A 144,179-nucleotide genomic window follows, 5' to 3' on the forward strand; every position below is an offset into this window, starting at 1 on the left:
CAAAATAAAATATTAAGGCAAACCTGGGTCTTTTGAGTCCAAACCCAGCATTAGAAATTATCCTGTCCAATCCCTACTTGATGTGAGAAGACAGCATGGGATTAAATAGAGTTCTGGATTTGTCAATTCTACATTCAAATCCTGCTTCAGATATAAGGGCTGTGACCCTAGACAAGTCATTTAAGTCACTAGATAAGTCACTTAACCTCAGTTCCTCATTTGAGAATTGTGATTAAAGATTGAGGGAAAGGAAGGAATAAGCATTTATATAGCCTATGTGTAGGGTACTATACTAAGCACTTTTTTTTTTTTTTTACATTTTTAAAAATTATATAATTATAACTTTCTGACAGTACATATGCATGGGTAATTTTTTACATTATCCCTTACACTCACATCTATTCCAAATTTTCCCTCCACCCCCTCCCCTAGATGGCAGGCAGTCCCATACAAGTTAAATGTGTTACAGTATATCCTAGATACAAATGTGTGCAGAACTAAATTTCTTGTTGTACAGGAAGAATTGGATTCAGAAGGTAAAAATAACCTGGGAAGAAAAACAAAAGTGCAAACAGTTTACACTCATTTCCCAGTGTTCCTTCTCTGGGTGTAGCTGATTCTGTCCATCATTGATCAATTGGAATTGGATTAGCTCTTCTCTTTGTTGAAGATATCCACTTCCATCAGAATCCTCATACAGTATCGTTTAAGTGTATAATGATCTGCTTATTTCACTCAGCATCAGTTCATGTAAGTCTCTCCAATCCTCTCTGTATTCATCCTGCTGGTCATTTCTTAACAGAACAATTAATATTCTATAACATTCATATACTATAAGTTATTCAGCCATTCTCCAACTGATAGGCATCCATTCATCTTCCAGTTTCTAGCCACTACAAAAAGGGCTGCCACAAACATTTTGGCACATACGCCCTTCTTTAGTATTTCTTTGGGATATAAGCCCAGTTATACTTTTTAAGGAGATCAAATGTAAGAAAGGTATTGCTATTCTCACTATTTTACACTTGAGAAAACAGGCAAGAGGTTGACTTGTCCAAGTGTCTAAAGCTGGACTTGAATTCGGGTTTTCCTGAATCCAGGTCCAGAACACATTCTACTTTGCCAGTCAGCTGCCTCCAGATGAGCTTCAGGATTTTTTCTAACTTTAAATCTTTGATCCTATGACAAAGTAATCTATTTTTTCTATAGAATTTCCAGCCTCTGTTAAAGAATATGTCTATGATAGAAAACTTTTTAAAGAATGTAAATGTAAATGTAAAAACTTTTTTTGGATTCCAAAATATTTCCCTTCAGCTCCTTTCCCCACCCATTGAGAAAAGCAATATGTTAGTTATACATGAAAAGTCAATCATGTTGCCAAAAAAGATAAAACCAAGAAAAAATGAAAAGTTTCTGTCTGTATCTAGTTTATCAAATCTCTGTAAGAAGAATACACTTTTCTTCATGGATCCTTTGTAACTGGATTGAATAAGATATTAGTGAAGTAAAAGGAAAAGATTTAAAATGAAGGGCTGTTTGTTGCCTATAGTGAAGGAGAACGTGGCAGAAAGTGATTAAAGAAGTGAGGAGAAAAGGAATTCACAGTGAATGGCTTTTTTTTTCCTGTAAAATATGAGGCAGGGTTTTGTTTTTTTTTGTTTGTTTGTTTTAGCTGAGAATGTCGAGGGAAAGGGGAGACTTGAGGTTTGAGGAGAGATGAAAAGGTTTGGAAAAGCCAGTGTGAAGAATGGGAGAGTGAATTGATGAAGGTATAGTAGGATTACCTAGCAGCAGCAAGGATCCAGTTGAAATTTCATGATTTTTTTTTCCCCCTTTGTTCAGCTACACATGTGTAGAAACAAAAGTGATGGAGTGATCCAAGAATGAGGATTTATCTATTAAGGAACATGTCTGTGTTAGAAAACTTTAAAAGTATTAAAACTTTTTCACATTTTGGATTTAAAAATATCTCCCTTTAATTCTTTTCTGCATCTACTGAGAAAGCAAATAATGCTATTAGTTATACATGTGAAGTCATTAACCAAGGACTTAGAAAAAGTTATTTCTATCTGCACTCGTTTTATCTGATCTCTGGAAGTAATTAGAGTGTTTGAGGGAGAGTCAATATGATGGGGGGAAATCTGAAACTGTCCTCTGACTTTGGGGGGAAGCCATGAGAGAATTCTTGAGAAACTCCTCTGGGAAAGCCCATCTCAGGGAATCCAAGATAAAGTAGTTTCACTCTGTTATCTTGGTGGGACTAGTTGGCACACACTTTTGAGCTTGAGTTCAGGACTTAGCTCAAACTTAAGTGGTCTCATTCAATTGGAAATCTAGGCCTGGGGGCAGTGACAACATTGAAGGAATGCAGAAGTCCAAAGTAGGAATCATGCCATGCCAAGGGGCCTCTCTCCCTTTGGCATAGCTGCCTACCTGCTCACTGTGAAGAGACATTCTCTTCTCTGTGATAAACCTGTTATTTCTCTGCCAGGACTGATTTCTCCGTGCCAATAAAATTTTCTTTTTGCCACTAATATTTTGGGGTTTGTGAATTCTTTCACACTGAACCTGTGCGGATCAGAAGGGGATTCTCACACCTCAACTCTGCACTATCACCAACCACATCAAATACATGTGTTGAAGTCCCCTAGTATGAGAGCGGAATTGGGGAGAAAACAATGAGCCAAATATCAGACTCACTGAGGAAAGAAGGGGAATGCAGACTACAGCTACCAGAATTTTGACTGGTGTAATAAGACATGGATATTAACCTCAAAGAATGAGACCTCAAAAGTCAGTGACAGTGTAAGGAATAAGGAGCAAGGAATATTTCAACTCCTGCCTTGGCCAATGAGTACAGGAGAATGAGTAAAATTGCATCCAATACTTAAAAGGATGATAGAGATGAAGTTGTCAGAGGGGAACTAAGTTTCAATAATAGTAATAGGAAGAAGTGGAAGAGAAAAAGATTTAAAATGGTCACTTGTAGCCTATAGAAGAGATGTATCAGAGGGCACAGTAGAAGAGCTGGGAGGGATTTGGTTAAACTGGGATGGGGAAGGTATGGTTAACTACACACCAAAGTGCAAGAATGGGTCCTGCTATACGTTTCCATTCCTTATTTTTCTCAAAATTTGGCTAATACTTAAGAAACTATAATGCTCATTTTACAAACATAAAAAGACTAAACTACTTTTCTCAGATACCACAAAGTTTTCCATTCTTAATGTCATCAAGACAGAACAACTGTTTTTAGACTTTGTCTAATTATGTTCTATGAATTCTGATAATAGCATCTAGAAGGTAAACCTGCATTTCATTTTAATGTAAGTGTATCCCTGTTTATTTCTTTGCCAGTTATTCATGTTCACCTTTTTATGCCTCTTCCTGTGTTTGAAATGAAGAGTTACTTTATAAAAAGATAATCATATATGTTGGAGGGGATGTAGGAAAACTGGGACACTAATACATTGTTAGAGGAGTTGAGAACTGATCCAACCATTTTGTAGAGCATTTTGGAACTATACCCAAAGGCTATAAAACTGTGCATACCCTTTGATCCAGCAGTGTTTCTACTGGGCTTATATCCCAAAGAGATCTTAAAGAAGGGAAAGGAACCCACATGTGCAAAAATATTTGTGGTAGCGCTTTTTGTAGTGGCTAGAAATGGAAACTGAATGGATGCCAAGTTGGAGAATGGCTGGGTAAATTATGGTATATGAATGTTATGGAATATTATTGTTCTATAAGAAATGATCAGCGGGATGAATACAGAGAGGTTTGGAGAGACTTATATGAATTGATGCTGAGTGAAATGAGCAGGACCAGGAGATCATTGAACATGGCAACAGCAAGATGATCAATTCTGATGGATGTGATTCTTCAACAATGAGATGATGCAGACCAGTTACAATAGACATATGATAGAGAGGCATCTACACCCAGAGGGAGGACTGTGGGAACTGAATGTGGTTCACAACATAGCATTGCCACTCTTTTTGTTATCATTTGCTTGTATTTTATTTTCTTTTTCACTTTTTTCTTTTTGATCTGATTTTTCTTGTGCAGCATGATAATTGGGGAAATATATATAGAAGAATTGCACATGTTTAATATATATTGGATTACATGCTATCTAGGAGAGGGAGTAGAGAGAAGGGGAAAAAATTTGGAACACTAGTTTTTTTTACAAGGGTGAATGTTGAAAATTATCTGTGCATATGTTTTGTTTTGCTTTTTTGCTGAGGCAATTGGGGTTAGTTGTTATGGGCCAGAACTCTGAACATGAAACAAAAAATTCTTACAGGATGCTAAGTCAGTGGAATTGATAGGGACAATAGTTATCTAATTTAGCATGGTTCAGTATGATTGATTTAATCCTACAACAAATAATGCTTTTCTAGTGATATAATGATTGCTGTGTACTCAGTATGGAGCATATAAACAGGGACTGAGAGCCACAAAGGGGAAGCTCTCAGATCCAAGGGGAGAAATTCAATTCAATCTTCCATCTTCCTGGTGGCTGGCCTGAATACCTGCACTTCCCCCACTAAGACCAAGGCCAGACTAAAAGGCTCTCCAGAAAGCTGCCCAGCCCCAGAAAGGAGATAATAAAAGGTCTGGACTATATGAAAGCTAACTGGGCCCCAGGAAAGGAAAAAAGACTTTGAAAGAGATAATAAAGGATTTAGACTTTTAACACCTGGCTGCATTTGTGGTGATTACTGAAATGAAACGAAGGCTGCTCCCAGAGACCCCAAGAAAACCGAAAAAAAGAACATTACATTAAGTGAGTTGCCCAGGGTCACACAACCAGGAAGCGTTAAGTGTCTGGGGCCAAATTTGAATTCAGGTCTTCCTGACTTCAGGGCTGGTGCTCTCTCCACTGCACCACCTAGCTACTCCTATGCATATTTTGAAAATAAAAAGTCTCTTTAAAAAAAGTTTCTCCATAGACCTAGCCTTTTCATCAGGAATACTTGGAAGTTCCTATTTTAAAGTCCATTTTTCATCCTGTGACACTATACTCAATTTTGCTAGGTAAGTAATTTTTGGCTATAAACTCACCTCCTTTACTTTCTGGAGTATCACAATCCAAGTTCTCTTTTTGTTCTGACTATTAAATCTTGTATGATTCCTGGCTAACTACAATATTTTTTTTCTTTGCCCTGAAAGCTTTGGATTTTGGAAATTTTTTTCTTGGGATTTTTCATTTGGGTGCTTCTTTAAAGAAGGTAGCCAGTACATTCCTTCTGTTTTCTGTTTGTTTTTTGGTTCTAATGAAGAGGGGACCCTAAAACTCTGAAAATCCTTGAAGGAGAAAATCTCCTTTAACTCTACCTCAGTGAAGGGACCCTGCTCTGAGGGACAAACAGTTTCATCCTTGTTATCTGGGTGGGGTTGGCTCAGTCCTGAAACTCTTGGAATTCAATTCAAATTCCAGCTCAAGCTGAAATCCAGCAATGAGCTGACTTGGGAACTCCACCCACGAGCCCCCTTCAGCTTGTAGCCAGAGCTCCCATGGTAAAAAGAGCCCCCTCTTTGCAGAGATTCCAAACTTGCCAGCTCCATTTTTGGCATCCCAAGGAGCCTCTGCCCACTGGAATATCTTTCCAGTGGCATCCTCTCTTTATCCTCACCTATTTCCTAACCAGACTTTATGCCTGTTGAATTTCTAACCTTACTTCCAATCCCCATAATAAACCTCTTTTATCAATCTAGGTTTCCAGGTCTGTAAATTCCTTACAGAGAACCTCTGCCCTGCCAGAAGGTTCCTAAAACTCCTTACCCTTGTGCCGAATTCCAAGGGGTTTCAGTGAAGCCAAATCTCTCCATTTGGTTCCCTGAACCCCAAACCTGCCACTAGACTTCATCATTTAACTCCCTGACCACCAGAAACCCTAATTTCATTTTGGTTCCCTAATCTAAACCTCATCACTAAGAGATCTGAGCAGTTTTCTTTTAGCATTTCCTGAAATATGATCTCTTGGTTCTTTTTTTTTTTTTTTTTTTCTTTTTTTTTTTGATCTTAGCATTTAGAGTCTGATTCTTTAAACTTTTTCTTTTTTAATTTTTTTTCTAGGTTGATTGTTTTTTCTGTGAGATAACTATTTTTTCTTCAGTCTTAGGACTTTATTTTAACATTAATTATCATTTTCATGGAGTCATTGGCTTCTGTTTAGTCCATTCTAACTCTCAGAGAGTTTGTTGCCTGGGCAACATTTTAAACCTCTTGTGCCAAGCTGTTGGTTCTCATTAATTTTGCTATTTTTTGCTCAAGTGCTCTCATTTCATTTATGAAAAAACAATTATTATTATTTTTTTTAAACTATCTTAACTATATTTTAACTGTATTCTTTCCAGGAATTCTGGTTCAGTTGGTGCCCAAGATGAGTTGTTCTCTTAGGTCATATATGTAGATGTTTTAGAGTCATTCTTTTTCTTCTTTGTGTCTTGAATGGTGTTACTATCTTGATAACTCATTATTTTCTTCATTTGCCCATTCTTGCAGTCTACTTCCTGACTCCTTTGGAGGACTTCTAGTGGGAAGGCCTAAACTGGTTTTGCTTTTTTTGTTTGTTTGTTTTGTTTATTTTATTTATTTATTTAATTTATTTATTTTGGCGGGGGCACAGATGTTGTGTTAATCTAGTATCTCAGGGATAGTATAGGCATTTGCAAGCTTTCCATACTCTCAAAGTGGTCTGAGCCCCAGGGCAAGATCTGATTGTTGCCCTGTTTGAACTCTGCAAGTTCCTGATGGGAGTTGGGTTTGAGCAAAAGTAAATGCTGTTGGATTCTGCCCCTGTTAGTCAACTGAAAAGCTGTTGGTCCAAGGTAGAAGAATTTAGGCTCCTCTTTCCCTGGCTATTTCTCTCTTGCGCTGGACTAGACATTTGAAATGCAGCCCTGCTTTGCACCTGAGGCATGAACTGTTGTTGCTGCTATTCTGCTACCTTTGCAGCTGGGCACTGGTGAGACCCTCACATAACAGCATGCTGTTGGACATGATTCTGTCTTTAGTATCTAAAAACTTCCCTATCTATTTTCATTAAAAGTGGGCTGGGCCAAAAAAAAAAAAAAAATGGAAGGGAGCATAGGGGTCATTCCCTATGGAGGAAGGGCTTGTGTGGAAGAGGAATCAGACATGTTCTCTTTGGCTCTAGAAGCTGGAGCCAGAAGCAGTGAGTGAATTGATATAAGGAAAAACATCCTAAATTCTAGAGCTGATCACAAGTGAGACTGGGCTGTTCTGGGAGGCTGTGAAATCACACATCCTCATTTTATAGATGAATAAACTTAGGCCAGAATAGGTCAAAGTTACTATGGGTTACTTCTGACTCAAGATCCAATTTTTTCCTACTTCTTCATGCTGCCTCTCTTTCATCTCATCTCTTTCCATCAAAATTTTATCCATCTTTGAATTTTCCTCCTAATTTTAGGAATCTGTGACATTCAAGGATGTGGCCATGAACTTTAGCCGTAATGTGGACAGACGTGTACAGAGATGTGATGCTGGAGAACTATAGAAATCTTATCTCTTTCAGTGAGGGTAGCCTCTGGAATCCTGTGATATGTCTGCCCAATTTTAAGAAACTGTTCCTCTGTTAAATGGGAGGGAGTATAGAGATGGGCCTGGAGTCATTTATATTTCACTGTGGCTGTGTCTGAAGTTTGGTCACTTAGGAGACACAGAAACTACTTTGAAACCTTGCTGGGCTGGGATATAAATGAAGGTAACTGTTAACATCCTTCTGCTTAGGGAAAGTGGGATGCTAGAGACTTTTTTTTTTTTTTTTTTTTTGAGAAATCTGAGTGTCTCCAGAATAAGAACTAGAGGAGTAGATACAAGGTACAGAAGCTCTTGGATTCAGAAGGGTGGGGGTGAGGAGCTCAAAAGGAAGTAGAGGAGTCACCCATCAAGAACTGGCAGGGTGGCAAAGATACCAACATTAGGCATAAAAATTCATTATTTGGAAAAAAACTGTTGGGAAAACTCGAAATTAGTATGGCAGAAGTTAGATATGGTACAACTTAACACCATATACCAAGATAAGATCAAAATGGGTCCGTGATTTAGGCATAAAGAATGAGATCATAAATAGATCAGAGGAACAGAGAATAGTCTACCTCTCAGACCTGTGGAGGAGGAAGGAATTTATGACCAGAGAACTAGAGATCATTATTGATCACAAAATAGAAGATTTTGATTACATCAAACTAAAAAGTTTCTGTACAAACAATACTAATGCAAACAAGATTAGAAGGGAAGTAACAAATTGGGAAAATATTTTTAAAGTTAAAGGTTCTGACAAAGGTCTCATTTCCAAAATATATAGAGAACTGACCCTAATTTATAAGAAATCAAACCATTCTCCAATTGATAAATGGTCAAAGGATATGAACAGACAATTCTCAGATGATGAAATTGAAACAATTTCCACTCATATGAAAGAGTGTTCCAAATCACTATTGATCAGAGGAAATGCAAATTAAGACAACTCTGAGATACCACTACACACCTGTCAGATTGGCTAAGATGACAGGAACAAATAATGATGAATGTTGGAGAGGATGTGGGAAAACTGGGACACTGATACATTGTTGGTGGAGTTGTGAAAGAATCCAGCCATTCTGGAGAGCAATTTGGAACTATGCCCCAAAAGTTATCAAACTGTGCATACCCTTTGATCCAGCATTGCTGCTATTGGGCTTATACCCCAAAGAAATACTGAGGAGGGGAAAGGGACCTGTATGTGCCAAAATGTGGCAGCTTTTTTCGTAGTGGCTAGAAACTGGAAGATGAATGGATGCCCATCAATTGGAGAATGGTTGGGTAAATTATGGTATATGAAGGTTATGGAATATTATTGTTCTGTAAGAAATGACCAACAGAATAAATACAGAGAGGCTTGGAGAGACTTACATCAACTGATGCTGAGTGAAATGAACAGAACCAGAAGATCGCTGTACACTTCAATGCTGTATGAAGATGTATTCTGATGGAAGTGGAAATCTTCAACATAAAGAAGATCCAACTCACTTCCAGTTGATCAATGATGGACAGAAATAACTACACGCAGAGAAGGAACATTGGGAAGTGAATGTAAATTGTTAGCACTACTGTCTACCTACCCAGGTTACTTATACCTTCGGAAGCTAATACTTAACGTGCAACAAGAAAATGGTATTTACACACATATATTGTATCTAGGTTATATTGTAACACATGTAAAATGTATGGGATTACCTGCCATCAAGAGGAGGGAGTAGAGGGAGGGGGGAGATAATTTGGAAAAATGAATATAAGGGATAATATTATAAAAAAAATTACTCATGCATATATACTGTGGAAAAAAAAATTCTAAAAAAAAAAAAAAAAAAAAAAAAAAAAGAACTGGCAGGGTGGGAAAACAAAGACATGGAGCAGAGCTCCTTAGATTGTTCAGGGCATCTGGTAGGCCTTAATGTGTACAGTGAAGTCAGTGCCAGGAACTAGGGGAAAAGAACCAAGAGAAGAAAAAAAGGCAGGCGGAACTTGAAAAGATATAAATCGAGGAGGGAAAAGACCTTCAGGTTTAAAAAGGCCAAAGTCTCCCACTGCATCCAGGGCCATCTCCAGTCTTCGCAATCTACATTTGGCCACTGGTCCCAGATGACTCTGGAGGGGAAGAAAGTGAGACAGCTGACCTTGCCCAGTCTTCCCTCACTTAAATCCAATTCACTTTCATGTTAAGGCATCACTTCCCTGGTGTCATGGTCCTCTTTGAGAATAAAGGACAAACAATAACCTCTGTGAGTAAAACTGCACCATAAACTGGCCTGGTCAGATAGGATCCTTCCTTCCTTCTATACTTTACACACCCAACATATCTATAATAGTACTTTTTGTAAATGCACAGAACTAGAAATAAAGTAGATGCCCATCAAGTAGAGTTTTAATAGTAATTGTAAAAAATAAAATTCAATTATTCCCCTCTAAAAGGAGGGTCCTGATTAACAGTTGATACCTTCCCTGTGCCCACCCATCAGTAACTTTTCCTCCCAACTCTTCATGCATACAAACAGAGAAAAAAGACTAAACAAAACAAAAACAATCTTAGTCTCACCTCTGACAGAAAGAGTAATCTTCTAGTTACCACCTCTACCTTGCCAAGAGATTGAGGAACCCTTCTGGTCCCCTCTGCTCTGACCTCCACAAAAGGAAAGAACAAAATCATTTCAACATCAAGAGTAAAGACTTCCAAAAGATCTTTCTAAAGCCCTATCTATTACTAGTCAAATCAATTTGCCTGTTACTAATTATATGCCTACTTGATAGGAATGAACCCTAATCATTACAGTGGGTGGAGTAGTATCTTATCCTGTACTTTAAATTGTAGAAGTGAAAAAATCAGCTTTGAATCAAGGGAATCTGACAATCTTCATAAAGGAGACCATTCCATTAATCCAGTCTCCATGACTGGACTCTTTCAGAGATGAGCTGTCCTCTCTAATTCTCCTCAGTAGTGCCTCAACTCTGAGAGCTTGGAGGCTGCAGATGGGTTTCCTCAGAAAGGGAACCAAGTCAATGCTATTTTGAAATTTTTGAAATCTGAATCTTCCACAAAGTCATTAAAAAGACAACCTGTTCTAAAAGCTAAACGTTTTAGAAGATGATCACCATACTACCAGGGTAGAGATGAAACTCAAAGTGGTTTTCATGCCTGAACTGAAAAGACCTTGACAGGACCTACATCACCTTTGAGGACCGACACCTGCTGGTAGCAGGCAGCAACCTCTCTGGAGAGGACTACCCGCTGGACTCATCTTGGACTCCAGATTATGGGTATGTACAATTGAAGAATGATTACCCTTCAAGAAGGCTGGGGAGGGGATAAAAGAATAGGGGAAGAGAAAGAATTATTTGTTTTATTTATTCATTTTGCACCAATAGTGTTAAATGAAAGAATCCTGATTCAAATGTGAAAGTCTTAGCTGGGGTAGACAGCTTGTCAACTTGGAAAGAGTGCTGGATTTCAAACCACATGACTTGGAGTAAAATCCCAGTTCTCTACATTTTGTCCTAGAACAAGTTTTTTTTCTGGTTTTATAGCAATTCCTTTAGGATCTAATATAAACTCCTTTGTTAGGCATTTAAAGTCCTTCATTACTAAGCCCTAAGTTACCTTTCTAGTTTGGTTGCACATTTTTCCAGTCTAGCTGACATAGATAATATATGTAAGTTTTTTGACACTGTTTCTTTCCTTTTTCTTAGACAATCTTTGGCACATAGTAAATTGTTTAATAAATACTTGTTGATTCATAGACTCTCTAAGGATAGGATTTGTACTCAAAGTCATTTTAATCTATTGTCAACCGATGGCAACCCCCTTCATCCATTACTTACTCTTTCCAAGCACAAAAAAAGTGGATTATTATTATTATTGTTTTACCTCTAAATGAGGAGGCTTGAACTCAATGATCTGTGTAACATTCTAACTCTAACATTATAGGAATCTATGTTTTCCTTCTCTGCTTTTGAGGACAATGTATTAGAACAAACATCACCAGGGTAAAGCAGCCAGACACTTAGGGGAAGGGGATACTCTGAACATTTATCATTCCATCATCATTAAAAAAAAACAAAAAACAAAATAGAATGTTACCTGATTGTAACAGTAGGAATAGCAACATGCAGAAACGTGTAGCAACTGAGTCATGAAGAAATTAGAAATAGAATTGTTTTCTCGGGGTTAAAAAGAGAATGGAGGGGGCAGCTAGGTGGCCCAGTGAATAGAGCATCAGCCTTGAATTCAGGAGGACCCGAGTTCAAATCTGGTCTCAGACACTTAACACTTCCTAGCTGTGTGACCCTGGGCAAGTCACTTAACCCCAGCCTCAGGGGGTAAAAAAAAAAAATGGACAAGGGTATAGTAAAGAGATAAGAATGGTTCTATGCATGGAAGAGGCAAGAGATTAGTTCCATGTTGGAACTCTATTGACTGTGGGACTATCATGCCCAACAGACAGGAAAATCTGAGAGCACCTGTGAATGTGAAGGCAGCCAGGCCAGGGAGATTAGAAGTACCTCAGAGTCTGATAATGAAAATGTTTTCAATGTGGGATGGCCTAATATCCTACTGGGACATAAAATGTGATTTCCAGAACAATAGGTATGAAAGTGTTGCACACAAAGTGTAGGGAGGGAGTAGAAAGACCAGAAAGTTATAAGGTACTAATGAATCTGTGTAGGAATGAGTCTCTGGGGCCTAGTGATTTCTAAAACAATTCTTTGCCTTTAGGCTAATAACTTACTATGAGAATGAATAATCTCTCTAAACCAGTTTCTTTGACTGGAAAATGGAGATAATAATAGTGTAGTATCCATCTCACAGGGTTGATGACAGTGATGTGATCTATGATATGGGGATTGGCACCAAATGATGGCAGGTCCCAAAAGTTGGGGTTCAGTCACATGAAGAATTCTTCACACTGGCCATCTGCTTTGGTAAAAAGTAGATTTATTTAGGGAAGAGGTTACAGACAAACGAAGGGATACAATAGACACCAGGAATGGTAAATATGATATAGAGTTGGGAGAGCATATGAAAGACAAGTTTCCATATGTCTTTTTCGGACATAATTAACCCAAAAGAGTTAGCTACTATGAGGAGGCGAAGTAAGGTTCGGAACATAGAGGACTTAGGAGAAACTATGTGGCATGGGGGGAAGGGTAAGAAGAAAGCAAAGCAGCGTGCCTGCCATGGTGAACTAACCCAAAGGAGATCAGCAACCATGGTATGGCCCATAAGTAGATTTTATAGGGAAAATTGAATCTTAGGGATATGACTGGGATTTCTGACAGGGCATGACTGCTCAAGACCTCTATGGAGGATGGATCTCAGGAGTTACATATAACTTGGATTTCAAACTGCACCATCTTCCCAGAGGGGTGGACCAAGTTTATTTCTTTTAGTGCCTTCTCCCTGTTTGCCCCAGGGATCAATTCTTTAGTTTCTCTTTCTCCAAAATATCATTTCAGACCTCATCAACGTATATGCAAAGGTTTGCAAAGATTTAAATATCATATAAATGTTGCCTAATATTAACTTTTTTTTTCTCCATCAACAGGGTTTTTTTATATATAAACCTGATGTTATGTTAGAATAAGGCAAAAATTTTAATCTGCTAGAACCTAAAGAACAAGAGTTGCCAAAAAAATTCTTCAAGTGATTATGAATCAGAAATAACAAAATCACTGAAAGTACAGCTTACCATTTTGGAGAAAGGGGTTTATTTTCAATGGTCTCAAGACTTACTGCAAATGTTACTCTCATTAACAACCCAGAACAGAAAGCTAGCTTTCTTTTTTTTTCCCTAAAATGAATTATTTTTTTCTCAATTATGAATCTTCTTTCCTTTTCATGTGAATCCTTTACAATCTACCAGCTTTTTCTCCTTCTTTACCCTTTCCTGAGATGATCATTCTCTATTTACTAAAAGTTCATATTGCCAAATCCTGTTCTATTTCTTATTCATTCCTTGACTTTCTACTTAACAGCATTTCCTCCATATAGCTGATCACATTCTGACCATCCAACTTCTTTAGTGAGCTAGATTGCTTAATGAGAGGCACTTTGGCATAGTAGATAGAGCCGTGGAATTGTGATCAGAAAGACCTGAATTTGAATCCTCCCTTAGACACTTCCTAGTTTTGGTATTGAGGAAGTCACTTGCTCCAGTTTCCTCTGGAGTCAGTAATATCTAAGTTCCCTTCTGGCTCCAAATCTTTGATCTTTTGGTTCTCTCTAAATTACAAAGGTGTTTTTGAGAAGTCACGATGCTTTCCATTTCATTATTCTCTTTCAATTTCTCTTTCAGTATTTTTCTTTCTTCCTATACATAGAATTGTTATTGGTATTTTTTCTTAGTTTAAGACTAGGACAGTCTATCTGAGGCTTAGGAGTCAGCTCAAAAGTCAAATATTTCTGAAAAAACAGAATCATCAGGAATAGTAATGGTTCTTTTTTTAGACCTGGAATTTGGTGGAGTTCCTGTACCTGAATGCACATCATACAGAAAGAAAACTCTAAAGGGGAGAATGGGAAACATCCCTTTCTCTTGAGAGAGATTCTATGCAAATGTTAATCCCGTCAATAAAACCATATTAATAAACACCACAAATGCAACACATGTGAGAAATACTCCTTTGACTGCTCATAAATTACTCAATATCAGAGAAGAGACATTAGAGATAATCCCTTTGGATGTAAAGAATGTGGAAAACTGTTTAGCTGGAAATTTAATCTTACTCAACACTAGTTAGTATATATTGGAGAGAAGCCTTACAGAGGTAAAAATTGTGGGAAAGTCTTTTTGAACTATTCATTATCTTACAATACATAAGTGAATTCACACTGGAGAAAAGCCATATAAATATGAGTGTGGAAAAGCTTTCTCTAAACATTCATCTCTTACTAAATATGAGAGAATTCATACTTCTCTCATAAAAGAGAAGCCTTATGAATTTAATGAATGTGGGCAAGCTTTTAGACATAAAAGTGGCCTTATGAGACATCACTTGATTCATACAAGAGAAAGTCCCTAATAAATGTAGTGAATGAGGGAAACCATTCTTAAATCCTTCATCCCTTGGTGTTCATAAGAGAATTCATACTGGAAAGAAACCCTATGAATGTGATAAATGTGAAAAAAGTTTTTGCTAGACATTCAACAGAGAATTCATATTGAAGAGAAGCCCTATTACTTTGATAACTATGGGAAAACCTTTAAACATTCATCCCTCACTGAACACAAAAGAATTCATATTGGGGAAAAGCCTTATAAATGCAGTGAATGTAGGAAAGTTTTCTGACATAGAATTGGCATTATGAGGCACAGGATGACTGACACAGTAGAAAGTTTCTAAAAAGATAGTAAATATGGAAAATATTTCTTAAATTCTTCATCCCTTACTACTAATGAAAATTTGTCCTAGAAGAAAAGTCCTTTGAATGTGGGGAAATCTCTAGATATTCATTTTTCTAAATAAAAGGACTCCAATTAGAGAGAAACCTTATTTATAAAATATGTATAGGAAATTTTTTATAGCAACATTAAAGATGGTCTGCCAGAAAAAAAATCTTGAAAATATAATGATCTTGGGCAAAACTTCAGTCATTCTTGTTAGTTTGTTAAATCCAAAGAGTCAGAGTATGGATAATAAACCCCATAAAGGTTTAAAATGGATTTTATTTTAAATCTCAACTACCTCCTCTTCCGACTAATTTTCGTTTTCTCTCTCTCTCTCTTTTTTTTTTTGCCATCAAATTTGTTAGGTATGTACTAAATGAATCTTCAGAAACACCAATACAAAAAACTGACTGATACCACATCTCACAAACCAGCTTAAGTCTGTTAATACACAACATACCAAATATACAATATACAATTTCTTATATCAATATCAACACACAAATACTTAAGTTGGGGATGTCTGGGAAGACTGAGGACTTAAAAGTCTCCTCAATATTCTCCTAAAAACTTAAAAGGGAAGTTACAAATTGGGAAAACATTTTTACAGTTAAAAGTTCTGATAAAGATCTCATCTCCAAAATATACAGAGAATTGACTCTAATTTATAAGAAATCAAGCCATTCTCCAATTGATAAATGGTCAAAGGATATGAACAGACAATTTTCAGATGATGAAATTGAAACTGTTTCCACTCATATGAAAGAGTGTTCCAAATCACTATTGATCAGAGAAATGCAAATTAAGACAACTCTGAGATACCACTACACACCTGATGCTGAGTGAAATGAGCAGAACCAGGAGATCATTATACACTTCAACAATGATACTGTATGAGGATGTATTCTGATGGAAGTGGATATCTTCAACATAGAGAAGAGCTAATCCAATTCCAATTGATCAATGATGGACAGAATCAGCTACACCCAGAAAAGGAACACTGGGAAATAAGTGTAAACTGTTTGCATTTTTGTTTTTCTTCCCAGGTTATTTTTACCTTCTGAATCCATTTCTTCCTTAGCAACAGTAACAACAACAACAACAACAACAAATTCGGTTCTGCACACATATATTGTATCTAGGATATACTATAACATATTTAATATGTATGGGATGCCATCTAGGGGAGGGGGTGGAGGGAAGGAGGGGAAAATTCGGAACAGAAGGGAGTGCAAGGGATAATGTTATAAAAAATTACCTATGCATATGTACTGTCAAAAAATGTTATAATTATAAAATTAATTTTAAAAAATTAAAAAAAAAATTCTCCTAAAAACATCAATAGAAATAACAATAGATGTAGTAGTCTAGAAACTCTGAAAGGAACATGGTTTTCAACATGAGAAACTAAAAGCAAAGTTCCAACAAGTTGAATAAAAGTCATGGATACAGAGGAGATGAAGCCAAAATGAATAAAAAAGATGATATAATGCTGTCTGCAATCTCAAAAACAAAGCTGAAATTATTTTATTTTAAGATACATCAAAGGGGTTTGTAAACATGAAATTGATGAGGTTTAGATTTAGGGAACCAAAATGAGATTAGGATTTCTGGTAGTGAGGGAGTTAAATGATAAGGTCTAGTGGCAGGTTCGGGGTTCAGGGAACCAAATGGAGAGGTTTGGCTTCCCTGCAAGCCCTTGGGATTCGGCGCAAGGATAGGGGGACTCCCTTCTGGCGGCACAGAGGTTCTCTGTAAAAGAATTTACAGACCTGAAAACCTAGGGTTTATTATGGGGATTGGAAGTAAGGTTAGAAATCCCGACAGGCTCCTTTCAAGGGTACTAAACAATTGGTGGGTGGAGGGAGATTGGATCCCTGGATGGGTGGAGGGAGATTGGATCCCTTTCAGATAATCTAATCAGTGTTCAAATTTTGAGATATTTTGAGGTATTTTTTCAAGCCAAGTGTGTCTCTGCATTAAGAAACAGTCTAAAAGTGAGTCTTTAGGGATAGGGGAACAGGTCCCAAGCACACCAATTCTATAGCTTTTCATTCTCTATAGGCATCCCTAAGAGAGAGAAAGTAATGACAAAAACCTTAATTAATGCAGGAGTTTTCCGCATACGTGTCCTTATGGGAAAGACTCTGTTGAGCATTAGGAGCTCCAGACAGCTTCAACCACATCCGGGCATGTGGAGCTGTCCCATCTAGCTATAGAAAGGGTGGGGTGGTGGCTTACAGAAAACAACAAAAAAAAAACCAAAAACCAAACCCTCGAGAACAATCACCAAATGGGAAATCAGAAAGATTGAAATCCTTGACTTCTAGGAAAAAAAGCTTTAGTGTTCTCCATTCAATAGCTCCTCGCCTGCCTCTAGACAGTATCCAAATTCTATAGCCCCTCATCCTTCTCTAGAGAAATCCCCAGAAGGGAATCCTGCAAGCTAGAAAAAAGGCAACAGGAAAGACCTCTTTCCTTTAAAGGTAGGTGTTCATCGAATTGAAAGTAGTTAAGGAGTTTTCAAATGGTTTCAGTCTCTCTCTCTAACTCCTCATTTCCTGCTGCAGTCAGGGAATGAGAAGAGAAGAGAAAGAAAGAAGCTATCTTCCCTCTCTTAACAATTTAATTAAATTTGATTTGAAATTTTATTCCCCAGCCATCATTCCAAAGGTCTTTCTTGAGCTTAGAAAAGAAACCTTTAATTATTGGCAGGGGCATAGAATGCCAATCCAGAAAAATTGGAGAAAATGTGCTAAGAGCAAAAGTTCTTGGGACTGAGAAAATTAGGAGTTAGTATTGAAACGTTCCCACCTGTAAGGTTGGGTAGGAGAGTGAGAGAAAGGATATAGGCTGCTTTCCCCAGTGTGTTCATTTTGAAAGATAGGCTATTCATCTCTCCACAAGAAGCTAGGGCAAGTTTAAGCAAGTGCTCTGAGGCTAAGAAAAAAAAACCAAGAGCAGTTTTGTAGACATGAGAATGAGCATGCAAAAACATAAAAGGCTATGACAAGATCCCCTGCTCTAAGGCAAGATGACCAAATCAGAGAAACCAAGTCCCGGTTTAAAATGTATGGGACAAGCTTGCTCTCAGAGAGGGCTGGAAGCTGCAGCTCATTTAAGAGCCAGGCAAAGTTTCTAGGGTGGGTGTGGCCCACTTGTCCAGATTGCTGGTAAATTTCTGATTTAAAAGTTGGTGAAAAACTTTTCCGGAGATTTGAGAAGATAAGATTGAGTCCCCAATCTCCCGCATTGTACAGTACCCCAAGAAGGTAGGATAGGATAGGAGCAATTAAATGACAGGTTGCCAAACCATATGAGGAGGTCTGAACCAGGCCTTGATTCCTTTGCGATTCCCCTCTTTATAAGGGGGAGGGGGGGAGGAAAGACCAGAGAGAGGGTGAGGGAGAAAGAAATGCCATCTTACCGGGTGCTTCCCGAATAGCGAGGGCTCCTCTGGCCATTCCATGCTGGAACTTGGAGGAGAGACTGCTTGCCCCTGTCAGGGAGTAGCAGCCGTGGGTAGAGACATGTCTCCAAGCTCACACCAATTCAGTGACCTTTCTCCTTGTGGCTGTAGCCTGACCATCAGAGACTCCATAGTATTTAACAGTGGAGTAGAAGAAGGGCTCAAACTCGGCTCCTCTTAAGTTTCTCCAGTTATCTCCCCAGAACAAATCAAAGAGAGTGCTGGCCTGGGACCCCCCAGAGAGGTCCCCAGAAAAGCCTTGTGTCTCCTAGGTCTGGGGAGGGTATTAAAGAGACATTTCCTCTCTGGTCTCTCGGAGTTCCTGCCTGAGGGCAGGGCTTTCTGGTGAGAATTTGAGATGCAAAGGAATATCCTTTGTCTCCGGAGGGGCTGGACTGAGTGAGTTTCCTCAAGCCAAGTATCTCTGCTCAAGGAAGGATTTTAGAGGCAGAGGTGTTTCTAGATTGTGGAAAGGTAAAAGCTTCTAGTTTCCCCAAATTCTGCAGCACCTCCGTCTAGATTCTCTACAGAATAGGGAAAGAAAAAAAGTCTTTAACCTTGTCCAGAGTTCTGGATTTCTTGGTCCCACTATCTCTAAAAATAGAGTGTGACAAAAAGAGGCCTTTTTTGCCTGAAAATGCAGGTACTCTCCCTGGGAGAATACTGCCCACAGCCCAGACCCCGTCTGGGTGCTCACTACCTTTAGAGATAGGGTGAGACAAAAGAAGGAACGCAGGTATTCTTCCTGGAAGAATACTGCACCAACAGCTCAAAACCCAAATTGGTTTCAAGTGTCCAGAGTTTTGGGGTTCCGTTCGATTGCCAAATGATGTCTATTTTAGGGGTTCTGTTTGGTCAGGGAATCAAATGATGAGGTTTAGATTTAGGAAACCAAAATAAAATTAGGGTTTCTGGTGGTCAGGGAGTTAAATGATAAGGTCTAGTGGCAGGTTTGGGGTTCAGGGAACCAAATGGAGAAGTTTGGCTCCTCTGCAGCTCCTTGGATTTGGGGCAAGGGTAGGGAGTTTGGGTAACTCTCTTCTGGTGGCACAGAGGTTCTCTGTAAAAGAAGTAACAGACCTGAAAACCTAGATTGAAAGCTAGAATTTGAATTGAATTCAATGATTTCAGGACTGAGCCGACCCCATTGAGATAATAAGGGGGCAGAGTCCCTCACTGAGGCAGAGATGAAGGAGATTTTCTCCTTCAGGGATTTTCAGAGTTTCAGGTCCCCTCTTCAAAATTACTTAAAAAAGGAACTAAACTAAAACCTAAGTATTTCCAAGAAATGACGACTAGCTTAGAAATATCAATGGAAAACATAAGCAGAACAATAGAGTCCCTCATAAAAAGAATGTTTTACTTCAGGACAAAATAGCTGAAACAACCAACAAAAAATTTTGAGGATTACTCAACTAGAAAAGTTCTGGAAGCTTTTCTAGCAAGGTGAGGTATCAAGACAACAAGGCATAGAAACAAATTGAAAATGATTAGATTCTTGAAAATCACTGTATTTCAGGAAAGCCTACCAAAAAATTCTCTATAATACTTAAACATCTGCTCCAGAGAGCTCACCACATTGTTTCCAGACATTATGTATTCACTAGATTGGCATAGCCCAATGCAGCTTAGAACTCAGAGCTCAAAAAACTCTAACACTTTCAACTTTTCCCAATAGTTAGGATTACACCTCCTTAGTTACATGGTTTCCTTTCCCTGCTGCTGTGTAGTGGGCTGAAATATTACAGCAGTGTGTCTTTAAGGTTTGGACGAGGAATTTCAAGTCCAATAAGTTTACTTTCAGGTCACATGGAATGACCAAATCCTCTACCCCAAAGTAGCCATCAGCTATTTTTACAGTTGGCAGAGTGCAAAGAATATTCCCTTGGCCACAGGTCCCTTCTTTGTTGATCTTTCAAAATCTAGAAGGTAAGGCTAACTGCAACTGACCACTTTTGGTTTGGTTTTGATCTTGTACAAAGGGATGATTCTTCAAAGCCAATCATTTCATTCCCAATTATTAAGATTCAGTCACTTATTCTAAATGAGGTTCAAGAGTGCCAGTGGATATCTCCCTACTCTCCACAGAGAGCTACAAAGCCGTCAAAGGTTCCCCACCAGCAGTCATCGGGTCTATTTCAAGGAGGCTCCTGTGATCAATCCCCTTTATTTTTCTTTTCTCTCATATTCACCTCTTCCTTTTTCTTTCCCTTCCTTGATCACTTCATGCCTGATCTTTTGCAGCATTAATACAAAAATATAGCTCACATTTTAATAATACTAAGGTTAACCTAAAATGTTTTCTTTACTACAACCTTATGAAGTGGCTTGTGCAGGAATGATTGCCGCTGCTTTCCATTTCACAAATGAGGAAACAAGTTCTTAAAGGTGACATGTTCCATCTGGAGTCACACTCTAGAATCTAAGATGGATCCAAAATCAGGTCTCCTGTTTCCACGTCCTTTCACTTCATAGCCCAATCTCCCTGACTTAAAGTTCTCCCATGCAGTTTGCCTTGGACATCGCTGCCATACTGATCTTAGGACTCACCCCTGTGTCCAACAAGGGTCTTAGAGAGGAATGGAACTTCAGTCTATCCAGTCTAACCAGTGACCGGAGCAAGAATTTCCTTACCACACTGATCAAACATTTGTTTAAAGACCCTCCCAGGGAGGAGACTCATTTGGGTAAATCCAACTTTTGGAGAGTTTTAATTCTTATGTATAGGGAGAGAGAAGGAAATTCAGAAGCAAAGGTAGTGTGGCTACACAATAGCTTCAGTTTCTTCTGTAATTCTCTCTCTCTCTCTCTCTCTCTCTCTCTCTCTCTCTCTCTGTATATATATATATATATATATATATATGCTTGTTTTATTTGGTGTTTTTTCCCAAAGTTCAGAAAATAAAAGGGAAAATGGCTTAATTTTTTTTTTAATACTCTGAGGATGGAGAATGGGAGGGGTCTCGGTCCCCCGGAATTCCAGGCTTCTCCTCTTCCCTGGCAATCCGGGGCCAGGCCCGGCATCAGGTGTGGCCTGGGCAGCTGACTAACGGTAAGTTTCCCTTCTATCTCTGAGTCTCGCTTTCCCAGTCTGTAAATGGACTAGATTACAGGACAGCACCCTTCGCAGAGAGGACAGCTCCAGCTACAAACTCAAAGGACGCCGGCACCGTGGAAGTTACTATGGTGACCGAGTATTTCTTCTTTCCCCTCCCCCGCCCCCCTCAATTCTCCCCGCCCTCGCTTTTCACCTCTCCTCTAAGACCATTCCTCTTAGGCACCAAGCCGCAGTTCTCCTTACCCTTCTATTTCTCTCGGGCTCTTCCCCGGAGCTGCCTCTGTCCCGCACCCTCTCCGAGCCTGCGCAGAGAAATCCAAGACATTTTCCAGAGAAACTATAGTCCCGGATCATGGGAACTTGGACTCAATTTCCCAGAAGACATTTCGACATTGAATGGCTCAACGCCCTTACAACCCTTAGGAATCTGGGACACGAAAGCTGCTAAGGCTGCCGGGAAGTAGAGTCCGCGCGGGGCGTTAGCGTGTGCGCAGGCGTCATTCGATGTTGGACTTAGAGACCTGGACTTCTGAATACCGGCTTCTCTGAGGCCGAGGTAAATTGCGCACGTGTGTGTGGACGTGTGTGTACACATGTATGAATGTGTGTATAAGTGTTGTACGTATATATTCTTCATGGAAGCTTGTTTGGAGCCAGGGACCTGAATGTAATTTGAAGTTAATTCAGGTCGGTGACTTTTCCAAGCCACACTCAGATTTCTTTGTAAAAAAGCATTAAGTCCTGGCTCTCAGATTGGGGCTCTGTAGCCCCGAAGTCTTGCCTACCTGCATGTGTAACAAACGCCTTGCGCATGCTGCTTTCTTCCCATCCTGGCTCCCAGAAGAATGCTCTTATCCTGAGAGTTCAGACTTGGGCATAGCGATTACTTAGAAATCTACAACATGCAAAGTGTGGTTGAGGCTATAGAAATCCATAGGAGTCGAACGTGGAGAAAAGGGTCATATTAAGTAATTTTTTTTGACCGAGCTAAGCTCGACCTATCAAACCAGTAGTGAAGATATGATTTACCTAGATTTTTGCAAAGCTCTTGGCAAAGGTTATATGTGTGATGCTTGTGAACAAGACAGCTAAGTATGGATTGGATGGTGTAATATTAGGGGTCTCTGACGGAGTTTCCCAGGGATCTTCACTTGGACAATGACATTTAACATTTTAATAATTTGTAATAATGTCTGTACTTTGTATACAGTACATTTCACTTTGGTTGAAATCATGGAGATTTTTTTTCCTCTGAGAGCATCCTGCACACCATTTCCATGACAATTACATACCACAATTTATTCAACCATTGCCAAACTGATGAGTACCCCTTCAATTTCCAATTGTTTGCCCTGAGAAGAGAGTTGCTACAAATATTTTTATACATATCGGTCCTTTCCCTTTTTTTTTTTTTTTTAATCTCTTTTAGTATTCATGTCTAGTAGTATATTGTTAGGTCAAAGGATATATATGAATTTCTATCTCTTTGTGCATAGCTCATATCTTCTGAACATTTATCAATTGGAGCATAGATAATTTTTTTATAAATTTGACTCAGTTCTGTCTGTTTGAGAAATAACATATGAAAGAAACTTGTATCAAAATTCTTTTTACAATTACTATTTCTATTTCCCGCCATTTATTCTATTTTCTTTCTCCCTTTACCTGTCAATCCTCAAAAGTGTTTTGCTACTGGCCACTCCCTCCCCCTTTTTTCACCCTCCATCCCTCTTCCCATATCAAATTCCCTTCTTATTTTCCTGCACAGTAAGATAGATTTCTGTACCCATATTGAGTATGTGTGTATTTCCTCTTTTAGCTAATTTAGATGAGAGTAAGGTTCACTTAGTACCCCTTTCCTCCCCCTCTTCCCATCTACAGTACAATCTTCTCATTTTTTCTTTTTTATGGCAGATAATCTACACCATTCCACTTCTTTCTTTCCTTTTCTCCCAATACATTCCTTTCTCATTCCTTAATTTGTCTTTTTTTTATATATTATCCTTTCAGATTCAACTCACACCTGTTCTTTCTGTCTACATATACTCCTTTTAAAAAAAATATATATGTTAATAGTTTTTATTTACCAGATATATATGCATGGGTAATTTTACAACATTGACAATTGCCAAACCTTTTGTTCTAATTTTTCCCCTCCTTCCCCTCCCCCCCACACCAGATGGCAGGTTGACCAATACATGTTAAATATCTTAGTTACATATACTCTTTTTAACTGCCACAATAATGAGAAAGTTCTAATGAGTTACAAATATCTCATGTAGAAATGTAAACATATAAACCTTATGAAGTCCCTGACATTACTTTCCTGATTTCCTCTCATGCTTCTCCCTGAGTCCTGTATTTGAAAATCGGATTTTCTATTCAGCTCTGATCTTTTCATCCCAAATGCTTGAAAAATCCTGTTTCATTGAATGTCCACCTTTTCCCTTGAAGGATTATACTCAATTTTGCTGGGTAGTTGATTCTTGATTGTAATCCTAGCTTCACTGCTCTCTAGAATATTGTATTCCAAACTCTCTGGTCCTTTAATGTAGAAGCTGCTAAATCTTGTATTAGCCTAACTGCCTCCACTAGACTTGAATTGTTTCTTTCTGGATGCTTGCAATATTTTCTTCTTGACTCAGGAGTTCTAGAATTTGGCCATAATATTCCTGGGAGTTTTTATTCAGGGATCTCTGGAGATAAGTAGTGAGTGCTTTCAATTTCTATTTTACCCTCTGGTTCTAGAACATCAGGACAGTTTTCCTTGATAATTTCTTGAAAGTTGATGTCTAGGCTCCTTCTTTTTAATCATGATTTCCAGGTACACCAATAATTTTAAAATTCTCTCTCCTGGATCTATTTTTCAGGTCACTTGTTTATCTAATGAGATATTTCCTATTTTTTTATTTTTTTGATTTTGCTTTACTAAGCACCTTGATTTCTTATAAAATCATTAGCTTTTATTTACTCAATTCTAATTTTTTTCCCCCTGAGGCTGGGGTTAAGTGACTTGCCCAGGGTCACACAGCTAGGAAGTGTTAAGTGTCTGAGACCAGATTTGAACTTGGGTCCGCCTGAGTTCAGGGCTGGTGCTCTATCCACTGCACCACCGAGCTGCCCCCTCAATTCTAATTTTTAAGAAATTATTTTCCTTAGTGAGCTTTTGTACCTCCTTTACCAATTGGCTAATTTTGCTTTTTAAGGCATTTCTCCTCATTAACTTTTTGTATATCTTTTTGTACTACTCTCAATTCTTTTTGTAATTTTTCCTCTATCTCTCTTACTTGATTTTCAGAATCCTTTTTTTGAACACTTCAAACCACAAAACTGGGCCTGAATCCAATTCTTATTTTTTCTTGTAGGCTTTGGGTGTAGGACATTTAGTTTTGTTATATTCTTTTGAGTGTGTTTGATCTTCCTTATTGCTATAATAACTTTCTGTGGTCAGAAACATTTTTTGTTATCTGCTCATTTTCCTAGCCTATTACTCTGCTTTTAACTCTTTGTTAAAATAGGGTTCTGTTTCCAGAATGGGGGGTGCATTGTCCCAAGCTTCAAGGGATTTTGTGCAGTCATTTTTAGAAATATTTCTAGGGACCTGACCACAAGCTTTCTTTTCTGTCCTGGAATTGTTAGGAGTTTCCTTGCCCCACTGTAGCTGAAACATCTAGTGTGCTGCAGCAAGAGTCCTGCTTTGCTGGTGCTGAGGCTGGTGCTGAAGCTGTGCTGGCGTGGCTTCACTGGGATTGTGTGCTGGATTCCCACCTTGCTGACACAGATCTTTTCTGCTGTCCTTCCCAATTGTCTCCGGTGGTTTAGAGATCCCTAGACCTATTCTTGCTTTGCTGGCATGGGACTAGGCCTGCATTGGTGCCTTCCCTAGGCTTTCAAGCTGGCCTCCCACCCCGGAGTCACAGGTCTTTTCTGCTGACCTTCCAAGTGGGCTTTGGCTAGAAAATGTTCTACTCCTTCTTTCTGGATGTTTTGAACTCTAAATTTTGATTAGAGTTATTTATTATTTAAAGGACTTTAGAGTGGATGAGTTCCTGCCCTTACTCTTGGCTCTGCCTCAAGATATTTTGTATGTTAATATTAGCAATTAGATTTTTATTTTACTCAATTACCAGTAGCTTTTATATGTCAGGGCTTGGAAAATATAGTTAGCTATATTCTTAATTTCAATTTTCTACAAATTTGAGATCCTAATATTTTGCTTCTAAAAATTCACAGTAGAACTCTCTGTTTGCCAAACACTAGTGCTATACTGATTCTTTATGTTTGTATCTTAGGTGATTTCTTTGTTTTGGATCCTTGACTATTTACTAAGCAATTGTGGTTTATAATTTCTTAATGCTGATTTCCTCCCCCACCTCCCCTTTAACATTTTATCAGCCCTTGATCAGTGCTCCAGCCTTTGTGACTCCAGAGGATTTGTGCTCTCTCAGGGAGAAAAATAATTATACTCTTTTCTCCCCTCCCCTATTTTCCCAAAAGTCTATGCAGGCAAGAGTCTGATCCTTTTTTTTTTTTTTTTTTTTTTTTTTTTAACTTGGTTACTGATATTTATTTATTTATTTTTTTAAGTTTTTATTTACCAGACACATGCATGGGTAACTTTACAACATTGACAATTGCCAAACCTTTTGTTCTAATTTTTCCCCTCCCTCCCCCCCCCCCCAGATGGCAGATTGACCAATACATGTTAAATATGTTAAAGTATAAATTAAATACAATATATGTATACATGACCAAACAGTTGTTTTGCTGTCCAAAAAGAATCAGACTTTGAAATAGTGTACAATTAGCCTGTGATGGAAATCCAAAATACAGGCGGACAAAATTAGAGGGATTGGGAATTCTATGTAGTGGTTCATAGTTATCTCCCAGAGTTCTTTCCCTGGGTGTAGCTGGTTCAGTTCATTACTGCTCTATTGGAACTGATTTGGTTCATCTCATTGTTGAAGAGGGCTACATCCATCAGTATTGATCATCATATAATATTGTTATTGAAGTATATAACAATTTCCTGGTCCTGCTCATTTCACTCAGCATCAGTTCATGTATGTCTCTCCAGGCCTTTCTGAAATCATCCTGTTGGTCATTTCTTATAGAACAATAATATTACATAATATTCATATACCACAATTTATTCAGCCATTCTCCAATTGATGGGCATCCACGTAGTTTCCAGTTTCTGGCCACCACAAAAAGGGCTGCCACAAACATTCTTGCACATACAGGTCCTTTCCCTTCTTTAAGATCTTTTTGGGATATAAGCCCAGTAGTAACATAGCTGGGTCAAAGGGTATGAACAGCTTGATAACTTTTTGAGCATAGTTCCAAATTGCTCTCTAGAATGACTGAATGTATTCACAATTCCACTATTTGATCCTTTCTTGATCTCCAGATTCTTTAATTTCTTGCTCTACAGGGAAAACTCGGGTTCCTGAAGAAAATTCCATTCAACTTAGAAATAAAATCAAGAATACACATTTGATGGATCTTCAGATAGATTCAATACCAGGAGGGACCAAGGCCTTGATAGAAACTAGACCTACTACAGGAGATGAGATGTCCATGTTTGAAGTTAAAAATTCACATAAAAAAATTTTTCATCCCTTTCAGTATCAGGGTATCTGACTATTGTAGCCCAACAAGCTGGATTGGAAACATGATGTCCAGAGAGCAGTAAGAAGGTGGAGAATTTGATCCAAAGGCTTTTCTCATATAAAGGTAAGAATGATAAAAATTTGACCAAATAGAGGTGAAAATGATTTTTTTTTTAAATCGAGACTCAGGTAAAAGAAAAGTACCATAACTAAATCATGGTTTGTCCCTTTTCTAACTGAGTGAGCATGTTTAAGAATTCATCTGTTACTATCAAAATCAGTATAAACTGAGGCACAGAGTTCCATGCAAATTCAATTTGCTGATAAGGCTAGCCCTTTCTAATAAAATTACTAATAATTGTCTCCTCAGCAAGCCAACAATCCTTGAGTAAAGACACACAAATTATTTTTATAGACAAAAGAGGGAGCATCCAAAAACTAGAAAACAGTATTATAAATTGGAAATGTTTTCCCCATGATTAGTTACAAAGCTTATAGAATCGTAGATAAGGAAAATAATATGATTGGTTACATAGTCTGAAGCTGTACAGGCATGAGAAATGATATGATTGCTAGAAATTTGGAATGAGTGGCTAGCAACAACCCCTCCTTCATCCTATCACTAAGAAATGTTCATTGTTTTGCTCCAAAACCTAGAGAGGTTGCCTTTCTTTTTCCTTCTTAAATCTTTATATATGAAATAAAGTGAGTAACAGCTAGGATTTCTTTTTTTTTTTTTTTTTTCCTGAGGCTGGAGTTAAGTGACTTACCCAGGGTGACACAGCTAGGAAGTGTTAAGTGTCTGAGACCAGATTTGAACTCAGGTCCTCCTGAATTCAAGGCTGGTACTCTATCCACTGTGCCACCTAGCTGCCCCCTAGGATTTCTTTACCATTAAAAGTCTGTCACATTTTACTATTTTGTTTTCTTTCCCATTTCTTACCTGACAGGATTTAACCAAAAATGATGTGACATAGGGAATAATGTTTGAGGTGTTTATTAAGAAGTAATGAAAAATGATTTTCATAAGTAGTTTATTGAATCATCATAAAACAAGACTAGTCTCCTTCCATGTCTCTCTCTTTTCTTCCCCAGCCTCCAGTTCTCAGGACTCTGCCTTTTTGTAAGAGAAAAAGGACAGAAAAGGGAATAATGCCAGCATTCCTGGCTGTCAGGTACCAGGTGAATGGGGTTTTTCTCTCTCTTGAAATGGTGTCACAATTTCCAGATTATGGCAACTTTTTCCACTTTCCATGGATCTTCTCTGCTCAAATGGGGTGAGAAAAGAATATCTCTCATTAATGAGGCTCTTCCTCAGTAGGGCCCAGGGCTAGGCCCAATGACATGTGCCTTCTAACTTAGGTCACAAGCCTCTACTTTTCCCCTTCCCTGATAGAATTATTGCAGGAACACTTCCTATCAATTTCCTCTGTCTCTCCAAATGTTTTTGATTTTACCCATTTCTCTGGGATTTTCGCTTCCATGGCTGAGCAAGAATAAGTGTTTTTGTGTTTTAGGAATCAGTGACATTCAAGGATGTGGCTGTGAACTTTAGCCAAGAGGAGTGGGGACAGCTGAACCCTGCTCAGAGGGACCTGTACAGGGATGTGATGCTGGAGAACTATGGGAACCTGGTCTCACTGGGTAAGCAAGTCTGCCCAATCTTAAGAAAATGTTCCTCTGTTAAATGGGAGTGAGTTCAGAGATGGGCCTGGAGTCATTTATATTTCACTGTGGCCGTGTCTGAAGTATGGTCACATAAAAGACACAGAAACTACTTTGAAACCTTGCTGGGCTGGGATATAAATGAAGGTAACTGTTAATATTCTTCTGCTTAGGGAAAGTGGGATACTGGAGACTTTTTTTTTTTTTTTTTTTTTAAGAAATCTGAGTGTCTCCAGAATAAGAACTAGAGGAGCAGATACAGGGTACAGAAGCTTTTGGATTCAGAAGGGTGGGGGTGAAGCACTCAAAAGGAAGTGGAGGAGTCACCCATCAAGAACTGGCAGGGTGGGAAAACAAAGACATGGGGCAGAGCTCCTTGGATTATTCAGAACATCTGGTAGGCCTTAATGTGTACAGTGAAGCCAGTGTTATAGAATATGGGACAATGGGGAGAGAGGAAAAAAAAAAACAACCCAGAATTTCCTCAATCCTGGGTAGGAGAGGAAAATTGAGTTAAAAAACTTGATAGAGATGGCTGCACTACCTGTGTGTTTCACTTGTATTGGTCTCTAAACTGTGAATAGCTGTAAGTACACAAAGCAGGTTTAGAGACAAGTTTTTAGAGATCAAGCAGCAATTTAATTAATCGGTTTCAAAGTGAGGAATGCAGTTTACAAACCAGAATCTCTCCTGGGAAGGAGACCTTGTTTCAGTAAAGGTAGATATTTTATACACAAAGCATAAGTGGAAGGGAGGGGGAAGATGGATTACAATACAGTCATTCCCAGGTTTTTAGCAGTTTCCCACAACAAGCCCACAAGTGGAAGACAAAACAATTTTTTTGAGTGTTTCAAATCTTGAGGGTCGTAACCACCCCTTCCCCAGGGCACAGAACCACAGTTCTGTGACAGAAAGAGTTTTCTGTAGTTCTCAATTTCTGTAGTTCTCGATTTGCTTCACTTTTCATACACAGGTACAGAACAGCACAAAATTATAGCCATTGTCAGAATGATTGATAATCTTAAGCTACATTGTGAGTTTCTGACTCCCAAGCCAGAAAAAGGAACTTTAAGAATCCTAATTAATATGTTCATTACACATATATCAGTTAATATGAAAATCATAATTTTCTTTCCTAGAGCTCAGGATAAGTAGAAAGACCAAGGTATTATAAAGAGTTAATGAGTGTTTATGAGTATGTTTGCATTTATGATTTCTGGGATAGGTCTGTGTTTTTGGACAAAGTTCTGTGATCATTGCTAAGGTACAAAGTCTTGGTGAGCCTCAGTTTCCACATTTCTGAAGTGGGGATAATTCCTATCATATTGACTTCATAGGTTTATAATAACATTGTGACAAACAGTGTCATTCATATAAATGTTGGCTGATACTGACATTTCCTTTCCACCATTAGGACGTCCCATATCTAAACCTGATGTGATTTTCCAGTTGGAACAAGGCAGAGAGCCAGGGTTTCTTGATCTGCCAAGAGCTATAGAGAGAGAATTGCCAAAAAATTCTTTGCTGGGTGAGTGATTAAGAACCAGAAATAAAAAAATCACTGGAAATATAGCATATCAGTTTGGTAAGATGGCTGTTTTCAGTGATGTTGAGACCTACTACAACTACAACTACAGTTGTTATTGACATGAACAACCAATGCAGGAAAGCTGTCTCCTTTCTTTCCAATCATCTTTTCCTCAGTTGGGATTTCCTCTCCTTTCCTTGTTTCCTCTTTTTGACAGTATTTTACTGTCTACTAGCACATCCTCTCAATTTTCCTTTTCTTGGCCCTATCTCCCTTACTAAAATTTCATTTTTCTGGATTCCCTCATGTAATTCATTCTTTGCCCTTCCTACTTATTAGATTGCTCCACATAACACACTGTTCTAGTGACTTTTCCCACAGTCCTGGATTTCATGTTTGCTGCTCACTTTGCTCACTGCTACATGTACTAGAAAAAGCTAGTCACTTTTTTCAAGAAAAGAGCAGAGTGTCCCACACCCATTTTTGTTTCATGCTTCCTATACTCTACTTGTTTAGGTGTCTTGGTGGCATTATTTTCAGTTTCATTATCCTTCCTATTGGAACTTTTTTTTTCCTTTTCTTTTCTTTTCTTTTTTTAACAGACCAGAAAACAGATTATAGTTGTGTTTTCTCTTAGTTTCAGACTGGAAAAGTTGTTGTGAGACCCAGGAATCATCTCCAAAGCAGAAAATTTCAGAAGTAGAATCATTAGGAACATTAATGGACTCTGAATGTAGAATTCATATACCTACTAGCACATTGGATAGGAAGAAGGAAAACTCTGAAGGGGAGACATTCCTTTCCCATGAGAGAGATTCTAGGCAACTGTTAATTATTCCCTCTAAAATCACCACTAAGGAGCAAGCCCAACAATACGGCCAATGTGGAGAAGCTATTGGCTGTTCAGCTATTACTCGGCATCAGAGAAGTCATACTGGAGAGAGTTCTTACGAATGTAATGAATGTGGGAAAATCTTTAGCTGGAAATGTAATCTTACACGACATCTGCTAACACATACTGGGAAAAAACCTTATAAATGTAAGGAATGTGGAAAATCCTTCTTGAACCATTCTTACCTTACTTCTCATAAGCGAATTCATACTGGAGAGAAGCCCTATGAATGTGGTGAATGTGGGAAAGCTTTCTCTAAACATTCATCCCTTACTGAACATGAACGAATTCATACTGGAGAGAAGCCTTATCAATGTAACGAATGTGGAAAAGCTTTTAGACATAGAAGTGCTATTATGAGACATCATATGACTCATACAGGAGACAGTCCTTATAAATGTAGTGAATGTAGGAAACCATTCTTAAACCCTTCATCCCTTATGGTTCATGAAAGAATTCATACTGGAGAGAAGCCCTATGAATGTGATGAATGTGGAAAAACCTTTGCTAGGCATTCATCCCTTTCTCTACATCAGAGGATTCATACTCAAGAGAAGTCCTATGGATGTGATGAATGTGGAAAAAGCTTCTTTGACTTTTCATCACTTACTCGACATCAAAAAACCCATTCTGGAGAGAAACCATATTTATGCAGTGTGTGTGGAAAAACTTTTTGTAGCAAGGCATCTATCATCCAACATCAGCGACGTTATGCTAGAGAGTAATCCTGAGAATATATATGATGTCTTGAGCAAAATTTCAATTAGATTTATCACTTTGTTAAAAGCCAAAGGGTCAAGTTAGTACAAAATTGGTGCTACCTAAAAGAGATCTTTTCATATGTACTTCCCCTAAGCCTCTATGGTTTCCCCTAAGCAATGATGGTTTTAAAAAGAAAAATTCAATATTAGAAAGCCTGTGGGAAAAAAAAAAGGCATGTTGTAACATTATTGATAGAACCATGAATTGTTTCCTCTTTTTGACAGCATTAGATAATATCTACAAAATTTTATATCTTTTGAATAAGTCATTCAGTACCAGAACTATATCCTAGGAATGTTAAAATTGATGGAGGATGGGGTGGAGAGGAGGAAAAGAAGAGCCTATCTTTACAAAACTATTCATAGTACATTGGGAAATTTAGTGTATTATAGTATTGGACTATTATTGCAGGATCAGAAGTGACTAAGCTGTGCATATATATATATATGAGTAACAATAAAATCCATAAAACATTTAAAGGGTGGAGAGGAATGGAAATAAGATTATTTTGATATCAATAGACACATTTTAAATATTTTAAAATTGCCTATGTTTGAATTTTCTTGAATGGTTTATTTGAATGTTTTTATTGATAACTAAATTTTTTATTTTAAATTTTATATATACAGGTTAGTGTTTTATTATTTCAATGGATCTGTTATTCTATTAATGTGGGTACTCTGTCTAACAGTACAGATTATCATCTCTGTTTGCTTTACATTTTTTTCCCCATTCCTGTCCAAGTCTTTTTCATTTCTTTAGATTTTCTTTAGATAAAACCCAATTCAAGTGATGGAGGCTTCCTCTAGGTCTCTTGACATTTAGTTACCAATACAGCAGGTAGATGCCCAACTGTTATCCCTTGTATTTTCTATATGACTTCCTCATTCTTCTTGTAATTCATATCTGTGACAGACAATATCTTATACATGGCTTTTCTTATCTAATTTTGCATTAGTAAGATGTTGAAGTCTACTATCTCCATCATTTGTGTTTTCGTTGCCCATAATATGGCCTTCAGTTTTGATTCCAGATGTTTTCACAGAATCACAGAGTTTGGGAACTGGAAGAGATTTAACCATTTAGCCCAATGAAAGGGATTTGTACTGTAATGTACCCAAAAAATGGTCATCCAGCTATTTATGGAAGACCTCTAAGGAGGCAAAATTTACCACCTTTCTAAGGCCATTCTTTTTTCAGACACTATCTTAATATTGTTAGGCAGTTTTTCCTGACTTCAAGGCTAAATAAATATGTCCCATCATTTCGGTTTCTATCCATTCTTCCTAGTTCTCTTCTTTAGGCCAAATAAAGCTCCTTCTCTTGATGATAATCCTTCATATACTTCAATACAGTTATAATTTACCCCCAACTCTTCTCCAGACTAAACATGCCCTTTTTCTTCAATTGATTCTCATATGGTATAAACTCAAGGTCCTTCATCTTGGCTGTCATTATAAATTCTCCAGTTTATCAATATCTTAATTAAGGTGGTGTTTAGAATGGAACACAATATTCTGAGTGAAATATGATGAGATCAGAGTACAGTGCACCCATAATTACATTTAATTTTATTCCTAGAAGTTATGTCCTTCTTAAATGGAACCAAAGATCACATTAGTTTCATTGACTATTGAATCACACAATTACTGAAACTAAAGTTTTGGTCTACTAAAATCCCCAGATCTTTTTTAGACCAACACTTTTCTATCCATGTCTTCCCCATCTTAAACTTATGAAGTTGGGAATTGTTTTGTATTCAAGTATAAGAATTCCTATTTATCCCTATTGGATATCGTAGCATGTACAGCCTAATACTATATGGCCTGGGGATTTAAAAAAAACCTTCTGGTATTTTATTTTTTCAAATACATGTAAAGATAGTTTCCAACATTTCTTTTTGTAAGACTTTGTGTTCCAAATCTTTCTCCCTCTTTACTACTCCCCTCTCTAAGACAGCAAGCAATCTGATATAGATTAAATATGTACAATTCTTTTAATTATATTTCCATATTTGTCATATTGTGCAAGAAAAATGAGACCAAAAGGGAAAAAATCTCAAGAAAGTAAAACAACAAAAAAGGTGAAAATAACTATCCTTTGATCCATATTCAGTCTCCATAGCTCTCTTTTCTGGATGTGGATGGCACTTTCCATCCCAAGTCTTATATACCTTTCCCTTCTTTAGTATTTCTTTGGGATATAAGCCCAGTAGTGGAATGGCTTATATTCTTACAAATTTGAGTCCATTCTCTAAATAATTTAGAAATAAATTAGAAATTTATCAAAAATGCTGGTTTAAATTTTTTTCCCCCCAGCTTTCTGCTTGTAATCTTTAGCCTGGGGATTTTTAACCTTTTGTGTGTCATAGACCCATTCACAGAGTCATGTTTTTAAATTTATAAATGAAACAGGATTACCAAGGAAGTCAGTTATGGTGACATGTAATCTATAATCTCTATTACTGTTTAGAGAGTGAGTCTGGTGGGTTTGCTTGAGTTGAGGACTTCTTAACTGTAGTAGAGCTTAAACTTTTTGATGTTCCACAACAATGTGGCAAACCCCTAAGCTACCAAAGAAGAAAAAAATCAGGTCATGTTGGAAAAATAGAAGGTTAAAGTGTCTGTGCTGATAAATATTGGCCCCTGTGACTTGCCACTTCAAGCCTAGGTGAAATAGGGAAACCCAGTCTCCTCTTTCCTCCTCAAAAACTGGTTACAAAAAGAAACCAATCATATTGAAATATTTATCAAAAAATAAAAGTTCATTTTTCTCAAACTAAGAACCTGCTGATGCCCCCAGTTATTTTTTTGACTCTAGTATTTGACCAGAGAAATACAAAGGCAGTCTTCTACTTTTGCCATCCTTTTTACTGTAATATCCCTTTGATTTGAAAGGCATCTGGTAAATACATTCTTATCAGCATTTGTTAGGTGTACATTAGCTCTTCTAGGATTTCTTCAACTCTGCCTTATAAGAAATGATCCAGAAACTCAAATCTGTTTCTCAAGTACCACCTTAGTTGTTTCCCAATTAAATTTTCTTTTTCATTGGCTTCAATGGTTAATAAAAAGGAAAACACAATTTGTGCCTCTATGATCTCGTTCCTTGCCCAAGACTTAATAATTGTTGGCAATGGTTTTTTGGAGTTGTTGTTTGTGTATCACCAGAGGTGGATAGATTTCATCCATTTTAATAAGTATTTAATAAGCACAAATTGTAGATATGTGGAAGACAATGGAGCTTCCTGTTGTTATCAGTACACCTGATCACCAAGTGCTATCACTCTTCTTCCTCTGCCCCTTTTTTGAAGGTCTTTTACTTAATAGTTTCTGTAGCTCTATGAGAGCATCCAATTGTCTTTAGGATAAGCCTCAACATTTTTTTTTTCTGATTAAACATTTCTCCCTTAGCTTCTCTTCAAGCAAAACAAATTCCTATATTGCACCATAAAAAGATATATCTGTTTCTGCATCTTGAACCCATCATCCATTTACCAGGACATAAATAGTATTCATCATTATTCTTTGGATTCATGTTTAATCATTGCATTGATCAGAGTTCTTAAATCTTTCAAAGTTACAATATAGCTGTTATTGTATAACTTGTCCTGATTCTACTTACTTTGCTTTCTCAGTTTACAGAAGTCTTTCAGGTATTTTTTGAAACCATCTCTCCTTTATTTTAATTTTTTAAGGCAAAATAGTTTTCTATTATGTTAAAATGCTCTAATATGTTTAGACATTCTCCAAATAATGGGTATCTTCTTTGTTCTTTGTCATTACAAAAACAAAACAGAACAAAAAACCTACTTAAATCTTTTTAAACATATGGGTCTTTTTCTTATTTCTTTGCTTCTCTGCATATATGCCTAGAAGTTTTATTATTATGTCAAAGGGTATGCACAATTTAGTAGCTTTCCAAAATTATTGCACTAATTCACAGGTCTGTAAGCAGTGCATTAATATACTTTACTAAACACCTCTAGCAGTTGTCATCTTTCGTTTTTTGGTCCACTTTGCCACATTGGATCTTTTTTTTGAGCTCTCAGTGGCCTTTCCCTTCCCTTTCTTCTCTGTGTAACATTTCTATTCTTTATTATCCAAACAAAAATCAAGTTTTCCCCCCTCTTTCTTTTTCTCCATTGAAGTTTTATTTCCTTTTTCTTGGGAACCTATTGTTATCCCTTACAATTTGCAGAGTAGAGAAGTATTCTTCCAATCCCTTCACCTCTTCTAAGAGGAAGATCTTCCTATATTTAAAACATAAATTATAGCTACTAGACTATGACAGAAATACAAGCATGACATACTCAATAAAAATCACTTTACAATTTCTCCTCTTCAGAATAGATTTTCAGCCATGATTTTTAAAACTATCTGTGGTGTTTACACCTTAACCCTAATGATCTGGTTAAAAGTTTTAAAAATTCTTAAAGTTAAGACTTTAAATAACCAATTTGCTTCATCTACTAAACTATTCTATCAATTTACTTACTCCTCTCTTTGTTCCACTTCTTTCTTTTTATTTACAATATTTGTCTCCCCAGCTTTTTATCTTGAGTTAATCTTTTCATGTTCCTCTCCCTGGTTCTCCCTAAATTTATGTCATCTTTAATTGTCTTTGATCTTGCTACTCTTATAACCTAGATATAGAGTATGTGATGCGGGTGTAGCCCCCTTTAAGATTCCTTGTACCTTTGATTTACAAGATCAATATCTGAGCCAGTTTGGGCCTGTACCCAACCCCCAACTATCTGCTCAGGTTCCCCCAAAACAGTTTCTTATTTATCTGAAAAGCCCATCAAAAATCTGGCCTCCCAGGAATCAACCTGAGCTCCGCTCATATGCTTCTAAACAGCAAAGGTAGAATCATCTTTTTTCCTGTACCCCAATCCTACCACTAGACGGATGAGGTCTAGGGAACCTCAAAATGATTAGGTAACATGAACCCGATTAATTGAGGTCTAGTGGCAGGATTCGGGGTACAGGAAGTCACATGGAGCTCCCCTGCAACCCCCTTAGGATTGGGCGCAAGGATACAAAGTTAAGTCAGGTCTAGTGGCGGCGAGAATCCCCTGTAAATGAATTTACAGGCCGAAAACCTAGATGGGTAAAAAAATGTTTATTGCTAGGTTTGGAAGCAAGGTTAAAGTCTTGTTAGTAAAAGACATTAGACAGAGGAAGATACACGCCAAAAGCGGCGGGGACAGAGCATCTCTGATGCAAGCAGGTTTCTCTGAAAAGTCTTACTTGACGTTTCTCATAGCTCAATGATATTCTATCACATTAATTAACCACAACTTGATTAGCCATTCCCTAATAGGCTAGGCATCTCCTTACTTTCCAGTTCTTTGTCACAAAAAGAGCTGCTTGCTCTTGCACTTTTAAAGTACCTACTGTATACCAAGCACTGTGCTAAAAGCACTAGTAACATAAAAAGGAAGAAAAGACAGTCCCTGACCTTGAGTAGTAGCTCACAGTCTTGTGGTACCTATTTCCCCCTAATTTTTTCTGGAAGCTTCATATTTATTGTTTTTGCTACAAACATTTTTGTTTGTCTTTTCCCCTTATTTGTGATTTTGGGAATACAGACCCAGTTGTGACACTGCTGGATCAGTATGCACAGTTTGATAAGAGTTTAATAGTTTAAAAGCCCTTTGGGCATACTTTCAAAATGACCTTCAGAATAGTTGGATCAGTTCACAACTCCACCAATAATGCATTAGTGTCCTGGTTTTCCCATATGCCCTCCAATATTTATCATTACTTTTTCCTGTCATTTTAGCAAATCTGAGAGGTGTGTGGATTTACTTCAGAGTTGTCTTAATTATGTTTCTCTAATGAATAGTGATTTAGAACATTTTTCATATGACTTTAGATGGCTTTAATTTCTTAATCTGAAAAATTGTCCATTCATATCCTTTGACCATTTGTCAACTGGTGAATTGTTGGGAATCTTTAGGGTTAATATCATGTTGATCTGAGTGAAAGCAGACTTGCTCCAGCTGTAGCTGTGATGCACTCATATCTTGGCTCAGGATATGGGGTTTTGTCCTGTCCCAGGAACTGGGAACATTATTTTAATCTTATTCTTAAGTACATTAGACACTTGAAGAATGACTTTGACATTAAACATTAACTATGATATTAAAGAAGAAATGAGAAAAACGAGTCTTATGAAAAATAATTTGGGGAAGCAAGATTGTTCTACATTTACCTGGAAAAGTACAGGAAACAAGTCCAAAAAACAGTAAGAGTCTGTTGTAGGTTTTGAAACTAACTCTTCATTAAGACATTACTGTGGGCTCACCAGTTCTGTTAGAGGCAGACCTGTTCAAAGCTTGATAAAGGATTCCTATAATTGAAAGCAAGTGTAAACTCGGCTATATGATAGACCAAAGACATATATTTGAACCTAAGTCAAGAAAAGGCATTCCACTATAAATCAAAGACATTTAGGAGAGAAGTACTGAAGACATTGGTATAATAATTTCTGCTCTGATGAATATCACACCTGTTTATAATTCTGTCGAAGATGCCAAAGTCCAGGTCTAACTATTTGCATTTCAGTGGTTAGATTTGTTGTTAGAGCAGATACAGGAATATCAGAGTGGGTTGTGTATTGACTCTAAAAGCATTGGAAACATATAAATCTGACTCAGATCAATATATTTGAAGACTTCTTAGCCTATCTTCCACCTGGCCCTTGGTTTTTATTTCACTTTTGGTCACTCATTGGAGCTGGATTTCAATACTTACCTTCTTTATTATAACACAGTTTATAAGCTTTAGCCTTGTAACTAATAAATAGAGTTCAGCATGAGCTACCCACCTGGCCCAGTTTCTTCTTTCACAATACCACTCATGCCTTTGTTCCAGGCAACAGCAAATGACTTGTAATTTTTTTTTTTTAAATCACAGCTTACATTTATTAAGATTTAAGATGTGCAAAGCACTTTCTTACAACCTGGTAAGGACAAGAATATTATCTCCATTTTACAGATGAAGAAACTGAAACTTTGATAGATTGTGATTGCTTCACAATCTAATTCATTCAGTACTGTATTATCAGCCCAAAGAAGGCACAGCATATTATTTCTCATAGTAATATTAAGTGAATAGAATACAACTCCTCTTTTCTGTCCTTTTTTCCCCATTTTTTCCAACATTCACTCTTGCAAAAGCTTGTGTTGCAAAATTTTCTCCTCCCACTTCTTATCCCCTCCCATAGACAGCAAACAATTCAAGATAGCTTAAACATATTCAATTCTTTTAAACATATTTCCATGTTCATCATGCTATGGCAAGAAAAATAAGATCAAAAGATGAAAGAAAAAAAGCAGCCAAATAAACAACAAAAATAAGGTGAAATACTTTGCTTTGATCCATATTCAGTCTCCATAGTTCTCTTTCCGGATGCAGAGACTTTTTATCCCAAGTCTATTGGAATTGCTTTGAATCACCTCATTGCTGAAAAGAGTCGATCATCACATAACCCAGTTATTACTGTGTACAATGTTCTCTGGGTTCTATTCACTTCATTTAGCATCAGTTTATTTCAATCTTTTCAGATTTTTCTGAAATCATTCTGTTCATCATTTCTTATGGAATGATAATATTCCATGATAAATTTATATACCATAATTTATTTAGCCCATTTCTCAACTAATGGACACACATTCAATTTCCAGTTCCTTGCCATTACAAAAAGGGCCACTACAAACATTCTTGCACATGTGGGTCCTTTTCTTTCTTTCTTTTTTTTTTTTTTTTTAATGATCTCTTTGGGATACAGGCCTAGTAGAAACACTGCTGGATCAAAGGGTATGCAGATTTTGGGGCATAGTTCCAAATTGCTCTCCAGAATGGTTGGATCAGTTCACAATTCCACCAACAATGTATTAGTGTCCCAATTTCCCCACATCTCTAGTATTTATCATTATCTTTTCCTGTCATCTTAGCCAATCTGAAAGGTGTGACATGGTACTTTAAAGTTGTCTTAATTTGTGTTTCTCTAACCAATAGTGATTTAAAACATTTTTTCATATGACTAGAAATGACTTTAATTTCATCATCTGAAAATTGTCTGTTCATACCCTTTGACTATTTATCATTTGGAGAATGGCTTGTATTCTTATAAATTTGAGTCAGTTCTTTATATATTTTAGAAATGAGGCCTTTATCAGAAACACTGAATGGAAAATTTCCCCCTAAACTTTCTGCTTCCTTTTAAATCTTGTCTGTTTGGTTTAGTTCGTACAAAACCTTTTTAATTTAATGTAATCAAAGTTATCCATTTTGCATTTCATAATGTTCTCTAGTTCTTTGTGGATAAATTCCTTCCTTCTCCATAGACCTGAGAGGTAGATTATCCCTTGTTCTCCTAATTTGCTTATAGTATCATCTTTCATGTTGATAAATTATGAACTCGTTTTGACCTTATGGTGGCATAGAGTCAATGCCTCCTTTTTACCATAATATTTTCTAGTTTTCCCAGCAATTTTTGCCAAATAGTGAGTTCTTATGCCAACAGCTGGAGTCTTTGAGTTTATCAAACACTAGATTACTATAGTCATTGACCATGGAGTCTTGTGAACTTAGTCCATTATGCTGATCCACTACTCTATTTCTTAGCTAATACCATATGGTTTTGATGACCCCTGTTTTATAATATAGTTTTAGGTCTGGTATAGGTAGGCCACCTTCCTTTGCATTTTTTTTTCATCAATTCCCTAGTAATTATTTTTTCCCCTGAGGCAATTTGGGGTTAAATGACTTGCCCAGGGTCACACAGCCAGAAAGTGTCTGAAATTAGATTTGAACTCAGGTCCTCCTGATTTCAGAGCTGATACTCTATTCACTTCACCACCTAGCTGTGAATTTTGTTTTATTATTATTTATTATTTTATTATTTTTCCTAGCTCTATAAAGTAATTTCTTGCAGTATAGTATGACCACTTAAGTCATTGGAGGCACAAACATTTGGGGGGGGACTTTTCATGTAGTTGTCACCTCTGCCATGCTGGGGTGGGTTACTGTGACAAGGCCAAACAAGCATGGAATGCCTTTAGTTAACTACCTATAATTTCTTGCAGTATAGAATTAGTAGATTTAGGTAAAAATTGTCATTTTTATTATATTACCTAGGCATGAGCACGTGATATTTTAATTGTATAAATCTAACTTTATTTCTGTGAAAAGTATTTTGTAATAGTGTTACTCTTTACCTACTCTAATTACTTCAATTTCCTTTTCTTCTTTTATTGCAAAAGCTAACATTTCTAATACTATATTGAATAGTAGGGATAATAATGGACAACCTTGTTTCCACCCTATCTTATTGGGAATGCTTCTAGTTTATCTCATTACATATAATGCTTGTTGATAGTTTCAGATAGATGGTATTTACCATTTTAAGAAAAACTTCATTTATTTCTGTGCTCGCTAGTGTTTTTAATAGGGATGGGTATTGTATTTTGTCAAATGTTTTTTCACTGCTTTAACTGAGACAATCATGTGATTTCTACTTAGTTTGGTTATTGATATGATCAATTATGCTTAAAGTTTTTCTGATATTGAACCAGCCTTGCATTTCTGGTATAAATCCTATTTGGTCATTGTGTATTATCCTAGAGATAAGTTGCTATAATCTTTTGGCTGATATTTCATATAGATTTTCCTTCTAGGGTTCTCTAAGTATAGCATCATATCATCTGCAAAGAATGATAATTTGGTTTCATGATCTACTCTAATTCCTTTAATTTTTTCCCTCTCTTATTGATAAAAATAACATTTATAATACTATATTGAATAGTAATGGTGATAGTGGATAATCTTGTTCTTCATCATTACATATGATGCTTGTGGATAGTTTTAGATAGATGCTACTATCAGTAGTAATTAAAAAGTCCATGGTTCCCTTCAATGAACTGGATCCCAGATCTTCCTCATGATCTGAGATTCCCTCCTCCTTGGACAGCCCTATTTTTATAGGACTAGATGTCCAGTCATTCAAGAATAGTTATACCAAATACACAGTAATTCCATTGATTGACATTTGATGCATAAACTAAAACAAAATAATATGTCAGTCAGTTCACAAGTTTGGTGAAGCAAGGAATATCTTCACATACAATGGACAGGCTTCTCCTTGGTGTGGGCAGGAGGAAATGGTACAAGCTATCACAGTCAGGGTTTTAAGTGGACCAATTACTTGTCCAACAGAAGCAACCATTTGATGACCACTTAAGTCACTGGAGGCACAAACATTTGGGGGGACTTTCCATGTAGTTGTCACCTCTGCCATGCTGGGGTGGGTTACTGTGACAAGGCCAAACAAGCATGGAATGCCTTTAGTTAACTTCCTATAATTAAACAAGTGAACTTAGAATCTCTTGCCCACAGCTCTGGGATCTTACATGATATATTTGATATGATTCTATCAAGTCCATTAATTCTCATGGACATGGAGAAGGGGGTTTAAGTGAATTATTTCTTACAGCTCTCTCTTCCCGGGAGAACAGCTACGTCCCTGCAAGAAGGAATCATTTTTGTCTTGCATAAACATGCCAGGAACATGCTACAACAGTGGTTTAGGACTGAATGTAAGGAAACAGGGGGAGCTGATGATACACCAGATGGGGACGCCAGAATTTGGTCTCTAACTCAGTCCGATCCTGAGGTTCTGTGGCTGCTCTCCAAGAACGCCTGCAAAGACTAGCGGCTCCATTTGGTCTATGTCCTTTCTCTTGTGACCCTCTCAAATTTCTTCCCCCACAATATTTAGTCACTCAAATAAGATTTTCCCCCCAAAATCAGCAATACCAATTTAAAAAAATATTGCTTTCTTAAAAAAAAAAAACAAAAAAAAAAACCATCACCACGTATTTCTACTTTTATTTCTTCCTAGAGAGCCATCCCTTATAATAAAAATGATGGAAAAGGATTCCATAAAACAAACGAGTGTGTGTGGGTGAATCTGACGTCACATTCCACATCCCGGCCTTTTCCCAGAAGCGGGGAGGAGGTGTTCGGTGGTGACAAGGTGGCACGGTTCACTCGGGGTTTGCTGAGGTTCTCCCCACGCCCCCACCTCCCCGCTCCCCTCCCCCCGCTTTATCCCTGTGCTCCCGGCATCGGGCTGCTCAGAGCGCCCTTCCCCATTCCCCCCGCAAGCTCCGGGGCACAGCCCCCGGGGTTATGTCTCTGCGCTCTCTCTCCGCAAAGACCTTTTTGGGGCTACGCCACTCGCCCGAGGCCATGGGAATTCCGCGGCAGCCCCTCCTTCGGAAGAGATACGGACGCTCCGCCTCCATCTCCCGAGCGGGGTCGCACGGGTTGTTTTTCCCTTTCTGAGTCTCAGTTTCCTTCTCTAAAACGACCAATCCGGCTCTTAGGGGAGGGGCAAGGTGACACCTCCAGCTCCCTTCCCATTTCCGCTCCTCCATTCCGGGCCGAGCTTTGAGGGGGTGCGGGTGGAATCTGCGCCTACATTTCCCAGAAGGCACAGGGCCATGCGGCCTGGAGCTAGCCTCATTTCCCAGAATTCTTTTCGAGTCTGACCTGGCGATCTCAGGTGAGGCTGGAAAGCTGCCGGAAGAAATCTGGGACTCATCCTTCAGAGAACATCTGCGCAGTCGTTTCCGACTGGACCCACGGTTTACATCTCTGCGCTGTCCTGGGCCTGAGGTAAAAAGCGTGCGTGTGTGTGTGTGTGTGTGTGTGTGTGTGTGTGTGTGTGTGTGTGTGTGTGTGTAAAGCAGGCTCTGCAGAGCCTGGACAGGTGCAGGAGGGATGGTGAGGAGCCGCAATGGAGAGATGGAGAAACAGAGGCCCCAGCAAGAGAGGCGTCACTGCTAGTCAGTGGCATAGCAGGATTCACACCCAGATCTTACGACACCCGCTGCAGTTTCTGTCCCCCTTTTTCTTTTGCGGACAAAGGCCCAGACACCCCCGCTACCCCCCAGAACAGCTGTTCTTTAGTCCCTGTTGTTAGCAGGGGAGAGTGGAAGGAGGCCTGGGCTGAGGAGAGGGGCGGCAGGGAGCTGAGGGGGAAGGGGAGCACGAGAAGGGAGAGGGAGGAAAGGGGGGGGTGGAACGGGAGAGGGCAGGGAGAGGAAGGGGAGAATGGAAGGGGAGGGGGAAGAAAGGGGAAAAAGAGCGGGGAGGAGGAGGAAAGGGGGGAGAAAAAGGGAGAGGAGAGGAAGAGAAAGGAAGGGGAGGAGAGGGGGAGGAACTGCAGGAAAAGAAAGAAAAAGGAAGGGGAGGGTACACGAGAGACATAAAAGTGCCTCTGGGTTGGAGGTGGAAAAGGGATGAACGCTGCGGGCAGCTCAGGTCCGCCGGGACCTTTCCCGACGATGGTGGTGAGCCTGGAGCGGAGGCTGGTTGTTGTTAGTGGATAACCAGAAGGGACTGTTCTTTATTAGAGGTTAAATAATGGAGTCTTAGCTTGAAGTTCGAATGTTCTGTATAACATTTGTAACCAAATGGCCAACTAACGTCAGTTTCTATATCTCCACAATGAGTAACTCACAAGGAAGCATCTATTCCAGTCTGGGAAAGCTCCAATTATTAGAAGGTTGTCTGTATTGGGCCAGATTCACCCGTCATTTCTCCGTTTCCCACAGAGCGTAGTTTCTTGGAATTGGAAGGAACTTCAGAGACCTGTTTCAAGTTATACCTGAATAAGAATCTTTTTTATGTCATCCCAGTAAGTGAGCCATTGCACGAAGATCTCTAGAGACGATAATAACGATAGTTAGCATTTTGTGACCTTTAAAGTTTGTGCTACCCATACATTTCATAAGCATGCCATATAACACCTCATGATTAGAACTAACATTTATATAGCCCATTAAGGTTTCCATCCAAAGTGTTTTACAAATACTATGTCATTTATTCTCACAATGGCCGTGGGAAGTGCTATCATTCTCCTCAATTTATAGATGAGGAAAGTTATGAAGACAAAGATTAATTGATGGGGAATCACAAGTTAGACAGCGAAGCTGGATGTGAACGTTGACTCTAGGCCTACTTCTCTATCCACTCTGCCATCTAGTGGTCTCTTAAGGAGTGCACACTATATTCCACAGCAACTCACTCCCCCTTTTGGGTTACTCTGTTAATTAAGGAAATCTGTGCAAAGTGAAATAAACAGGATCTGAAAACAATTTACGTGATGACCACAAGGTAAACAACAACCACAAAATTTGTAATGAGCACCTTTCTCATCAAAGAGAAGCGACCAGAAGCTTGGGATGTGGAATATTGCATATCATGTCAAACTGTTTCCTGTGTTGGTTAATTTTTCTAAACTTTTCTTCCTACTTTTTAATTACTTTATTATAAGAGATGGCTGTCTGAGAGGAAGTAGATAGGGATACAATGGGAAATGTAGCTGCTGTGAAAACAAAAAACATAAATAGAAATTTATTTTAAAAAAAGAGAAATAAGCCAAATCTTTCCTCTGAAACTTCCACCCATGATTCTTACCACATAGAATAAATTTATATTCTTTTTAACATGACAGCCCATGAGTCATTGCTGCTGAAGATAGCAATTGTGTTTCTCTAAATCTTTTCTAGAGTAAATATTCCAGTTTTTCAGTCAGTCATTATAACATAAACATTATTTGGGGGAATATACTCTTCTTGTAATTAATGTGGAATGAAAGTGGCAAATCTAAAACCAGCAAACTAAAAGGTAAAAAATAAAATGAATGATGGTCATCAATTTTGAAAAGCATGAAGAATGATTGCAGGGTGAAGCCAAAAGCTGGTAATACAATGGTATAGTGCACTGAGGTTTCTATCTCAACTGCCAAAAAGCTGCCCTGGTACCTCTGATTAGGAAATCATCAGAGATAAGAGACACAGTGGGAAAAAAATGTAAATATGGCATTCTCTGTGCAAGTTTTTGCACAATTTCTCCTATTTTCTCTAAGGGCTGAGATTTTTAGCATTGTCTTTTAAAAAACAACAGTGGTATCATACTTCAATAGGAGATTCCTGCAGACCACATATTGACCTAGAAAACCTCAAATCAGCATCTATATTGTATTTTCATTTATCTCCCTGTTACATTTTATTCTGGTTTGGGATTCACTGGCGAATTTTTGGAGTTGCTTGGGCCAGTTGCCAACCGTTTGACATCTCTGTCTTAAAAGTGCTTCTGGATATTTATACTTTAATTATTAATTTTTAAAACTTAAAACTTTTTAATACACTCAGTTTGCTCAACTCTATTTCCACTTATTCTTTCTAATCTTGTGAGACAAGCCAACTGCCTTTGCTTTATCCTTCTTGAACCCTTGAACAGATTTCATGCCTCATTTTGTCCTTGATCTAGCTTCTTTTACAACCAGAACATAAAGTCTTTTTTAAAAATTAATTTTATAATTATAATTTTTTTTGACAGTACATATGCATGGGCAATTTTTTTATAACAGTATCTCTTGTACTTACTTCTTTTGCGAATTTTCCCCTCCCTCCTTCTACCCTCTCCCCTAGATGACAGGCAATCCCATACATGTTAAATGTGTTACAGTATATCCTAGATGGAATATATGTATGTAAAACCGAATTTCCTGTTGCCCAGTAAGAATTGGATTCAGAAAGTAAAAGTAACCTGGGTAGAAAGACAATAGTGCAAACAATTTACACTCAATTCTCAGTGCAGAACATAAAGTCTTAACCTAGAGAAATAGAGCTTCTTCAAATTTTCCTCATTTCCCCCAAATTTTGCCAAGTGTCTCTTCTTCAAATGAAATCTGAGACTCCTCTAAAACCTCAAACCTAATCCACTCCACCCCACCCTTTCTAAATTTCTATGTGATTTCCTTCTCTTTCAAGTCCTTCTCCCTTCTACTAGTCCTATAGAAGCCAGATTCTCATTCAATATGTTTGTGGTTAACTGCTGTAAATTTTCATTGCTGTTGTATTAGTTATTTTGTTAGGTATGAGGGAAATTATAAAAAATAAGTTCAAGAGAGTGAACTGGTGGCTTCTAGGAGCTCATATGTTAACTCCAACATACATGCACATTTCTTTATAGACTGTTGCTCATAGAGCATGATTATGTGCCCTTTTCTTTAAGAATTAGAGGAAATATTGGGTAAAATCAGATTATTTGGAGTTAGCAAGAGATCAGTAAGAAAGTAGAAATAAGGTATAGACTACCTATAGAGGGTTTTAACAGTAAAAAAGAGGCTAAAGTAATAAAGAGTCAGGATATAATCAGTATTTAGTCTTTGGGTCTCATATACAGTAGAATTACATTTTTGGTTAAATTTCAAAGTACTTACTTTTGAAAAAATCTTTAAAATGCCACATATTCAGTACATTAACTTTAAAATGCTCTACTAGAAAGGGACAAAGGTATCTTTTAAAGATGGTTGTACTATGTTAGATGGGCTTGACATAATTGTTATAAAAACATGGAATATAATTTTTATGTTTTAAAGTACCTACAAAAGAAACATGGACCAGAATTTCTGAAACAAAAACAGATAAAGACCTATCAGGCAGGAAAACTGAAGAATAGGGAAAAATATTCTTGAAAGGGCTTTAAACATCATTTTTCTTATTCCTACTTCATGATGCATAAAAGGACACAGAAAAATAAAAAGGAACATGAGGAGATGTCTGTCTACTAGTCCAGGGCTTCTTAAACTTTTTCCAGTAGCAACGCCTTTTCGCCTGAGAAATTTTTACACAACCCTGGGCATATAGGTATGTAAAATACGTATACAAATCAGACATTTACTGATAATAAATCATTAGGAAATTTATTTTAAAACAATTCTTTGTGGGACAGATAGGTGGTGCAGTGGATAGAGCACCAACCTTGAAGTGAGGAGGACCTGAGTTCAAATGTGACCTCAGTTACTTAACACTTCCTAGCTATGCAACCCTGGGCAAGTCACTTAATTCCAGTTGCCTCAGCAAAAATAAAAAAAAAACAACAACAAAAGACAAAAGCAAATTCCCATACATTTAATGAGATGGTTATGCTTATTTATTTTTACATAAAGAATTTAATCTTGATACAGAACATTCTCAATATTTTTTTCAGAGTTGATCTATATTTTGATTTTATAATTGTCAATGCCGAAAACACCTCTTTACTTAAATACATGAATAAAAAATGGCAGGAGTATGTTTAGGACCATTTCAGAAATTATTGGAAAATCTGCCCTAATCCCAAGCCAAAATTTATTTAACAATGTTTTTTTAAGAAACTCAAGTTTTAAACCTATGTCACTTGATAACTCAAAAAATTCTTGAAATTTTAAAGGTAGTCAACTGACATTTAATTTCAATTGAGTATGGTTTATAAATGCAACTTAGTTTTTTAGAATCAAAATTTGAAAGGAAATATTTCTGAAATTTTATCTCTAGGTCTTTTAGATGATCACATAACTTACAATTAAATCTTTGAGAAGGTTATTTTCAATTCTAAAATCGTATAACTACAAACATTTCTAAATAACATTTCCATCCTATTTTTCCACATATTAATTTTGTATTAAAACTTTCAATTTTATCTTTTAATATACATCTTAGAATTTTTTCCTTGAAGTAACCTGTTTAAATCATTACTTTTCAAAAATATCTGACAAATATATCTTTGAAAGCCATGTCATTATGAAAACATTAACAAAATCAGATTTCTGCTTAGTCAAATCAATAACTTCATCTTTCATTTTCAATAATCTGTTTAAACTTTACCCTCTTAAGAGTCAGCTTATCTGTGTATTTAATAATAAGCTTTTATACTCAGATTCCATGTTTTTGCAAAGGTTTGAAAATAACTGACTGTTAAAGGCATGGCTTTTAATGAAGTTAATTATTTTGATTGTATTGAGAATCCCAACATTTAACTATAGTGATTTATTTTTGGCTGTGAGTGGCAGTCTAATGGATTCATTGTAAATGAGTAAAAATGACAAATTCATTGCCCCCAGCTTTAATTATTGCTACAAATCCAAATTCTCACCCATCATTGTTCTAGCAACATTTGTTGCTAAAACAATGCAATTTTTCTACTATAAACCTTCATTTGTGGAAAATTTATTGATTTTTAAGATTTTATATATATATATATATATATATATATATATATATATATATATATATATGTCTTCCCTTCTTGTGTGCCCTTCCAAAGGGCAACATAACAATAATTCTTCATTGTGTATTTTGTCTTTACTTGCTACAATTAAATACTCATATTTTTGTAAAAGAAGGAAATAACAGCAATTTTAAAAATTAAACATTCTAACACAATACAATTCAAAGATACTAATTTCATAGTTAACATGCTGAGGAGTGACATTAAGAAAATGTTAAAAGTCTTTATTTTCCATTAAACTTGTTTCTGTAAAAGCATAAAACTATGTTCAGTAAAAACAGCAATTTATAACATACAGTTGTCTTGAATCTTGAGCCAAGGTGTTTCTGCTAGTATTTGTTGACATTGTGTGGTGTGATGGTAAGTGCAGTGCAAAGTATGCATCTTGTGTGTTCAGAACCAAGGCTGCAATGAAGTCACATGATGCAATATGGATAGGCACTGCCAGAAATACCTTGGATACATTATGTGTTTGACTTTGAATTAGTTTTTGGGCATTGCATACATTCAGAAACCTTTTAGTATTGACAACTTTTTGCAACTGCCACATTCAATTATGTGACCTCCATATAGGATTGCAACCCACTTTAAGAAGCTTTGTACTAGTTTAAGTGGAATGAATAAACAGCAAGATGAAGGAACAAGGGTCAGAGATCACAGAGGAAATATTCATTTGACAAAACTTATCTGTGAGAAGTTGATAGGAACTGAAAGTGACAGGAACAGCAGATTCATGTCTCTCATATCAGACTCCATCTATAACATTTATTGATTATAATGAGAGGAGGGAGAAATAACCTTCATTATTTAAATTGTTCCTTCCCCCCCCCCCAGCAGCTTCTTTTTCCTGACAGACTTTTAAAAACCATTCCTTTTTCATAGCAGATCTTACCAGAACCTGCAGAGAATCCTGCTTATGATTTTATGCCAGGTAGATTATTTTTCCTCTACTTCCTTTATGTAAAAGGTTGATACCATGCAGTATGAGTTTGTAATATATTTCCATTTTCATTTCAGTGATCCTACATTTATCTACTAAATCCTTCTCTTCTGTATCAGAGGAAAAAGTAATCTTTAAAAGTAATTTATTTGGGGCAGCTAGTTGATACAGTGGATAGAGCACTAGCCCTGAAGTCAGGAGAACTTGAATTCTTTTTTTTTTTTTTTTTTTTTTTTTTTTTGCTGTGTGACCAGGGTTAAGTAATTTTTTAAAATTTTATAATTATAAATTTTTTGACAGTATATATGCATGAGTAATTTTTTTTATAACATTATCCCTTGTATTCATTTTTCCAAATTATCCCCTCTCCCCCTCTACTCCCTCCCCTAGATGACAGGCAATCCCATACATTTTACATGTGTTACAATATAACCTAGATACAATATATGTGTGTAAATCCAATTTTATTGTTGCACGTTAAGTATTAGATTCCGAAGGTATAAGTAACCTGGGTAGATAGACAGTAGTGCTAACAATTTACATTCACTTCCCAGTGTTCCTCCTCTGGGTGTAGTTGTTTCTGTCCATCATTGATCAACTGGAAGTGAGTTGGATCTTCTTTATATTGAAGATTTCCACTTCCATCAGAATACATCTTCATACAACATTGAAGTGTACAGCGATCTTCTGGTTCTATTCATTTCACTCAGCATCAGTTGATGTAAGTCTTTCCAAACCTCTCTGTATTCCTCCTGCTGGTCATTTCTTACAGAGCAATAATATTCCATAACCTTCATATACCACAATTTACCCAACCATTCTCCAATTGATGGACATCCATTCATCTTCTAGTTTCTAGCCACTACGAAAAGACCTGCCACAAACATTTTGGCACATACAGGTCCCTTTCCCCTCTTTAGTATTTCTTTGGGATATAAGCCCAATAGCAGCAATGCTGGATCAAAGGGTATGCACAGTTTGATAACTTTTTGGGCATAGTTCCAAATTGCTCTCCAGAATGGCCGGATTCTTTCACAACTCCACCAACAATGTATCAGTGTCCCAGTTTTCCCACATCCCCTCCAACATTCATCATTATTTGTTCCTGTCATCTTAGCCAATCTGACAGGTGTGTAGTGGTATCTCAGAGTTGTCTTAATTTGCATTTAGGAGAACTTGAATTCAAATGTGACCTCAGACATTTAACACTTCCTAGCCGGGTGACCCTGGGAAAGTCAATCCCAATTACCTCAGCAAAAAAATAAAATAAAAGTAATTTATTCACCCCTGGATATCATCCCCTCCAACCTTCTATAACAACATCTCAGCATGTTTCTCTTCTCCCTAAGATTTTTAATGCTTCTGTCTCCCATAGTATTATTTTTTCTGCTGTTGAACATTCTTATCTCTCCCCACACTCAGAATAAAAAACACCACCACCAAATCACTGAATTGAGTCTGCCTCTTAGCTGTATCTTTGAACCTTAAATCCTGACTATAGAGATACATTTGGCTATTAAGCAGAAAAAATCTATCTGAATCCAATCTAAATACACCCATTACACCTTGACATAGTCTAAATACTAGGAAGGAGCAATGATTTGACAGATACTTCAGTACTTCTGATCTTAGTGCAGCCTAAGGTTTTTACAGAACAGGAAGGTCTTAACTTGCAGTATTAGTACAATGCCTGGCCATTCTGTTAGGGACCTACAGATATAGCATCCTGAAGAGTGAGAATGCAAGGACCCATCTTGGAGAATCTGACCCAAATGCTTGCAGACAAGAGAGAATGATTTTAAAAATAGCCAAATTGAAAATCAATGGGAAGAAAGTAGACCTTGATCGCATATCAGAGAGTAAAGACTTTTTTCCATTCTTTTAATCTGCAGTGCTTAGCATACTGCCTAACACATATTATTGTTGTTGTTCAGTCATTCCATGTTGAAGAATACTGTCCATGGAGTTTTCTTGATAAAGATACTGAAGTGGTTTGCTATTTCCTTCTCCAGAATTCATGGTACTCTTATTGATTGAGTCTTCCAGCTGTCTTCTCTGTACCTGATATGTAGTAGGTGCTTAATAAATGATTGTTGACTGGCTGGCTGTCTTGGTTTCCCACTGGGTTCATTAATTAAACATATCTGGGGTTTCAGCATCAGGCTATTTAACAATCTTCTAATTCACCTAACCCTCTTTCCATTTTTCTATATGTAACCACACACATTTGGAATTAATGATTGGAGGAGAGCAGCCTCTATTGGCCATTCCTATTAAAAGCACTATTGACTTATTCCTCGTATTCTCAAAATCTATCTGAATAGGTCCCTCTACAACAGGTTTTATGCTTAACCTGAGAACCTGCAGGTCTGAAATGTTATTTTAGTCTTAAATCAATGCTAATGAGAATTGGAACAAATAATGTATTAAGAATTTTTTGTTTGCCTGACATTTGATAATTCACATACTTTCCCATATCCTTTCTCCATTATCTGTAACATGAACTTTGGGTATTTTATTCAGCAGTAGTGAAGTCTGTTTTCATGAGGGATTTGTGGACTCATTCTCATTCTTTTATATTGGTGGTACAGTAGACAGAGCCCTGGAATTAGAGTTAGGAACACCCTAGTTCAAATCTGACCTTTATAAATATGGGCAAGTCACTTCATCTCTGTTGGTCTTCAATTTCCTCCTTGATAAAATGGCTATGATGATAATAGCACCTACTTTGTGGGGTTGCTATGAGGCTTTTAAAATAAGAGAATATCTGTAAAATGTTTAACACAGTGCCTGATATCTAATGGAACTTTCACAAATGCTTGTTATTATCATTATTATCACAATTATTAGTCATTTAAAGTGTTGAGATAGCAAGTTAAAGGCTAAGTGAATAGTTAGAAGCAGAGGCAGAAAAGTAATTTAGGTTTCTTTATTCCTAGTTTTCCTAAACTGAAGGTTTAGAGGGGGAAGTATAGGAGGTCAGAGGACCTGAATTCATGTTCTGTATCTATTACTTACTTCCCCCCCCCCTTTTTTTTTTTTTACCCAGGACAGATAAATCACTTCTTTAGGCCTCAGTTTCCTCACTTGTAAAATGAGGGATTGGACATCAATTTCCGAGCTCTCAATATAAAATTTTGTAATCCAGGTTACTTCTCTGATCCTGTCTATTTTATGAAGTGGCTTCATCAGAAGAAAAAGCAAAAAAGGAAGATCAGAGAGACTGGTTGAATTGTTTATTCAAACCAGATTTCCTGATTCAGGGACAGAATGAAGATCTCAGTGTCTGAGGTTCTTTCCTTTGGTCCTTGGAAGGAGAGCAGCTGCTTTGTCCATATTTCTTTTGACTTCTTTGAAGTATATTAAGGATGGAGTTTAGAGACTTTTTACTTGGGAGCTCTAGAATGTTGCTCATTTCCCTCATATTGCCTTTCTCCTTTTCCAGGTTGGGCTCTTGAGATGCAGTTTCTTCTCTAAGCAGGTTGTGCAGAGACTCAGAAGGAATGGCCACCTTGTCCCTGACAGCCAAGGGCCAGGTGAATTGATCTTCCTCACTTTTCCCCGAATTTAATTTCTCATCATGCAACCTGAGTTTCTCTGCTTAGTTGTTTCTGCTGCAAAGACCAAAAGTCTACTTCTTCAGCAGTAAGAAACTGGGCCTGTCCCGGTGGATGCAGGGCATCATAATAACTATCATCATAAGAAATACCCTTTACTCTATAAAGTACTTTTCCTCAGTGGGTACCTCTTCTGTAGGCATGATGATGTGGGATTAAGAGACCTTTCTTTGACAGGTCACATGCTTGCACCTCCTTTCATATTCCATAGTATTCAGATGTTTTAAAATCATCGAACTACTCTGTTTATCCCATCAGTCACTCCAAATGCTCTTATTTTCATACTTTCCTATTAGATAGGAAAGGCTTTATGAGTGAGCAAGAATATGTTTGTTTCAGCAATCAATAACATTCAAGGATGTAGCTGTGAACTTCACCCAGGAGGAATGGAGGCAACTGAACCCTGCTCAAAGGAACTTGTACAAGGATGTGATGCTGGAGAACTATAGAAACCTCATCTCATTGGGTAAGGATGGCTTCTACTTGTGATTCAGAATTTATCTTTAAAAAAAATTCTTTTTGCTAAATAGTAGTGAATACAGAACTTGAATTGATTTATGTCTATGGCTATGTGTCTTAAAAAGAGTCATATAATAGACACCTATAGGAACTACTTTGAAACGGCAATGATGGCTATGTAACTGTGAAGGTGACCATAAGGTCTTCCTGTACCTTGGGACCAGGTGAGGGTGGGGGTGGGGTGTCCTGGAGAGGATAAAAACCGTGAGAGATCTGGATACATCAAGAATAAAAACAGGAAGAAGATCTTCAAGACAGAGTCCATGGATTTAAAAGTGCTAACTAAAGGCAAGAGAGAGATATCAGAGAGAGTCATATGGTTATAATAGTTCATAAGTTCTTCCCATCAAGCTTCTCAGCGCTTTCTATACATTACTCCTAGTTTTATCCTCTGGTGCCATATGCAATAAATCTAATTCTTTCCTATATTATAGCCTTTCACTTACTTGAAGACAGCTACCACAACCCTTTCTAAGTCTTCTCTTCTTTAGGTTAAATATCTTTGTTCCTTCACTTATCCTTATATAATGTGACCTTAAAGCCCTTTCCCATTCTGGTCACTCTTTTCTGGATGCACTCCAGCTTATCAATGCCCTACCTAAAATTGGTGCCCAGAACTGGACACAATTTTTCAGATATGGTTTGACCAGATTAGAGATCAGCAGGTTTCAAAGCTCCCCAGTGGAGTGTGATGTAAAATTCTTGTGGATAGAATTTTGTTTTATTTTTGTCTTTGTAGCCACAGGACTAACACAGTGACTGATGCAGAATATCAAGATGTAAATAATGAAGTTGATATGGATTGAACACTGCCTTTCAGAAAAAATGATTGACGTATTTTGGTTTTATATCACCAACACTTCCCAATATATACCTTCCTCCAACCCAGAGAGCATCCCTTGTAACAAAAGTAAAAACACATCATGATTCCTTCTTATTTTTTTATGAGCAATGAAGATTTAAAATTTTTTTATAATTATAATAATTTTTGATAATATATATGCATGGGTAATTTTTTAAAACAGCATTATCCCTTTTACTCACTTCTTTTCCAAATTTTCCCTTCCTTCTCTCTACCCACTCCCCTAGATGACAGGCAATCCCATACATGTTAAATGTGTTATAGTATATCCTAGATACAATATAACATATCATTCCTTTCTTAAGAAAGCCTCAGATCACATTAGTTTTCATATTTGCTATATTAGTCATACTGTTGATTCAATATTGAGCTTGCAGTAAACAAAACCACAACTCTTTTTCATGAAACCCACAGTCTAAACATATTTTATCATATTGTACTTGTGAAATTAATTTTTGAACCCCTGTTTAAGATTACATTGACTCTAATTAAATTTCATCTCCTTAGATGTAACTTAATGTTCAGCTTATCAAACAGTTTTTGGATCTTGTTAAATAGTGGGTCAGCTGTTCTTATCAATTGTGTGTTATTAGCCAATTTGACAAACATTTATGCTTATCTCCAGGGCATTGAGAAAAATATTAAATATCCTGGGACCAAATACAGATCCCTAGTGTACTCCACTAGAAACATCCTTCTAAGCTCATATCATATCCTTTGGGTTTGGCTTTTTAGCCAAGTTTGAATCATTCTAATTATGCTGTCTTTTACATAAAGTGAGACAAGGTTGACCACATCTCTTTATCTTGTCCACAAGTATATGGTAAGACTTTATCAAATATTTTGCTAAAGTTTAGATAAATTATATCTACAGTATTCTTCAATATAGCAATGTAGTTACCCTATTAAAAAATGTAATTAGTTTAACATCACCTATTTTTGATGAAGTTGTACTGTGTATTTTCTAAATGTTCACTAACTGTTCTTTTTATATTTCTGTCTAGAATTTTCTCAAGAGTCAAAAGTAAGTTCACTGGCCTATATAGTTTGCATTCTCCAATATCTTGCCTTTTTTGGAAAATCCTGTGGTATTTCTTCCTTTTTATCTGATATTTCAAAAATCATTGAGTATCTCAGCATTCCCATCCACCAGTTTTTTCAGTACCTTAGGATGATGATCTGGGTATAAAGATTTGAACTCATCAAAAGTAGTTAGAGTATTGTCTTATTATAGCACTCCTTATCTTGGGAATCAGCTTCACTTCCTTATTAGGGATTTTTGTTCCAGTATTTCTAGTCCAAAGATACTTCTTGTCAGAGAATACAGAAGCAAAAAAGAAAAAGAAAATCGAGCAGCTCTGCCTTCTGTTGATCATCCATTATTATTATCCCTTTATTTTCCCAAACAGGGGTCCTATTCTTTTTTGATCTTTTCCCCCTGTATAGATTTTAAAAATTTTTTTGTTGTCTTTAGCTTTCCTTGACAGCTTTATCTCATTCTGTTTTCACCTTTCTTATTCATCTTCTTGTTACCTTCTCTTGCTACTGGATGTCTTTCTATAAATGAATTTTCAAAAATCTTAAGTAGATAGTTAATTCTCCATGCATTCACATTGGTTTCTTTAAACACTTCCCCTTTTAATTTGGCTTCAAAATTTCATTATTGAAAGCTTCCTTGTAGTGTGCTTTCTATAGCCCCCAAGTTGGAGTGACAAAATGTACTATTGCTTTCTAGAGCCCCAACACTGGGGTGCCAAAATATACCGTCTGGACTAGCTCTCTGGAGGATCTCTAGATGAGCCTTGGTCTTAGGTAGAGGGGTGATGAAGGCAGAAGAGCCACCAGGAAGATCTCTGTCTCTGTCTCTGTCTTCTGTGTCTCTGTCCTCATCTGAGTTCGAGCTAGAGAGCTTGAGCTCTCTTATCCAGTCCTCTCAGCCCTTTCAGCCCTTAAATACCTCAGTCTGATTATATCATCACATTACATTAAGTATATGCCAATTATATCATTATATCATACTAGAGTGATTACATCATTATATCACATTAAGTATATGTGAACTAGAGAACCATTATCTCATCAATCATACTGAGTAAACACCCTGCTGTAAGTATGCTTGCTTCAAATATACCTTTCTCAGAGTTCCCTGACTATCTGTGGTACTTACACTTCCTGTATAGAATTGTAGGAAACTACTTTTTTTTTTTTTCTGTGACCACTTTGAAATCTGTTCTCCCCAAATCTACCTGACTTAACCTCTCATTCTCTATTAGAAATTATAATATGAAATGGTCACTTCTCTCAGTCTTTTCCATTCCAGTCTCCAATTCTTCCTTATCGGTGAGAAAAAGGTTATAGAATAGACATTTCTCTTGTTAGTTTTTCTATTGTTTGAAAGATGAGGCTGTTATTACATCAAGTCAAGAAGTTGTTATCTGCCCTGTTTCTGCTAAAAACTGCAGCAGATATCCATTATACTTTAAAGGTTCTAGGCTTGAACTTATTTATCTCCATTTTGGTTTAGATACTCTGCAGGATATTTCGGTGACAATTTTAGTTGTGTTTTTACTAATATTGATCCTTTTGAAGTTATTTTTCTTTTTACCAAACTTCTTACCTCTAATTCCTAGACTTCTTCATATGAATGTCTCTTTTTAATTTCACAATATTGCTACATTCTCTGGAGTGAGTGTAACAATATCCTAACCACCTGTATCCATGAAAGTTAGATTAGTTTTTTTTTCCTGCAAAGTTATTATTATGACTTAGTTGGCTCAGTTTAGGCTGTTGGTATTATTCCATGGTTGCCTGAGCACAAAACAGCCACAAGGAGAACCAGGTGTTCTCTTTTGCTTAGCTAGTGGACCACTCTGGGCAATTAAGAGGCAGGGGAGTTTTGATGAGCTGAATCAATTCATGGAGTCATTGATGCATGTCCTTGTTGAATATTTTTTCCCTGCTGTAGCTAAATTAATTTCCTTTTGTTAACTGTTGAGTGACCAACATGAATGTTTCATTTCATTCAGATATCAGCCTTAAAACTACCAGAGTATTATTCCAAGTTAGGCACATTCCCTTTACAAACTATTCTTTTTTTGAAGAATATACCCTTCTAGAAGCATAATCCAGTTATAGCTCCTATTCTTCCAAATCTCAGTGTCAGTTGAGCCTCCTGTATCAGTTCAAGGATTTTTAAGCTGGTCTCTACAGAAATACAGATGAATATCACAAGATCTGTTGTATATTAAAAACTGGATATTTAAAAATTATATCTTCATTTTCAGTATAATTGATTTCCTTTGTCATGTGTTTTATTTTATTTTAAAACATTCTGAAAAGCTATCAACAGACTTCACCAGACTGCCAAAGGGATCCATGACACAGGAAAGCTTAAGAACCCCTCTGTTAGGTTCTCTGTTTACCTTGCTACCCATATTTTGAGCATACTTGTATAGATACATGAGGTGCTATGGATTTTATTACTTGCCCTTTTCTTGAATTTTTGTTTCCAGTAAATTTCTGGATATTTCTACTACTATTTTTTCCTTGAGTTATAATCATTTAGAGTTTGATAAGTATAATGAAGCATTTTTTCTCTCACCCTTCCTTTTCAGTCTTAAACCTTTTTGACTAGATTGGAAAGACACCTTAAATACATTATTACTATAGCTCGTTAGGTATTCTTCATTCCTAGTTATTCAATACCCATTGACTTCCAAGAAAATGAGTCTGGATCCAAGCAAAAAGGAAAGAGTAAATACACATTTATCATTGTCTCTGGGCATTATTATCCCACTGCATATTTTGCTTAAATGAGAGCATATGAAGAGGAGGTACAGTTTTCTGATTGTTCTTGATGTATCAATATCAGCTTTTTGGGAGTTTTGGTGAAAAGAATTCTCTTATTTTAATGACAAAATTAAGCCCCTTATGATCTCTACAAAGGAAAAAAAAAACCTTCCTAGAGGGGAACAGACAGACCCATACCTTGACCTTTAATGGAAATTTGACAGCTGATCAAATGATGATGACTATATTTGAGAGTGGGTTCATGTCAAATGATGAGGGACTACTTCTGGGACATTTGCGTCCCCTACAGAGACTACTGTGTTTCATATCCTTTTCCAAAAACAGGATTCTCCATTTCTAAACCTGATGTGATCTTCAATTTGGAGCAAGGGAAAGATCCATGGGTATTTAACCAACAGAGATCTGAAGGGGAAGATATACTAAAAAATGCTCTAGGTGAGTAAGATTCAAAACAGATGAGATATATTGGACGTAATAACAGTTTGATGAAAGGAATTTCTCCTCAGCGCTCAAAACCCTTAAGACTCAAGTGGGAAAGCTCTCTTTCTATTTCTTTGTTTGGTGGGGGAGAGTGGGAAGAGCGGACTACCTTTCCTTCAAATGTGATTCCTCTGCTTTCCTTTTCATGTAGGCACATGTGTGTATATGTATATCCCCCCCAAAAAAATGATCTTTCAATAAATAAATAAGGAAGGGGGAGTCTCTGGAAAGAATGAGAAGAATAGGTGGTAAAAGTTAAATATGTAGTAAGGGATTTGAACGTATGCATATATATATATATATATATATGCATTTTTTTTTTTTTTTTTTACCTATCTAGCTATGTCTAGCTAATCCACACTTACCCATAACTATTTTCTCTTCTTTCTAGGGACACTTCTTCCCATTTATTTACTCACCAAAAGATTACTTTTTTAGAACTTATCCCATTTCTTTATTTATACTTTTTTATTTCTATACCTTCTCTTCTACTTAGTATAAAAATGCTGGTAATCTTGTTTTCTGCTTACTTAGTGACTTAAAAACCTTCATTTCTGTCATCTTACTCTTCTTCCACTTGTTAGCTTTTCCCCAGATTATAAGGTTATTTTTGAGAAGTAAAAAATATATATATACACATACATATACACATATATGCACATCTTGTGGAAATTATTTTGTTTTCATTTTATTGTATTCTCCACTACCCCTGCTTCCCAAAAGAGTTTTCTTTTCTTACCTTCTTGCTTTTATTTTTTTCTCTGGTTTCAGATTGGGAGAATAAACCTAAAACCAAAGGGTCACTTCCAAAGAAGAATATTTCTAAAAAAGAATCCTTGGGAACATTGAGGGAAAGACGCAGAGAGGGTCTTCTAGATCCTGCAGTTGCAAGAGTTTATATATCTGAGGGCCAATTGGAGAAGCAGAAGAAAAATTTTAAAGAGGAGAGTCGGAATAAATTCCTTTTCCATAAGGTCAATTTCAAACAATTATCAGTCAGCATTCCAGAAAATTCCACTAAGGAGAAAAGTCATGAATGTAAAGAATGTGGGAAAAAATTCTTTAACTATCTATCTCTTATTCAACATCAAAGGACTCATAATAAAGAGAAGCATTATAAATGTAATGAATATGGAAAAGCCTTCTCTAAATGTTCATCACTAATTGAACATGAAAAAATTCATACTGGAGAGAAGCCCTATGAATGTGATGAATGTGAGAAGACCTTTAGACAAAAAGGCACCCTTATTCTACATCAGCTAACACATACTGGAGATAAGCCTTATGAATGTATAGCATGTCAGAAATCTTTTAGTCTTAGAAGTAGCTTTTTGAGACACCAGGTAACTCACACAGGAGAAAGTCCTTATAAGTGCATTGAATGTGGAAAAGCCTTCATTAATTTCTCATCTCTTAGTCGCCATCAGAGAATTCATAGTGAAAAGAATTCTTATGAGTGTAATGAATGTAAGAAAGTCTTCTTTGACCACTCATCCATTATTCAACATCAGAGATCTCACAAAGGAGAGAAACATTATGAATGTAATGAATGTGGAAAAGTCTTTTCGACACATTCATCCCTTACTGAACATGAGAGAATTCATACTGGAGAAAAACCCTATGAATGTGATGAATGTGGTAAAGCCTTTGTTAATTGTTCATCCCTTAGTCGACATCAGAGAATTCATACTGGGGAGAGTCCCTATAAATGTAACGAATGTGGGAAAGCTTTCAGACAGAAAGGAACACTTAATTTGCATCTTCTAACACATACTGGAGAGAGGCCCTATGAATGTAATGAATGTGGGAAAACTTTCAGCCATCGAAGTAGTTTTTTGAGACATCAAATTACTCACACAGGAGAAAGTTCCTACAAATGTGGGGAGTGTGGGAAAGCCTTCATTAACTGCTCATCTCTTCGTCGACATCAAAGAATTCATACTGGCGAGAGTCCTTATGAATGCAAAGAATGTGGAAAAGCCTTTCGACAGAAAGGTGCATTTACTTTACATCAGCTAACACATACTAGAAAAAAGCCCTATGAATGTAATCATTGTAGAAAAGTCTTCTTGAAACATTCAGCCCTTATTCAACATCAGAAAATCCATACTAGAGAGAATCATTATGAATGTAATGAATGTAGCAAAACCTTCTTTGATCATTCAGCTTTTAGACAACATCAGAAGATACATCATGGAGAGAAGCCTTGTGAATATGTTGCATGTAGGGATTTTTCATCCCTTATTCAAAATCAGGAAACTCCTAAGAGCAAGAATCATGAATATAATGAATGTGGAAAAACTCATTCTAAACATTCATCCGTTAATGAACTTGAGAAGATTCAAATAGGAAAGAAGCCCTATGAATGTGGCAAATGTGGGAAAGCCTTCAACTCCAAAAGTAGCTTTATGATACATCAAATGTTACACAGAGGAGAAAGTCCCCATACATGTAATGAATGTGGGAAAACCTTTTTTTACCGAAAATCCATTAATCGACATCGGAGAATTCATACTAAACTGAGGCCATATGAATGTGATAAATGTGGAAAAGCCTTCCTTGATCGCTCAACTCTTACTCAACATCAGAGGACTCATACTGGAGAGAAGCCCTATAAGTGTAATAAATGTGGGAAAGCTTTCAGCCATAGAAGTAGCTTTTGGAGACATCAGCTAAGTCATACAGGAGAAAGTCCCCATGAATGCAATGAATGTGGAAAAACCTTCTTTGACCGCTCATCTCTTACTCGACATCAGAGAATTCATACTGGAGAGAAGCCCTATAAATGTAATAACTGTGGAAAAGCCTTCCTTAAACATTCATCCCTTACTGCACACGAGAGAATTCATACTGGTGAGAAGCCCTATAAATGTGACAAATGTGGTAAAGCCTTCTTTATGGCCTCTTCTCTTACTCGACATCAAAGAACTCATACAAATTAGTCCCTATGAATATAATGTGTTAAATCCTCTAACTGTTCTATGTTATACATAAGATAATTCATATTAGTAAGAAGCTGATATGGATAAATGTTCAGTAGCATGTCATCTGTTGGATAGCATTATTGATGTTATGCCAGAAAGTAGGTCTAGAGATAAAATTAAATGAGAAATTTGAGTCATACTTTTAATGTGACTTTAAAACTTCGGATTGAGAGATAAGACAAGACATCCCAAAATACTTTAAACTGTTTACTTTTTTATTCAATTTGTAACCAGGAATTTTGGAGTAACTGATCTTCAGGTACCTCAAATACAAAGTATATCTCTTGAAAACCTACTTTTCCCAGAGCTGGCCCAAGTCTTGTTGGGCTTCAGCCTTTGAAGTTCACAAATACTTCGAGGAAGAACTTTCAGGAAAATGGGGGAGAAGTTGTAAAACAAAGTATTTTCTCAACCTGTTCCTCAACGACAACATCACAGACACCAAAAGGAGAAGCAGAACTGCCAGAAGAACTCATATGAAATTGTTTTCAGGAAAGGAATGTAATGAAATGGGCAACAAAATTTCCAATGTAATAAATACTATTTATTTTTTGTTGATTAGTATTGTTCTAGTCCAATTTTTCCCTTATAACACATTTCCTGAATAATTGATTTATGCCACTTCTCTTGCATAGAAATATATTGCTGCCCAACTGTTACCAGTGTCTCTATAAAGAAAGTGAGGCCAAAAAAGGTAGGAAAAAAATATGGTGCAAAAGCACCCATAGAAGCAGCAAAGCTGAAATTATTACAAGACATCATATTAAGCACTCTGAAGACAATAAAAGATGTGATGAAATGAACAAAAATATTATGAAGCTAAGGAACAATGAACCACTAAGGACCTTCAGCAGAAGGTGGTGATGAAACTCTGGAAAATTCCATTGAGAATGTATTTAAAACAATGGAATCTCTGAAAAACCTAATACTTATGTGGAGAACAAAATGATAGAATAGAAAAACAAACCCAGAAAAGTACTCAATTAAGAAAATGTTCAGAAGCTGTGCAAACAAATATTACCTGTATCTGGAAGATAGGGCACAGAGAGATAGCTCTGGAGCTACCTGAAGACTGAAAAAAGAAAGCTGACAATTTTATGACAGAAAATTGTATAATAACATGTCTGAAATGATGAAAACAAAAGCCTGAAGAGCAAAATAAAAATTATGCCAGCAGAATTCTGGAAGATTTTATACCAAACTGATAAAGTACTAATATGATCCTGATGCTATCATTGCACAGAACAATAAAATGGGTGCTCTGTCATTCACAGAGCAATGAATCCAAAGCTTCTTATGAAGACCATTTACTAGGGTGTATAAAGCAGTTGTGATCTACATTGATAGATTACCCATATTCACAAATTTATAGTACCTGACAGGGAATTGGTGTGCATTTATGCATATATATATATATTTTTCATTTTTTTTTCAAAGGCAATTGGAGTTAAGTGACTTGCCCAGGGTCACAGCTAGGAAGTGTTAATTTTCTGAGATCGGATTTGAACTCGTCCTCCTGACTTCAGGGCTGATACTCTATCCACTGTACCAACTAGCTGTCCCAAGTGTGCAAATATTTAATATAAATGTAGATGCACATACATAGACAAAAAGCATAACTTCTTGTCTTGAATCCAAGTCATTTTTAACATCTATTTGTCTAGATAACCCAGAGTGGTAATCAAAGACACATAACAGATTAATGTCTAATAAATGGAGAAAGAATTTATTCAATGAATAATGGCAGTTAGGTGGCACAGTGTACTGGACCTGAACCAGGAAGATTGGAGTTTAAATATGATCTTATATACTTAATAGCCATGTGACCCTGGGCAAATCACAACCTCTGCCTCAGTTTCTTCAGTTGTAATATGGGTATCATAGTACCAAATTCTCAGGAGTGTCAGGAAGATCAAAAGTAATATTATTTGTAAAGTGCTTACTTAGCACAATGCCAGGCACAGGTGTTTAATAAGTCTTTGTTCCTTTTCCTCTTCCCTCTAATTACATTTGTAAGGGAAAATGCAAAGCAGTATGATAAAAAGAAAAGAAATTGAATCCACATCTTAAAAAAATGTTTACTTCAATGGTTATACTTCAGTGGATCTGTAATATTATTGATGTATTTATTCTCTTCATTATTGTAAATCATAATTCATCTACCCTTTCTCATTTATGATCCTTTTTTAATAGCTTTTATATAGAGGATCTACTCAGTATGCTAGAAACTTTCCCCTAGTTTTTTTTTTTTTTTTTTTTAAACATTCTATGGTTACCAGTGCAACACTTGGGTTGTTTTGGCTTTATTACCACCACTCTGCTGCACATTCTTTTCTGTTTCAGGTATAGTTCTTATCTCAGATATATAATTTTATATCAATTCTAATCCACTAGATAGGCTTTTCAACTGAATGACATAGCCTGGACAATCAGCATTTTTCATGCAGTTAGTTTTCTCTGTATGGATTATTCCAATTTTTTAAGTTTTGGATCTTTTTGAGGTCTTTCAATATTTGGGGCTTAGTATATTCCATGTATAAGCATTAGCATCTTGAGGACTTCACTATCAATTGGAAGTTGAACTTAGGGGAATGAACTCTGTGACTTGAGATTCCTCAACTGCATAAGAAAGCAGTTGGATAAGGTGACCTTCACGGTCTTTTTTCACTATTAATTTATAACCTTATGGTTATGCTGCTTTTCCATTTGAACTTTACATAAGTCATCCATTATGACATTGGAGCCCATATATGTCACTTGTTTAATTTTTGAACAATAATCTGAGGATCATTGAATTAAATTATTTTTGTAGTTACTTTCATTACTTCTTGTAATTCTTGTATGATTGTAACATGTATGAGATGCCTTATTTGAGGTTAAGACTTTAACATTGCATATTCTATCAAATCATTTGATTTATTATTTTTTTTTTTGTAATCAACAAGCAATAAATACCATAATCTGTTTCACAGTTCTTTCTAACCACTGAGATATGGTCAGTTGTAGAAAATTGTAAATGTTAGGTTGTTTCTTTTTCAATTTTATCATCAGGAATACCATCTATCTATCTATCTATCTATCTATCTATCTATCTATCTATAAAAATCTCATTACATTTTTATAGAGATGAGAAAGGTATATAGTTTGGTAGTTACAGATGTTCTCTTGATTACCTTTTTTGGTAAAAATATTTTTTCTTAACTCTTTTGCATTGATTTCTAGTAATAGTGATATTTATATAGCTCTTTAAGGTCTAAAGAAGCACTTTATAAACCTAATTTTATTTGAGACTTACTTAACCCTATGGGAAAGGTATGACAGATGAGAAAGGTATGGTAGATAATCTCTTTTTTACAAATAAGTAAAATGAATCTCAGGTAAAGTTATTTGTCCATAGTTTCATATTTATTAAGTGTAAAAGGTGAGATTTGAATCCAGGATTCTTAACTCCAAATCTTGCTCTCTGCCATGTCACACTGTTTCTCTTGAGGATTTCTAAGATTGTGGGGTCCACAATTTATGGAGAGGCCTCAGTGGAATTCTCTCTGCATACCTGGTCTGATACACCTGCTCACCCCAATTTTGTGGCTTTTAAAATGTCATTTCAAGTTCTGGGATTGAAATATTAAATCTTAAATGTGTTTGTTCTTGCCATAGGTCATAGAAAGGCTAAGCTAGGATAATTAAATGCTATGTTTTTCTAAATTCATGTATATTTCTAAGTGGTGCCTCTGGTATTTAAAGTGGTTATGTCTTCTCTTTTACGGATCTATGGTACTAAATTGTCATATGGTACAAGACTGACATTCTTATAAACACATAGAAGTATATCTTATATGGTTGAAGGACTGATGAGGTTATTTTTGAGTATCTGGCTTATAAAACTTATATTGTAATGAAAGATTCAAATAATTTTTAAAGAGATTATTATACATGAAACTATACACTTTATTATTTTAAGTATATTTTATATTTTAAAAGGGTATACCAATTTTCAGAAGGTGATTTCCCCTTCTGAACTTTTATTTCCTCTTTTGTGTACTTTTTTGCATTTAATGACATGTTTACCAAGTACCTGTTGTGTGCAAAGCACTGTGATAAATGCTAGGTATATAAATACACAATTGACGTATACACAATTTCTGGTTATAAGAAATATATATTCTTTTGCATGTGTGTGCGTATGTGTTTATACAACACTGATTCATGTATAAAAGAAAATCGGGACAGAACATTAACAACTGGGAAGGCATCCTGTAGGAAATGGCACTTGAGCTGAGTTTTTAAAGAAAAGAATTCTGAAAGCTAGACCATGGAGTACATTCCAAACATTATGCTGAAAGGATAGGTAGGGGCCATGTTGTGGAGGTCCTTAGTTTAGAAATATTTTATCCCAGAGATAACAGGTTAGCCACTGAAAGTTTTTGAGCCAAATAGTGGCATGATTGGACCAAAGAAAAGATTATTTTGGCAGCCCATGGAATTTCTCTTGAAAGAAGATCTATTTTGCTTTTTGTTTTGTATCCCTTGCACTTAGCCCGATAGTAAGTGCTTATTAAAGGCTTGCTTGGTTGACTCTTTTTCTCTGCCTCAGTCTCTATATCCAATTAGTTAACAAGTCTTATCAGTTCAATTTCCATTACATTTTGTACATCAGTCCTTTCCTCAGCACCCACACCATTACCTTATCTCCCCTCACCTTCATCCTGTTTTAATGGAACCGAATTTGGGAGATAAATGAGGTTAGGTATTCTGTATTTCAAGAGAAATTCTAATAAGTATGACTCCAAGGTTATGAGCATGCATTATTTGAAGGAGAGTGGTATCTCATGAGAAATAATGAAGTTTAGAGGATTGTTTGGGGGTTGATAAGGATGAGAGATGAGATTGAGATCTAATGAGTCATCCAAAAGAAGGGTATCCAGCAATTGGTTGCAATTAGAGATTAAAGAGTCAAATATCTGAGATTCATGTATAAGGATGAGAGTTGAATCATAGGAGTTGATTCACTCTTCAAGAGACTAGGGAGAAGAGCATCCAGGAATCAAGAAATGGATGATCCAGTAAAAGAAATTGAGGTAAGAGAACTGTGTCTGTAAGAGGGGGAAGTCAACTATATTAATGCTGCCAGAAACTCAAGAATGACAAAGCCTTAGCATTTAATAGAGCTCTCATAACCTAGAAGATGGCAGTTTAAATCAAATGAGACCTAAACCGAACTGCACTCTTTTGGACATCATGTTTTTCAGGACCTTGTTATTTTACTTGATTACATAAACCTCCAAAATCCATTTGGTAATTCTTGCCCATGGGGTTCTATCCTTCCTCTGATTGGAGGTGAAGGGCAGGCAGTGGAGAGCTCCTTTTAGAACCTCCAAGGAGGATGTTCCAAGGCAGCCATCCCTTTGTTTCCCATACTGCTGCACTCCTCTTCACTTATCCCCTTCCAGCTTCTTTTTGTGTTTTCTTCTACCATTATATTGTAAACTCATAGAGGATAGCTTTTTTTGTCTGCCTTTGTAGTTCCCCAATCAGTGTCTGTCATTTCATAGGCCCTTAATGTCTATATTATATTACAGTCTACATTATAGTCTTAACTGTTAAGAAGTGGGTGGTAGGGATGGAGAAATCTAAAATAGATAAACTTTCTAGTTTTGAAGTCAGTAAAAGAGAACGATAAAGGGTATTAATTTGAGGGCAAGATTCTGAAAAAGAGATTCTGACTAGGACAATGGGTACAGAGACACTGGACTTTACAACGGGTCTCTTTCTTCCCTGCGAAGGGGATGTGTGAAAATTTTTTGAAGTACAGAGTTGGGGGAAAGTAGCTTAGGATAGATGGCTTCTATTTCCTTTCTAAAATAGAAGGGGATGAAGTTTGCTCAGAGAGCAATTAAAGAGTTATTCGAGTCCTTAGAAAAGATTTAGAACAACCATTAAGGAGAGGCAAGGAAAGGTAAAAGTTTTGCTGTGCAGCAATGAGGACCCAAGGATCAGCTTGGTGGACTGAGTGCTGGACTTGGAGTAAGACCTGAGTTTGAATCTGGCCTTAGACATTTACTATCTGGGTGATCCTTTTTGCCTTAGTTTCCTCATTTACAAATTGCTGGAGAAAGAAATGGCAAATAACTCTAGTATCTTTGCCAGGAAAACCTCAAATAGTGTCGTGGAGGTTGGATATGACAAAATGAATAAGAGCTGATAAAAATAAAGTAACGCAAATTTCCATGGGAGTTGTGATTTCCTCTAGCAGTGTTCCACTGCTTGGAAATTTAGAACAACAGATGGTAGGGATGACTAAGAGCTGAGAACCAGCAGAGCATCAATTTGGATTATAATTGTTACCAGTGTCATTTACATAACTATAGTCAGCTTATTGTTTTGGTTCTTTTTTCTTTGCATCACTTCACATTTTCTTCTATTATATCTGTCTAGATTTGAGCACTTATAATGGCACAATAATATTCAATTACAATCATATACTATAATTTGTTAAAATAATTTCCAAATTGTTGGCCATAATCTAATTTTTTTTCCCCCACAGAACCTGAGATTTGGAATGAATCTCATAAATTGAGACCATATCTCCTACCTGACAGCAAATCTCTTCAATATTCTTGGCAAGTGGGCATCCAGCCTTTGCTTGAAAACCTAGAATTTTCCAATTCTTAAATTCTGAGGGAATTTTTCAGTTTTGGGTAGCTTTAATCTTTAAAAACATTTTTCTTCTATCAAGCTTAAATCTAAGATCTACCCCATTACTACTAATGCTATTACTACCAATGTAGAGCTCAGTCTCCTATGTCAATATCCTTACAATATTTGTAATGTTATTCCTGCATCAAAGGATATACATTTTTTTTTTTTTTTTTACTGTATGTCAGAGAATCATGGAATTTGATTTGGGAAGCACCTCATGGGTAATCTATTTGAATCCATAAGTACTTTTTTTTTTTTTTTTAAACAACATAGTATGTTTTAGTGTTTTCAGAGTTTCTGCTTGAAAATATCCAAAGAGAATAATTCTTGAGGTAGTCCATTCCACTCTGAATAACTTTTGTCATTAATAAGTTTCATTTTTGTATTGTGTAAATTGATCTTTTTGAAGCTTCTCCCTACTGCTTCTGATTATGTCCTTTGGAGCTAATGGAACAAACCTATTCCTTTTCTAGATAATAGCCCTTCATATATTTGAAGCTAACTAATATGTTGCTCTCTTTTCTTCTCCATGCTGTATATTTCCAGCTTCTGCAACAACTCATGCGGCATGACCTTGAAGCTCTTCAGCATTTATAATACTTTCAAAAAATGGTTACACCATTTCCCAGCTTCAGCAGCAGTATAATAGTCCGTCTGTTTCTTCCAAGTCCCTGAAGCATTGGATTTTACTATATTGACAATGTAATGGTTTTAAGGTTATATTTCAAAGTAATTTTTATTTTTATTTATCTGGTTGAGTTTGTGATGAATTTTTCAGATGGCTGATTATGTTGCTTTCTCTTCCTCTCAAATTGACCATTTATATTCTCTAATTGAATAAATTTTACTCACATAAACTTATCTTTTCTCTGGGTATGAGTTTTCTAATCTATAAAAAGAGGGGGTTTAACTAGATGATTTCTTGCTTAAAAGCCTATGATCCTGCCAGATTTCAGATGCCAGAATGTTTTATTAGAAACATTTAAAATTTTTCTCTAGTCTTAAAATCTAGATCACACTTTGTTGTGAATGTCTTTTTTTATAATCAACTTTATGTTTTATCTCCCAAAATTTGAGGTTAAAATTTTCCCACATCTCTGTAATGGTGATATATACATATATTCCACAACCAATTATTTTATGGACTTCATTTTATATTAATTTTTCTATCAGAAATTTATATGATGGGAGATATGGATTTACTCTTCTTTTTGCTACTGTTAACCAAAAACAGTATACTATTCTGAAAACTAATGTTTTCAAGGCTTCTGATAGTCCAAATAATTTGAGAAGTCTTTGTAAATTGATGTTTTGTAGGGAGAACTAAGGAAATATGTTCTCTTTTGATTCCCCACTCTTCCATTTTCTCAGAGGTCTCCTTTCAAGTATTTGTGCACACCATGGATTATGAGTTTATAGGAGACTTTGCCAGGAGACTTTGAGGGAGAAAACCCAGTTACATATCTGGGATACCTTAAGTCAGATTCACAACAAAGTATATGTTTAAAAAAAAAAAAAAAAAAAAAAAAAGGGACAGCAATTTATAAGGATCTGTATTGGGTAATTAGCATAGTGAGTAAAGTGCTGGGCCCAGTCAGGAAGATTTGAGTTCAAATTCAGCTTCAGGCATTTATTAGCTATGTGACCCTCAAGAAGTCACTTAACCTCTGTACCTACTTCACTAGATTGTGAGGATCAAATGAGAAATTTGTAAAGTGCTTAGCATAGTACCTGACATAAAATAGGTCCTAAATAAATGCCTGTTTCCTACTCCCCCAGCCATTTGTTTAAGATCATTTTAAGATGTCTATGGGGATCTGTTTTCCCACATGGATTTTTTGGGAGTCAACAGAATGATAGATCTGATGGAAATTTTCCTTATTATGTTCCTACATTATACTCTTTGGCATAACGTCGTTGATGTTGGATGACAGATGCCTTGCTACTAAAAACTTTCCCACACACACTACATAAATAGGGTTTCTCTCCAGTATGAATTCTTTGATGCCTTGTAAGGGATGAACAGTCAAAGAAGGCTTTCCCACATTGATCACATGCATAAGGCTTCTCTCCAGTATGAATTCTCTGATGTACAGTAAGGGATGAATGTATAGAAAAGGCTTTCCCACATTCATCACATTCATAGGGTTTTTCTCCAGTATGAATTCTCTCATGTACAGTAAGAGATGACTGGTTAGAGAAGGCTTTCCCACATTCATCACATCCATAGGGCTTTTCTCCAGTATGAATTCTCTCATGTTCGGTAAGAGATGAAGGGTTAAAGAAAGCTTTCCCACATTCATAACATTTATAGGGACTTTCTCCAGTATGAGTCATGTGATGCCTCATAAGTCCACTTCTACGGCTAAAGGCCTTCCCACATTTGTCACATCCATAGGGTTTCTCTCCAGTATGTGTTAGCTGATGTCGAGTTAGGTTACTTTTCAAGCTGAAGGCCTTTCCACATTCATCACATTCATAGGGTTTCTCTCCAGTATGAATTCTGTCATGTTCAGTAAGAGATGAATTTTTAGAGAAGGCTTTCCCACATTCATTACATTTATAGCGCTTCTCTGCCTTATGAATCCTCTGATGTCGTGTAAGGGATGGGCGGTCAAAGAATTTTTTTCCACATTCTTTACATTCATGGTTTCTTTCTTTAATGGGGCTTTCTGTGAGACTGACTGACAACTGCTTGAAGGTATTCTTATGGGAAAAGGATTTTTCCCATTTTCCCCTGTCAGAGTTTTCCTGATGCTTTTCCAATCTACCCTCAGACATAAGAAGTTCTCCAAATGTAGGGTCTAGAGGAACTAATATCCTTGGTGATTCTGCTTCTTCAGCAATGTTCTCATTTTGAGTTGATTGTTGTGTTTCAGGCCTATTCTCCCAGTCTGGAACCAAGAAAAAAAAATTAAGAAAAAGATTTTTTTAAAAATTGCTGTATTGGAAAGAAGACAATGAAACAGAAAATAATGCCCACTAGGTATTCATAATATTGTCACCTCTAAAAAGTTTTCTAATCTGGAAAAAGGTTAAGAAATGGGAGCTGAATAGCAAATAGAAGAGATAGTGTGGCTATATCATCAAATAAAATGAACAGAGAATTATAAAATGCCTATAGAAATGTGACAAGAATCACTAGAATGTTGTTTTAAGTGCAGAAGATAGTGATAGATAGGAATAAAAGTAAAAACCAGAAAGTAATCAGAGAAAATGACCTTTTAGTAAGTAAGGAAAGAAGAAAGCATGAAGAGAAGAAATGGAAGGTAGGTAAGAATACACATAAAGAAGGATAGCCCTTCCCCCAAAAGCTGAGAGCTTTCTTTCATTAAAATGTTGTGCTGTTTCTCACACTGAGTTTGACAGATATAGTTCTTACTTACATGGAGAGGAATTTTTTAGAACCTCTCTCTCTTTGGTTTTCTGTAGAGTGAATATCCATGGCTCTTTTCCTTGCTCCAATTTGAAGATCACATCTGGTTTAGATATAGGAAATCCTATTTGGGGGAGAAGAAAATAACACAGCTGTTTCTTATGGGAACAAAGAATTGTCCCAGATCCTCTAACAGAATTCACTTGCACTAACTTACTAGTAAGTACTTCACTACTTGTCTGTCTTTCTGTAAACATAATTATTGATGCCTTTTGTATCAACAAAACATGAAAATGCCTACAACATTCTGTACCTATAGTCTCCTATCTAGCTCCTATGGAGGAGGGATATATATTTCTTTGTATTTTAAGACTAAGAATGTTTTAGGCAGTTAATTTAAATTCAGTGACGTTTTAATGTAATTTTCATTTATGTAACTGAATTCTTTGTGTATACTGTTTTCTAGGTTCTACTTTTTTCATTATCAACTCAGGTACGCTGTTTTAGTTTCTATGGATTCCTCATATCATTTCTTATAGAGTCTTTATATTCAATTACATTCATATGCCACATTTTGTTCAACTATTCCCCATTCAGTGGACACCCACCTTATTTTAGGTTGTTTTTTACAGAAAGTCCTGTTAGGAATACTTTTACATGGCATCTTTCTGTCATTGATTACTTTGGGGTTATATATCCAGTCCTTGAATCACCAAGTCAGTGTTGAAAAGGCTGTGGGAAGTCAGAGACACTAGTTGGTGGAGATGTAAATTAGTTAAACTGTTCTTGAAAACAATTTGGAATTATAAGAGGAAAAGTCACTAAGATCAGCTTTTCTCCATAATGTTGGTTCCATTCATAACCTCACTAAACAGTGTTTCTGATTTTCCCAAACCCTCGTACCACTGACAATTTCTGGCTTTTTTTTTAAATCTCCTTTACTACTTTGATGGCTATAAATTGAAACTTCAGAGGTATTATTCTCATTTATAATAGAGGCATGTTTTCTACATGGTCGTTGTTCATCTATATTTCTTCTCAAAACTGTTCAATTCCTTTTATACATTTGTAAGTTTTTTCATTCACACTACATGTCTGGGTCACTTTTCTCCTTATGGAAACCAGCTTCTGATCAGAACTTTGCCATTTAGCTATAGAGGGTGTAATTAGGTAGTTATTCCAACCCCTACCTCCACCCCGAAGCTAGTACCAATAAAATAGGGTACATTATGACCCAAAACATTGCCCAACCCTGCCCCTGCCTATCTCTCCTCTCCTCATATGAACATTCATTCTGACACAGAGAATTAATACAAGGTAATAGAATCACAACTTTCATATATATATATATATATATATGTTCATCTGCTTAAGTCTTTCATCCTCCCCAGAAATGTCCAGTCCTGATGCAGACATAATGTCTCCTCTTTCCATATAAAGACTCATTCTCTCTAGCCACCTTTGTAAACCTGGGGCCTTTAGACAGATTCTCTCCTAATTTTTCCATATTCTCTTATTCAAGTTCTGTCTGTTTATCTTACAAATGAAGGAAAAAAATGACTTGCTTGATCAGTGGATAGCAGAACATGTTCTATAACTACTGGCCAACTGTCACCATACTATGGGGCAGGCAATCAAGCTAAAGCAATCCTGGAGGAGAGATGAGGTAGCAGGTGCCAGCATTGCAACTCTATTTTCTTCATCCACTAGTCCAGTAACTATACCAGATATTAACACCACCTCCTCATGAACTAGGTTTTTTTTGTTTGTTTTTGTATTTTTTTTTTTGGCTGAAGCAATTGGGGTTAAGTGACTTGCCCCAAGTCACACAGCTAGGAACAGCTAAGTATCTGAGACCAGATTTGAACTCAGGTCTCCTGACTTCAGGAATGGTGCTCTATCCACTGCGCCACTTTGCTGCCCTATGAACTGGTTTTTAACAAGATATTTGGACTATTTATCAATGTTAGGGAAAAGTCTGACTGCTCTTTTACAGATCAGAGTAATTAACAACTGTAGCACAGTTGTCTTTCTGTCTTAAACAAGCATTTTTTTCTCCCCTTTGCTAATGATCTCTGTTGAGAGTAGAGTTTAAGGAAACTTGTATTCTTGAGTCCCAGAGAGGAAACAAGTCACATTACACATGTCCTGTGATTAATTAATTAATTTTAGTATTTAGATAGTATCTCCATCTAACCAAGTTTCCCCACATTCAGTGCATGTGTATATATAGTCTTTTTAATCTACTATGAAAACATCTATTTCATCTGTCAACTCTTCCCTCACTTTCCCTCTTTACTTTTGCTCTCTCCTCCGCCCTATCTCTATTTTCTTGTCCAGGACTTTTTTTTTTTTTTTTTAAATACTTAGTCCTCTGTTTTTTTTTTTTTTTTTTCTTTGCTTCTTCCCTACTCCATTCACCAAGATACCTTTCTTTTAAAACAACAACCCTCTACCTTGCATCAGTTCATGCTTTCAACCTAGATCTTTATAGGGATTCTAGCAATGCTTTTCCTTGAAATATAATTGTTTTCCATCCTAAAAAGCTTTTGGCCAGGCACTGGAAATTTTAAGAATTGCAGATTCAGATTCTTGTTGTTGTAGGGACATTACTTAGTCCCATCTCTTGAGAGCTCAGTTTGGGAAATCTCCTATCAAAGTGAAGGTAGTGCTGTCCACAAGTTCCCTAGATGCTCATACTGGAGGCATAGTTCTGGACTAGATTAGTACAGGCACACCATGGGGACCTCCCTTATTCTCCCTAGTGGTAACTTCTCTTGCATCTATTCCTTAGGATACCATGTGTTACCTGGAGTATGGCCTCAGCAACAATGATGGGCTGGGTAACTCAAGTTTCTCTATCAAAAAAATTCAAATACTCAAATAATTAAATAAATGCAAATTAAAATAATTGTGAAATTACTTATTACTTAGTAATGATGTTTGTTGGTATGCCCTACAATGCTCTTGCTAAAATACCAACCTATACCTGCTGGGCTTCAGACACAAGAGTTCCAGACTTAATTTCTCATTCCTTAACCTCTTGGTTGGCTCCAGCTTCTCTAGAGGTATTCATAGGAAGTCATTTAAATAGTTTAAATAGTTTCTCTTAGCCAAGTCTGCAGCTGCACCATTTACCAAAAAACCCAAAACAAATACTCCTCCCCACCCCACCAAGTAGCTGATGTTAATATAATTATATCTCTAACATGCCTATATAAACACTCTAAAGTGAGCAGAAAAGGGGAAATTGCCTTCCTGGGAAATGCTTCCCTTCCTGGGAAATGCTAATTCCACCCTGGACAATGAACATAGACTCACCAGCACTTTACTACTAGGGTTTGAAATCAGTTTGTAGTATGTCCTGCCCAGCCTTCTCCTTTCCATGTGGAGATTACAGAATACTTTCATATATAAAGTCTGATTAGGGTTTCCATTGCAGCCCTGGACTATTGACTAGTATCCATGAATCAGAGAGATGGCAAAATCCAGAATAATATCTAAATCATAATGAATACTCTCTGCTGTCTATTTCGGGGAAGAGAGTTTCTCAAGTACTTATATCCTAAGCTTTTCAATGGATTAGGGTGAGAGTTCCTTGTCACTCTTAAGTCCAAATATAGACCTATTCGCACCTCTTTTCAGAGCACAAAATTACTCTCTTAGGAGACTACCCAAGACTAGTACCCCCAAAGTCTTTATTCTATATGTACTAAGTAACTGCTCCAAGTATTGTCTTTATAAGCCAGGATCTAATATTCCATAACATACCTGCACTGGGTTACCAACTTCAGGAAATTTATAGGCTGGAGAATTAACTTACAATTATAGAAAATTGCTTCCATGAGCAATTTATGTGCCTTATATTGGAGTTTTCAATTCTCATATTTTTGTTCTATAAGAGAAGAGAAAAAAAGAATCTTGGTCTCACATTTGGGTTTCAAACATTCAAGATGGCGGAAGAGTAGCTAAAGAGCTATTCACCTGAAAAAAAGATCTGGAAGATTTAATAGCCTGAAAACAGGTTGAATCAACAATGCGATCTGGCCACCATGAAAAATAATCTGAAGTTAGCGTGGTGATAATCTTGCTGTTTTTTGTCCTGTTCGGGCCACATCTAGAAGGATATAATTCAGGAATGATAGGAAGACAACCAAGATAGTGAAGGGCCTTGCATCATGTGGCTGATTAAAAAAGAAAAAAAAAAAGATCTTTGCCTGGAGAAGAACATATATGGGCATTGGGAAAAGGGAGTGGAGAAGAGGAAAACTGATGTGATAACTGATGTCAAGTTTTTGACGAGCTTCCCCATGGAAGAGAGCATGGCTGCATGCACAGATGGAAGGAGACAAAAAAAGCAAATTTAGGCTCAGTATAAGAAAAACCTTCCTAACAAGAGCTCTCCCAAAACACACTGGAAAACCATGGAAGGTGGTGAGCCTCCTTCAGTGAAGATCTTCAAAAGATGAATGACAAAATGTGGCAAGAACTTTCTGAGTAGCTTCCAACTCTGAGATTCTGTGAATCAAATAATGTTAGAGCTGGAGAGAACTAAGAGACCATCTAATTTAATTCTCATCACTGGAAAGAAAGCTTAAGGTAGGAGAAGGGTCACATGGTTAATGGTTAACAGGATGACACGACCTCATACCTCCTGATTCTTTCCCCTACACTAAGCTGCCTCCTATCCAAAAAGGATATGATAGGAAAGCCCAGAGGTTGTGGTAACTTCTGAAGAAGACTCAGGCTTATCTTTCCAGAAAGCAGATGTGAGTGCTCTTAGCTTAGGTGAAAGCCCCTTGACCTTTAGAAGAAGAGGACAAGGGAGTTACAGAGTCAGGAATAGCATAGCGATGCTTCTTAGCTTCATCTTAAGACATACATCATTTTCACCCCTTAAGAAGAAACTCTTTTTCCTTGGGACAAAAAAAAGATCTGATATCTCTGATCCAAACCCTGAATCTAAATTCAGATAAAAAATTCAAAGAGTCCATTTTTTTTTTTAAGTTTACAATTTACAATTGTCTTTGATACACTAACAACTGCTATACTGCTGACGCTGGCCCAAGGCAACCCAGCCTCTCCTGTACCTTGCTTGGCTTATTTCTTCCTAGGTACCACTTATCTTTATTTTCCTCACTCTATTTGCCATACTTATTATCAGTCCTAGGCCATATTATTTTCCTTTTTCTGCTCAGTCTGGTTTCTAGATTAGTATGTGTCCATTCTATTTGAGATCTAAGCTCTATCTGGAAATTAATTTACTATTTCAATTACTTTGTTCCTTTCATCTGGTCCCAGAGCAAACAGTAGGACCTCATGATCACCTTCATAGTTCCACAGCAAGTAGTTTCTACAAATATCTGTTACATGATAATCCTTTAGCTACATAGTTACAATGAAATATAAATAATTCCAAACCTAGCTCTACATTCACTACGTTATTTAGCGGGAACAAAATTTTCTTAATTTAAGATAAATTCTGAATCATAGGGAGAAGCCTTTCTTACCCAATGAAATGAGGTTTCTATAGTTCTCCAACATCACATCCTTGTACAGGTTCCTCTGAGCAGGGTTCAATTGCCCCCATTCCTCCTGGGTGAAGTTTATAGCCACATCCTTGAATGTCACTGATTCCTGAAACAAGAACACATTTTTCTTCATCCTTCCTACCTAATGAGGAAAAGTGAAAATAAAAGTATTTGAAAGGATTGATGGGATGGACAGAGTAGTTCTGATGATTGTTAAGAATTCTGAGTAGAAGAAAAGCTGAAGCATTTGCCCTGAGATAGACAGGTATCTTGTCTATGTTAATGTGATTATTACTAAGCTCCAATGAGGATGGACACTGGTCAAGCAAAGCCCATCTTTCATCCACAAAGAAGGCAGAGAGACCGAGAAGTTCCATGATAATGAAGGGAAAAGTGACCACACTTTGGAAACTGAAATTTTATTTCAAAAAGAAAAAGTCAACTTACCTGGGCTTTGGTTATCAAGGACACAGTAGCCATTCCCTCCTCTTTTGTAGTTCTCTCTTAGAAAAAGGCAGAGTTTTGAGAATGAAGGCCTAGAGAAAAAGAAAAGGGACAATGATCATGCCTTGGAGCTCCCAGATTCACCAGGTTAGAAATATCTAAATAACTTTAGTATGTGATTTCCCAGCCTCCTGAAACTCTACAAAGGAGGTCAACAGTAGCCCAGGTATAGCAGTCTTGCTGCTTCCAAGATCAAAGAGAGAAGAAAAGAACCCCTATGTGCAAAAATATTTAGGATGACTCTTGTGTAGTGGCAAAGAACTGGAAACCAAGGAAGTGTCATCAATCAATTGGGGAATGGCTCGACAAATGATGGAAATAAAATGTTATGTGTCATAAGATATAATGAAAGGGACAAAAGTAAAGGAACTTTGGGAGAGAAAAATGGACTGATTCAGCAGAGTGGTTAGAAGATAATCCAGTAACAAAATAATACTGTAAAAACAAACACTGATGTGGTGCCCAATTACAATTCCATTGGACTGATAACAAAGACTGCTACCTACCTCTGGACAGATAGATTCAAGATACCAAATGAATTATTTATTTCTGGGCATGGTCAATCACTGGAATTTGTTTTGACTGTATATTTCTTACATGGGTTTTGTTTTCTTTCTTCAATGTGGTGGGGAGGAAGTGAAATAATTAATTGAAAAACAAATAAAAATTTAAGAATAAAGAAGAGCATTACATATTGCCTTCACAAAGTGCCTGACATATTGACAGTGTCTGTCTCATGGAACATCACTAGATGGATCTCCATTTTTGTCAGGAAACATGATGAGAATTTTTCACCTGCTCCTTTAATGAGGAAAAATATTCCCATTCTCTTTCCTAAATCACTGAGCTAACAAAAATCACTACTCTGACATCCTTAAAGTAGTATAATGGGTATAAGAAATTGATATAAAGAAACAAGTATATAGAGAGAACTGTGATTAGTATTTGTATGGCCTTTGGCACATCACTTTATCATTCATCTATAATAATCCAATGAAAAAGCAAAATGGTGTATTGGACAGAGTCTGGACTTGAAATAAGGAAAACCTCACAATCAAAGCTTACTATATGATTCTAGGCAAGTTAGTTAGCAGCTCTGTAGTGCAGTGTTATGGGCCTACAGTCAGGAAGACTCATCTTCCTGAGTTCAAATGTGGCCTCAAGATATTTACTAGCTATGTGACCCTGAGCAAGTCACTTAATCCTGTTTGCTTCAAATTTCTTCATCTGAAAAATGAATTGGAGAAAAAATCTTTTCCAGAAAAACTCCAAAATGAGTCATAAAAAATTGGATGTGACTGAAATACACAACAACAAAGTTAATTAACAAGCATGTATTAAGTACTTACTACATGTCAGGTTCTATGTAAAGTTTTAGGGCTATGAAACCCAAAACAAAACAATGCCAGCCCTCAAACTGAGCTTATAGTTCACTGAGGGAAACAAAATACATGCAGAAAAGTACATATAAGAATACCGTTCAGTTGTTTTAGTCATGTCTGATTTTTCCTGAGTTGGGGCCCAGCACTCTATCCATTGTGCCAACATGCTAATCCAGCACCCTATCTATGGCACTATTTGGTACTTTAGATAATGCCAACTATTCTTAAGTGGGAATATTGATATGTGACTCTAAAATGATAACAATTCCACAAATCCACTTCACTACCTTTTTAGAATATACTTTCCCTGTTAAAAGAGAATTCCATTTTTGTTGGGGTCATATGTTAGTAAGTCAATTAACAATCATTTATTAAGTGCCAGGCATTATGCTAAATTCTGGAGATATAAAGAAAGTCCCTGACAGTCCCTGACTCTGAGAACTCACAGTCTAAAAGGAGAGAAAACAGATAACCAAATGTGTATAAATAAGCTAACTAGACAGAATTGCTATTGCTTGTCCTGCATTCTTGAAGAAGGCCATAACATGAGGGAGGGGCTGCCATATAGCTATTGGCTATGGTGAATTGGATTTAAGTGAGGAAGGGCTCTACAAGGTACCCTGTCTCACTTTTCCCTCCAGAGCCATCTGGGTCTAGTGGTCAGATGTAGATTAGGTTGACAGGAGATGGCCCTCAATGCCGTGGGACACCTTGGTGTTTTTAAGCAAAGGTCTTTAACAGGTCTCAGTTTGAGTGAGGGAGCACACATTCAGTGATCAAGGCTAGGTAGCTGTTGAGGCAAAGAATCTCCTCTTTCACCTACTAAAAAAAAGTCTATATAAATACAGGATAAAGAGGAAACAATCAATAGAGCAAGGGTACTGGAATGAAAGGAATTGGGAAAGACTTCTGGTAAAAGGTGAGATTTTATCTGGGTCTTCATGGAAGCCAGGAGGCAGAGATGAAAAGGGAATGCAATGTAGCCAGCCAAAGAAAATGTCTGAGTCAGGAGAAAGTTTTGTTTTAGGAACAGTAAGACCAGTGACATTGAAGTGAAAAGTGTAAGTAAGATGGAAGTTGTAAAGACCAGAAAGGCTGGGGGAGCTAGGTTACGAAAGGCTTGAGAAGCTAAAAAGATAATTTTATATTTGATCTTGGAGGTGAGAGGGAGCCACTGGAACTTAATGAGCAGAGAGATGATATGGTTGGACTTGATGGCTAAGTGGAAGTTGGACTAGAATGTGAATAAACTTGTGGTCTGCAGACCAAAAAGCTACTGCCACCACCCTGGTGAAGGCCCTCTTATCTCCTCACACCTAATTATCATAAAAGCTTTTGGGTTGGTCTGCCTGCCACGAGTCTCTCCACATAAGTCTACACACACAGATGTGCATATTCACCTATCTACATGCTAGTTATATAATAAACCAATGAAAACTGTTCTCTTTGGTCCTATCCCTTTCAGGTTGGTGGTGGGACATAAGGAAATTGAAAAAAGAGGAGAATGTGAAAAGAGATGTTCAATGTTGAAGAAGCCTCAAATACGTTACCCTCGGGGAGACCAGGGGCAGCCCGGACTGGGTCAGGCACAGCCAATTTGTTTTTCCCAAACTTTTGTTTGTTTGAAGATGGATCATTTTGACAATATTTTTGGTCAGTCTTTTATCATAGTCACTACCTCTCTCCATATTGTTCTCTCCATAATATGCTACCACCCAAGTTCCTGGGTAGAATGTTCCAGAAATGATCTTGCATTGGCTACAACAGTCCTGCTTCTGTATAAACCTTAAGCCTCCCTCAGCCAGAAACAGAGCTCCAAGGATGGGTTCAGCAAAATTCCTGAAAGGGATCCTTCCTTCTTGATATTAGAATTCCCTGAAAGCCTATTGACAGTGGAAAGAACTTGACCCTGGAAAAAAGATGAAAAAATGAACTTCCCTCCCTTCTTTGCAAAAGTAGAGGACTGGGTGTGGAACACCATCAGGTTAAGGTGTTGGTTAGTCTGGTTAAACTGTTTATTTTGTATTTCTTACAAGGAGGGTTTGCTGGAGAAGGAAGGCAGGGGATATATTTAGTAATGAAAATGATGTAAACCAAAATTTGTCAATGCTTCTCTTTGGGAGCTTGCACTGTATCTGCAAAGCCGGGTTTAAAGTTTGCGGGAACAAATCACTAATGAAAAGAGAAGGCCTCTCTCCTTCTTGAGGGCTGGAGGATTTCTCGGTAGCAGAGAGCGGAGCTGTGGACGCCTCAGAGCTGGATCACTGTGAGTTGTGCCCAGGTGCGGCACGGGCACTGGCCAGCCACTGGGTACAGTGCAATTATGCTGGAGAGACAGGAGTCACCCAGGGCTGCCTGGAGATCTGAACTCTTTCAGGGGATACTGGAAGCCCCCGAAGCTTCCTGAGTGACACATGCCATGGGGCTGGGCTTCTGATGGGAAAGAGGAGCAAAGGAGGGATCGTATTCCACGCAGCAGAGAACCTAGTCTGATAACCTCGGCCCCGTGACAGACTGAGCGACTCGGGGCAGGACTCTGTGTCTCAGTTTCCCGATGTATCAAATGTGGATCCTCAAGCCCCGCATCTTCCCAGTGACCGCAGACCCCAATTCCCTCTGTCCCTGAACCCCCCTAGACCGGCCTTTACCTCTGACCCTAGACGGTGCGTACAAACTGCTATTCTCCGGGTCCGATCCTGAGTTATGAGGTCACAGATGTTAGGGTCCGAAGAAGAGGCCGAGCTTTCTCTCCCAGGAGCCCCGATAGCCTGGACTAGCCTCGAGAGGAGGATTCTGGGGGGTTGAGTTTGAGCGCAAGAGTCGGCCGCTGCTCTATACCCTCTGGGAAATGTAGTTCGAAGTTTCCAGCTGCGCAGTCGTAGTGGGCGGATTTTCAGACGGGGGTGGGGGAAGGGAAGGAGTGCTTCTCGGTTGCCATGGTAACGGCCATCTCCGCAACTCTGAAGAAAAGAACTTAGAAGTAGTTGGTAGCTCTCGGCTCTGGAGTCAGGAGGACTTGAATTAAAATCCAACTTCAGACACTTCACACTAGAAGTCTGACCTCTGAGCAAGTCACTTACACCCGATTACCTTACAAAGAAAAAAAAAAAATTACATTTAAAAAAGAGTTCATTGGAGTCTAAATCCAGAAATTGAAAGGCAGGAAGTAGTTCCAAGAAATAGAAGCCAGCCCACTATCACCATTACTATTCAATATTGTATTAGAAATGTTAGCTTTGGCAATAAGAGTCGAGAAAGAGATTAAAGGAATTAGAGTAGGTAATGAGGAAACCAAACTGTCGCTCTTTGTAGATAATATGATGGTATACTTAGAGAACCCCAGAGATTCTACTAAAAAGCTATTAGAAATAATCCACACCTTTAGTAAAGTTGCAGGATACAAAATAAATCCACATAAATCATTAGCATTCTTACACATCACTAACAAAATCCAACAGTTAGTTACAAAGAGAAATTCCATTTAAAATAACTACTGATAGTATAAAATATTTAGGAATCTATCTGCCAAGAGAAAATCAGAAACCATATGAGCAAAACTACAAAACACTTTCCACAGAAATAATACAGTCACATCTAACCAATTGGAAAAATATTAAATGCTCTTGGATAGGGCGAGCAAATATAATAAAGATGACAATACTACCTAAACTAATCTATTTATTTAGCGCTATACCAATTAGAAACCCCCCCCAAAATATTTGAATGACCTAGAAAAAATAACAAGAGTTCATATGGATAAACAAAAGGTCAAGAATTTCAAGGGAATTAATGAAAGAAAAAATCAAATGAAGGTGGCCTAGCTGTACCAGATCTAAAATTATATTATAAAGCAGCGGTCACCAAAACCATTTGATATTGGCTAAGAAATAGACCAGTTAATCAGTGGAATAGGTTAGGTTCAAAGGAAAAACCAGTCAATAACTTCAATAATCTAGTGTTTGACCAACCCAAAGACCCCAGCTTTTGGGATAAGAACTCACTGTTTGACAAAAATTGCTGGGAAAATTGGAAATTAGTATGGCAGAAACTAGGCATTGACCCCCACTTGACCCCATACACCAAGCTCAGGTCAAAATGGGTCATGATCTAGGCATAAAGAATGAGATTATAAATAAATTAGAGGAAATAAGATAGTTTACCTCCCAGACCTGTGGAAAAGGAAGGAATTCATGACCAAAGAAGAAGTAGAGGTCATTATTGATCACAAAATAAAAAAATTTGATTATATCAAATTAAAAAGTTTTTATACAAACAAAACTAATGCAGACAAAATTAGAAGGGAAGTAATAAACTGGGAAAACATTTTTACAGTCAAAGTTTCTGATAAAGGCCTCATTTCCAAAATATATAGAGAATTTGATGAGGTAACATGATGAGGTAACAGGGAACCCAAATAATTGAGGTCTAGTGGCAGGATTGGGGTACAGGGAGTCACATGGAGCTCCCTTGCAACCCCCTAGGATTTGGTGCAAGGATACAAAGTTAAATCAGGTCTAGTGGCGGCGAGAGAGAGTCCCCTGCAAATGAATTTACAGGCTCGAAAACCTAGATGGGTAAAAAGATGTTTATTGCAAGGTTTGGAAGCAAGGTTAAAGTCTTGTTAGTAAAAGACATTAAATAGAGGAAGATATACGCGGAAAGCAGTGGAACAGAGAGTCTCTGATGCAAGCAACTTGGCTGGCATCTTTCAAGTCTCTGACAAAAGATGGTTCCACCTTAGCTCTTTTATCTGCTTCAAGAAGCCTATGGGCTGATTCCTGGAAGGCCAGATTTTTGGTGGGCTTTTCAGATAAGGAAGAAACTGTTTTGGGGAAACCTGAGCAGATAGTTGGGGGTTGGGTACAGTCCCAAACTGGCTCAGATATGGATCTTTTCCCCTAGGAATACAAAAGGGTGGTTTTGACCAGATCTTGTCCCAAAGGAAGATCAGACAAGGAATCTTAAAGGGGGCTATGCCCGTATCAAATTGACTCTAATTTATAAGAAATCAAGCCATTCTCCAATTGATAAATGGTCAAAGGATATGAATAGACAATTCTCAGATGGAGAAATTGAAACTATTTCTAGCCATATGAAAAGATGCTCCAAGTCATTATTAATCAGAGAAATGCAAATTAAGACAACTCTGAGATACCACTACAGATTGTCCGTCAGATTGGCTAGAATGACAGGGAAAGATAATGCAGAATGTTGGAGGGGATGTGGGAAAACAGGGACACTGATACATTGTTGGTGGAATTGTGAATACATCCAGTCATTCTGGAGAGCAATTTAGAACTATGCTCAAAGAATTATCAAACTGTGCATACCCTTTGACCCAGCAGTGTTGCTAATGGGATTTTATGCCAAAGAAATCTTAAAGAAGGGAAAGGGACCTGTATGTGCAAGAATGTTTGTGGCAGCTCTTTTTGGTGGCCAGAAACTAGAAACTGAGTGGATGCCCATCAGTTGGAGAATGGCTGAATAAATTGTGGCATATGAATATTATGGAATATTATTGCTCTGTAAGAAACAACCAACAGGAAGATTTCAGAAAGGCCTGGAAAGACTTACATGAACTGATGCTGAGTGAAATGAGCAGAACCAGGAGATCATTATACACTTCAACAACAATGCTGTATGAGGATGTATTCTGATGCACGTGGCCATCTTCAACAATGAGATGAACCAAATCAGTTCCAATAGAGCAGTAGTGAATTGAACCAGCTACACCCAGGGAAAGAACTCAGGGAGATGACTATGAACCACTACATAGAATTCCCAATCCCTCTATTTTTGTCCACCTACATTTTGGTTTTCCTTCACAGGCTAATGGTGCACCGTTTCAAAGTCTGATTCTTTTTGTTCAGCAAAACAACTGTTTGGACATGTATACATATATTGTATTTAATTTATATTTTCACATATTTAACATGTATTGATTAACCATTGGGGGAAGGGGTGGGGGAAGGAGGGGAAAAGTTGAAACAAAAGGTTTTGCAATTGTCAATGCTGAAAAATTACCCATGCATAAAATTTTTGTAAAAATAAATAAAATTAAGAAAAAAGAAATAAAAGCCATATATCTGTAACAGTAGAGAAGAGAGCCAATGCTCATTCAAGGAAGAATTTAGTCCTCATAGTTAGGGGATGCGCTGTGGAGATCAGGCCCAGTGGCTCCGGTGAGCAGAGAGGTTGTGATTGTGGATGATGAGTTTGAGGTTGAGCACCAAATGATGAGATTGAGGAAAGCAAATGGCACCAAATGTTAGGGTTCAGTCATATGAAGAACTCACAATAGCCTCTTTGGCAAAAGGTATATTTATTTATGATAAGAGGTTACAGACAAAATGAAGAGGTAGACACCAGGGTGGTAAATATGAAATAGAGAGCATATAGTTAGCAAGGAAAGTGGTTTTAATAATTAACAATGGAAAAGACGAGTTTCCCAGTGGAACTCATTATTAACGGAGAAAGGGAACACTCCATGTGGTGGGAGAACAGCAGTGACATCAGGCTAAATCCTAAAAGTGATTTAGTACCCTCAAAGAGTTAGTTATAATAAGGAGAAAGATACCATGAGGTAGGGGATGAGAGGAAAGACATCATGAGGCAGGGGAGGGTTGTGAAGAAAAACATGCCCCAGAGGCGGAATGCCTGGGAGGGCTAACCCCAAAGGGATTCAGCAAAAATGGTACAGGCCACGGACAGATTTACAGGGGAAATTAACCTTGGGGGTTTGACTTTGATTGGAAAACAGTAAGGTGGGGTCGCTCGGGACCTCCACAGCGGAGGGACTGTAAGGTGGAGCCGTGCCCCGAGAGCGTCTTTTCCTGCTCGCCTCAGCCAGAAATCTTACCGCACTTCGGGCTTTCTCCGCCTACCCTACCTAATGACCCAGGACCTCATCAACTGTATTTGACTTCTTCCTTACTTCTTGGAATCTTGCAAGTCTGCTTGTTTGGCTCTAGGTTGACCCCGTACCCTCAGGGTACCTCGGACGCAGAGTCCCCTCTCGAGGGTAACTCTTGTCTTCCTACAGACTTCTGTTCCACTCTGGCTCTGGTTCAAGTCTATGACAGGGGCTCGAAGTTTGGTTTGCTTCTGTAAAGGGAAGACTTTAAAGCTCTAAGAATTCTTAAATTCTGATGCCTGCAAGGAGGGCTGTGGATAGATTAGGAGGAATCTGGAATTACAGCTTTGTTTTTACTAGCCTTTGGTTTCCTTTGTAATCCATTATTTTTTATATTGTGAGTGTTCTGAGACGGGGTCACCACCGAAGTGGTCCATGGCACAAAAAGCGTCCAGCTTTATAAAGATAGGAATTGCCATCACCGTCGAAATTTATTATAATTATTATCGCTTATAACTGGAGCAGCCCACACACAGCGGAATAAGATTGGACTAAGCACGCTCCGTGTGCCTCTCCGCGTGGCTCTCCGTAACCTTCAAGACCACATTTTAAAAGCAGCGCGTTAACCGGAGCCAGGAGGTCCGCCTGCGTCGCTTCCGGTTTGTTCTTTTTTTGTCAATTACTTGGGTCTTTCTCTCGGCTCCAACCGCGGGGTCCTAATTTGAGCAATCTACTTGTAGCTGACCTGAAATAAGCCAGATAGACATTCCCTGTGGCTGTCCCAGAAAGCCCGGTACTTTTATTACAGTGTGGGAGGATAGAGAGGGGGATTATTGGTGGCGAGGGGCCCCCGGAGCAAAGGTCTTTCCTTCACTCCCCGCGCCCCCACAGGCCTCTCCTCTCAGGCATTTTGTAGGCTAGCAGGGGGCGGAGCCTGATGGACGCTAGGCCGGCCGGGAGAGATGGCGGCGGCCGCGGTCGTGCGAGCCGGTAGTCGGCTTCCAGTGTCTTGGGCTGCGGGAACAGGTGAGGCCCGTGAAAACTGGGCGCCGGGCGAGGGCAAGGCGGGGGCAGGCGGGCCACACGTGCACAGGGTCCCGCGTGGAGGAAGGGAAAACCTGGCACGAGGGGCGCCCTTCTGGGCATGCAAGGTCGCGTCTGGTGCTTGGAGAGAGCCGGAGCTGTCGGGTGGGGGACACTGGCGGGCCTGAGCCGGCCGCGCTTTACCCACTCTCGGGGCCCCTGGCTAGACGCCCGAGGGGCGCAGAGCCCCGCCGGGGCTGCAAGGATGACCTGGGCCGCGCAGCGGGGCGGAAGGCTTTAATCTTCGGAAAGTGGCATGATAATGTTAGTGACATTGAAGTTGTGTCCACACTGCTGAAGCGCTGTAAGCCCGCTGTCCCATTCCCTGCACCCAGCAGGCAGGAGCACCTCTCTGCCGGTGAGAAGACGCAGGCGCAGACACTAAAGGATAACACCCCCAGCGCCTTTTGTTTTGGACAATAATAAGGATCACAACTAACGTTTATATTGCACTTACTGTGGCGGTCCCAAGCACTTTACGTATTTCATGTATTGCATATAAAATGGTAGCTCTCATGATCTCATTCGACCATCCACAGTCCTGGGAGATAGATGTTATTCCCCCTGTTTTACAAAGGAGGGACCTGAAGCAGAATGATTGGCCCAGGGTTTCAGTTTGGAAATGTTTAGGCCCGGGACTCACTTCCTGCAGAGTACCCTCTTCACTTCTTGTAAAACCCTCTTGTCCATTTATATCTTAAAGCCTAACTTCCTCTTTCTTGCTTCAAACCTTGGCCTTATCAAAAGTAGGGAATCTGAACCTCAGAAATAACGTTGTTGGCTACGATGTCAATGAGAGATTTTTAGTATTTTTAGCCAATTTGTCCGCTCACTGATACATAGGACAGCCATCAACACCCTCTGAAAAATGACTTCAGGGATTTTAGCCCCTATTCTGTTCTTCCTGGAAGCAGCTGGAGGGTGGGAAGTAGGGGGTAAATGGGTCCTTGGCCGAGAGAGCCTTACAAGGAGAGATGGAAGAGGCCAGCGTGAGCGAGTTGCCTTTGTCAGGTATTTAACATATAGGTTCTGCTGTCGGTTATCAAACTGACAGAAGGGTTATGTTTCTATGGTTTTCAGGTGGATGCGGAGGGAAGTGGGAAGAAACAAAAAATTCCATTTATCCCTCATTGCTTTCAAAAACTGATTTTTATAACAGTTGATTTGGAAAAACGTTGTTCTACTGGTTTTCCGATAAAGTTTGAATTCATGAATTAATTTGTTTTGTGTTTATGCTTAATAAGGTAGATTTAGGGTTGGAAGGTTATGTAAGGTAACCTCCTCATTTTACAGAGGAAGTAACTTAGGCCTGGAGGAGGTAAACGGGTCAGTTCTGTTTGTATAGATGGTAGGTAGTAGAAAGGGGACTTCCGACTCCAGTTGGACTTTGTGGTCCAGCCTCATTCCTTCGCTGTTCCTCCCACACAACATTCCATTTCCCGTCTTTGTACAAGCTGCCCATCATACCTAGAAAGGACTTCATCTTTCTCTTTAACATTTTTTTTAAACTCAGCTCAGGTGGTATCTTTGACAGATAGCCTTTCTGACTTCCTAATGCCCTCTCTCCCTTCCATCACCCACATTGCCTTGCATTTGTTTTGTGTATACTTACATATGGATTGTACTTGTCTTGTTTGGCATTCTTGAAGACAGGGATGGTTTAATTTCTATGTTTGTATTTTTATGAAGTACACAGGGTCTGAAACATAGGACCTTCGCTCATGCTTTTTGAATGATTAATAATTATTTCCTCCTTCAAAAGGTAGTTTAGGACTAGAGAGAAAAATTAATGTGGATAAACAAGATTCTCATTGGCTAACTGAAAGATAACATACCAACTATGGAAGCAAGGACAGGAGAGCAGATTAAATGCAAACACATGGCCCAGTCTTGTGTGACTTCTTAATGAGCTGAAATTGACAACGAAAGCAAAGGATGGCAGGAGGTTCCTTGAAAAAAGCCAAACTATCCTGAGGAAAAGAAGATAGGACTGTCGCTTGAAGGGGAGAGGACTTTGATTAAAAAAAAAAAAATTATTAATTCTTAATTTATTTCTCTTTTCTCTGCCAAATCCTTTGAACTGAAAAGCTGGAAAAATGTCTGTTACAAAGTTGCTTCCCAAGATAATTAGAAATATGAGAGCACATCAGACATTTAATAAATATTAAATATCTACTGTGTGCCAGGCTCTGGAGATACAAAGATAAAAGTGCTATTTCATCCTCTCAAGGAACTTAATTTCTATTGGGAAAGATAACATGTAACATCCATGTACCATAACTTATTCGGCCATTCTCCAAATGTAGTTTCCAGTTTCTGGCCACCACAAAGAGGGCTGCCACAAACATTTTTGCGCATGTGGGTTCCTTTCCCTCCTTTAAGATCTCTTTGGGATATAAGCCCAGCAGTAGCACTGCTGGGTCAAAGGGCATGCACAGTTTGATAACTTTTTGAGCATAGTTCCAGATTGCTCTCCAGAATGGTTGAATGTGTTGAGGACTTTATTTTTAACTAAAACTTTTTTTAAAAAATTTCTTTTTCAGGCTCTTTATGGACAAGACAGCTTTACCTAACTACTTTACCTGCGATTTCCAGTTTTGCATCAAGAATCCCCCCTTGCCATGGTGAGAGGTTCAGTAGTTTTATTCTGAGCTTTGAGAATTTTTGTTTAATTTTTTAATTTAAGTTATGAATAAATGGAAATAGTGTTTCATAATAGAAGAAATTCATCACTTTGTGAACAGACATGTTATTTTGGTTTTCATTATTAATATGATAGATTCTTTGCTTTAATTCAAATTAAGTCCTATATTAAACTGAAATCTATCTCTACAACTCTTACCCATTGATCCTTTTTTACATAATATTCCTTCAGATGTTTGAAAGATTTTGAGCATGTCTCTTTTTCTTTAATATATTTGAAGTTCCTAGATTCCTAAAATTTTTTTGGTGTGTTAAAAGTGTTCATATGGTGCTCATCACCAAAGTTGCCCTCTAGTCTGTCTAGTTTGTCAGTGACTCTCATGAAATGTGGTACACAGAACTGAAATGACAATAATCTAGATATGGACTGAGCAGTTCAGAGCACAGGGGAACATTGCCTCTATTCATCTGGCCCTTATGTTTCTAACCTCTTTGCATGTCATAGAAGTTGAAGGCAAAAGACTGCCCAGAGTGGCTTTATGAACAAAGCAGAATTGTAGCAGCTTAAAAAGAAACATGAGATGTACAAGTGTAAAGAATCTACCCTCAAATATTCACCTGGACTATTTGTGCTTAACTTCTGGTAGAGCATTCTGAGATCATGTTGGTCTGATCCACCATAGTCAGACACAATGTAACTTGACTCTAACATAATCATTCTCGAAGGACAAGCAGTGTTTTTCTTTTTCTTTTTAATAGATTTTCATTTTTCAAAGTATATGCAAAGATAATTTTCATCATTCATCTTTGCAAAACCTTGTGTTCCATAATTTTTTTCCCTTCCTCCCCACCTACCTCCTCCTTTAGATAACAATCCAATATAGGTTAAACACGCTCAATTCTTCTAAAAATTTCCACATTTATCATGCTGCCCAAGAAAAATCAGATCTAAGGGGGAAAAAAGCAAGCAAACACCACCAAAAAAGGTGAGAATACTATCTTGTGCTCTATATTTAGTTCCCACAGTCCTCACTCTGGATGCAGATGACTCGCTCCATCACAAGTCTATTGGAATTGGCCTGAATCATCCTATTGAACAACTGGTATTTCTAGCATTTCTGCCAACACTGCTACTGCTCTGGTTTGGGCCTTTAGAACATCATATCAGGACTGCTGCAGCATCCTGCTAGTGGGTGTGCATGGCTCCAGTCTCTCCCCACTGCAGTCCCACCTTCCATTCATCTGCTAAAGTCATCCTAAAATGCAGCTTTGATCATGTCACCACCACACCCCCATCTTCCCAATCAATATACCCCAATGGCTTCTTGTTTCCCCTGGGAACAAATACAAAATGCTCTGTGTGGCATTCAAAGTCCTTTATAATTTAGCCCTCTCCTACCTTTCCAGTCTTCTTGTTCCCTCACATGTTTTCTTAGATCCAGTGACATTAGCTTCCTGGTTTTTCCATAAAGGAGACATTCCATCTTTCTCAGCTCCAGATATTTTTCACTGGCTTTCCTCATGCCTGGAATGTTTCCCCTTTCTGCTCTGACTACTGACCTCCCTGACCTCCTTTAAGTCCCAACTAAAATTCTATATTTTGCTGGGAACCTGCCTCTATTCCAGTGTTTTCCTTCTGTCAGTTATTTCCTATTTATCTTGTATATAGCTTGCTTTGTATATATTTGTTTTCATAGTCACATTAGATTGTCTCACCTTAGATTGTAAGCTTCTTGAGGGCAGGACCTATCTTTTACCTCTTTTAATCTGCTCCCTCAACAAAGTACCTGGAACATATTAGGTACACTTAATATATGCATATTGTTGTAGTTTGTAGTTTTGATTGGTTGTAGTTTTTCAAATTTTTGATTTTTTTCTAATATTTTTGTCCTATGGGATTATTGATTTATGTATGCTCCATTCTGATTTTCAGCGAGTCTCTTGTGTGAATATTTTCACTTTCTGTTCTAAGCTATTTATTATTCTAGTTCTTTCCTCCAGATTTCTTAGTTCATGTACATTTTTTTTTGTGTGTCTCTTACTTTTTTCTTATGGATACTCTTATGAATGCACAATCCCCTTTTTTCTTTGTGGTTCTTATAGCTGTTTTACAGTTTCCCTACTTATCTGGGGTTGACTCTTGGAGATCTTTAGACCTATAATATTTCTTTATGTGTTTAATATATCCTAGTTTTTGCATCTTTAATCTCAGTCCTTGATTTGGTACTTTGTACAAGGAATTATTTATCCCCTTCTATTCCCTTAAATGATCAGGTCCCATTTGGTCTTAATTTTTATTATTTGGAGAACTGCCATTGGCTTCCACTTTGATTGGTTTGTTTGTATTCAAAAAGCTGGCAGGTTTCCAGCTTTCCTCAGTCTTACTAGTTCAGAGTATTTTTGGTCAGGACCTTCTAGAGTAACTCAGGTCAGAGTGCTGTGGACTTTGGTTCCCCTGAGGTTTGCTAGTTTTAAGGCTTTTGTCACAGGTCCTATCCCCTTGATCAGAGGAATCAGGTTCTTTGTCTGAGTGACATTCTTTGCCTAGATACAGAATATTGCAGGCTTCATATTATCCTAGAGGTTTCTTGGACTTAATACCAGCAGACTTCTCACTTGTTTATTTTCTCTGGCATGGATTTTTCTGACAGAATTCCTTTCACAGTGTCAGAAGTCTTCTAGCTATCTTTTTTTATATAGTCATGGACTATAGAAAAATGCTTATTTTTTGGAATTATTGATATTCATCCCAGTGCTTTTTTTTATATCTTTATTGCAGTTTATTTGTGCGACATGCAGGATCTTAACTGGGAGTTCCCCTTCATATTACTTGAGGTTTAAAGAGTCTCATAGATTTAAAAAATGATGGCTTGCTTTAGACTGAGAGCCTAGTACTTATTTTCATGTCTTCTCCATACGTTTTTCACAAATACTTAGTTACATTACCATCATCATTGAAAATTATTATTTAAGCCATTATTTGGGTATACTGTGGTTATAACAAAAGAATTATGTAGATAATAGGGTTTTTTTAAAGGTCATCCAGATTTTACATTTTTCTTTGGCAGTGATTGTGGAATGCCTTGATAAAGGTTTTGTTCTTTTTTGCAGGGAATTTTGCATTGCAACAAGCCAGGAGTTACCATCATTATACCAACTTGGCCCATGCTCTCCAGTCTCAGTGTTGTATTTCTGTTCCTAGTGGATTGATAGGACAGCAACATAGACAGTACAGTTTCTTCACCAAATGTAAGTAAACTATGTCAAAACTGAGAACTTAATAAGAGTAAGAAAATTAAAGATTTGGGTAGGAGGGTCCTAATTCTTCTTTAATTGCCTATGGGGCTATTTGTTTAAATATATGTTCATGTTCTATTTGGATGTGAAAGATTTCATTGACAAAAGTCCACATGGCTAGGTTGTTGGTAAATATGTGAAAGGAACTTGGAAACCTTAAGCACAGCTTAACCCCACAGTAGTGGGGTTCAAATTGTTAGGGCAATAGAGAGGGCTAAGATAGGGACAGGAATGAATATTAAGGATCATAAGGTCAGAGTTAGAGCTGGAAGGGATCTCAGAGCCATGTAACATTTTTTCCTTTTTTTTTTTTTTTTTTTTTTTGTGTGTGTGTGTGTGTGTGTGTTCGTTTTGTTTTGGCAATTAGGGTTAAATGACTTGTCCAGGATTATACAGCTAGGAAGTGTTAAGTGTCTGAGGTCAAATTTGAATTCAGGTCCTCCTGACTTCAGGGCTAGTGCTCTAACCATTGTGCCACCTAGCTAACCCCCACTTTTTCTTTTTAAACCGATAAGGAAACTAAGGCTTTGGGAGGGTAAGGGACTTGTTTAAATTCACATGGGTGTAAGGGTCAGAAGTGTAATTTGAATCCTGATTCCAGAACTAGTTTATCTTCAGCCTTGTTTCATGTAGAAAAAAATGGCAGCTTTTGCTCTCGTGGACCTTAGTCTAGTACAGGGAGGCATACAGGTTCATTTCCAGACCATGCCAATAAAGAGAATCTCATGAATTTTTGGGTTCCCAGTACATATAAAAGTTATACAATATACTGCAATCTATTTAAAGATGCAGCAGTATTGTCTAAGAAAACAATGTATATGCCTAGACTAAAAATACTTTGTTGCTAAAAATTGCTAACCATTATCTGAACCTCCAGCAAATTATTACCTTTTGCTGGCAAAGGGTCTTGCCTTGAGAATGATGTAAAAAGGATTACTATAACTGAATAACATTAATTGCAGGGGTTATTAAGAACCAGAAATATGCTAGGATAAAATTGAAGCAACAAAAATGAAAGGTATTCCTGATCAAAAAATAAGCCCAGGCTTTTCTGGAATTGTGAAGATATTAATGGATGGTTTCTGTCTGATATTAGAATTCTGGATTCACCAATTCTTCCTGTGCAACAAAAAATTCGGTTCTACACACATATATTGTATCTAGAATATACTGTAATGTATTTAACATATATAAGAGTGCTTGCCATCTGGGGGAGGGGGTTGGGGGAGGAAGGGAAAAAATCTGAACAGAAGTAAGTGCAAGGGATAATGTTGTAAAAAATTACCCATGCATATGTACTGTCAAAAAAAATTTATAATTATAAAATAAAATAATTAAAAAAAAAAAAAAAAAAAAGAATTCTGGATTCATTTTCAATCAATTTCCTGAGGAAATAACTTGACTAAGTAGATTGGTTCTTATGGTGCCACAAGTTCTGTGTTTAAGTTAACCTCTTGGGAGAGACAGAATTAGAAACAGATTACTAGAATGATCTTTCTTTGTTTTTATATGAGATTGGGATTTATATGAGATTCTGTATTGATGCAGGAAATTAAGGAAAATAAAGACCTGTTAGTTTTTTGACTTCAAAAATAATGCACAAAGAATGCCTTGCCATAGAGGTGCTAGGAAAACTAAAAACTTGTAGGACAGTAACTTTAATGATTGAATACTTGTGCCTCTTTTATATGATTTTTTTGGGGGGGGGGAGAAGAGGGAAGATCAGTGTAGTTTATTTTGACATAGGATACTTCCCCTAAGACATCTAATAAACCTTCTTAGAAAGTGTGTTCTAACATAGTTAAGCAAAAAGCATATACTATAATTTGTTTAGACCTTCCCCAGTCGATGGACATATAATTTTTGTTTCCAGTTCTTAGCTTCCACAAAAAGTGTTGCTTTAAATATTTTGGTATATATGGGGACTTTCTTTTTACTGATGGCCTCTTTAGAGTTTAAGTCTAGCCATGGAATCTCTGGGTTAAAGGGTCACTTTATTTGCATGTTTCCAAATTGTTTTTCCTTCCTTCCTCCCTTCTTCCCTCTCTTCCTCTCTCTCTTCCTTACCTTTTTTCTTTCCCTTCCTTCCTTCTTCCTTTCCTTCCTTGTTCCTTCCCTTTCCTTCCTCGTTCTCTCTTTTCCTTCCTCTTTCCTTCCTTTTCCTTTCTCCATCCCTCTCTCCATTTTTTCATACTTTCTCTCTCCTTCCTTCCCTCCCTCCTTTCTCTCTTTCCTTCTTTTCTTCCCCCTTCCTCCTTTCCTTCCTTCCTCTTTCCTTTTATCCTTTAATGATCACAGAGGACATTTTCATGGTGCAAAAAAAGGACAAAAAAGGACAGGTGAAGCAGCTGAGTGGCTCAGTGGATAGAGCACTGGCCCTGGAGCCATGAGGACCTAAATTCTAATCCTATTTCAGACACTTAATATTTATTAGCTATGTGACCCTGGACAGTCACATAACCACAACTGCCTAGTCAAAAAAAAAAAAGAAAAAAAAAAAGACCTAATATAAAAAAGATAATATACAAAGATGTGTTTCTCACCTTTATCTTCCCCTTCAGCTAGCTGCACCAGTTTTGTCATAATCCTCTACATCAGCCCTTTCTTCATGTGCCTCAGAAAACTCTTTCCTACATCCCTAATACTAATGAAGAAAATCATGTTTGATATACATTAGGTCAAATGTGGTTCAGGTAAGCTGAGGTCTCAGTAGCTTCTGAGGGTCAGTGGTCAGTGTGCATTCTCTTCCCTCCATCACCCACTGCTTACCTTGGGTCAAGTCACCATCAAGAACTACAAGTGGAGATTAATAATTGATGCCAAACTTGAGGTCAGCTAGGTGCTTTTGTGCTTTGTCTTGTTAGTACATCATGGTGCCACAAGCAGCCAGCCACTTGTTTACCATGGTCAAAAGGCAGACTTCACTATGTTGTTGACCGACTTAAGGGAAGTCTTAGTAATCTCTGAGCTAGTCAGATAGACTTTCTCAGCAGCTGTCACTGTGGCACACATGGACAGAGGGAAGTGATGTGGGATTTGGGGGCCAAGTTGGTCTGAAGTTCTGCCAGCTCAAAATACAGGACCCCATCAAATTGGAAAGAGACAGTGATAGAGGACACAGTTTGGCTTAATAAGGTTCTTGGGCTGGGTTAGACATTCAGTGTCCAGGTTTTGAGTATAGGAGTATGCGAATGGGTAAAAGAGAGTTATAAGATTCAGCTCTATTTGTAGAATGGTAAATGAAGATCCTCTTTTTGACATAATAAATGGATGTTAGTAAAGTTGGGATCAGTTCTGCCACCAAAGTTGTGGAAAAACAAGAAACCTTGCAGAACCATGCACACTAATCAAGGTTCAGAGTCCTGACTACAAGCAGGCTGATGATTTCCTTGTCAGTAGTGTAGTGCCCACTGCCATAGTTTCCTTCCTTCCTGGTGATGAGTTAACACATCCTAAATCTCTTCTTAGACTTTTGAATTTAAGTTAGAAAACAGAGTAGTTGAATAGCAATTTATGATGTCCCATTAATTTTCTTCACTGTGGTGACTCAGATTTTTCAAGTTTATCTCTTCCATAGTTTCTATAGTAATTGCAGCAGGGCATATCGAAAAATCCAGGTAATGAAATAGTATGGCATAGCCCAGAGATACTTAGGTTATATAGTTATGGTGACAGTGCCCAGAGATTAATGGGGGAATAAGAGGCAGAGCAGATGATAGACCAGGTTTCATCAGAAGAAATGGAGTTGATTCCCATGCTATCCACAATCTGTGAGCAATCAAATACCCAGGCAAAAGGGGCAGGCAGAAGGTGGTAGGGAGCCCCTGGGGTGTGCAGCTCTTCTAGCTGCTCAGGAATCCTTGATGGGTTCTGGGACAGCTATGCCAGGGAGGGGCAAAGCTGGGGTAGTGCACTCAGTGTTCTGGGTAACTGCAATTCAACAGAAAACCCTGGATTTTAACCCTTCTTGCTGTCTTTACAAAAACCAATTATTTTATGTATATTTTGAGTATATGTTTTTATGCTTTTAGATGCACATCTTCCTTAGTAGAAAGCAAGGCCAAACTATTTTACTTTTTATCTTTATTTCTTCAACATCTATCCTATAGTTGGTTAGATTTAATTAATGCTTATTATCTGATTATATTGCCTAGAGGTCCCTTTTAGCCTTTTAGCTTTCTACACTGTGGTCCATAACTTGTGAAACCTGTTTTTTTGCAGTGACAGCAGAGGAACTATGGAAAGGTGCCTTAGCTGAGTCTGGTGCTGGAGCAAGGAAAGGAAGAGGAAAAAGAAGCAAAAAAAAAAGAAGGAAGGACCTAAATAGGGGCCAGATTATTGGTGAAGGTACATTTGTTTATGGTGGAAATTTAGCTATTTTTTCATTATTGTTGACTAATCATTTAGGTCATAAAGAAAACAAATTGGGATCACTGTCACTCAGTGGGATATCATTTCCCTCATTTCAATTCTTTTGAAAAAGCTAGGGGGTTTGAGTGTTGTTCTGCTTTGAAGGGGCTGCCTGAACTGTTTGAAGAAAGATGGGGCTGGGAACAGAAGGGCAAGCTTGTGTCTTCTATTGTGAAGATATCCTCTGTTCTGTTGGGGTGGGAGTTTGTTACAGGATTGTGGAGTGTTTTTATCTTTGTTTCTCTGTTTTTGTAATATAACGTGAGCTGTTTAAGATGGGAGCTCTCTTTGTGAATTTGGCATGTAATCTAGTTGCTTGAAACATAGAATAGAAAAACCACTGTCAAGCATAAGGAAAAAGAGTGACCCAGGCATCTTGGGGCTGTTGCAAAAAGAGAGGGAACCTTGATTTTGGGTTTCATCTGATGTCTGTTTTACTTCCCTTATTTCCTTTCCTAACTGGTATCCCTGGGCTATTTACAGTCTGACTTCTAACCTCATCACTCAGCTGAAACAGCTTTTTCTAAAGTTAACAGTGATCCCTTGATAGCTAGTTTTGATAGTCTTTTTCTCAGTTTTAACCTCTTTTCTGCTACCATTGATTCCTCTCTTCAGAATACTCTCTCTATTGGGTTTTATTTTCTCTTGGATTGTTTTTTGCCGGTCTAATTGCTCATTTTCCATCTCCTTTGCTGACTTGTTTTTGTTTCTAAACATTCATAGGCCATTTTTCCTTCTACATGTTTTAGTAACTTTATCAGTTCCCATGGATTTAACCATTATCTCTTTATAAATAATTTATAGATCTATAGATCCAGTCCCATTTTCTCCTTGAGCTTCAGTACAATATCCACCAGTTGTCTGTTAGAACTGTATGATCTGGAGACATTTTAATCTTGAGCCATCAAAACTCAACTTATTTTCTTTCCCCCTAAACTGTTCCCTCTTCCAAACTTCTCTATTCCATTCTCCCGGGTTCATAACCTTTATATTATTTTGGACTCCTTATCCTCCCTAACCTCACAGAGCCAATCAATTGTCAAATCTCACCATTCCTGCTTTTATAACAACTCTCACATCTAACTCTAAATCTCTACACTTTCATAGTTCTTTTTACCTCTCCCCAGAATCTCTCTGCCTGACTTCAGCCCATCCTACACGCTTGCTGCCAAAATCATTTTTCTTAAGTACAGATATGATCATGTTGGTTCCCTGCTCAATTCCAGTGACTTCCTATTGCATTTAGGTTAAAATATAAGTTCTTCTGTTTAGCTTTTAAAGCTCTATTTGTCTTTCTAGTCTCAGTGGCTGTTGCTCTCCTTTTGCTCTCTGCTCTCTGGATTCCATAATTACTTGAACATGCAGCTTAAGGACCATCTTCTACAAAGCTTTTCCTGATTCTACCAATTGGCAGTGCTTTTCCTCCCAGCTACCATGTATTTAACTATCTTGTTTTCATCCACATTTATTACCTTTTTATTTATGTTATATATGTTTTTAGAAATATGTTGTCTTCTCCATTAAAACATAAGTTCCTTCTGAATAGGAATTGTTACAATTTTTTATTTATATCCTTGACTCCTTCCATGGTATCTGGCACATAGTAGGAGCTTAATAAATATTTCATTGATTGATTAATTGATTTGCTATAGCAATTCAAAAAAATTGATTTTTAGTTATAATGCAAATAATTTTCTTTCTATCTTAAGGACGTTCTGGTTTTCTCTGGCCTGGTTTGAATGCCCCTATTTTAAAACAAGGGGTAGTTCAAGGAGTTGTCCAAAGAAGCAAAGAAGAACAGGAAAAGATACAGGCTGAAATGATCCAGCAGAGAGATGAGTGGGACAAAAAGAAGAAAAAGAAGGTTAAACGGGTGAGAGGTTGGAGTGGAAATTCTTGGGGAGGAGTCAGTTTAGGACCCCCAGATCCTGGTCCTAATGGAGGTAATGATATATCTTTTTGTTTTTGTCATAAGATTTTGTTTTACCTTTATGAAACAAGGAATGTATTTACTTTTGAGATTTAAAAATCCATTAGAAAATAATTATGTTGTTGAACCATACATACTAGTATTTCTTACTCTTGAAGATACTTGGCCAGTTTTGACCTTGTATTAAATAGATTTCTTCCCTTCACTTTGTGTATGTATTCATCACAGAATTTTAGGATTGGAAGATTTTTTCAAAGAAAGTTTGTTCTAACATTCTCATTTTAATGATGAGGAAACTGAGACTTAGGGAAGTTAGGTTATTTGCCCAAGATCACAAATTTAATAAATCTTTAGAACAGTAAAATGGATGTGTCCTGCTATTTTGATTTATGGTCAGTATTAACCAGTCTTGAAAGGGATAACTTATAAAATCTTAACTTTCCTCTTAAAATTTAGAAAGGCTTTTGTGGGGATGACTCAGGTCTCTTTAAAATGACTACAAAAACTAGCCACTGAAATTTTTATCCTGATAGAGTGTCCTGAATGTACATGTGGTTTAGACTCTAAGTCACATGTGAGGAAGAGCTAGAAAATAAAGTGGGAGAGAGATGGCTGCTCATCATTTTCCATAGAACAATATTATTCCATCATAATCACATACCACAATTTATTCAGCTATTCCTCAATTGATGGGCATCCCTTCAATTTCCAAATTTTTACCCTAAGAAGAGAGCTGCTATAAATATTTTTTGTACATATAGGTCCTTTCCCCTTTTTTAAATCTCTTATTGGGAATCATGCCTATTAGTGATGGTGTTAGGTCAAAGGATATGCATTTTTGAGCATATCATATCTTTGGGCATAGATCATATCCTTTGGTCATTTATCAATTGAGGCATGGCTCTTATTTTTTATAAATTTGACTCAGTTCCCCTCTATTTTTGAGAAATGAGGTTAGGCCAATATTCATAAACTAAATATTATTCAGTGTATCATTGTATGAATAAAGAAAAGAAAGATGGCTCTTGGTTAAACACAGTTTTGATATGAAAAGACGTTGTACACTAGTTGGAGAAAAAGGTCTTTTATTAGTTATGAGATACATAAGGGAGTTACTGTCTGAATATAGATTGTTTAAATAAATCAAAGATCTTGGTTGGGCCAGACAGAAAGGAGACTGTCCCTTTGGATTCAGGATTCAGAAACTGAAGGACCCTGGCTGTTGCAGCTGGTCTTACTAGGACCATTTAACAGCAGAGCAAGAAACAATGCCAAGAAACAGGGATGTTTTTTAAAAAGGAGGGGAGGATGTCTGTGTTACACAAATAGGGCAGGGAAATTAATGGTGTTATAATGGGGTGGATAGGGATGTTAAACAAGGAAACCAAATGGAAGCTGCCTACTTCAGGAAACTCGCTGAAGTAGGTCTTGGGGATTCATATGGGGAGGTAATTTTGTTCAGTTTTTCCACATACTTACTGTATTTTATCTTATATGTTTAAAAACATAATTCTGTGAAAGAATTCATGCTTCCTCAAACTGACTGCTTAAGGGCACAATCAGAAAAGGCTAAATGCTTATGTAGAAGCAGTAGATTGTAACAGAATGTTGAACTCAAGACTGGATTTGAATCCTGCTTCAGACTGTTAGAAACTGTGATCCCAAGCAAATCACTTTGGTCCTTGGATTGTTTATCTGTAAAATGAGAGTAGTTGGATTGGATGACCTCTAAGGTCTCTTTCTATTCCAAATCTTTGATTTCTGTTCATATGGGACCTTTCAAGAAGGGCATTGTCTTGAAAAGTTTTAAACAGCCTCCCTTGGAGAAGGGCCTAACCTTGAAAGCAAAAAGAAATTAGCAAATGGTAAAGATAAATGAACTTCTTGATGATTTCTAAATTTGTTTCCTGCTTCATAGACATTTTTCAAGATAGTTCTAATAGGAATAATGATTTAGAATGAGAACTATATAAGCAGATTTATATAAATGTCTTCTTTTATCTCACCAGAAACTTATGAAGATTTTGATACCAGAATACTCGAGGTAATATTTTATTTGTCAAGTATTTTTAAAACTCCCAATGTATACCAGGCACTGGGCCTTATAAGCATCAAGGATGCAGTGACCCAATTTTGACCTTCAAGGAGAGTTGGGGAAAATAATACTTACATATATAGTAAATACACAATATGTACAAGATTATTTTGGGGCTAGAACACTAATCCCAGAAAGATTAGGAAAGACCTTGTGGAGGAGCTGGGATGTGGCGGGGTTTTGAAGGAAACGTGATTTTAAGAGGCAGCAGTGAAGGGAGGTTGCTTTCCAAGCTGGGTGGTGGCTCTGGGTGGCAGGGACACGAGATGGGATGTTTGAGGCCAGTTGTCCTGATCTGCCTAGTGCATGAGGTGATACAGTGTGTAATACGTGCCTAGTGTAGGCTGAGGTTATTATGTACAGTCTTTAATGCTGGAGCAGTTTGAATTTAATCCTAGTAGCAATGGGCCATGTGACCTGATCAGCTATACTCTTGAAACTTTAGGGTGGCAGCTCTGTTGAGGATAGGAAGAGACAGAATAAGAGAATTAGAATTTACATATTGCCTACTGTGTGCCAGGCACCTTGGTCAGATCTTTATATTATGTCACTTAATCCTCACAATCACCATGCAAGGTTGGTGCTATTATTATCATCAGAATTTTGCGATTAAAAAAATGGAGGCATATAGCTCGTAAGTGCCGGAGGCCATAGGCACAGTCAGTACTCTGACTCCAGGACTAGCACTGGGTGGATTGGAGGGGACAGAGGTTGGATGGAAGGGGATTAATTGGGTGACATTCTAGGCAAGAGGTGGCCGGGGAAGGGGAGGAAAAGGAACAACTCCTGGAGAGTAAATTCAGTAGGTCATGGCACTTGGATTTGATGGGAAAGAAGTGGGGGAAAGTGAAGAGTTGAGAATGACACTGAGCTTATAAATCTGGATAACAAGAAGGATGAATATCTTCAACCTAAATAGGCAAATTCAAGAGAAGGATTGCTTTTGAAGGAAGCATAATGAATAGTATTTTAAACACATTGCATTTGTGATACCTGTGGGACATAATGGGGGAGATATCCAGTAAACAGTTCGTGGTTGATTAGAATTCAGGAGAGACTGGGGAAGTCACATGTGGGAAAGATCATTGAACTCACAGTAGGTGACATGATCACCAAGGCAGGGCAAGGACGAGCATATCCATCTCTGTGCTCAACACCTTCATGGCCCCGGCAAGTGGCACAACCTTCTTGGGTCTCAGGTTCTTCTTTTGTAAAGTGACAGCTTTGGATAATTGTTCTCTAAGGTAACTTCTAGATCTATGGTCTTGCCCTAAGGGATAAAGAGAAAAGAGAAAAAGGGTCCAAAGTAGAGCTTTGAGAGGCTCTAGACAGGCTAGAGCATTACACTGGTTCCAATAAAATTCATTTTCATTCTTTCTTGATAGACAGATCTGTCTATCTACAGCAGGAGTGGGGAAACCCTTTTTTTTCTTCTGCCAAGGGCCATTTGGATATTTCTAAAATAATTTGCAGGCCACACAAAATTGTGAACTTACAGAGCTCAAGAAATGGGAGGTTGTTGTATCTAGCTTTCAACTCAGCATTGCCTGCAGTTGCCTCAGCATTCCCCAGTGCTGATCCAGAGAGAATATGTCTTACAAAAATAAAACAGTGTCTACTTACAAGGACCTTGTAATTGGGCAGATAACTCCGATTGGGGAGATTATTACAAGTGTGTGTATGTGTGTATACAAATACATACATACAATAAATAGATCATAATAGTACAGAGCAATTTGGGAAGAAGAGCATTAATAGTTAGAGAGGATCAGAAAAATTTTTGTATAAAAATGTTTTTAAGTGGGTATTTTTTTTTCCCCCTGAGGCTGGATTTAAGTGACTTGCCCATGGTCACATAGATAAGAAGTGTTAAGTGTCTGAGACCAGATTTGAACTCAGGTCCTCCAAGGCTGGTGGTCTATCCACTGCTCCACCTAGCTGCCCCTTAAGTGGGTATTAAAGAAAGAGACAGATTCTGTGAATCAGAAGTGAGGAACAAGTATATTCTAGACATGGAGGATGACCTTTGCAAAAGCACAGAGATAGGAGATAGTCTCCTGTGTGAGGATCAGAGAAATGCAGAAGGGATGATGAGACAGTATCTAAAAACTTGAGCCTTTCCTGCCTCATGTCTCTGTCCACTCTAATTCATGCTGCTCAGTTTTTGTTCTCCTCAAAGCACAAGCCCTGAACATGGTGTGTCCCCAAGCATAGTGTTCATGAAGCCTTTTGTTTTTCAGATAAGAAGTGTTTTTAACATGACAGCAAAAGAAGGAAGGAAGAAGTCCGTGCGGGCCCTTGTTGTAGTTGGGAACGGAAAAGGAGCTGCAGGTGAGTATGGTCTGATGATGTCATATCAGAACGTCAGTGCTGGGAAATGGCCATTTGTGACCAGCCTTCTGGGAGACATATTTATCAGGTGGTGTTGGTTTTTAACTGTTTCAGTCCTTCATCACTATTTGTCCATGTCCATTATAAAAGCAATGAAAGTCCTGAAAATATGCTTTGTATTTTTAAATACTAAGGCAGCTTATTTTACCAGATCACATATTTCTTCTTTTCTTAAAAAAAAAAAAAAAATTCTCACTTTTTACGTAATTGTAGCATAAAATGATGGTATTTTGAGATTTATAAAAATTAAAGATTTCCATTTACATGTTGATCAAAAATTGATTTTAAAATACTTTTTTCTATGTGTGACTTTAAAATTTTCCTTATCATACTTTATCCTCTCCATTACTTATTTTTCCCAAACAAAAAGATTTATCTTTGTCTCATATTACTGCTTTTTTGACACCATAGCAAAATGCAAATTAACTCAAAGGCATTTCATTTCATTTTCTGGTTAACCTAGGATTGAATTCCATATGGGGATACTGGCTAATCATGGTTTTTTTGAATATATATATATATATCTTTTTGGAAACATTTATGATCCTTTTCTGATATATCAGATGTCTACATCTGATCTTTCAGCTTAAGGATATCTTTTGATTAATAAAAAATAATTTTATGCCTCAACCTTACTGTTATAACCTATTTTAGTTCAGTTTTGAAATTCAAGAAATATTCAGCATTTGCATAATCTAACACCCATAGAGGTCCAGGAATCCCATATTTCCTATATTGTTCCATTGGAGTAGAGCAATGAGATATTTGGGTTAAAATATGTTTCATTATCATGACATAATTTGAACAGTAGGATGAAGTAAAAGCTATTGGTGTGTGCTGAGAATGTATCTTTTTATTAATGTTTTTTGCTTTTTCTTTTGTACAGGTTTTGCTGTGGGAAAAGCCCCTGATCGGGTCAATGCTTTTAGAAAAGTATGTAGATTTCTTCTTTTTTTGAATACTTAAGGAGTTAGAGTCACATTAGACATTCTAATGACCATAAAATTTTATGCAAGATGTATCTGGTGGACTTAATAGAAAGGTCATTATGTTTATCACATAAATAGCTGTTTTCAAAATTTTATGATAAGCACATTTAAAGAGATGAAGTTTTCGCTCGTTTGTAAAAATTACTTTGAGTAAACATAAATTATAATGAAATTTAATTTTTTTTCTTGTTCTTTTTTTAGGCAAAGAATAGAGCAATTCATTATTTGCATTACATAGAAAGATATGAAGACCATACAAGTATGTATTGCTAATCCTTGGTACCTACCCATTGTAATTTTTATTCTAAAGATTATGCAGTATTATATGCAATTATTAGATAAAATTTCTTGTTTAACATTACTGTTGAGGTAGAATCCTATCTTAGGATATCCTATCATTGGAATGGAATGGAATATGATATTTATTGAATGCCTTCCATGTACTTAGTATTTATTATATCTTGGCCAGCTACTCATGATTGTTGAGTGAGAAATCAGAATTTGGGCTCTTTGAAGGCAAGGACTTGTATCCTTAGTACCAGTGCCTGGCACATAGTACATACCTAATAAATGCTTGTTGATTGGTTGACTGATTTTTCATCATCCTATATCTCCTTTTCATTGTCAAACTCCCAGAAAAAGCTGTATACTTTAGCTGCCCCTATTTCCTCTCTTTCTACTCATTTCTTAATCCTTTGCAATATAGTTTCCAGCTTCATCACTCAATGAAATGATTCTCTTAAGCCCAGCTTCTTAATCCATGGTTCCTGATCCCATATGGGGTCTCATAACTAAATATAGGGGTTACAAAATTATGATTTATTATCAGTAAATGATTGATTTGTATACCTATTTTATATGCCTACAATAGCTGGGGTCACTTAAAAATTTCCTGGGATGAAAAGTGGTCATGAGTGGAAAAAGTTTAAGCAGCCCTGCTTTAACGCTATTAGTGATCTCTTTAAAATCCTTTTGGCTTCAATCTATTTTTTCAGTCTTATTATATATAACTTCCCTTTATGCTCTCTGGAGTTGAGCCAATATGATTTTCTTGCTGACATTCATAGACAGTGTTCTGTCTCCCAACTCCATGTCTTTGTGGTGATTGTTCTTCATTCCTGGAATGCTTTCTTCATATTTCAGCCTCTTAAGCTGTGGGAGAGTATTTAGTTCAGAGTCAAGTAGTGAGAACCACTTGTACAGGATTCTTTTTCAGTCAAAGCTTTATTTCACCAAAGTGGGCAGGCCAAATAGCATAGATAACTCATTGACTGTTAGGGTCAAGGAGAAGAAAGCTTGTATACCATAATTTTGGCTTTTAGCCATATTAGGATTACTAAGGCTGCTAAAAGCAGAATCTTTTTCAGACAGTAGCTCAGCCGCAGGGTCTGTTAAAAGCAGTTAGTCAAAACAGCAACTTGATTACTTGGGTTACCTGGGTTCAAGAAACAGTTTGCTGGGCAAGTGTTCCTTCTGTGGGCCTAGCAAATGTAAGTGTTTTGAGAAAATGCCTATGTTAATAATTTTTATAAGGTAACCTAGGACTCAGGGTTGGGGGCCAGCACGTTCCCTACATTAATATTTGTAAAATGCTTAGCATTGGCACATAGTGGCTGCTTGATAACTGCTTGGTCCCCTTCCCAATCCTTTCCTTCTTTAGAACTTTCAGGTAATTTTAAAGCTTGGTTCAAGGGCTATCTTTTGCAGGAGGCCTTTTCTGATCCTTCCAGCTGCTTAGTGCCTTCCCATTCCTCATTTTCCCCTCTACTCCTTCTTTCAAAGATACCTTGTATTTATAGTGATTATTTTTGGATTTTGTGCTTAGATATGTGCCTGTTTTCCCTCATAGAATGTAATTTGCTTCAGGTCAGGGACTCTATTTTTTGGGAGGTTTTTTGGTCTTTGTATTTGCTGTGTATAATACAGTACCTGGCACTTAGGCAGTTAGGAACATTGTTTAACATACTAAGGATTTAAAAAATACTTGTTGGTTGATTGATTCATAGATCTAGGTCACTCTATTACAAGGATGCTATCCTTTTGTCCAACTTTTTGTGAACTCATTTAGGGTGTTTTAGGCAGATATTGGTGTAGTTTGTCATTTTCTTCTTTGGCTCATTTCACAAATAAGAAAACTGATGCAGAGTTGCCCAGGGTCACACAGCTCATTTTCCTGAGTTCAGACCTCAGATACTATGTGACACAAGTCACTTAACCCTTTTTGCCTCAGCTTTTTCATCTGTAAAATGAATTGGAGAAGGAAATGGCAAACCATTCTAGTATCTTTGCCAAGAAAATCTCAAATGAGGTCACAGTGAGTCAGAAATTACTGAAAGAACTAAAGAACACAAAGGAAAATCAACTTTTTGGGAATATCTGAAAGTGTAATGTTTTTGGAAATCTTTTAATAAGGTTCTTGAATTTGTAAATATTCAATTTTGTTTTGGGTAAAAAACATCCTGTGGGTAGCTATTACCAATTGGGGTTAAATTTGTGAACTTTCACAGATTGTTTTATGTAAACTTTGTAGTTTTCAGAGTTATGAGTTACTTTCTGACCATTACATCTCCATAAAAATCCATTCTCATTCTCCTGTTCCTACTCTGACTGTATATCAACCCTGAGTGTCGATTTTTTTTTTAAAGAAAAAAAATCAGTTAATACAGAATTATTAGGTAGACTGGTAGATTTTGCACTTCGGTTTCTTGTGTGTGAGTAGCCACAGAAGGCCAGAAAGATCACAAATTTGAGAGCTGAAAGATACTGTAGAGGCCATCAGATAATTCACATTCGTTAAGAGCCAGGATTCAAACTCAGGTCCTTTGGCTCCAAATTGAGTCCTTTTCCTAGTGGATCACTGTTTCCCAGGTATAATAGTTCTTAGAGGAAGCATCAGAAACTTTGTGCTTTGGGTTCCTTGTTGGCCATTGGCCCCAGCATGACTAGATGGAAAGGACACATCTTATTCTTTCTCCTGAATGCCCTTTAATCCTATGCCCCTCCTTTACATTGTTCTCAACTATGAACAAATATGGCTTCTGTATCTATGAATAATGTCTTTAACATACCCACCCGTAAACCTCTAGTATTTCTCTTCTAATTTCTTCTCTAATTAACATTGAATAGTTGCCTCATAAATACTTATTCATTTTGTAAGTGTGTAAGTCAGTTATAAGTAAGGCTGTTATAACAATCATTTAATTTTTGTCTTTGTTATAGATGCTGTACACCTGTATCTAATTCCTCATTCTTTTTTTATTCTAGTTTACCATGATATTTCTTTAACATTTAAGAAAACACATCTCAAGATGAAGAAGCAGCCCAGAGGTATTTAAGAAATGAATGACTTCAGAGAGTAAAATTAGAGGTTCATGAAATAACTAATCTGAGTTGTACAATGATGCTTGTGGCCAATTTGGAATATATTTTGATAGAACCCAAATTCCATTTTTTTTTTTTATTCACACTCCTCTCAATCTCTCATCCCCCCCAAACAACAAAAAACTCAACAACACATTTTAAATTAAAAATAAGAAGGTTTGAGATAATAATGAAGGATAATTTCAAGCTATGGACTTGTGTGTAGAGCCATTATTATCAGTCAGCAATTGAGAAAATATTAAAGATGTAATTCTAAGTTTACTTCTGAGAATATGTGTTACAGAAGTAGAAACAACAGTTAAATGGATAGATGGGCTTGGAAGAGTAAAATGTAAGAGGTTTCTTTTCCCCTGAGGCAATTGGGGTTAAGTGACTTGCCCAGGGTCACACAGCTAGGAGTTGTGAAGTGTCTGAGACCTCATTTGAACTCAAGTCCTCCTAACTTCAGGGCTGGTACTTTATCCAAGGTGCCACCTAGCTGGACCTAAGAAGTAAGAGTTCTATCCCAAACCTCACTGCTTTTCATGGAGTGATTATATTGTAACTTAGAATGACCCTGAGTTCTCAAAGACTGTGAGAGTAGATGCCATTGCTTCAGAGGCTATAAGTGACAGCCTCTGAATCTGTCATGTAAAAACTAAAGTTCATTGCCAAGTTGGTCACAAAATGGCTCATGTTTTGTACAGCACCTTTCAAAGAAGTGCAACTAGTATCTGGGAAAGAAAAAATTTTTTTCATCTTAATATTGATATATAAATCTTGAAGGCTTTTTTGGTGAGCATTAATAAAGTGGTATTTTATGAATTATATAACTTGGAGCTGTTTCATTAAAGAAATGGAGAATAATTAAAGTATAACATGCTTTATTGCCTTAATTACATTTTAAAATTCCTATTAAAAAAACCCAACATATCTAACAAAAACCATAATTTTTGTCATTTTAAAAAATATTTTTATATCTGGACTTCAAGATTTAGTCCTTTATATATTTGAATGTTAGAGTTTCATTTGTAGCCTAAAATATTCCATTTATGAAATTTTGTTGTCTTTTTTATTTCAATCATAAATCTGGGGTTTCAAAGTACGTACCTTAGAGGACACTGAGACTCAGAGGAATTAAGTAATTTTCAGCTTCAGAGCACACAGGGAGTAAATAGAATCAGCATTTTAACTCAGTGTTCTTCACTCTAAATCCATTGCCTTTGACTCTGTTTTGGTGCCTTTTCCCAAAACCATTTTTAGGAATTGAAAAAAAAAAAGTTATGTGTGTATGCATGTATGTATATTTATGTATGTGTGTCTATGCATATGTATATACACACAAATATATATATGTAAAAAATTTCTTTAAAGAATTGCTATGTAAAGCAGTCACATTCTAAGGGGCAAGTTCATATTTTTGCTGAGAAGGAGTAAGAAATGTTGGTTTCATTTACTTTTTAATTCCATACATACATAATTTTTTTTTAAGAATTATTATGTAAACACATGCTAAGGGGCAAGTTCATATTTATGCCTGAGAGGGAATTAAAAATGTTCCATTCACATACACAATTCTGAATTTGAAAAACACTGAACAAAATGAGTATCTGCACATACATGGTATAACAGAAGAATAATATTGTATATGAAATGATCTGTTTTTTCACAGTCACTTTATTATTGTCAGTCCCCCTTTTTGTCCTATAAAAGCTCAGAGTTTGATTTGCATTTTTCTCATTATTTGCGATTTGTATATTTTTTCATATGCTTATGGGTGGCTTGATTTTCTTCCTTTGCCTGTTTATAGCCTTTGACCGTACTGAAGCATGGCTCTTGTTCTTGGATACTTGATTTAATTCCTTATATGTTGTGGCTATCAAACTTTTATTAGAGAAATTTGCTGCAAAGGTTTTTTTCCCTTCTAATTCTAACTTCATTGGTTTTGCAAAAACTTTGTGATTTTATGTAGAGACATCATTTTCTTATTTCTTGTTTTCCAGGTTATGGTCTTCATTGTCATCGAGCCATTATTACAATTTGTAGACTAATTGGAATTAAAGATTTGTATGCAAAAGTTACTGGATCTGTCAATTTAATTAATATAACCAGAGGGGTCTTCCATGCATTATCAAAACAGGTAGGTACATATGATATTAAGATCATCTGAAAATTTTGGATTGTATTCATTATTTTCATTATAATTCAGTGAGATCATAATGTTCAATTGTCATTATTGGCATTCATGAAGTTAATATTAATTCACATGTTATACTTCAGTAGTTGTTTCTCTTATTCTCTTGTCTAAGTTGGCCAAAGATTTTAAATAAGATGGTAGTCAATTATTCTGTTATGAGAGATGACTTTTTGGGAGGTAGAGGGGCAGTTCTGGTCAGCAGATTGTTTATAAACACAGTGAAGATTTGACTGTGATTATCATCTGTAAAGTGAGGGGGTTGGATTAGGTAAATTTTTTTTAGGGGTCCCTTCCAGGATAAAGTGCTACTTTTTAAGAAGGTATTTATAATTTTGATTATAAGAGGCAGCTTAGTCTCATGGATGGAAGGCTGACTTTGAAGTCAGGAAGACTTGCCTTCAAGTCCCATTTTTTGATACCTACAATGTGGTCCTGGCCCAGTTACTTAGTAACTTTCCCTTCTCTCCCCACCTTTTCCCCCTCCCCACCTTTGTTCTGTTCTATAAGGACAATTGTACATAGGGAAAAAAGAGAGTTTCCTCTTTGGGAGGTCCCTCTACCATGGCTGAACCAGAATAAAAATCACAAGTTAAAATATTCTTATATGTTTAGTTATTTTAAAATAATCTTGTGTTTTCACCCTAAATCTATGTACCTGGGTGTCAAATTGTTATTCACATGCATTCAGATAGGCCCAAATAGATATTTCATGGAATAATTTCAGAATACTTTTCTGTAGTACAGCTTTCCCTTTGAGGGTAGTGTCTTTTCTTTTGGGGTGAGCTATGATTATTTGCTCCACTAGGAAAAATTGTATCCTTTTCAGATCCTTTTTATCCAAGCTTTCTATTCCTCTTACTTTAGTATAACTTGCAAATACAAGAAAAGAAAGCTAGCTTTATTTTAAATAATAAAATTGATCCTTTTATCTACCTGTTAGCTTATATTTTTACAGTTTTTTGGGGAGCCCTGTTCAATTGATTCTTAGCAGCTATAAGTGAAGTCTTTGGATTTCTGCAACAAACCTTGTAAAGAGAATCTCTACTCTTAAAAAAATCATTTTCTTAAATGTGGAAATATGTTTAGAAGAATTATACATTTTTAACCTGTATTGGATTACTTGCTGTCTAAGAGTGGGAGATGAGGGGGAGGGAGGAAGGAAAATTTGGAACACAAAAGTTTTGCAAGGATGAGTGTTGAAAATTCCCTTTGCATGTATTTTGAAAATAAAACTCTTATTAAAAAAAAAAAAAAACAACTCATCTTCTAAGAGAGACATAGCTACACACACAGAAGAAGATACTTAAAATTTTCTTTTTTGTTCTTATAAATTTTAACAAATTATCAACAAATATAAACAATATTGCCTTCCCAGTAGTGGTCACGTCACCAGATTGACCTTTTCACTCAATTTTTTAAAATGCTGCTTAAATTCCAACTTCAGCCGAGGACTTGCCACTTTTGGTAGCTTTGCATATGTAAACCATAAGTATTAGTGTTGCTTTATTTTTTCTTTGATTTCTAGAATGTAGTTATCTGTATCTTTTGAAGAAACCAAATTTTTATTAAACATTTAATAACAATAGCTGACTCAAACACTTTAATGTTTTTAAGCCCTTTGCAGGCATTCTCATTTGAAACCAACCTTAATTATCCTCATTTTACAGATTAAGAGATTGAGACTTGGGGCTTAGAATCACACACTATTCTTATTCTCTTAGCTAGGACTTGATTCAACATCTTCCTCTCTCTATATCCAACATGTCTATATAGTGATTTCAGATTTATAGAGCACCCCCATGCGATTTGATCTTCACAAAGATATGGTGAGGTGGAAAGTGCAATTATTGTTCCCATTTTTCAGATAAGGAAGTTGAGGTCCACTGAGGTTGTGATTTATTTTTGGAAATGCAGCTAACAGGCGGCAGGGTTGAACTTCTAATCTAAGACTTCTGCCTTAACACTCAGAGCCTTTCTATCTACTACAGTATGTTGCCAGTCAGGAAAATATGAATCCTGCTTCAGATACTTAGTAGCTAAGCAAATTGCTTAACGTTAACTCTTAGCTTGATTCCTCATCTGTGAATGGGAATAATAATAGCACCTATGTTAATGGGCTTGTGAAAATCAAATGAGATAAAAATGTTTGTAAAGGGCTTTGCAAACTTAAGGAACCACACAAATGTTAGCTAGTATTATTAACAACAAAACCTGTCTTAGCTTTCCCATGATAGTAGTTGCACTGTTTGTATCTATTGAATAGAAAACTCCATGATGACAATTCATTTAATTCCGTTCTGCAAATATTTATTGAGCTCTTGCTAAGAATGAATGAAGGAGAAAACAAAGTCCAAAACCCTTTGCTAAATTTTCTAGTTACAAACAGAAGAGCATACTTATTCTTGCTCTTGATGAGCTCACATTCTAATGGGAGAGACAACATATATGGAGATTTCTGCTGCAGTTACAAAAGTCTCCATGGGTTTTTTTTTTTTGTTTGTTTGTTTGTTTTTTAATTGGCATAGCAGATGACAATGCAGCTTACAAAAGCATATCCATTTTTGATAATGAACCATTTGATAGAGACAAGGACTTATATGGTAAGAGTTTTATTTTTGTTGTTGACTTCAGTTACTATGTATGATTGTCCTCTCTGGTTTTATTTTTGTTTATTTATTTTATTTTATTTTTAATTTAATTTTTTTTCTTTTTTTTTTTTTTTTGTTGAGGCAATTGGGGTTAAGTGACTTTGCCGGGGGTCACACACAGCCAGGAAATGTTAAGTGTTTGATACCAGATTTGAACTCAGGTCCTCCTGACTTCAGGGCTGGTGCTCTATCCACTACGCCAATTAGCTTCCAAGGGGAGAAGTCTACGTACCAAATCCAACAGAATTTGGATTGTGGTCAGACACGTGCCAATACCCAGAGGCACTCAACTCTCCTTCTCCTTTCCTAGTCTTTACTGTCTCCCACTTTGCCCATCTCACATGCATCTAGGACAGAAGGATGCCCAAAGTCAAGACTGTTTTATTGTAGTGAAAAACATGGTACTTTAAAATATTGTAGTGATTCTTGGATGCTAACCTTCATCTTATTTGTGGGAGCTTCCTTCATGTGAGTATTTATGTTCTTTTTTTTTTTTTAGGAAATTAATCAACAGACATGAATCTTTCAATATACAAAAACAAAAAAGAGAAGCATATATGAAATCCTAAATTTTGTTACCGTCTTTTTAAGTACCTGAAATTTAATACTTCACTAGTAACAAAATTGACCTGTCATATTTTTGTCTTTCACAGTTTCAGTCTTCTTGACTTTTTCTTTCTCTCTTTTGTCTTGCATAGGAAACTCATCAGCAGTTGGCAGAGAAGAAAAGTCTTCATGTTGTTGAGTTCCGGGAGGAATGTGGTCCTCTGCCTATAGTGGTCGCCTCTCCTCAAGGAGCGATTAGAAAAGATCCTGAGCCTGAAGATGATGTACCCAATACCAAATTAGACTGGGATGAAGTCAGGATGAGTCAAGGACTGAAAAAATCAGTTTGGACAAACTTAAAGAGAGCTGCAACTTGAGCTTTCGTTTCCCTTTTCTAGCCAAATTGGGGTATAAAAGGGGTCAACCAAAAAGACTCAAATATGTTGTGACATGAAATTCAACTTTTCATTAAGGAAAAAGTTTTTCCTTACTGAAAAAGTGATTGTCTCAGGTGAGGATAGCACAGCTGTGGTTGGAATGAATGCAACTCTTTGTTATTACTTCATATGGAATTCTCAGTGTATTCTTTAATTTGCTTGCAGGCTGAGTTTTAAATTCTGTATATTCTCATAAATGCTGCAATTAGGAGCACCCCTTTTTAAAGCATGTGAGACCTCTGAGTTCAGTGTAACACTGTAATTAACTATCCAAATAAACCTGATTCTGATTTTTACAAAATTCAGTTGAAAACTCCCTCAAGCTCTGTCATTTCACCATAAATTAGGGAGATAGTAAAGATGGTTAATTCTGACACTAAGCTTGTATTTTAAAATGGGAATGCAAAGATTGGAGAAGGAGCAAAACTAGACATATCCGGAAGGCAGATGTTTCGCAAACTAAACAAACTAGCAAGAGATATTTCTGGTGTACCACAGAAGTCAGTGTGATCGTGAAGTTCACTTGGCCTGCAATATTTAGCTCCTTGGCCAGGTGGGTAGGTGCAGCTAGGTGCATTGGAATCTTGTCTCAAGCACTAGTTTATGTAATCCTAAACAAGCCACTAAATCTCTCAGTGGCTGAGGATGGGGATGAGAATAATACCAGCTATTTCACAGGGTTGTTGTGAGGATCAAATGAGTAATGTGAAATGTACTTTGCAAATTTGGAAAGCACTATATAAATGCTGCCATCATCATTATTGTTATAGACAACAGGACTCAGTGGAGCACAGCCTCAGCCCTGTTTCAGCTCAGATTGGTCCACAGGAGATCTTCCAAAAGTGCTGCTAGGATGCCGAGGAAGGGAGGTAGATGAGTTGATCACACTCGTTCCTGTAACACAGGGGAAGGAAGTGCCATCAGTGAAAATGAAATGATTGGACAGAGGGCTAACCACTGTTTGTTATCTCTCCAAGTTATGATTGTCTTATCATACTATAGCGTCATAGAGATCCTGTGCCTACTTTGCCAATATGGTACCTGGAAATTAGGTAGAGTTTCAGTAACTGTATGAATGGAAAACATGAATATACCTGCTATTTATTACTTAGAAGAGAAAATGTATCAGCTAGGTAACAGCCGGTCAGCAATTGGGGATGTCTCGCCTCCTCTGCATGGGCTGCTTCCTTGGATGATGGGTAGAGGGTTTGGACTGGAAGCAGGGCCAGTGATCTTGGGTGGGGGAGGATGGTGTGCTAGTATTTCTGGAACTCCTGAGCTTATCTGCCTGTTGGTGTCCATTTATTCAGCAATTGGTGTTGGTAGATGTATATTACTAATGGAGGAACTGAACTATCTATTGAAGTACATCTTAGTTTTTTTTGTCTTTTGTGTATGATTTAAGCCAAGATTGGCTTTCTTATTGCCTCAAGAAAGTCAACAGAATCTTCCTGTGAGATTCTTCACCTTTTCTGTGTATTGGTTATTTCCTAAGCAAGGTAGGACAGCTAAGCTATTGGGTCAGGGAGAAAGAATCTGAACAATGGTCCTGAAGAGAGCATCATACTCTTTCACGCTGTCAATTCACCTGCCAATAAGCTAAAAACTAGCAAGTTTTCTGGGCTGGTTTTCTAGGCTAGAATTATACTACTGCTTTCTTGAGTTGTGTTCACTTTTTAATCGTTATTTAAAATTTTTCAAATAATGAATACTTTTAAAAATTAATCTCTGTCTTGCTTTCTTCCAACCTCACTAGGCAAATTTTTTTTAAAAAGCTTAAAAAACAATCCTTCAGGGAAGTAGATTCTAACATTAGCCATGCCAGAAAATGTTCCTTTCAGTGTTTTTGATTATCACCTCTGTCAGGAGGTGAATGTCATGTTTCATCAGACTTGTGGTTTATCATTGCATTGATCAGAGTTCTGAAGCCTTTCACATTTGTTTTTCTATGTGATGTTATCATTGTATAAATTGTTCTTAGTTCTGCTCACTCTGCTCTGTGTCCATTTGTAAAGGCTTTCCCAGCTTCCCCTGAAATTGTATATCTCATTATTTATGGCACAATAACCTGTGATTTCATATAGCACAATTTATCCATTCCCCAATAGGAAGACTGAAGTCCCTTTATGTGAAGTCTGAGTTAGCTCCCTGGAGGCCTCAGAATCAGCTCAAGTCAGGATAAGCAAAAGTCCTTGGTCTTTAGGGGGAGAAGTGAAGGGGACCGACAAAACTGCCACATGCTCTCCACTGACCTCCCTTCTCGTTCTCCTCGAAAGTGACTCTGGCTTGTCTTACTCCACCTCCTAATCCCTCCTACGATTATCTGTATACACCAAAAGATCAAGCCAGCACAGAATAGTGAGATGGGCCATTTTTCCAAGCATATGCTAATAGAGTATTGTCCAGTGGGTAATTAGCCTTAAGTGCTCGGTTGTCTAATTCTAGTGCACCTATTCAGAGTTTCAGCCCTTTACATCTTTAGTTTTCAATTTTGGACTAAAAATTAGGTTTATAGCTGGGTTAGAAGACATGCTTTATTTGGTAACTTTCTGGGCATAGATTAATTGTATATAAAGGAGAGAACAAGAGCTAGGTGAGTCAGCCTCTTCAGAGTAGGGAATCATGATAGGTTCCAGAGAGCTGGTATTGCCGAGTATCTTTTCCAGTATGTTTGGGTTTTCTTGAAATGTGTGTGTCCCTAAAGAAGTCTTCTGTGCTCTGGGCTAGATACTGAACCATGTGAGGTCTGGGGCTTTAAGAACATTTTGGTGGCCGTTGTATGACAAAGTGCATTACAACGTGACATCCCTTAATAATTCCTCTTGAATCTTTTCCCCTGTTCTCTCTGACCTGCTGGTGTCAGAGTAGGAAGCCAATTTTCTCCTTATGACTTTAACATCCCGCTGAAATTTCCTATGTATTGTTTTCCCTATTAGAATGAGAGCAGGAGTGGTTTCCACTTGTCTATTTGTATCCCCAGCATACGGCAAGCACTTAATAAATGCTCTTTCTTTTGTTTCTTCATTAATACATACATAAGTAGGAGAAAACGAAGTAATATTGGAAAGTACTTTTCAGCCCTTGAAATGTCAGTTTTTACCACACATATGTGTAACACGTTATATGTATGTTCATATAACACACTTTCATATATATAGATGTATAGGCATACATAATACATATGATAAGAGGAAGGATACAGGCTGCTTGGTAGTTGGGAGGTAGTACTAATAATTTATTATGGTTAGGGCTTAATGAGTCTGGGACCTTGGTTCTCTTTTGTTTGTTTTCATTTTAATTCTTTTTTATCCTGAACTTAACAAATCTGAATGAATATTTCATTATAAAAGAGGATTATATATATGAAACTGTGAACTTTGTTATGTACAGTTTTTTTTTTTTAAAGTATCTATTACAGGGGCAGCTAGGTGGCACAGTGGATAGAGCACCAGCCTTGAATTCAGGAGGATCTGAGTTCAAATCTGCTCTCAGACACTTAACACTTCCTAGCTGTGTGACCTTGGGCAAGTCACTTAACCCCAGCCTCAGAAAAAATAAAAAATAAAAAAAAATAAAGTGTATATTACATTTAACAAAATTGTAACAATTATTAATAGTAATGGTAGTAACAAAATTGCACTATTTGTTTTCAGAAAGTTTTTTTTCCCCTTTTAAGTGCTTCTGTGTTTTAAAATGTTTCACTTTTTTTTATTCCAATTATTTTTTGAATCATTCTTTCCCTCCCCTTCCCCCCAAGTAATTGGTAATAAATAACATTCAAATTTTGCTTTAGTATTTCCAGGAATTTTTGGCTAATTAAGGAGATTACTGAAAGGAGAATGATCTTCACCTGTTTCCTCATATGAGAAATCAAAATCAATTGGATAGAGGTCTTATTTGGATAGAGGTGTTTAATAGCTTTTCCATTAAGTTTCAACAAATGAGTGCTATCTCAGTTTCTCTTAGAAGGGGACTAACTGCCAATATTCAAGCATCTTAATTCAGGAAAAGAAGACCTCGTTTAAAAGAATTACATGTAAATGTGCATATGTGTGTGTGTGTGTATATACACAAGTCTATATGCACATACATAATACATATATACATACTTATATTCATTATGGGCAGTTAGATGATGCAGTGGATAGAGTGCTGGACCTGGGGTTAGAAAGACTCATCTTTCTGAATTTAAATCTGACTTCAAATACTGTGTGACCCTGAGTAAGTTACTTAATCCTGTTTGCCTCAGTTTTCTCATCTGTAAAATGAGCCAGAGAAGAAATGGCAAACCACTCCTGCATGTTTACCAAGAAAACCCCAAATAGGTCACAAAAAGGCCCAACGGGTTTGAAAAAGGACTGGATGACAATTTAGATAAAAAGGAACTTAGGCAATTAGGCTTTGGGCAGTTAGACAATCACACATTAGATATTTAGATGTTCATAATTAGGTACCAGCCATCTAGGTAGCAATTAGGTAATTAAATATTTAGGCAAAACACTAGTTTAAAGTGGTCTGAATTGGTTTGAACCAGTCTAAATTGGTTTGAAATGGTATAAACTATTGAATTGGTCTATGTATAAATGTATATTTGTATGTATATGTGTGTGTATTGTTTGAATTGTACAGTCACAATAAGAATTTTTCTTGATTGCATATTTGGTACAATGAATTTCTTTCTCTTTTTAATAGAATAGAGTTAGGAGGGAGAGAACAGATTTCTGTTAATTTTTTTTTTAAAAGATGAGAGATTCAGATGTGACATGTTTCATGCAGTTGCAGATAAATTACTGTATTATTATTTTCTCAACTGTTTCACTTTGTTATAAGAGACCTCATGAAATGGGAATAACCTGTAAGAATAAAATAAAGGCTAAAAAATCAATAAATCTTTAAAAAAAAAGAAAAAAGAAAATGCATGGAATTAGAGATGGAATGTCTTTTGAGAGAAACAGCAAGGAGACCAGTGTCCCTGGTATCTTGGTTGGCTTGGTAGAAAGAGATTTAATCACCAAACAGGAAGATCAGTTTGACAAATGAGTAGAATTAGTTTTGGAGTGAGGAAAGACTTGAGGCAGGAAGACCAATCAGAACACTATTGAAATAATGCAGGCATGAAATGAAAAGAGTCTGAATCAGTGTAAATCCATGAAGGGAAGAGGACTCTATACTTTGTAATAATCTCTTGTAGGAAGAAGGAAGTTATTTTAATATCTGTTTGAGATGTCCAACAGCTAGCTGAAGTCAAGAGATAAAAAGAAAAAAGGCTGGATAAGTAGATCTAAGAACCATCAGCATATAGATGATAATTTAATCTGTGGGAGATGATAAGGCCAATGTCAACATGCACCTCTTAAAGGGAGCTAAGAATTTGATTTTTATAGATGCATTAGTTCTTTCTTCCAGGTGTCCAACTCATGTTAGAGTGCCCTTCTCCATCCCAATTCTTTTTTTTTTTTTTTTAAACTTGGACAAGAGAAAGTTTATTTCACATTTTGTTGTTATGTTGGGGTGGGGCAGAGGGATAAAAACCTTCCTTAAACTGATCTTTTAAAATTATTTTTATTTCATTAAATATAAGTAAATTTTTTTAGCAATCATTTTTTTTTTAAATGGGTTCTGGATTCTCTTCCTCCTTTCTACCCCTTTTCCTTCCTTGAGAAGGCAAGCACTTTGATATTGATTATACTTGTGATGTAATGTAAAACATTTCCATATTAGTCATGTTGCACCTTTCAGAGATTGCCTTTCAAATCAGTTCAGATCTGTAGTGAAAGAAGGAATTTGTGACCAAAGAAGAACTGCAATCAAATAGATAGTTTTGATTATATTAAGTTAAAAAGTTTTTGTACAAACAAAACTAATGCAGACAAGATTAGAAGGGAAATAATAAATTGAGAAAACATTTTTATGTAAGGGTTCTGATAAAGGCTTCATTTCTAAAATACATAGAGAATTGACTCAAATTTATAAGAATTCAAGCCATTCTCCAATTGAAAAATGGTCAAAGGATATGAACAGACAATTTTCAGATGAAAAAAAATTGAAAGTATTTCTAATCATATGAGAAGGTGCTCTAAATCACTGTTGATCAGAGAAATGCAAATTAAGACAACTCTGAGATACCACTACACACCTCTCACATTGGCTAAGATGATAGGAAAAGAGAAGGACAAATATTGGAGGGGGTCTGGGAAAATTGGGACGCTGATACATTGTTGGTAGAGTTGTGAATGGATCCAACCATTCTAGAGAGTAATTTAGAACTATGCTCATAAAGTTATCAAATTGTGCATACCCTTTGACCCAGCAGTGTTACTACTGGGCTTATATCCCAAAGATATCTTAAAGAAGGGAAAGGAACCTGTATGTGCAAAAATGTTTGTGGCAGCCCTTTGTGTAGTGGCAAGAAACTGGAAACTGAGTGGATGGAGATCAATTGGAGAATGGTTAGTAAATTGTGGTACATGAATGTTATGGAATATTACTGTTTTATAAGAAATGACAAGCAGGATGATTTCAGAGAGGCCTAGAGACTCATATGAACTGATACTGAGTGAAATAAGCAGAACCAAGAGATTGTACACGGTAACAAGATTATATAATGATCAGTTCTGATGGACATAGCTCTCTTCAACAATGAGATAATTCAAACTAGTTCCAATGATCTTGTGATGAAGAGAGCCATCTGCACCCAGAGAGAGGGTTGTGGAAACTGAGGGTGGATCACAACATAGCATTTTCACTCTTTTTGTTGTTTGCTTGCATTTTTTTTTCTCATTTTTTTCCTTTTTGATTTTATTTTTCTTGTGCAGCATGATAATTGTATAAATGTGTATACACAGATTGAATTTAATATATATTTTAATATGTTTAACATACTAGATTACTTGCCATCCAGGGGAGACGGTGGGAGGAAGGAGGGGAAAAGTTTTGCAAGAGTCAATATTGAAAAATAATCTATGTTTTGAAATTAAACATTTATTAATAAAAATAATAAGAAATAGAAAAGGAAACCAGTACAGAGCTGGAAGCATGTCTTAAATTGTAAAATGGCATTGTTGTCCAGAGAAGGTCCAGCTCTCATTTCTCCCACTTTAAAGCCAAACCATACTATGACTTTCCTTTCTCTTCCCAAACAGAGAAGTCAATTCTCTATATATCAGAATATATCTTAGGGACTTTAGAGTCAAGTCCAGTATCTAATAGTTTCTAAGTGGGAATTGGGGAAATTCTTTAATGGGTTTTGTGACTCAGTTTCCCTATATTTAATTTAATATTGACACAATCATGAGAAATAATGAATAGAGGACTTGTATTAAAGTAAAGAAAACCTGAAAAATACCTAACATAGGACCCTCAGGTGACGCAGGGCTGGGTGAGAGTTTAGATAGTTTAGATTATTTATGTCATATTGTGTAGACCAGTGGAAGACAATAAGTTATGGGATCAATGGGTTAAAGTTCTTATATAGGCAGGAGAGAATTTGAAAACTCCCAAGTTGGGGCAGCTAGGTGGCACAGTGGATAGAGCACCAGTCCTGAAGTCAGGAGGACCTGAGTTCAAATCTGGTCTCAGACACTTAACACTTCCTAGCTGTGTGATCACTTAACCCCAATTGCCTCAGTAAAAAGAAACAATTTATTGAGGAGCTGCATTACCCAGGACCTAGCAGCTGCTACATTAAAAAACAGTAACACTATTACTAGTCATGTACCTTAAGGAGGTCAGAGACAGAGTAAAAGGACAGCAATGTGCTAGAATCAGTTCAAATGGTCTCTGAGAGCTGATTGTGAAATTTTCAGTGTGAGCAAATTAAACTTAAAAACATGTTGTGCATTGTCAAAGAGCTGATGATCATCTATCAGCAAACCCTTGGAAACAACCCATATGTACAAAATATTTGTAGCATCACATTTTATTGAAGCAAAGACCTGGAAAGAAAGTGGGTGCTCATTGATTGGGAAATACCTGAAGTAATTGTGATATGTGAATGTGATAAAATACTATTGTATCTGAGAAGTGACAGGCAGAATTCAGAAAAACTTGGAAAAACTTGCATGAACTGATGCAAAGAAGAACCAGGAGAACATTTTATATGATGAACACAATAATGTAAAAAAAAAAAAAAAAAAAAAAGACAGACTTCAATCAATGGAGAAGACTGATGGTGAAGAGTGCCTTCTGTCTCTTAACAATCCAAAGAGACATTTTAAGGTACACCCAGTGTGCTTTATTTTGCTTAATGATTCTTATTTCAAATATAGTGGGGGACTATCCAATAGACCTAGTCCTTATGAGTCTATGCAGAGTACTTAGTTGATGTAGTCCCTACCTAGATTTTGTAGCACATGTAGACATTCCTTAACTCTTTCTTGTCTTAACTACATAGTGCAGAAGAACCTCTTTGGCTACAGAATCCTGACTGCGGGAAGGTGACATTCAGAGGATTCTAGTCAACTAAAACCTCATATTTCTACATGGTCCATCTTCTAACCCGGCCATGTTCCAGTAAAAGATCAGAGACAATGTTGTAAGGACAGAGACTTGGGTGTGTCTCATCTGAAGTTAACAAGTCCAAATTCTTTGCTTTAGTATTTGTACTTTTGATTGAGGTAAAGGGGACTGGAGGTTGTAAACTCTGAGAGGTCGAGTAAGCTACCTGAAGTCCAGAAACAGAGTCATTCTGGACTTTGTTGCCAGGCCAGCACTGAAACCTTGAGATGAAGAATGGCATTTGGAGCCTAGTTCCTAGATAGGTGAGGCAGGGACTTAATTAAGTATTGATATCTGAATATTTTTATTCAGTATTTGAATGTGAATTTGGTGGGAATTCCTGCTATATAGAAGTTTTAAGTTTGAACCCATTTCATCCAGAGGGATTCAAGTGCTATAGAGGAGAGTGAACCACATTAGATGCTGGGAATAAATCTATTTTTACTACATCTTCAAAGCAAGTATTCCTTTCCAAAAATTAATGTTTATTTGTAAATTATTGAGGAATTTACTAGGAATAACTGGGAATAAATGAGCCTGAGCTAATACCGCAACCTCTCAGGGGTACCCTAGAACCCCCAGAGGGAAAAGTAGCTGGCCTGGCACTGAGAAAGTGAAGCTGGATTATTTGCTACAGAAGAAAGGATCCCATTCTAAGTACTTTCCTCAGATAACCCTGAAGCAATTCAAGTATTATTGTGATCATTCTGAAACTGAGATGAAGTGAATAAGGACAAAAGATTTTGATCAAGAAGGGATTTTAAAATTAATTTAGATAACTCCCTACTTAATTTTTTTCTTTTAAACAAAGATGGAAAACAGTCCCAAAGAGTAGGAAAAAACTCATTGAAGAGCACAAGGTCATACAGATAGAAAATGGAGTCAAGACATTAATCTCAAGGTCTTTTAAATCTGAAATTATTGTGCTTTTTATTACACCAGATTTTATCTCTGGAATGTATACTTCATGGACTATTGGAATTAGGATTGGAAACAGGGGTTTTTGTAATTTAATTCAATTGGTAAATATTAAGTGCAAGTAGGTAGGTACTGAGAACACAAAACTACACAAAAATGGAATAATCCCTTGTCCCAGGAGCTTGTAGTGTAGTTCATTCCTGTCCAACTCTTTGTGACCCCATTAGGGGTTTTCTTGGCAAAGATACTGGAGTGATTTGACATTTTCTTCTTCAGCTCAGTTTCCTATCAGTTTCCTTAAGGAACCTGAGGCAGAATTAAGTGACTTGCCCAGGGTCATACAATAAAGATTTGAGGTGAATTTGAACTCAAAAAGATGAGTCTTCCTGACTCAAGGTATGATATGCTATCTACTGAGCTATTTGACTTTATAGTCTACAGAGTTTTATTAGCTAATGTAGTCTTTGTTGTTAATGTAGTCATTATTGCCAGGTACCATTTGCCAAATCCCACTTAACCCACGAGTGCCATGTGTGATTTTCAGAATAGCACATTAGTGAGAAACTGTTTTCTTCACCTATATTCAAATTGAGCTCACCTGGTCAAATTATAACCATAATTTCTACTGCATCTTCCCCAACAAGTCATCATCAAGACCTCCAGTAGAGGGAACCCTCACTCTCCTGAGGCAATCCATTGCATTTTGGGCTAACTGATCGTTAGGAAGTTTCACACTTAATAAAGAACCTAAATTTGCTTTTCTGAATCTTCCATCCATTGCTTTGATTCTAGGCCTGAAGAGAAGCCTACTCCCTCCCTTTAAATACTTAAGAACTTTCAAGTTCCACTCCCCTCCCTTTTCTCCAGGCTAAACTTTCCCAGTTCCTTCAAAATGATCTTTGCAACTGATGAGAGAAATTTATTTTCATAGCCTATTTTAAATCACCTGAGAACTAGAAGATGGTGATAGGGAAGATATGTGGGCATCCTCCACTGTGATCTCCTTTAGAGCTCCTTCAAGGTCAAGGCTAGACATTCAGTTCAGATCAGAATCCTGTAATATTGATGTCAATGGCCAGTGGACTTTCCTACACTGAAAGAGAAGTTTTCATTGCTGGCTGTTTTCCTATTTCTTTTTCTCCTTTACCCTTATGAAGCATTTAAAGAATTGTATTTGGGGGGCTGTGTTCCCTAATGCCATTGGATTTATCTGCACATCCTAATTCATCCATAAGTTTGTCAGGAGTGTGTTAGAGTCAGCTCCTACTATCTTGAGAGAGATAGTTATTAAAATTTTCAGTGTGAGAATTTACACCTTTCAAATGCTACAAATCTGGGCTTGATTTGTTGTTTTGTTGGTTGAATAGACTTACAAAGTGATGGAGAAAATATTAATCATGTAGGTTTAACTTAAAAGGGTGTCCTTTGTACACTTTTTTGGAGAATTAGCTGTTAAATATTTACCTGCACACCTCTGCCTGTTACTGACAAACTGCTTTCTGCAATTATGCTTTCTTAGCCTAAAATGGTGATGAAAGTACATGATATTTAAAATCCTCATGCTTTAGAGTCCAATTCCAGGAACCTCTGAGCATATTCTGAGAAAAGGTCAGAATACAAGAGCTATAGACACTCCCAAACCCTTTCCCTCCTCTTTTACTCAGCTCCCCAATTTTATACACCTTGGAGCAGCAGAGATAAGCTTTACTGCTTCTCTACTTAAGTGAAAGGGTAAACTATAATCCTGAAATACCAGGGGGCAGTTGAAGCAGAACAAAAGGTGTTAGCTTCCTATTTTGATGCTGCCTAGCTAGCTTTTCCTGTTCTAGGCAGTTAAGAAACAGAACAGATAGAACACTGATTGGAAATGTTGAGAAGATCTGAATTAAATCTGGTGTCATACACTTATTAGCTATGTGACTCTGGGTAAGTCACTTAACCCTATAAAATAAGCTGGAGAAGAAAATAACAAATCACTCCCATTTGGGAGTGGTTTTTTGCCAAGAAAACTTCAAATGGGGTCTTGAAGAGTCAGACATACATGGCTGAAATGAGTGAACAAGTTTTAGAATCACTCTAATTGTTAGAAAGTTTTCCCTTATATTAAATAGAAATATTCTCCCTTTAACTTCATTCACAGTAACAGCTAGTAGTTATATGAAGCTTTAAAGTTAGCAAAGTGCTTTATATATGGAATATCATATGATTCTCACAATAATCCTGAGTAGTTTGTACTATTATTATCCTCATTTGAAAGATGAAAAAAAAAAAAAACAAAAACCTGAGACTGAGTTAAGTGACTTGCCTAGAACTATAGAGCAAGCAAGTATCTGAGGCAGGATGCGAATTCAGCTCTTTCTCACTTCAAGTCCAACCCTCTATTCTCTGCACCCTTATTCCTAGTTCTGTCCTCTGGAGACATATGGAATAAGTTTAATCTCTCTTGTACACGACACTCTTTTAAGGGCTTAATTGCAGTATTGTGGTTGTTGTGGCAAGGTAAGTAATCCCAGTCCCATCAATCCTTTTCTGGTATGATTTTGAGACCTATTTCCTTTATTTGGACACCATCTAATTCATTAATGTACTTTCTAAAATGTGTTTCTCAGAACTGAATCCAATACTACAGATGTGTTTGATCAAGCCAGGGTACTATTTATAGTACTCTGAGACTATTTATTGCCTTCTTCATCATGAACAACATTACTCCACTAATGGAATCTAAGATCCCCTTGGCTTCTACTTCACACAAAGTTGTCTCATTGAGCTTTTGGTCCCTAAAATGCAAAATATTTGTTCAGATGAACCACCACTAGCCATTTTGTACTGGGATTGAGAGTCAGAAGGGCCATTAGTGTCATCAGAGTCAACAGAGGGACCAATAAAGAGCTTCAAAGACAAGTAGAGAAGATAGAAGCAAGGACAAGTAATAGAGGACAGAACATTCTAAGAATTCTACCAGGAATGCCATAACTCGATGAACTGAGGCCAGTGAGGAAAGAGAAGACAAGAGAGTTGTCCAACTTATACGACACCATGGTGTCATCAAAGCCAACAGAAGGACCTGAGGTCCAGAGATTTGTATTCATAGTTTCTATAATAACAAGCTTGGTTCTCTTTCTAGTGCACCATATCCCTCTCTTGAGGTCCGGCCTCACAAATATAGCATGGTACCTTGGAAAATTCTGAATTTAGAGTAAAGAATTTGGATTCAAATCTCCATAGTACCGCTTACTAGCTGTGTGGTCTTGAGCAAATCCCTCTTAGAGGCCTCAATTTCTCCATCTGTAAAATGAAAGTTTAGGCTTAGATGACATCTTAGGTGTTTTCTGATTCTAGCTCTATTATTGTAAGATCTCATAGGGTATAATGGTAGAATTAGGTTCTCTAACATATTCCATGGTATTATATTGCTTTCTTTACTTGATTAAAAAAAAAAACAAGTTAAGACTTTACATTTATCCCTATTAAATTTAATCTTACTATATTTGGCTCAACATTCTAGCCTGTCATGATCTTTTAGGATCCTGACTCGTAGTTATGTGAAGTATACTTTTTAACTTCCTTTCCTTATAAATTTGATAAGCATATGAATTGATGTTATTCATTGATAAAACTATTATAAACAGCCTAGGGCAAAACGTAACTCTCTTTTTAAAAAAAATTTTAAATTAATTTTATAATTATAATTTTTTTTAACAGTACATATGCATGGGTAATTTTTTTTTTTTTTTTTTTAACAACATTATCCCTTGTATTCACTTCTTTTTCAAAATTTCCCCTCCCTCCTTCTACTCCCTCCCCTAGATGGCAGGCAATCCCATATATGTTAAATGTGTTACTGTATATCCTAGATACAATATATGTGTGTAAATCCAATTTTCTTGTTGCATGATAAGAATTGGATTCCGAAGGTATAAGTAACCTGGGTAGAAAGACAATAGTCCAAACAGTTTATACTCATTTCCCAGTGTTCTTTCTCTGGGTGTAGCTGTTTCTGTCCATCATTGATCAACTGGAACTGAATTAGATCTTCTCTCAAAACGTAACTCTCTAGGGTATTCCACTGGAGACCTTCTAAAGTGATAACAAGCTATTAGTTTAGCCAGTTAGCCACTTCTGAATCCAGCTAACTGTCCTTTTGTCTAGCCCATATATCCTTTCTTCTTGTCCACAAGAACATCAGGAGAGAATGTTTCACATGCTTTGCTAAAATTCAAATAAACTGCATCTACAGCATTCCCCTGACCTACCCTTTAAAAGAGACTTGTTTTTGATGAAACCATGGTGGTTCTTTGTGATCACTGCTGCCCTTTCTAGATGTTCACTAACGTCCCTTTAATAATGATATAAACATTTATCAGGAACCAAAGTTAAACTCAGTAGTCCACAGTTTGTAGACCACTTTCTTTTTTGTATTGAATATCCAGAGAATATTTGCCTTTTCCAGTTCCAAGGCACCTCTTCTATTTTATACAATATTTCAGACATTGCTGGCAGTGGCTCAGCAATCACAATTACCAATTCTTTAGATAACCTAGGATTAAATTTATCTGGATCTGTTACTTTATCCATGGTAGCTAGGTACTCATTATTTTCTTACTAATCTTGTGTTTCAACTGTAAGCTATTTTTTCTCTTTTCTTTTTTTTTTTAGTTTAAATATCATTATTCTTTGTAGAAATAAGCAGAATAAAAATCTCCACCTTTTCTCCATTGTCTATTATTAATATTTTATTCATTCTTTCTTTCTTTGATACTCCTCTTGTCTCTGATATAATCTGGATAACTTTCTTGTCTTCTCTTTCCTCATCAGCCTCAGCTTATTCTGAGTTTTGGAGTTCCTGGTAGGATTTTTATAATGCCCAGTCCTCTATTACCTGTCCTTCTCTACTTGTCTCTATAGCTCTTTATAAACTAGGGATCCCTATTATACCAATTCCCATTCTGACTGTTGAGTCAAGTAATTAAGAAAAGCCATCTACATCTCATTCTCTGAGCAGTAGGTTTACCCTCAAGGAATTTAAGGTCCATTTCCAATGCTTTTGAGTCATTCTGGTGCATTTTTTTCTTCAGTATCAATCACCAGTTACACTTTGTATCCCCCTTATATCATTATTATCCTCCAGTAATTAGAATTCTAGAGTCATCTAACCAATTAATATAAATTGACTTTTATTAGTAATATTTGATGAAGAGACATGTTAAGAAAAGAAGATATATGTATGTATGTAATTTCTCCCTACAACAGGGACATTTTATAACTTATAACAAAGACCTTTATAACTTTGCTTCTTGGGGACAATAAATTTAAACTTAAAGAAAGTTATATAAAGCAGATGCCCTATCAAGTTTACTTCTAAATGTAACATAGCTCAAGGATGAGTCCTTATCGTTTCATCTTCTCTGTTATCAGTCCATTGCTGGGTCAAGTAGGTCACCCAGGACTTTGCTCTTCAATGACTTGAGCTAAAACTCCAGCTACTGAACTTCTGGTGGCTTTCTCCCTCAATCTTTTGAAGCTCTCCCAGTTGAATCTTCGCATGACACATTTCCCCTAAAAGCCAGAAATAGCAAAAGGAAAGAGGCAAAGAATAGGAGTACATGTTTACCAGGGGATATTAAGACCCTATCTCTGTCTCTGTCTGTCTTGATCTCTGTCTCAGTCTCTCTCTCTCTGTTTCTCTCTCTCTCTCTCTGTCTCTGTCTCTGTCTCTCTCTCTCTCTCTCTCTCTCTCTCTCTCTCTCTCTCTCTCTCTCTGTCTCTCTCTCTCTCTCTCTCTCTCTCTCTCTCTCTCTCTCTCTCTCTCTGTCTCTCTGTCTCTCTCTCTGTCTCTGTTTCTCTGTCTCTGTCTCTCTCTGTCTCTCTGTCTCTCTCTCTCTGCCTCTCTGTCTCTGTCTCTCTCTGTCTCTGTCTCTCTCTCTGTCTGTCTCTCTCTGTCTCTGTCTCTCTCTCTCTGTCTCTCTCTCTGTCTGTCTGTCTCTGTCTCTCTCTTTGTCTCTGTCTCTGTGTGTCTCTCCTCACTCTCTGTATCTCTCTGTTTCTTTCTCCATGTCTCTGTCTCTGGCTGTCTTTCTCTGTCTCTCTGTCTCTTTCTCTGTCTTTTTGTCTCTCTCTCTTGCTTCCCCCCACTCTCTCTTTCTCTGTTTTTCTGTCTCTCTGTGTGCCTCTGTATGTCTCTGTCTCTGTCTCTCTGTCTCTCTGTCTCTCTGTCTCTCTGTCTCTCTCTCTCTCTCTCTCTCTCTCTCTCTCTCTCTCTCTCTCTCTCTCTGTCTCTCTCTGTCTCTCTCTGTCTCTCTGTCTCTGTCTCTCTCTCTGTCTCTCTCTCTTTCTGTCTCTGTCTCTCTCTCTGTCTCTCTGTCTCTCTGTCTCTGTCTCTCTCTGTCTCTCTGTCTCTGTCTCTCTCTCTCTCTCTCTCTCTCTCTCTGTCTCTGTCTCTATCTCTCTCTCTCTTTCTCTGTCTCTCTCTCTCTTTCTCTCCCTCTCTCTCTCTCCCCCCACTGTCTTTCTCTGTTTTTCTGTCTCTCTGTCCATCTCTGTCTTCCCCACTCACCCCCCTACCCCATCAAGAGGTTTACAGAATGTCTTCCCTCAGTCACAACCAGGAAGGACAGAGAGGATGAATCATCCCCTTAATACCTTTTTAGGCATTCTCAGTTTCAGTTCAGTGGTAAATTTAAAGACTGATCATCTTCATGTGTGTTGTTGTTGGTCCTTCATTTTTGAAGAAAATCAATAACATCATGGGTGGTCTTGACTCAGCAGTGAGCCAGAGCTGTGCATAGCAGTCTCTTCCAGGGTCATTTTAGTCCAGTGGCAGGACACAAATTAAGACAGCTGGTAATGGCCTGGATGGCCTTGGCATTTGCACCAGGGCTTGCTTCAGCCATTTTCATGGCCATTGGAACAAATTTCTCTATCCCCCATTCCACCAGGGGTGTCTTCCCATGCTTGGGGTGGATGTCCCTCTAACTCACTGATGGGTTTGTGGCCTGTTGGGTATCCTCAGCCTGGTATAGCTCACCTGCCTAGATGGTTTTATCTGGGTGTGGCTGCAGCACATGCTACAACTTCTTGGAGCCATCGATGAAAATTGGGTTTAGGTGTACACCAAAGGTGGATGAATAGTGCTGCTAGTCCTCCCTGAACAATCTATATCCCCTATGTTCATGTATTAAACATGCTTGGAAAAATACCCATGTATGTTCTATGTCCACATGGAGCTTGTTTCACTGAAGGGTGCTAGACATTCTCAGAAAGAATAAACTCAGTCATTAGCTTGTTGCCCCATTGCATCTTTTTATTGATGAATTAATTGATCAATGAATTTCCTTTATATTAGACTCTTCAAATACTCTCCCTTTTTTCTGTTTCAGAATTATTTTTCATTTTGTCTTTGGCATATCATCCCTGAGAGTTTCCTGTCTTTTCCAGGCTGATTTTTCCTATAGAATTTTAGATCCTGGGCTTCTTTTTCTTAATTCTTTGAAATATGCTATTCTAAAAATAGGGTGCATATCAAACTATCCCTAACTTTCTTGTTATTCTCTCACACATTTAAGATGAAATATTAACTTTCCTCCAAAGCTCCTATGATTTCCACTTCAGCAACCAATTGCTCTTTAGTGATGAGAGTTGGGCCCAGAATAACAACTCTCTTTTGTTAATCTACTTTTTTGAAGGATGAAAATATTAAGGCAAGTCAAGAATGAATGATTCAACTTCTTTTTTTAAATTAATTTTATAATTATAACTTTTTTTGACAGTACATGATTCAACTTTTTGATAAAGGATTATTAAGACCAGATGTCTTAAATCTTCCATCACCTCTATGTTATGTCTCTATTTCAAGTTTTGACCCATTTTCTGATTTTTTGTCCCTTTCTGTTGGAGAAGTTTATAATACATATAAATAACAATGACTTTGGCTTTATTGACCATTACACAAATGGTCTTCATCATGCTTTTCTCTCTCTGAGTTTTGGATTTCCTTATATGAGTATGCCTTAAATGCAATAATACCCTGCCATATATTTTGTGTTTTTTAATAGAATCATATTCTAGTCATGGATGTTATCCTACTAAATCTCAGTGATGTCTAAGAGGGACAAATTGCCTTTTTACATTAGCATTTCTAGTTCATTTTGTTATTTATACTTTGTCAATTTGTGTATAATCAATCTCAGGCTATAAGTTTTATTGCTGGGTTCTTTCCTAGATTTTGAATTTGGAGAATTTTTACTATTAGTATTCCTAAATTTTAGCTATTCTCCATGACATCTAGCTTAGAGTATATGTGTTTTTAAAATATTTTATTTTTCCCAATTGCATGTAAAATAATTTTTTGATATTTATTTTAAAAATGTTGAGTGCCAAATTCTCTCCCTTCTTCCTTTCCCTCCGCCCTCCCTGAGATAATAAGCAATTTGATATACATTATACATAGGTAATCATGCAAATCATTTCTTTATTAGACATGTTGAGAAAGAAGACAAAGATTATTATATAAACACAAAAAATAAAGTGAAAATAGTATGCTTTGATCTGCATTCATATTCTATCAGTTTTTTTTCTCAGGGACTGAATATTATTTTCTATACTGAATCCTTTTGAATTGCCTTGGCTCATCATGTTGAAGAAAATAATTAAGACATTCATGATTGATCATTGTATGATAGTGTGTATAATGTTCTTCTAATTCTGTTCACTTCACTCAGCATCAGTTCATGTGAGTCTTTCCAGGCTTTTCTGAAATCTGCCTGCTCATCATTTCTTATGCAACAATAATATTCCATTACAATTATATACCATAACTTGTTCAACCATTTTCTACCAATGGACATCTATCTCTTCACAGTTTCCAATTTTTTACCACCACAAGAAGAGCTGCTATAAATATTTTTGTACATATAGATCCTTTTTAAAAAAAACTTAGAGTATATGGAGACTATATATATAGTATATAATGTATAAGTATGTAGGTGTGAATATATATGCATATAGCTATGCATGCACATGCATGTGCGTACACACACACACACACACACAAACTTTCCTTCTTTTTCAGTTTAAAGCTCTTTTGTTTAAACTTTCAAAATGCCAGGAAAATACTGTTTTCTTATCCTTTGTAATATAGACTCTATTCTATTCAGAAACCTATATTTTGAGGCATAGTTCCCTTAATTCAACAGTTCTTTTAATAGGTCCTGTGAATTACATACTTTCTTACTTCGTTTATGTTATTTCTTACTCTTGAGATATTTCCCCCATATCTTGGTATGTTACAGTTTGCTCATTCTTCAAAGCTTCTCTTACGAATTGTCTCTTCCTCGGGGCAGCTAGGTGGTGCAGTGGATAGAGCACCAGCCCTGAGTTCAGGAGGACTCGAGTTCAAATCCGATCTCAGACACTTAGCACTTCTTAGCTGTGTGACCCTGGGCAAGTCACTTAACCCCAGCCTCAAAAAAAAAAAAAATAAATTAAGAATTGTCTCTTCCTCTGAAGTTTTTCAATAAGGTTGCTCGCAACTGGACAAAGTATTTCAGCATGGAGCAGGAGAAATACTGAATTGGGAGTCAAGATATCTGGAATATTCTCTTACCTCTATCACTGACTCATTATGTGACCTTAGGCAAATCACTTCCCTTTTCTAATTTCATCTCCTTGTCTGCAAAATGAGAAATCATATTAGGAGACTTTTCTAGTCTCTTCCCATCCTAAAATGTATTCTTTGGTAACTGTATAACCAATAACCAGAAAATCTGGTTCAACCTCCATTCACTACATGCTAAACATGAGCTCTTCCCTCTGCTCCCTTCCTGATTCCCCATCCCCCAAATATCTACCTCCTTTGCCACCTGCTGTACTGCTTGAAATTCCACTCTTTATGCCTAAAAGCATTTTGGTTTTTAAGTCTCTTTATGAGAAATGATACCTTAACTTTATTTAACAGTTTAGAAGAAATTACAATAATGAAAAGAGAGCAAGTATGCATAGGAATAGGAGTCAGGAGCAAATAGTTTTTGCATCTCAGTTAACAATAGTCATCATCACTTAATGGCAATTTTTTGTATAGATAGCATTTAAAGATTTCAAAAAGTACTTTTAATACATTATGTCTTGTGATCTTCACAACATGAGATAGCTAGTATTATTACCCTAATTTTTCAGAGAAGGAAACTGAAGCTTAGATTAAGTTACTTGCCCAGTGCCATCAGGATATATGAAATATAGGTCTTCCCAATTCTAAATTTATTGGTGTTTTTTTTTTTTTAAATGACACTACATTGCATCTTCCTTAACTAATATTTCTCAGGAAGAAACCAAATTAACTTTACCCCTTTTGTTGCCTGATTGGATCAGAAGACCAGTGATGTCCTTTGTTCCCTTATGCACATCCTAGCTGGGTATGTAATTATAAGCAAGTCACTTTTTACCTCTTGGATTGATGTAAGTGGATAGATCCCTCTAGTGGACCTGGAATTATGAAGAACTGAGTTCAAATCCAATCTCAGTCACTTATTAGTTATGTGACCCTGGGTAAGTCATTTTACTTCTGTCTGTCTCAATTTCCCCAGTTGTAAAATGAGGATCATATTAGTGCCTACTTCTTAGGCTTGTGGTGAAGACCACATAAAATGATATTTGTATTGAGTATCTAGTAGGAATTAAATAAATGCTTGTTTTCTTTCTCCATCCCCCCTCTTGTCCATCAATAAAGTGAAGATAATTATCCTTGCAATACCCTCTTTACAGAATTGTTGTAGGATTGTTGTGCTATACGTGAGTTATTGTTATAAATATGTATAAAATAAGGGGATTGGATTAGTTTAGTATCTTAATAATTTTTGTGTGTTTTAGATCCTTTTGGATGTCTGGTGAAGCCTTTAGGTTCCTTAGAAGGTTCATTTTTTTAAATTTCTAAAACAAAATACATAGGTTGCAAAGGAAACCAATTAAATTTAAATATAGTTATAAAGATTTTTTTAAAGCAACCAAGTTCACAGGCAAGTTAGGGATCTCTGGACCAGATGATTTCTGAAGTTCCTTATAGTTCTGCCTTCAATTATTTGGGAAAACCTTTAGCCCACTTTAACAGGATTCAACTGCACAGATTAGTTTTTTGAGAGTGATAATCTGCCAAAAGTCACCTTTAACACATTATTGAGGTACTTGTGAGTCATCAAGCCACCCAGCAGGATGGGAACAGGCTCCTTGGTTAACCACTGGGCTCTGGCAGCAAACTTTTGAAACAGTAGAAAGAACAGCGGGCCATTGAGTTGAGTTGCTATCTGGACATCAAGCCAAACAAGGGCAGTCTTTGGCAGGCAAATAACACAACTGCATATTTGTCAGTGTTTGTCATTGGCGTTCCACTTAGAAATGAGCAGTTTGGTCACCTGTGCCTTCTTGTCCTTCCTGGTTTCACAGTGCTTTACACAGACTGCAAGCAATTTAGGAGAATAATGATTAACCAAGAGGAAGAGATGCCCTAAATCAGAGAGCAATCTGACTCCTTCAATAACCCCTTTTTTGTTTTTAAAATCTTACTGATAGAACACAGTGTTTTGGGGCAGGGAGGACTTGGGCATCTGCTAGGCCATGTTCATTTTATAATAGGGAAAAATGAGGTCCTAAAAGGTATTGCCCAAGATCTAACAGTCAATGGTCCAGAAAAGACTAAGATTCATGGAGTAGTGGGAAGAATCCTGCATTTGGCTAGAATCCAGGGTCCAGAGATCATCTTATTCTGTCCCTTACTACCAATGTGATTTTTGGGTAAGGTAATTTGACTTTTTTGGGACTTAGTTTCTTCATCTCTAAATGAAGAAGTTGAATTAGTTGACCTCCAATTTCCCTTTCAGTTCTAAGATCTTTGAATTCAGGTCTTCTGATTTCTGGAAAAGTACTCTTATACCACATCAGGGTAGATTGGATCCTTCAGAGCTCATCTCTTTTTTGTCTATCTTCAACTTCTCATGATATTAGCTTTAATCTCTAATCTCTTTCTTCTTTCTGTCTTTTTTTTAAAGGCACCCCTTTTGTATCCCATATCCCCTAAGGAATAACCTTCTCTCACTAGAAGATGTTTTCTCACTATAGCCTTTTCTCCCTAGAAGATCCTTCCACTTTGATTGGTAAATTCCTCCTAAAACCTCCATTCTGAGGAAGTACTCAGGTCACCCAGCTCCCTCCTTCATTCCTCTCCAAGCTACATTTCCAACTCTCCAGACTTCTCACCATGCCCAGAAGCATTTTCATGCTGAAATATCCCTCTATTTTTGGGCTCTTTCTTCCAGTTAGTGACTTCCTCCCCAAACCTCCAATTTGAAGTAGTGCCCATGACAGCAATGTTCACTCTAAACCTGGTTCAGCCGGAGATTCTTCAAACTACTTTTTGACCTTGTCCCTGGGTGAGTACTTTTTTCCCTTATCCCCCTTTTAGCTCCTTAACTTTAGGTATTTTGTGCCATTAGAATGTAAGCTCCTCAAGGGCAGAAGCTGTTTTTTTTTTGCTTATATTTGTAATACTGACATATAGTAAGTGCTTAATAGATGCTTAGAGTCCTGACATTTAATAAGTGCTTAATAAATGCTTGTGATTCAACTTGGGTAGAAGTCAAACCAATATCCTGGCCTAGAGTATGCCTGTTGATTCCTAATCCTGGAAATACTTGGCTTTAGAAATATTTAAGACTCTCCTTAATTCACTCTCCTCAATTTATCTATCTCATAAATAAATGGAATAATGGAGTTGGGAGACCTAAGTCATTTCAAACTTTGTCACTGACTCATTCAGTGACACTGGGCAAGTCTCAGTTTCCTTAGATCTTAGTTTTCTTGTCTGCACAATGAAGAGCTTGAACTAACTATATATTTACATTAATTTAAATATCTATGTGAAAAATGGACATCCTTGTGTTCTATAATTTTACTGCTTCATACATGTAAAATTATTGCTCTGTGTAGTATTATTTGAGATCTGATACTGCTAGGTCCCCTTTATATCCACTTCTTTTATATCCACTCTTCTAGTTCCACAAATTGATATTTTGGTGGTTTAATTGATATATCATTGAATAAATAAATTCATTCAGTTTAAAAAAATGGGCCTTTGATCTATCCTTCCTTTTCTCCATCCTACTCGCCTCTTGTTCTCTCTCAATGGGATAGTTAAAAAAAGACAGGCAGAAGGAAGAGGACAAAAAGAGAAAGCAGATAACATAATGTTCAATTTCATTTTATACTCTAAATCTATCTCCTCTATCAAAAGATGGGTAGCATCATTAATCTTTTGGAATCATATATAGTCATTTCATTGATCATAGACCATTCATAGTTGTATATGTTTATGAGATTGTTATTATAATATAATTATTCTCTAGTTCTGCTCATTTTATAAACATCTTCAAAATTACATCTTTTATGGGGCAGCTAGGTGGCGCAGTGGATAGAGCACTAGCCCTGAATTCAGGAGGACCCGAGTTCGAATGTGGTCTCAGACACTTAACACTTCCTGGCTATGTGACCCTGAACAAGTCACTTAACCCCAGCCTCAAAAAAAAAAAAAAAAAAAAATATATATATATATATATATTTATAGTATAATTGCTGTAATATAAATTATATATACAATTATTCTTCAGATTTTATTCATTTCACTCTGAATCAATTTATATATCTTTCCATGTATTTTTGAAATCCTCTATTTCTTTGTTTCTTATAGCATAATAGTTTTCTAACACATTCATATACCACAGCTTATTCATCTATTCCCCAATTAATGGGCATCTCTTTAGTTCTAGTTTTAGGTTGTCTTTTTTTTTTTTTTTTTTTGAGGCTGGGGTTAAGTGACTTGCCCATAGCTAGGAAGTGTTAAGTGTCTGAGACTAGATTTGAACTCAGGTCCTCCTGAATTTAGGGCTGGTGCTCTATCCACTGCTCCACCTAGCTGCCCCTAGGTTGTCTTTAAAAAAAAAAAAAGAAAAAAAAAAAAGAGTTGCTTATTTTTGTACAAATAGGACCCTTCCTATCACTTTGATCTCTTTTTGCATAGGGCTAACAGTGGTATAGCTGGATCAAATCATTTAATAACTTTTAGTGTTTAATTCTAAATTGTTTCCCAGAATGACTGTACCCATTCACAGGTCTACCAGCAATTTGTCTGTTTGCCAACAACAGCACTTCCAACATTTATTTTCTATTTTGATCTTTTTTTTTTTTTTTATCTTGCTTTTATTTGCAATTCTCTAATTAGTAGCTATTTGGAGCATTTTTTCATATGACTTTAGATTAGGCTTCTTTCCTTGAGAACTGCTTGTTCATATTCCTATATCATTATCAACTAGGGAATAGTTCTTATTCTTATAAATTTGAATCAGTACTTTTTATATCTTAGAAATGATAACCAATCAGAGAAATGTACTGCCAAAGATTTTTCCCTCCTAGTTAATTATTTCTCTTTTAATCTTTGCTTTTTTGGATTTAGTTGTGCAAAATATTTTTAATTTAATGTAATGGAAATTACATATTTTATCTTCTCTGATCCTTTCTATTCCTTATGTGGTCATGAATTTTTAAACTACACATCTGATAGGCAATTTTTTCCTATTTTTGTTTAATTGTGATGTAACTTTTTGTATTTAGGTCACATATCCATTTGGAGCTTATCTTTGTATGACAGAAGGCTTTGATCTAAATGTAATTTTTTCCATATAGATGTCCAATTTCCTCAGCCATTTTTATCAGATGATGATTTTTATCCTTATCCCAGTAACTGGGAGGGTTTGTGTTTATTGAATCCTAGGACTCTAGATACATTTGTGACTGAAGGCTGTTTACCTAATCTATTCTACTCCTTGATCTCTGTCTCTATCTCTGTCTCTCTCTTCACTGTTTTTTTACCTAGTACCAAATTGTTTTGAGAATTATTGCTTTATGTATCATTTGAGATCTGGCATTGATAGATACCTTTCATATCTACTTCTTTTCATTATTTCCCATTAAATTCTTGACATTTTCTTCTATATGAATTTTATTACTTTTTTCCTAGTTCTGTAAAGTAATATTTTGGTGGTTTGATTGGTATGGCATTGAATAAACAGTCATTTTTGTTTTATTGACTCTTTATACCTATAAGCAATGAATATATTTTTTCAATTATTTAAGTCTATCTTTATTTCTGTGAAGAATGGAAAAACCATATGGAAGGAATTAGATTTAGACCAAAACTTCCCACTTTATACAAAAGAGATTTACAAAATTCTTGTGCCTGTCTTGGTTCTGCTTATTTCACTTTGTTCTAGTTCATCTGAAATTCTCCATGTTTTCTTCATCATTTCCAGTGATGGTAACATTCCATTTTATTCATGAGCCACAGTTTGATAATTTAGGTAAGGAGCAGAGAAACTTAGAGCTAGTCATTTATGAGTCTGAGTTTGAGAATAAAGAAAATACATAAATGGGTTTGTCTTGCTAGTAATGAGATATCCCAAATGATTGTCATCTTTTTCAATTTTAAGATGAGAATCAATATTAAATTTTTAGTTTTAACCTTGGAAATTGTCAAATGATACAAATTAGGACTTGATTCATTATTTTGTTGACTCTCTAGATTTAAGAAAGTGACAAAAAAATGTTAATAATATAGATTCTGATATCTTTGCCAACAAAACTCCAAAGGAGATTATAGAAAGTTAGACATGACTAAAAAACTGAATGACAAAATGTGTTTTTAAAAGTTGGGTTCTGCTACTTGTACAAAGCTGTTTGTAGTTACATATAAAAGCATAAAAGTGAAGAGAACCTAAATCATCAACAAATAATAGTTAATTAACATCTATTAAGTGCCTACTTTGTGTCAGGCAATGTATTCAGTGCATGCTATATGCTTGTGATATTTGAAGATTGGTTAAAGGCATAGACAAAGTTAAATTTGGAGAAGGGGGATTGGGTGTTGGGGGAATGTGATAGTTGTCATCAAAAATATGAAGATCTGTTACATGAAAGAGTAATTAGATTTTAGTCCCAGAAAACAGAATTAGGAACAATCAACTGAAGTGACAAAGCTACACAGCTTTAGGATTGAGTTCAGGGCTAGATGTGGGACAGGGGAGCTTTTGTTGTTTTTCAGTCATGTCTGAGTCTTTATTGACCTCATTTGGGGTTTTCATGGCAAAAGATGGTTTACTATTTCTTTCTCCAGCTCATTTTGTAGATGAGAAAACTGAGGCAAACAAGGTTAGGTGATTTGCTCAGGGTTATACAGTTTGCAAGTGTCCCTGAACTCAACTTAGTGAGCCACATAGCTGTCCCTGGAAAGGCTTACAAACGGTAAAATTCCCTAACAATTAGAGCTTTCTCAAAGCAGAATGGATTACTTTGAGAGGGGGTTCCTCCCTGCTTTAGTCAGATATGTTGCTGAAGGGATTATAGTTCAGGTTTGGACTGGGCTGAGACATCTGTCTCTTCCAACTCTTAAGATTTTGTGTGTATATATAGTTAATGAGAGAGTAGGAGGGGGAAAGCATTAGATTTGGAAGTCAGAAGTCTGGGATTCTAGCTGTGGTTCTGACCACATGAGAGAATAAAGAGGAAAAAAGCATTTGATTTGAAAGTCAGAAGTCTGGGATTCTGACATATACTGTGGTTCTGACATATACTAAGTGCCTAAATTTAGGTCAGTTCCTTCACCTTCACAAGTGGATAGAGTTCAAATCTATCCTCAAATATGTGCTAGCTGTGTGACTCTGAGCAAGTCACTTAATCCCTATTTGCTTCAGTTCCTCATCTGTTAAACGAGCTGGAGAAGGAAATGACAAATTACTACCAAGAAAACACCAAATGGAGTCACAGAGGATCAGACATGATTGAATGACTGAACTACAACAACAGTTGTCACAGAATCAGAGAGCTGGAAACTCAAGAGTCATGTCTTTCTTTCTATTGCCTGAAGAGGGTGTGCTTTTCATTGCTGGAGAAAAGAAGTCATATCTGAAACCAAAACATGGGGTATTGATTTCTTTTTGTTGGAAAACCAATGATGCAAGATGGAAGATTCTTGGGAGCACTGATAGGGTATAGTTCCAGGTGACTGGCCATGGTTTTTCAATTCAAGAAACATTAAGCATCAACTATGTGACAGGTACTATGCTAAGCTAAGCAAAAAGAGTTGGGAGAGAGTCCCTGCCCTCAAGGTGCTTACTATCTAATGGGAGAGATAATATAAAAACAAATACAGTGTGTCTAAAGCAAAGTATCTAATAGGATAAATAGAAAGTATTAAGAGTAATGTTACAAAATTGCCCTGCCTTTGACATCAAATAATTCTGGGTCTGATTGGACTTCAACACTTTTTAGTAATGGAACTTTGGACAAATCACTGAATTTCTTTGGGTCTCAGTTTCTTCATTTAAAATGTGAAGTTTGGACCATAATCTTTCCACCTCCATTTTCTGTCTCTTTCAATACATTGTACATACCACTTCCATATTAATCTTTTTTTTTTTTTTTTTTTTGGCAAGGCAATTGAGATTAAGTGACCTGCCCAGTGTCAGTCAGTTAGGAAGTGTTAAGCGTCTGAAGACTCAGGACCTCCTGATTCCAGAGCTGGTGCTCTATCCACTGTCATCTAGTTGCTCCCAGATTAATTTTTCTGATACCATTTCATTAATTAAAAAGTTTTCAGTATTCCTCATTACCTATCAAACAACATTCAAATGTTTCTTTTAAGGTGCCCAACATTGGGATGTTTTCTACTTTTTGAGCCGCTTCACAATACTTACCCAAATACAATTGATGCTCCAGACAAGTTGGAATTCTTGCTATCCCATGAACATGATCCTCTCATTTCTTTACTCCCCATCTTTGTTCACACTATCTCTTGTGTCTGGATACTTCCATCCTCCCCTTCGCATTTCCATCTGTCACTGAGTGATTTATTTTTCAAGACCCAGTGTAAATTCCACTCTTTCTACAAATCATATTTCAGTGCTCTTGACTGGAAGAAATCCTTCCTTTACTTGATACTTTTGGAGGGTTGGAGAAAAGAGGTTTCCATAACTGTGGTTTCATTGATAGAGGAAGCCATTAGTGAGAAAATTTCCCCCACTAATACAGATCTGATATTGTTCTGCAATTTATAGCTGTAGCCATTTTCGGGATGAGAGTGAGGGTGGGAGGGGATGTTGACAAGGTAAACGACCTGTTCAGAGTGACATAGTAAGCCAGTGTAAGAGGTAATGTGATCTCACATCTTCCTTATTTCCACTCTGATTCTTTATCCATTGAACCATGCTCTATCTCCTTTTAACTATTTAACAGTAGCATACAGCAATAGATTATCTGTGACCACCTCTAGTTATTCCTTTTAAAATAAATGTTGATGGAATTGTGAATGCATCCAGTCATTCTGGAGAGCGATTTGGAACTATACTCAGAAAGTTATTAAACTGTGCATACTCTTTGACCCAGCAGTGCTACTACTGGGTTTGTATCCCAAAGAAATACTAAAGAGGGGAAAGGGATCTGTATGTGCAAGAATGTTTGTGGCAGCCCTTTTTGTAGTGGCCAGAAACTGGAAACTGAATGCATGCCCATCAATTGGAGATTGGCTGAATAAATTGTGGTATATGAATGTTATGGAATATTATTGTTCTGTTAGAAATGACCAGCAGGAGGATTTCCGAAAGGCCTGGAGAGACTTACATGAACTGATGCTGAATGAAATGAGCAGGATCAGGAGGTCATTATATATTTCAACAATAATACTATATGATGATCAATTCTGATGGACGAGTCCCTCTTCAACAATGAGATGAACCAAATCAGTTTCAATAGGGCAGTAATGAACTGAACCAGCTACACTCAGTGAAAGAACTCTGGGAGATGACTATGAACCACTACATAGAATTCCCAATCCCTCTATTTTTGTCCACCTGCATTTTGGATTTCCTTCACAGGCTAATTGTACACTATTTCAAAGTCCGATTCTTTTCATACAGCAAAACAACTGTTTGGACATGTATACATATATTGTATTTAATTTATACTTTAACATATTTAACATGTATTGATTAACCATATAGGGGAAGGGGTGGGGGAAGGAGGGGAAAAATTAGAACAAAAGGTTTGGCAATTGTCAATGCTGAAAAAAATTACCCATGCATATATCTGGTAAATAAAAACTATTATAAAAAAATAAAATAAATGTTGGTTGATTCAAAAAGAACTCTTTCAAAAAGAACAGACTATTTAGAACTCACTTCTATTTTTAAAATTTTGTGATTCTAAGTTAAGATCAAGTAGAGACAAAAGAATCATAATGAGAACAGAAGTGAGTTAAGACTATAGAACATAAAAGATGATGTGGAGCACAAGGAAGCTAACCTTGGGAACAAGGGGAACTAGACTAGAAGCATCCTGGTGTGGTGAAAAAAGAATGCTGGATATGGGGTCAGAGGAGCCAGCTTCAAGTTCTGGCCCTAAAATACTACTCATGAGAACTTGGAGCAGCTAGGTGGTGAAATAGATAAGAGCTCTGGGTCTGGAATCAAAAAGACTGGAGTTCAAAGCTGGCCTCAAACATATCACAACAATTGATAATCCTGGGCAAGCTATTTAATCTCTGTCTGCCTCAGTTTTTTCAAATATAAAATAGGAACAGTGACAGTCCCATCTCCAAAGGTGGTTGTGAGAATCAAATGAGATAATATGTGCTTAACAGAGTACTTGGTAAGAGTAGGTGCTTAATAAATGCTTGTTCTCTTCTCTCCCCATTCCCTGACAACTTACTTAACCTAAACGTGTCTCATTTTTTTTTTGTTTACAAAATGTAAGTGTTAGTCTAGGTAACTTCTAAGGTCCCTTCCAACTTTGAATCAGTGGTCTCATATGATATATACTTATAATGTGAGTTTAGTTAAGTCACTCCGGTTCTCCAAGTCTATTTTCTTATCTTAAAGCAAAAGGGTATGAAATGGAGATGACAACATTTATCCAACCTACTTAAAAGGGTTATTGTAGAGCAAGGATTTTGTAAACCTTAATCATTATATAGGTGTGAGTTATTAGTATCAACATTTGTAACAGAAATATGCATTACTGGAT

General features: G+C 37.0%; 4 protein-coding genes across 7 annotated transcripts; 3 read left to right on the plus strand and 1 right to left on the minus strand.

Annotated features, from left to right (window-relative positions):
* The first annotated feature begins 21,361 nt into the window (after positions 1-21,361).
* Positions 21,362-42,968, plus strand: LOC141555065 (uncharacterized). 3 transcript variants are annotated; one of them, XM_074287644.1, is made up of 6 exons: positions 21,362-22,038; positions 27,111-27,218; positions 28,190-28,276; positions 28,612-28,738; positions 30,174-30,287; positions 30,925-42,968. In XM_074287644.1, exons 3-6 carry the CDS (start codon positions 28,247-28,249, stop codon positions 31,902-31,904), a joined length of 1,251 nt encoding a protein of 416 aa, XP_074143745.1. In that variant the 5' UTR covers positions 21,362-22,038; positions 27,111-27,218; positions 28,190-28,246; the 3' UTR covers positions 31,905-42,968. The 3 variants fall into 3 exon arrangements, with proteins under 3 accessions (XP_074143745.1, XP_074143746.1, XP_074143744.1); XM_074287645.1 differs by having other exon boundaries at positions 21,363-22,038; positions 28,190-28,269; XM_074287643.1 differs by lacking the exons at positions 21,362-22,038; positions 27,111-27,218 and having other exon boundaries at positions 27,863-28,276.
* A 530-nt stretch (positions 42,969-43,498) lies between these two features.
* Positions 43,499-69,848, plus strand: LOC141555062 (uncharacterized). Its single transcript, XM_074287637.1, has 5 exons — positions 43,499-43,631; positions 53,462-53,552; positions 53,973-54,099; positions 59,149-59,259; positions 60,076-69,848. Exons 2-5 carry the CDS (start codon positions 53,520-53,522, stop codon positions 62,244-62,246), a joined length of 2,442 nt encoding a protein of 813 aa, XP_074143738.1. The 5' UTR covers positions 43,499-43,631; positions 53,462-53,519; the 3' UTR covers positions 62,247-69,848.
* Positions 69,849-70,602: 754 nt separating this feature from the next.
* LOC141555066 (uncharacterized) lies at positions 70,603-82,608 on the minus strand. The gene is made up of 5 exons (XM_074287646.1): positions 82,429-82,608; positions 78,342-78,430; positions 77,874-78,000; positions 72,374-72,487; positions 70,603-71,881 (listed from the first exon to the last, which is right to left on the minus strand). The coding sequence occupies exons 2-5, from the start codon at positions 78,372-78,374 to the stop codon at positions 70,869-70,871; spliced, it is 1,287 nt and encodes a 428-aa protein (XP_074143747.1). The 5' UTR covers positions 78,375-78,430; positions 82,429-82,608; the 3' UTR covers positions 70,603-70,868.
* A 4,939-nt stretch (positions 82,609-87,547) lies between these two features.
* MRPS5 (mitochondrial ribosomal protein S5) lies at positions 87,548-114,960 on the plus strand. Of its 2 annotated transcripts, XM_074287629.1 has the most exons (12): positions 87,548-87,659; positions 90,260-90,340; positions 93,471-93,608; positions 97,878-98,003; positions 99,776-100,009; positions 102,006-102,040; positions 104,332-104,422; positions 105,369-105,415; positions 105,673-105,730; positions 108,736-108,798; positions 110,835-110,971; positions 114,375-114,960. In XM_074287629.1, exons 1-12 carry the CDS (start codon positions 87,596-87,598, stop codon positions 114,597-114,599), a joined length of 1,299 nt encoding a protein of 432 aa, XP_074143730.1. In that variant the 5' UTR covers positions 87,548-87,595; the 3' UTR covers positions 114,600-114,960. The 2 variants fall into 2 exon arrangements, with proteins under 2 accessions (XP_074143730.1, XP_074143729.1); XM_074287628.1 differs by lacking the exon at positions 102,006-102,040 and having other exon boundaries at positions 99,776-100,027; positions 104,306-104,422.
* Positions 114,961-144,179: the final 29,219 nt, after the last annotated feature.

The sequence above is a fragment of the Sminthopsis crassicaudata genome, chromosome 2, assembly GCF_048593235.1.
Source record: "Sminthopsis crassicaudata isolate SCR6 chromosome 2, ASM4859323v1, whole genome shotgun sequence".
NCBI lineage: Eukaryota > Metazoa > Chordata > Mammalia > Dasyuromorphia > Dasyuridae > Sminthopsis > Sminthopsis crassicaudata.

Coding starts and splice junctions, on each gene's coding strand:
- LOC141555065 (XM_074287643.1), top strand. CDS start 28,166: ATGTCTCTCTCTTTTCTTCCCCAGCCTCCAGTTCTCAGGACTCTGCCT. Junction 28,277..28,611: donor TCCTGGCTGTCAGGTACCAG/GTGAATGGGGTT, acceptor TTTGTGTTTTAG/GAATCAGTGACATTCAAGGA. Junction 30,288..30,924: donor GCCAAAAAATTCTTTGCTGG/GTGAGTGATTAA, acceptor GTTTTCTCTTAG/TTTCAGACTGGAAAAGTTGT.
- LOC141555062 (XM_074287637.1), top strand. CDS start 53,520: ATGGCCACCTTGTCCCTGACAGCCAAGGGCCAG. Junction 54,100..59,148: donor TAGAAACCTCATCTCATTGG/GTAAGGATGGCT, acceptor TTCCAAAAACAG/GATTCTCCATTTCTAAACCT. Junction 59,260..60,075: donor TATACTAAAAAATGCTCTAG/GTGAGTAAGATT, acceptor CTCTGGTTTCAG/ATTGGGAGAATAAACCTAAA.
- LOC141555066 (XM_074287646.1), bottom strand. CDS start 78,374: ATGGCTACTGTGTCCTTGATAACCAAAGCCCAG. Junction 78,001..78,341: donor CCTTGATAACCAAAGCCCAG/GTAAGTTGACTT, acceptor TTCTTGTTTCAG/GAATCAGTGACATTCAAGGA. Junction 72,488..77,873: donor TAGAAACCTCATTTCATTGG/GTAAGAAAGGCT, acceptor TCCCCCAAATAG/GATTTCCTATATCTAAACCA.
- MRPS5 (XM_074287628.1), top strand. CDS start 87,596: ATGGCGGCGGCCGCGGTCGTGCGAGCCGGTAGTCGGCTTCCAGTGTCT. Junction 98,004..99,775: donor GGGCCAGATTATTGGTGAAG/GTACATTTGTTT, acceptor TTCTATCTTAAG/GACGTTCTGGTTTTCTCTGG. Junction 100,028..104,305: donor AGGTAATGATATATCTTTTT/GTTTTTGTCATA, acceptor CCCCAAGCATAG/TGTTCATGAAGCCTTTTGTT.